We start from the raw sequence: 110359 nt of genomic DNA, 5'->3' as shown, positions 1-110359 counted from the left end.
CCAGCAGATTGCATAGGCATGTTATTATTAAATGATCCCAACCATGCAATGAAGTTTACTCCTCACTTAAGCCTTGTAAGTATTACTTCATGGTCCAAACCATGTACACCTCTTCAAAGGCCAAAGTGCACTTTCATTGAGCAGCCAGCTGTTGAGCTCAGGTGTCTTCCAGGGGCTCATTGAGTTGGGCCTATATTTTCAGAAATTACTAGTGCTTTTGGGTGGCTCTGTTTTTGTGCCCCCTTATGCCTGGCAAAGTGAGGCCAGGATGTCTGAAAAGTGTAATGCCAAGAAGGGAGCAGACTTTGTTAGGCTGTCCAAAAAAATCCCATACAAAAAACAACTGAGCATACGCAGAAGTGACTTTTCAATCACAATTTTTATTCTCCCCCCCACACACACACACGCACAACCTAGTAAAGGGCCAACCTGTCAATAAAGATTATTTACTTGCAAAAATGGCACACAATTTGTTTTTGGATCAGCCATTTTAAAGTTAATCAGAGGGTTGGTGGCACTAGGCATAAATCTAGGTAACTCAGGAGGGTGGTAGACCACAAGTGTCAATGAAGCCCTCCTGTTGTAGGCCTCAATGAACCAATGTTCCTCCATGTTAAACACTTTGTGTAACCTAGTGTAACCTAATGTACTAATAGCTGCAAAAATGTAGTGTTAGCAGTTAGTTTTCGGTTGTAACAGCCAGTTCTCTGCTGTAATACATTAAAGCTAGGCTAAAGCACGCTCAAGGCCGTTTTAAGATACTGTATACATGTCTCAGCAGTGGAGAGGGGGGAGGAAGGGGGAAGACAGAAGATTGAATGAGGGAAGATACTGCAGCTGGATGGGAAAGGAGGGGGGAGTAAGAGATTAGCTAGTCAGCACAAAAAAGTTTTGTAGTAAACAACTGGGATATAAAAGGAAGAAACTGCGTGTTTTAGGGGTGCAGGATTTGAGATTTTCTCCCTTGTACCTTATTTGAGCTCAAATAAATTTGGTTGTTTGCTTCTCCATCCTGGTGTGTTTATTGGTGTTAAGCACTCTAGGCAACGAACTGCTGTTGCTTGCCTCTGGCACTGGTGGGTCGGCAACAAGAGCAAAAAACAACACAAAAAAAATGCTGAAAGTATCTTTCACACTCCAATAACTGAAAAAATTGCTAGTATAATTTTCTTTAAAAGTTAAGAAAAAAATTCATCTCAGGGATAAGACAAAGAATGGAAAGTTTTAGTCCCAGAGGAGAATTTTCAGCAAGTTAGTAGCATGAAAATGGAACCACCCACCAATGAAACTCCCATCAATCCATTTAAATCTATCTAAGCACTCATACCCCCACCCCCTATTACCACTGTAATTGAGTGCCTCACAAACATTAGTGGATTTATCTTCACAAATGCCCCTCTGAGGTAGCAAAATCCTTTTAGCAATTACAAAAGTTATAACAGTATATAGAATACTTAAAATGGTGTTTAGATGTGATGGAGATTTATTCTGGGGCATCTCAGTACTTATATCCCACAATGCAAGGAGCTCCTGAAGTCCAGTTTAAATAAAATGTGGTGCATTGTATGTGATAAATAATACAGCAGTGACAGAGTGTAGTTGGAATGGGGCTACTGGGTTGTATCATTTTCCTGCTACTTTTCTAAAGCAAGATGCCACTCTTCTTCTCTTCTACTGTTTCTCAAGTAGTGAACTTCCTTCCCACAGCTCCACATTCGCTCCTGCTCCCGGCTACTGATAGCTCCTTTCCTTGATGTAAATCATAACCAACAGCTCAGATTTGCTTACCTTATACAGAAGATGCTTCTCATACAAATTAGAAGGATCTCTGACTCAGTGCTCTTAGATTATATACAACCCAAGTCACTGAAATACTATTAACAATGTCAAACTTTCTTTAATATTACAGGCAAAGGAATGCAGGCCAAACTTTCAAAGAGATCTGTATGTGAAAATTCCTATAATAAATATTTTTCTTTCTTGATTACATATATATTTTAGTTATCAACATAACTTCAACAAGATGTAAAAACAACAGTCTATTAGGAAACTATTTAACAGCATACAAATTAAACATATTCAATGCCCTACTTGAATCGTGGGATGATTGTCCAAAAATTGCATCTGAGTTGCGGAAAAGCAATGGAAAAATAATAATGGACCTTATTATTTGCAGTAAGAAGGTCCATTATTAGTTTTCCGCAATTTTCCACTGTGGGCCACCCAGGGCTGAGAGCAGGGGCTCCTGCTGTTAGCTTATCCCCCTTGCTCCCACTGTCAGCCCCACACATGGCAGGGCTCCCGCTGTCAAAACTGCAGTTGAAGTCTAATATTGCAGGATCTACATGTGATGGGTTCCTCCTGAGGTGCCACCTGGAACTGGTGTACCACTGAGCCCTGTGACGCACCAGCCTGGGCTTCCTCTCACATTGTGCTGCTGTGACAAGCAGCAGACCTGCTCCCGGCTTTACACTTCAACCAGCATATACACAGGTAGGGACAAACCCAGCTGCAGTTACATGCAGGCTCTCTGCCTAGCCATTGCATGAACCAAAAGTAGAAAGGCTAAAGCCAAGGTAACTCTCAGCTCCCCAAGCATGCTCCCCCTCTGGAGCATAAATCCAAAATTGTACTGTCTTGTTCTTCACATGGAACTGTATAATGCAAGCTCATAGAGTTCCTCTGCCCTCAGTGTGGAGAGGAATATGTAACTGAGCTAACATTTCCACACACTTCACGCCAAACTCACTGGTTTAGATTAAAACATAAAATAAATTTAATGATTACAAAAGATAGATTTTAAGTGACAGACAGATCAAAGCAGATTACCTAGCAACTAAACAAAAACGCTAACTAAGCTTAATATGATAGGTTGGATATGAATTATCAGATTCTCACCCTAACTGATGGTACAAGCAGACTTGTAGATTCTTAAAGCACAAGGTGCATTAGCTCTACAGCTTGGGTTTCTCAGGTCTTCACACACAGGCTAGAAATCCCTTTAGTCTGGATCCAGCACTTTCCCCAGTTCAGTCTTTGTCCCTCAGGTATTTCCAGGAGTTCTCTTGTGCGGGGAGTGAAGAACAATCAATGATGTCACTCCCTGCCTTACATAGCTTCAGCATATGGTGGGACCCCTTTGTTTTAAAATATGGTTCCCAGACCAGTTTATGGAAAAATATTGACATCCCAAGATGGAATCCAGAGACATGTGATCTGGTCACATGACCTTGCATAACTTGCTGAGTTATAGCAGCCATTATTTACAGGCTGTCTGGAAAATTCACAGGAAGGTTAAGTTCTTCCAGGGTCCATTGTCTTTGCTGATGGGCCATCAGCCCCATCTGGCTTCTTCATTGCTGTACCTGAAAGGTAGGCTGTAGGTGTTTTTCGGAGGAAGCCCATTTGAAATACAGATCCCTAGTCTATATTCATAACTTCAGATACAAAAATGATACACGCATACAAACAGGATAATCATATTCAGCAAGTCATAACTTTTACAATGACACCTCACACAACCTGTCTTGTACAAAACACACCATAATTATGCCTTAATTATATCATCTCATCATCACTGGAAAGAATATGGGGTATACTGTCACATTGCAGTTTCCATAATATCATGAACTAAGTAGGGCCTTAAACATATGACGTTTCATACTACCTTCCCAGAAAGTAATTGGTTGATTGTCTCATTTATTACAGGACAAAATTAAAATAATTAGAGGAAAGATATAGAAGCAAAATGAAATTAAAGTGTAATTAGTTTTCAGAAATCAGTTCTTGATTCGTGCAGAATTCAGGTGTTTGGGATGAATTTTAGGACTTCCGAAAGGAGCTGGCTTGACAGCCCTAAGGTTTCATTCAGAGAACAAATACAGACAGTAAAAGCTTTCCCACACAGCCTTGTCAATGTGCCTCAGCTCTGATTCTGCTGCAGTAGTCCTCTAAGAGTGAGAGAGCACAACGGTCCTCAATCCTTGGCCTCCGCTGAGACTGCCACAAGGGTTTCCAGTCAAGTGGCATGGTTTTTATTACGTGGACCGAGAACACCTGCTCATTTCATATATGCCAGAAAAGAGCCACCAGATAACTCCGTACTACCCTGAACTGGATTTGAATTTGCAACAGGCTCTATATTCCTTATAAATCCCCTGAGACTATCTGTCCTGAAAATCAGTTATTGAGAGAAACTGAATTTTCAAGCACTTTTTTTTGTTATGCAACATACGAATGTTCCACAAGGTGTGCACTTCATTTATAATTATGACAGTGAACTGCAGTTGCATACAAATTCTGGTTTTAATGTAATAGTTTTTATAACAATACTGTGTTCTCTCATTTCACATCCCATCTTTAATTTGCTGTCACTTTTGTATCTTAAGTGAGAGAACATTACATGCTACGAACAAACAAACCAATACTGCTTAAAAGTTAGATATTTTGGAACAATGGACAGTTAAACCAGTTAAAGCCTTAACTTTAGCATACATAAGTGAGGCATTTTCTGAATTTGTAAAAGCATGACAAGTCAACTGTATTTTAACAAACTTTTTTAATGTTCCTGATTGGTGTTTGTTTTTACTGTTTGTGAAAGAAAGCCAATAGGCACAATTATTCCTTATTTGTGCAACCTGGAATGCATCAATTCGCAGATCAAGGAAAAGGCAGAGAAGCAGCAAGTACTGCCTACCCTACTGCTACTGCACGGGGAGTGAAGCAGGAAGTTCACTTCCATGAATTCCTTTCCTTTGGGCAGTGGGCCTATTTATTATTAACTGGGATCCTAATTTTCCATGATTAAAAAACAAAAACAAAATTCTCCTACAAAAAATACCAAAAATCTACATTTTCCTTGATTAAAATGAAACAGTGAACTTTAGTTCCCCTAGCCACAATATATACAGGTATTAGTTAAACACAATACTTTATTGATATATTTACAATTTTTAAACTGACAGCCCGATCCCCACCATTTCTCCTGGATTATCCAAATGTTTGATTATTTGATCTGACCCCGGTCTCAATTAAATCAGATAATTGGGGTTCTACTGTATATGTGTTTATTTTTTCCCCAAATGTAAAAACTAAAGATTCTCTGTAAAAATCCAAAATCCATGTTTTTCCATGCTAAACAGATTTATAGGATCCCTGATTATTAAACACATATGGCCATACTGGGTCAGACCAGTGGTCCATCTAGCCCAGTATCCTGTCTTCCGACAGTGGCCAATGTCAGATGCTTCAGAGGGAATGAACAGAACAAGGAAAGGTATTGGGTGATCCCTCCTCCATCATCCAGGCCCAGCTATTGGAAGTCAGAGGTTTAGGAACACTCAGAGCATGGGGTTGCATCCCTGACCATCTTGGCTAATAACCATGGATGAATCTATCTTTCAAAAACTTATCTAATTATTTTTTGAAGCCAGTTATACCTTGGCCTTCACAGTATTCCATGGTAATGAGCTACACAGATGGACCATGTGTTGTGTGAAGAAGTCATCAAGAACACATATTGTGGGAGCACCCAAAGGTCTCAGGTGGGATCAAAGTTGCATTATGCTGAGTGTTGTACAAATACAGATAAAAAGACAATCCCCCAGCTGCAGGGTTTACAATCTAAAAGACAGACGGGGGTTGGCGACAGGCATAAAATGACAAGCAAATGAATATGGTATCAGAGTAGGCATCTGAAATATATCTAATCTGTGTGACTGTATGAATTGATATAAGATGTTAGACCACAATATTCTCTGCCCTCTCTCTGGATCCTCGCTGCTGGCCATATCCAAATCATTCCACTTTTTCCTTCAAAACATCTCTTAAGATCTGGCTTTGTCTGTATCCAGATTACCAAAATTCTTAGCTGCATCCTCTTCATCTCCCACCTGGACTTTTGTAACCTTACCCCCACTTTAAATCAATTTAAAAGGCTGCTTTCAAATATTATCTTCCTAACTCATCAATTCAGTTGTGCCATTCCCTCTTTTAAACCAATTCCTAATCCTTACCTTGAAGATCCTTTACAAATTAGCTCCTCCTTACTTTTCCAGTCTCTTATCTCACTAGGTCACTCCATTAGCAATGAGCAGCCTCTTCCTTGATGTGTAAAAGTGTACATTGTCTTCCATCCTGACCTGTATGCATGGAATACAGTCCCCAAATTAAATTACACAGCCACTACCACATTCTCCCCCATGACCTCTCTCTTCTATGAGATCAACAGCTCAACATCCAATGGAGGTGATCAGGCAGGTGATATCTTAAACTCTCTTACTCGCTTTATTTAAAAAAAAACATGAACTCTCCAAACTGTACACTTGGCTAGTTATTTATATTACTTGGAATTTCAATAAAGGTCAGAGCCCCATTCTGCTAGGTGTTGTACAGAGAAGTAACGAAAGCAACAGACCATGTCACAGAGATTTTACAGCCTAGGTAACGAGGGCACAATAGGTGGATGGAACAGATTAAAAGGAAGGGGTAACAATAAAAACAGAGTTTAGCATAAAAGCAGAAGTCTGCACTCACTACTTGCCTAACCAATGCAAGATGGTAAAAGATCTAGGAGGAGGGGTAGGGTCATTTTGCCAAGTCCTATATAAATCAGACTGGATTACAGTCCAGGACCCCACCCTCTCAGGTAAAGGAAGGTGCTGGGTACTACTGTTTGGAATGGGTAGGTTTCAGCAGGTATCCCTCCAATTTCATCCTGAGTTCATGATGAACTCATGCGAATCAAAAATGGCTTTTTTCATTTAACTCTATTGCACTCACTATGAGCTTCCATAAGACCCTAAGAGCCCCTCAATGCCCACTGGCAGAGGGCCCATTATACTGGAACTTATATCAGGCCTAACACAACCACTATCTGCAACACACTGTTGTCACAATATGTATCCAAAACATATCTTTTAAGGTATCATATGCATCTGGTGACATGCTGGTCAGGAATATCTTTGAGTGATGTATGTATGGATTATTTGTAAATAATTCTGTATGTATGCTGGAAATATATTTATAGAATGTGTTTTGGAAGTAGTGCATAAATTAACTCTGCCCTAGACAAAGGAATGTGAATTTACCTGTCTGGCCAGCTTGATTGCAGGCAGATGACAATGAAAGTACAATTATATACATAACATAACATAAACAAAGCAATCAAACAAACAAGCGATGGAGGACAGTTTAGTGAAAACACTGGGGGACAGAGTCTGCACCCCCAGAAAGTCTTCCTGGCCTTTGAGGCAGAGACAATGGACTTGGGAAACATAAGGGGAACCAAAAGGCATTCTAATTGTCCATCACTTAGTGAACGGGAACTGTGAAAGTTGGATTTTGAAGGGCTAGAGCTGCTGGCGATTTGATGCAAGAAAACTGCTTAAATAAAAGAACAGGAGTACTTGTGGCACCTTAGAGATTAAATTTATTTCAGCATAAAAATATGGAATGCTTCACAAATTTGCATGAAGCATTCCATATTTTTACGCTGAAATAAATGCGTTAGTCCCTAAGGTGCCACAAGTACTCCTGTTCTTTCTGCAGATACAGACTAACATGGCTGCTACTCTGAAATCTGCTTAAATAAAGATTTTAACATGCTAAAATTAAGTTTTAGTCACTAGAAAGTGCATCTCGTTTTGTTTGTAATCATACCTGTCCGTTTTTCTCTTGCTTAGTATCACTTAAATCTTTTTTATTAATAAATTTGTGATTAGTTTTTACTGTAAACCATCTCAGTACTGTTATATATAAATAAGTTTGAATCCATCGCTAAACTAATAGGATGTATGTATGCTCTGTGTCTTTAGAGGCTGCAAACTTAACAAATTCTCTGAGTGGCCAGTGAGAGGGACTGGACACTAGAGACCGACATCTCTGGGGCCTGGTCTACACTACGCGTTTATACCAAATTTAGCAGCGTTAAACCGAATTAACCCTGCACCTGTCCACACAGCAAAGCCCTTTATTTTGAAATAAAGGGCTCTCAATATCGATCTCTCTACTCCTCCCCGATGAGGGGAGTAGCGCTCAAATCGGTATTGCCATTTCGGATTAGGGTTACTGTGACCGCAATTCGACGATATTGGCCTCCAGGAGTTATCCCACAGTGCACCATTGTGACCGCTCTGGACAGCAATCTGGAGTCAGATGCACTGGCCAGGTAGATAGGAAAAGCCCCGCGAACTTTTGAATTTCATTTCCTGTTTGCCCAGCATAGAGCGCTGATAAGCATGGACTGTATGGGAGATACTGGATCTGATCGCTTTACGGGGAGACAAATCTGTTCTATCAGAGCTCCATTCAAGAAGTCGAAAAGCATTTGAAAAAATCTCCAGAGGCCACAGCACGGACTCAACACAGTGCTGCGTGACAAGTGTAACGGAAAGCCAAAGAATCGAATGGACACTCACGGAGGGAGGGAGGGGGGACTGAGGACTCCAGCTATCCCACAGTCTTCAAAAAGCATTTGCATTCTTGGCTGAGCTCCCAATATCTGAAGGGTCAAAAAGCATTGTCCCGGGTGGTTCAGGGTATATGTCGTCAATTTACTCCCCTTCCCCCCCCCGTGAAAGAAAAGGGAAACAAATCGTTTCTTGCCTTTTTTTAGTGTCACCATATGTCTACTGTATGCTGCTGGTAGACGTGGTGCCGCGGCGCTGAACAGCAGCATCACCTCCCCTTCCTTTCCTGATGGCAGACGGTACAAAAGGCTTGAAAACCGTCCTCATCATCCGGTGAGTGCTCCTGGTTGGCCTCGGTGAGGTCAGCCAGGGCGCCTGGGCAAAAATGGGAATGACTCCTGGTCATTCCCGGCAGACGGTGGAAAAGGATTGAAAACCGTCCTCATCATAGCAACTGGGGGCTGAGCTCCTCACCACCCCTGCTTTCATGTCTAATGAAGATTCTGTACTACCTGGACTATAACAACAGTGGGAGGCTGCCTTCCCCTCATTTTATCTCACTAAAAAGTTAGTGAGTCTTATTCCTGCATTCTTTATTACTTCATCACACAAATGGGGGGACACTGCCACGGTAGCCCAGGAGGGGTGTAGGAGGTAGGAAGCAACGGGTGGGGTTGTTGCAGGGGCACTCCCTAGAATGGCATGCAGCTTATCATTTCTGTGGGATATCTGGGGCTCTGACCCGGAGCGGCTGTGCTCTCTGGTTCTCCAGTACACTTGCCCCATATTCTAGGCAGGACTGACTATTTTTAGACAAAACATAAAGAAGGGAATGACCGGGGGAGTCATTCCCATTTTTGTCCATGTGCCCCCGGCCAACCTCAGTGAGGCCAGCCAGGAGCACCCATGACAGCAGCAGACGGTACAAAAGGATTGATAACCGTCATCGCCAATTTCGAATTACAGACGGTGATATAGGGCTGGTAACCGTCTCTGCTACCTTGCAAAGGCAAATGAATGCTGCTGTGTAGCACTGCAGTACCGCCTCTGTCAACAGCATCCAGTACACATACGGTGACAGTGACAAATGGTTAAACAGGCTCCATGGTTGCCGTGCTATGGCGTCTGCCAGGGCAATCCAGGGAAAAAGGGTGCAAAATGACTGTCTGCCATTGCTTTCACGGAGGAAGGATTGAGTGACGACATTTACCCAGAATCACCCGCGACACTGTTATGGCCCCATCATGCATTTGAATCTCAACCCAGAATTCCAATGGGCGGGGGAGACTGAGGGAACTGTGGGATAGCTACCCACAGTGCAATGCTCCGGAAATTGATGCTAGCCTAGGTACATGTACACACACTGCCGAATTAATGTGCTTAATGTGGCCGCGCACTTTGACTTTATACAATCTGTTTTAAAAAACCGGTTTCTGTAAAATCGGAATAATTCCGTAGTGTACACATACCCGGGGGAACTCAGGAACTGGGGTTCATGTATTGTTACTTGCAAGACAAAGAAAAGACTTTACATGGTAGAGTCTTGAGTTTGCTGGCGAACTGAGCAGACTACACTCTTGCTGAAGCAGAGGGCTAACACATTGGCATACAGTTCTGGATTCTATGAAGAGAGCATCACATTCCTCACACATAACAGCTCCGCCAGAAAGCCCTAGTCAGTGCTGCTGTGCAGCTTCTCAGCTACTAATGCAACTCATAGTAGCAGGGATAGTATTTAACAGGAGTGGTTTGATGCTCTAAATGTTGCCAGAGTTAACAGTGAACTTTGTCATTCTCAGGTTTCTTGGCTACTACTGGGTAAAGCTGGGTCTGTTCAGCCCAGAAACTGACTTTTCTGTGGTTTGCTTCTGTAGTATAATTGGACAAAAACCTCTTGAAGTGCAGCTCCCCTGTCACTGATTTCTCTGTCTTCTATAAGCATTTCTGACCTGCTTTGCTTTTAAGTAGGAAACTCCCGAAGTGGAAAGACTCAGCAACCTGAAGTGTAAACCCAGTATCCGTGAGAAGGGAGGATTATGGGGATTATATAATCAGTCCCAGAATCTGAATAGGGGAAGTGGGGGCGAGAGAAAACATCATGGAATGAACACTTATAATCTTCTCTGATGGCAGCAGCAGCTGAGGCACAATGGGATAGTTGTCCAAGTTTTCCCCAGTCAGGGCTTTGCTGCCCCAAGCAGTGGGGAAAAAAAAAAGAAAAAGAAAAAAAAAAGGTGGAGATTGGCACTTCTACCACCGCTGCTGAGGGACCCACCGACAAATTGTCGCCAAAGAGCCGGACGTGCCGCCCCTTTCCGTTGGCCGCCCCAAGCACCTGCTTGCTGTGCTGGTGCCTGGAGCCGGCCCTGTCCCCAGTGCACTAAAACAAATAGTGCTCAGTAGCATGGGAGATGTGGAAAACTCAGTCCAGTTGACACTTGGTTATATTATGATAAAAGCTGCTGTGTGGACACAATTTTGTTGTAACTAGGTCAAATGAGTGTATCATGACCTGGTTACAAAATTGTGATTGTATTTGTAGAATGCAGAAGGCTTTGGAAAAAAAATTAGAAAAACTCAGTAATAATGGGAAATTTCACCTACTCTCATATTGATAGGGTACAAATCACCTCAGGATCAAACGCAGAGATAGTTTTTAGACATTATAAATCACTGATTCTTGGATCAGCTAGTCCTGGAATTCACAAGGGGAGAGGCAATTCTTGATTTACTCTTAAGTAAAACACAGGAACTGGTCCAAGAGCTGAATATAGCTGAAATGCTTGGTTATAGTGACCACAATGTAATTAAATTTAACATCGGGGTGTGGGGGGGGAGAATATAAAAGAAATACACCAAAGTATCATTTAATTTCTAAAATGGGACCGATACAAAAATGAAGAAGCTAGATAAATTCAACAGTAATAAGTCATCAGGACCAGATGGCATTCACCCAAGAGTTCTGAAGGAACTCAGACATGAAATTGCAGAACTACTATCTGTAGTATGTAGCCTATAGCTTAAATCAGCCTCTGTTCCAGATGACTGGAGGGTAGCTAATACAAGACTGATTTTTTTTTAAAGGCTCCAGAGGCGATCCTGGCAACTACAGGCTGGTAAACCTGACTTCAGTACTACCCAAGTTGGTTGAGATTATAGTAAAGAACAAAGTTATCAGACACTTAGATAAACACAATAAGTTAGAGAAGGTTCAACACAGATTTTGTAAAGAGAAACCATGCCTCACTGATCTATTTGAATTATCTGAGGGGGTCAACAAGCATGTCGACAAGGGTGATCCAGCTGATACAGTGCACTTAGATTTTCAGAAAGCTTTTGACAAGGTCCATCACCAAAGGCTCTTAAGCAAACTAAGCTGTCATGGGATAAGAGGGAAGGTCCTCTCATGGATCAATAACTGGTGACAAGACGGGACACAAAAAGCAGGAATAAATGGTCAGTTTTCACAAAGGAAAGAGCTAAATAGCAGGGTCCCTGAAAGATCTTTACTGGGACCTGTGCTGTTCAACATAATCATTAATGATCTGGAAAAAGGGGTGAACAGTGAAGTGGCAATATTTGCAGATGATACAAAATTACTTAAGACAGTTAAGTCCGAAGTTGATTTACTAAGGGTTCTAATTAAACTGACTTACTGGGGAACAAAACGGCAGATGAAATTCAATGTTGATAAATGCAAAGTAATGAACAATGGAAAAAATAATCCCCACTATACATACAATATGATGAGGTCTAAATTAGCTGTTACCATGCAAGAAAAAGATCTTGGGGCCATCACAGATAGTTCTCTGAAAACATCTACTCAACATGTAGCAGCAGTAAAAAAAAAAAAACACCCCCTAAAAGAATGTTAGGAACCATTAGAAAAGGGATAAATAAAAAAACAGAAAATATCATGCCACTATAGAAATCCATGGTATGCCCACACCTTGAATATCGTGTGCAGTTCTCGTCACCCCATCTCAAAAGAGATATATTAGAATTGGAAAAACGTGTAGAGAAAGGCAACAAAACTGATTAGGGGCATAGAACAGCTTCCATATGAGGAAAGATTAAAGACAGGAAATGTTCTGCTTAGAAAAGAGACAACTAACAGAGGACATGACATATCTATAAAGCCATGGATGGTATGGAGAAAGTGAATAGGGAAATGTTATTTACCTCTTCACATAACACAAAAACTAGGGAGTCTTCCAATGTAATTAATAGGCAGCAGGTTTACAACAAATTTAAGGAAGTACTTCTTCACACAATGCACAGTCCACCAGTGTAGCTCATTGCCATAGTTTTGTTCTCTTTGTGGATTTAGTTATAGCTTGGAAGATTTGTATTTTAAGATGGCATGTATGGCTTTTTATTAACGACCTGTATAAAAAAAAAAAAAAAAAAAGCTATGTTGATTTTGTTCGGCTAAGCATTCTAACTGTTCCAGGTCAGATTCTGGAGTAAGGTACTGAAGGGGAGTAAGGATAGTACGGCCCACTTCAAGCATTGCTTCGAGGGAGTGCTGTGGAAAGTGCTAACTGTATTTAAAAATGTAAGTACAGTGTTAATCTCAGTATTTATGAGGTGATTACTATGGAAGGTCACCTTCCTGAAATGTTAAATCATTTCTGACAGAAGGAACATATGGGGAACTCCGCAGGCAAAGTCTTTAACATAGTTCTGCTTTGCAGTTTAAAAGAACCTTGCAAACAGGTCCCACTACTGAACTTCTGGCTAAGAGTATACTGCAGGTACTAGGTTGACATGCTCACATGCATGTCTGTTCAGAGAGAAGCAGGACCTCACTTATCTATTCAGGGGGATTTCTGAGTTTCTCTCTGTGCTCTCTTTCCCCAAGCCTCTTCCTTTCCTCACCTCACAACTTCAATAATTATTACATGAGGAGCACTTCAAGATACTTTACAACATACACTCTCTATATGCTAAGTGTTATAGATAGGGAGAGTGAGGTACGGAGGGTGCTGAATGACTTGCCAAGACAGGAAGACTGTATAAACTGGGAATGGAACCCAAACTCCTGCCATCCACTCCTGTGCCTTAAACACAAGTCCATCCTTTCCTCAATTTTCCACATTTACACAATCTATGCTACTTCACATTGTTTTCTCCCTGCCTCACAGGATCTTTCCTTAGTCAATTATACATCCTTCAGACCCCTCCTACTTCCAACTGCCACTCTTAACTGCCATGGAACCTTCTCATTCCCTCCTTTTTCCACACTAATGGGGCATCACAAAGCATGTTTTGCCTACTCTCTGATGAGCAGTAGGAAGGAAAGGAATTTAATTGCAACCAGCTCCATTGGATTAGATTCACTTTCTCCTCTACCCCATTCACTCACTTGGCAAAGTATTTTATTTCAAAAACTTCACAAAATTTGTATATATTTTCAGACTATTCAGCCAGCTCTTTAACCTGCCTTCCATCCCAGCAGTAACTGAATTGGAATGAAGGACACTAACACCCTAATCTTTCTCCATGGGTCCTTTAATTTGCTGGATCCCACAAATCCAATTGGGAGTATTCTATTGTCTTCTATACATTAGCCAGTTATTGTCTTGGTACACAGATCATGCTAACAGACAGGGCAATGAATAATAAAGCATATAGCATCTTTCATATACATTATTTTGTTTTCTGTTATGTTGCCAGTAGAATTTAAAAAGAAAAGTCAATCAAAAGAGGATACCCACACTTTCTAACATTCAACCCTCTAATATTAGAACAAAAACACAACACAAATTTACTACTTGATTAAAACAAAACATTTTTGGTCCAGTGCAGCATCAAAAACAAGTCTCAGGGTTACTGATTATAAAAATCTTAACTTGCAGTGGAAGGAAGACGCACGCTGTTTAGGTAGTCTGCAGGTGGTGATGGGAACATATGAAGGATCTAAAAGTGACAGTAGTGGGGATGTATAGGACATATAGAACATAACACTCAAAAGCATAGATTATCTTTACAAGGAAGATTTGGAAAAGGGTAACAGGATGCTCCACAGGGGAGTGAGAAGGAGGACTAGAGTTTGAAGATGAAAGATCAACAGAAATCAAATGCAAAAGCTGCTGCTTCAGCAATTTGTCTTCCCCGTTTGTGCCTTTATCATAGATTTGGGCCCTGGCCACAGAGATATGGATGCATATGTCATACAGTGGTCTGATTGTACAAATAATTATTTTAATAGTACAGGGAAAATATGATCCTCTCCTTTGTATTGGCTGCCTAATGATTGCAACATGCTAAAGATCTGGAGACTCAGACCATTGTACGGTTGCCAATGTAACTGACCAGGTAGCTCTTTTAGCTTGTATTGGGGCTCAAAGCTTACAAGTAGTAGTCATCTGCAACTTGGCTTAGAATGTGCAGCTCAAGGTGTCATGAAGGATCGTGTTCACTCAGCAAGAGTGCTTTTCGGAAGGAAAAATTCTAGCAGCCCATCAGTCCTACAAGGACAAAGGGAAAATTGTACCAGATATTAGAGCAGCGGGGAAAGACTGAGGAAGGTAAAGGCTAGAGGGAGCAGACTGCACTGCAGAACACACTATTGTGGAACATTTATTTCTTTTTCTAGTGGTAACAGTAGTTGTTTTCATAGTAGCTCGTCATGTTCTGGAACAGTGCTTCTTGTTCTGTCGTATCTAAATTAGGATACCTTTTCTTGTCTTCATACCTCAAAACCATGCTTATGGACCACAGGCGATTAACTTCTTGATATCCTAGGGCTTGTAAGTGCCATGTAATTTTCCATGTCTAAGGGCTTTAACATAGTATGGACAGTTACCAGGGCTAACTTAGAATCCTACAGTTTATCAGCTCTTACTTGTCAGTGCCCTAAACATCAAAAGTATCAGCTCCTGAGGACAAAGTCTTTTCTATCTTCACAGACTGAAGACGACAGGACAGTGCAGGCCAGGCAAGAACTCAGTAACACTCTTCCCTCATGAATTCTTCAAGCTCAGCCATAATCAAGCCTGGAAAAGGCTACAACAGGCTGCAAGGCTTAAATGACAGAAAGATACTGAAAAAACAAAAATTTGAAAACCCACTAACAGTTAGGCTAAGAACTGCAAAACCAAAACCTAGCACCAAGGGTATGGACAAAAATTAGGTAAGAATTTTGCTGTCCGTGCTATTGCAGACAGCTGAACGTGGAAGAAACCAAGGCAGTTGGGCACCATGTAACCTCATTGGGTTTCTGTACGCATGGAGCTCATCAACCAAAGTCCCTGGCATAAAATGGGTCTGGGCTTGTGGTCAGAGTTGCATTACTTAAAGGGTGGGGCCTATAAACAGATTTATAGATTATAAGGCTAGAAGGGGCCACTGTGATGATCTCGACAGCAAGATTTCTTACCCGATAATTTCCTTTCTGCTAGCAACATCTCTCATAATTCTGACACGTATTGGCTATTTCCCTATCTCCGGGTTCCGGAGGCACTTCAAGCCTATAGCACGGCCAATGCTAGCCACGCCCCTCTTCTGTGGCCTGCTGCCACGTGATTCATTCCAAAACTGTGTAAAAACTCATACAATGTGATTAGTAACAATAACTTCAATGCCAGCTAATAAATTATTTACAGTAGGCTATAGCCTACAAGTGTAACTACCAAATTAAATACTGTTCTTGGCTATTAAGCCATCCAGAGAGGGTAGAATTACGGAAGATACTGCTAGCAGGAAGGAAATTGTCTGGTAAGAAATTTACCATTCTGCAAGCTCCGCATCTCCCACTATTATGATAGTTATGGGAAGCAGCAAGAACTGAACAGAAGTAGGGATGGATAAGAAAAACAGAATGAGATAGGGAAGAGCCCTGTGATGTTTCTCGGAGCACCCAAAACTGAGTCACCTTGTTGCCATTGTCCTGCAGCCATTGACCCTGCAAAGTGCCCCCCTGGTGTGTACAATCCCTGTTCACTGGACACCCACAGAAGTCCCAGATCCTCCATTTTCAAAGGAACAATTCACACCAGTTAGCCAGTTTTACCTTAGACCATCAGTCCTGCATCAGACACAACACCTGAGTTCAATCACAGTAAAACAAAAAGAAATGTATTTTAAGAATAGAGATTCAAACAGATTCTCATCCCACAGTTCATTACAGCCTTTGCTGGCCCCAAGGAGCCAGGGCAGTCTTTCATGAAGCACCTCATTGTCTCAAGGTGCCTAATCAGCAAATGGCTCCCAGGTGTCTTTTTCCACCCAATGATATACTGACTCAGCCTTCTGTCTTTACTCACATACAGGGCAATCCCCTCACTATCATACTGTTCCTCTTCACTTCCAAGTGGTTCCTATGGGTATAGTATATCTTTGATGTTTTTCCGTTGACTTTTCTGTGTTGTTGCAATAGCAGGCAATTAAACAATACATTATATAATCCCCTCCTGCTTGAATGGACCATCACCAAGACACATGACTCCTTGGTGACTCACTTGTACTCCAACACCATGCAGTCATAATTTTCAAAATAGTTACATTACTCCTTAAATATTGCCCATACACACATCTCACAATGATTATGGGTATCAGTAAGTTACAAGCTTTCAGCAGACCTTACATGCTATCCTACATGGATAAATACCATGAAAGTGGTGTAATGGGTGCACTGAGTTTGTCAAGTCTGAGAAAGGAGCTGCTTGTAAAGAACAGTGAGCCTTTTGCCAATTGGCACCAATAGGCCTCTGTGTCACAAGCCCCTAGAGTTAATTGCCCCAAATGGCAGTGCTATTACTAGATCACTGCCTGCAGCACCTTCTGCCAAAGGAGGTATCTGCAAAGGACAGAAAGATCATTTTATAGTGTGGACCCAGCTTGATGACCTGGACTTTGCTGACGACCTTGCATTCCTTTTGCACAGTAAACAGCAGATGCAAGAGAAGACCAACGTAGTAGCAGCCACGTCATCACAGGTTGGCCTCAACATTCACAAGGACAAGACCAAGATCCTTAGGATTAACTCCATCAGCAATGACTCAGTCACACTGAATGGAAGCCCCCTGGAAGAAGTGCAGTCCTTCACCTACCTAGGTAGCATCATCGACCAGCAGGGTGGCACAGACGCAGACATCAAAGTAAGGATTGGTAAGGCAAGAACAGCCTTCTTACAGCTCAAGAACATCTGGAGCTCCAGAGAGCTGTCTTTGGCAATAAAAATTCAACTGTTCAACTCCAATGTGAAATCAGTCCTACTGTATGGAGCTGAAACCTGGAGGACAACCAAAACAACCATCAGGAAGATCCAGACCTTCATTAATAGCTGCCTCAGAAGGATTCTCCAGATCCGCTGGCCAGATACCATCAGTAACATCCACCTCTTGGAGAGGTGTCAACTCCTGTCCTCCTGTCAACTCCCAGCAGAGGAAGAAATCAGAAGGAGAAGGTGGGGTTGGATAGGACATACACTACGTAAGCAGCCAACTAACATCACCAGACAGGCACTGCGGTGGAACCCCCAAGGCAAGCGGAAAAGAGGCCGTCCAAGAAACACCTAGCGACACGACCTTCAGGCTGATAGCAAAAAAATAGGCTATACCTGGAACCAGCTAGAGCGAATGGCCCAGGATAGAGGACTCTGGAGATCTGTGGTTGGCGGCCCATACCCCAATTGGGGTGACGGGCATGAGTGAGTGAGTGAGTGAATAAAGGTGTTAACCGATCACCATGTTACTGACCCACAGACCTCTGGTGGAACCACAAGCTCTTTCTGCCCACAAGGTCATCATAGATTTTGTGGCGTGTGTCTTGATGCCATCTAGCAGAGAAGCACCTGGTGCTTTATATGCCTCAACAATGTATAGCTTGATCCATCTAGCTAGTTGGAGCTTGGATACCCTGAGCCCTTGGCACTTCAGATGAAAGGAAACAAACAAGGAGCCTGGTCATTTAGTTGATTTGGTGTCCTTGACATAACTCTTCAGTGCTCTTCAAACATCTAAAATGTGCTACAGCTTTTCTATTGGGGCTGTGGCTTTGAACAGAATGAAGGGAGGACAATCTCCTGTGAGGCATGGAAAAATTAATTCACCATAGGCAAGATCTATTCTGGGATTTTTAGTATCACCTAGTCATGGAATACACAGTGGGATTCCTGCATAGATAAAGCTGCCAGTTCAGAGACTCATGTAGCAGACATGATGGTGACCACAAAAATGGGTTTTGTAGGAAAGGTAGACTGGAGATGTGTCAGTGGCTCAAAAGGATAGGTTGTTAGGGTTTTTAATCCAGTGGTAGGTCACACTAGGAAAGTTTGGTCTAATCACAGGTTTAGCCAGCCTGACTGCTCTAAGAAATCCGGATACCTGAGGGTTCTCTGTCAAGGAACCAGAGGTCTCGTAAATAGGACGCTATTTCCAGATGACACCTGACATGCTATGAAGCTGGACTAAAATCTCTTGTCTATGGCTTCCTGAAGAAAATCCAGGATAACTGGGATAAAAGGATCCATGGGATTGTGTGTGTTCTCAACACCAAAAGCTAAACCTAGCCCAAATGGAGAAGTAGGCTGTGTGTTGAAGCTCGCCTGCAGGAGAGTAAAGTTCTAATCACTTTGGAAGATAGTCTGAGCTAACCTTTCCCTTTCAATAGCCAGGCTATTGGTTGTAGCCAGTGTGGGTCTGGATGGAAGAATGGGCTTGGGTAAAAGATATCTGGTCTCAAGGGCAGCTGAAATGATAGTTCCAATGTCAGTTCAGAACTTGCACCATCACCTTTGTTTCTTCTCACTTTATCCTCTGGATCACCTTCCCCAGAAGTGGAAAGGGCAGGTCTTGTGACCATCTGTGTGAAGAGCATCCCTTCCCAGGGATTTGAGGTCTGCTTCCAAGGTGAAGTTCTTTGATCGGCAATCTGGTCAGCTGCTGGAAGACTGCACTCCTATGAAATCAGAGTGAAGACCTTCTGACTCAGACATCATTCTGAGTTGTTGACTGAACCAGACTGAGCAAGTCTGCCTTTTGGTTCAGCTCTCCTTTCAATTGTATTACTCTTATGGAAGGGAGGGTCCTCTCTTCCCATTCCATTATCTCCATCACTTGTGCAGGCAGAGTTACACTCCCTGTTCTCCCTTTGGTTGTTGATATACACCACAGTGATCCTGCTGTTGGATTGGACCAGAACACATTCACCCTTTAGGTAGTTCTGGAACCTCTGTAGGGCTAGTCTGACAGCTCTGAGCTCCAACAGGATGCTGCTATGGGACCTTTCCCTGGGGTTCCAGGCACCTTGCACAGTGCCTGTGCCCCAGGCTGGCACTGATTGTACCTCCTGGTCTGAAAGGCCTATAGGAAGACCTTTGCAGATGTGCTGTGTGATTGTCCACCACTACAGAGAGATCAGCACCTAGTTTGGAACCACTGCCATGCATTACAGTGACCAGTTCCGTGCTTTGAGAAGAAAGGCCTAAATGCACCTGATATGGGAACTTGTTCATGAGGTGATTCCTGAACACAAAACCAAGAGGCCAAGTAGCTGCAGACAATGAGCTATGTCAGCCTTGCACACTTTACCAACATGGATATCAGGTTATGGATCTTGTGGAATCGACCAGTGATGGGTACACCTTTACCACAGAAGTGTCCATTTCCACTTCCATGTGAGCTATTTTTGAGGATTGAGTCAAGCAGCAATTCCTGGTATTTATCACAAATCCATGTGCTTGAAGCAGATCTAGCATCTGGATTGTGGCACTGTCGGTTGGAGCTCTGATCAAGATGTCATCTAGGAAGAGATACAAGTAACTGCCCTGAAACCTGACCGTGCCTAACTTGGCAAAGACCCTGCAGGAAGAAAACGCAAAATAGGAGCATTTGGTATTGGTAGCAGACTGTGCCATACGCAAATCTGTGCCATATGCAAAGGTGGCACGTGAGCTGATTTTCAGTGGCACTGACACTGCCTGGGTCCTGGCCACTGATCCAGGGAGCTCTCCATTTTAATTTAATTTTAAATGAAGTTTCTTAAACATTTGAAAAACCTTATTTACTTTACATATAACAATAGTTTAGTTATATATTATAGACTTATAGAAAGAGACCTTCTAAAAATGTTAAAATGTATTACTGGCATGCAAAACCTTAAATTAGAGTGAATAAATGAAGACTCGGCACACCACTTCTGAAAGATTGCTGACCCCTGTGCTAAGTCCACAGAAATGAGGACGTCCCCTTGGGACAGGTATGCTAGTCTCTCCATCCCATTTTCTTCATCTAGTTGTTGAGCCATTTGAGATCCAGGATGGCTCTGATACCCCTCACCCCCCATATGCTTCTGGACAATGAAGAAAATGAAGCATAGTCCTAAGAATCTTTCTTCTGAGGCAATCCTTTTTATTGCTCCTATGTTCAGGAGATAGGAACATAAGAACAGCCATACTGGGTCAGACCAAAGGTCCACCTAGCCCAGTAGCCTGTCTTCCAACAGTGGCCAATGCCAGGTGCCCCAGAGGGAATGAACAGAGGAGGTATCATGAACTGACCCATCCCTTCACCCATTCCCAGCTTCTAACAGAATCTAGGGACACCATGCCTGCCTATCCTGGCTAATCTAGTTCTTTTTGAAAACTATTATAGTCTTGGCCTTCACAACGTCCTCTGGCAAGGAGTTCCACAGGTTGCTTGTGCGTTGTGTGAAAAAAAATTTCCTTTTGTTTTAAACCTGCTGTCTATTAATCTAATTTGGTGACCCCTAGTTTTTGTGTTATGAGAACAATGTGAGATTTTGTTTTAACACAACTCACATTGGATGGGGTCACTCAAGAAGGGGGATTGGATGAAAGAGAAATAGGGCAGGGCCCTGCGTTCAAAGGAGTATTTACAACTCACTACCTCTCTCAACCACCTGTCTGTGCTTGACTGAGACCATTCTTCTTAAAAGGGCAGGTCTACACTGCCACTTAAGTCAATCTAACTTACGTTGCTCAGAGGTGTGAAAAAGACATCCGAGTGATACAAGTCAAAGCGACCCAAGTGCTGTCCACACTAGCACTATGCTGGCAGGAGACGCTCTCCTGCTGACATATCTTCTGCCTCTTGTGAAGGTGGAGTAATTATGCTGATGGGAGAGTGCTCTACAATGCTGCACTGCTAGGGTAGACTTGACCTGAGAAGTGGGAAATCCTGCCTCCTAGATTCAGGCCTGGGAGGAGGCATGATCATTTGTCATAGTGGGATCTTAACCCTGGTCTACACTGGGATGGAGTGGGGGGGTGAGGGGGCATATCTTAGATCGACTTACCTGGCTGTGAAGACGGCAGCGAGTTGACTGCTGCTGCTTCCTCATCGACTCCACTTCTGCCTCTTGTGAGCTGGAGTTCTGGAGTCAACGGGGAGCAATCCCCAATAAATCGATCCCTACCCGCTGATCTGGTGGGTAGTGAAGACCTGCCCTTAGAGATGATGGATCCACTCTGGATTTTTCTCTTGATCCTCAGTTCCTGGGTTTTCCCCAGTATACCTGCTCTCTTTCTTCTGGTACATTTGTGAGGTAGATGGAAGGAGCATTTTTGTCTGTTACTGGGTTTGTAGTCCCTTCTCAGAGTACTGAGTTGGGAGGGAACGGGTAAGATTGTTTCAGTGCTTTCTGCCACTATTTTGTCTGTTTTTTACCCAAAGAGTAGAAAGCTTGTGAATTTAAATGATCACAGAATTTGTTTGGAGCAAACATCAACCTTCCTGGAGCAAAGCCAGATGTTGCATCTGGCTGATGAGTTGGATCCATGGCTCTGGCTAAAAATCTCATTGCATGCATTGTGGCATCTGCCTCTAAAAGCTGTTGCTAGGGAAATTTTCTTAAGCGTAGACAGAAAATCAGGATAGTCTCTGTCCTTCATGGCTTTAAGGTCATCAAGCCAGGACACTGGCTTTTGCAAATCATGTAGATGCTCTATGAATGGACAACGAAGTTGAGAAGACCATTCTGACAGTGGCTTCCACATTTCTATCAGTTGGATCTTTGGGAAAGAATCCCTTTCAAATGGGATTACCCTATCTTTTGCTAGCAATACCACTGCACCACCTTTGGCGTACCTATAATGGCATTTTTTGGCTCTTGCAACTTGTAATGTCTAACTACATACCTGCTTATGCATTTACTCTTATCAGGGTTTCCCATTCCTCTCCAATTACATCCACGAAGGATGCGTGCAGTAAGATTTCTGTCTCAAGCAAGGATTTACAAGGTAGGCATCTGCCTTTGGGCTTGTCCTCTAGTGCCTGCTCAGGTTGGATCTACACTGTGGATGCACGTGGTTTCAAACAGAGGGGTTAGACTAGATGACCTTTGCAGTCTCTTCTAACCGTAGGATTCTATGATCTCAGGGGAGAAAAAAATATTTTATTGTATCTTTTAAATGTCCTGCTTAGAATCTGAACCCAAGATCTCCCTTTCCTCAGTAGGGGATAAGGTATCAGAGTCAGAAGAAAAATATCTTTTAGTTTTTATTATTATACCTTTTCTTTTCCTTTTTGTTCTGCTCTGAGTCTCCAGATTGGGCTGTTCTGTGCTGAAGTCATGGTTTCTTGAGTGAATGTGGAGACACCACCACCCAATATGGCTACCCAATTCAGTGCAACTGTCAACTGACTGAGAACAGGAAGGGCATAATTAGTTCTCCAAAGAGCCTGTAAAAGCTGCTTCACAAATAGAACACTGCTTGGATTTAGCTCTGTATTTGCACAGCTTAATATCCGAATCAGGAGAGAGGCAAGAAAGAAAGGCTGCATGCTACTGCTGGACAAAATGGAAAGAAAGACCAGGAGCCAAGTGAACAGCCACTTGACTGCTCTTGCAGAAGCAGATCTGGCAGAAGGCCAGAGAAGTGACATGGATAGCATGGGCTGTGCTACAGCTTCTCACTGCCTGCAGAAACTGAAGACACGAGGGACTAGAACAGAGGTATCAAGAGTTGTAGGATGCGGAATGACCTGCTGCATAATGCAGGTCATAGGTCTTCCCTGAATTAATTCCTGTTTGAACTAGAGCATTCTTGAATAACCACCAAGTTAGTTTTTCAACACTGATTTCTCTAACTTTTACTGCAAAAAATATTTTATTAAAAAGTCTGCTAGTTCACACTTAGGAACGATTTGTATATTTACAATGGACAAACTCAACATTGTCCAAAAAGGAAAACCACACGTAGAAGCCGTGAGTAAAATCTCCTCTTCCAGAGGAATAAAGTAATATATTTTTTCTTCTCCTCACTGGGACTAGGATATTGAACAATAAAAGCAAAATACATCCATTCCTGGAATCCGGTAAAAACTTCTGGGCTGATAGGGGTAAAAATCTGATCAGAACAGTTAAAACACTGAGTATTTAGAAGAACCAATTTAGTGTTCGCTACTAAAACCTCTGTGGAACTGACACAATAGCATCAGAACATTAAAGTCTTCAAATACTCCATTTCAATCATGCAACAAGGCTTAACAGGTAAGCTCTAAAAATACCCCCCACTTCCGCTCCCAAAGGTTTATACAGTATTTTACATCTTTAAAGTGTTCAATTCTTCCCAATTTTATTTGTCTTTGAATAAGGCTCCACCTCACATAATGAATAAAACTGATTGGTTTTTAGATGTAATGTCTGTATTCCCAGTTCTCCAAAGACACATACACACACATATCCCCTAAACTTATTTTTCTACATTGTGTATTTGAGATACTTTTGTTTTCATGAATTAAACAAATATATTTTTAAAAATTAATAAAAATTGTTTCATATATAAAAGTCCATCTTTGTCTTTATGCATCCATAATCAGTGACACTTCTTTCAAAATAGGTAACGTATTTTACAGGCATTTCACGGGTCTCAGTTTAAAATCCTTAACACACACATCTGAGTAGATATCATTTAAACAATTTTTAAAAAAATCTTTTATATCACATTTCAATACAAAAATAGTTGTATTTGTTATTAGGTGTATTACTTCCCCGAATCCAAACTTTTACCTTAATGTAGGATCTACATAAGGGAAGTAAAGCCTATTGAACTGATTTTCAGAAAGCTGAACACCCAACAAAATGAAGTGAAAAATCAGGCTGAATATCTTTTGCAGGTTTCTTCTAAACTAACTTCCACAATAATTGCCCGTCATGTAGGAATTTATTGTACTGGATGAAAGTGAGTTTGACATAGCTTCTTCTTTGACAAGCCTCAAAGGATAAAAAATCCAAATGCTGATCATAATCTATGTACCTATCATACTTTGCTCAGGAAACTTGCCAAAGCTTCTCTTTCAATTTTGAACACAGCTGACAGTATACCTTAACTTTCGTAGGCGTTCAGCCACTACTTAGATCCTCTTAAAAAAAGTCTAGGCTTCTTATGAGTTTTCTCAACTTTTTAGGTAACTGTCATTTTCTTTTTTTAACTAATTTCTTGTGGTATAATTCTGTGCCAAGGTATATGAAGGTTTCCACACAATGAGAGTAAACTGTATTTACATATACCAAGATTGCAACATCATTTCTTGCCAGCATGAACATGAAATTTCAAAGTAATGCAATACTTTCATATGTTGAATCCAGCTTTAATATTGCATCTTCCCAAAGAGTATAAAATACGTATAATGTAAGAAATGCAATGTTAACATAAAAACAGAACTCCCTCTCCCCAAAATTCTAGAATTCAAAAAACTTATATATTTGACAATCAATAAAGAAAACCTTAAAGTCCGTTTCAAGAAGTCTTTTTTCCCCCTAATGTCTCTTGATAGGCAATGAATCTTCTCAAATTCATTTTGACATTGTCAAGAACACACAACTGATCTGTACTGTACTGTCCTTTTCCTTCTTTTCGCATCTGCAACAAAAAAATACCAAAAACATACACACACATATATATATAAAATTGAGAAGGCAGATTTTCAGATTAGGACAGCCAATCACTCCTCAGATACCCTCTGGCAGGATATGATGCTCCTGCCTTTCAAGAATTACACAGTTAAATCTGTAACATGTATTTATCCTCTGTAGATATTTTAGGGAAAAGACCTAGCACTGCACTCAGAAATAAAATGAAGTGCAAAGCACTCACATTTAATGAAGGGTCAATTGGTGGCGTATGACAGCCGGTTCTGCTAGAGTGAATTTGTTGTGCCCTAGAATGCATCCAGCAATAAACTATAGAAATAAAAATGTATCTATTTTAAAACTTTATTTGAGGTTTTAGCCTCCTGGGTGTCACTTGGCTAAAGGAACACAATGCTTTGAAAATTTACCCCCCTTTTAAAGAAAAAAAAAATTAATTTGAGTGATCAGAAGTTTCACTTGTATAATTTCACTTAACAGTACAAGATTCTGGTTAGGACCTATCTTAACTAAGCAGCAACAGGATAAATACATGCACATTTGGACACTCATGCAAATTAAAACAAGAAGTCAAACTAGCTTCAGAAGAGGATTTCCTCTCTAAAGGTTAACCATGTTTGGCCCTCTCTACCCATGGAGGAATTTGGAGAATCAATGTACCAGGATTTCAGAAAAAGATGGCCAATAACACCAAAGGCGCCTTGTAGTAAATATGGGATTAATTCTTTATGCACATAGTTAAACTGACTGTCAAGAAAGGAACTTGTCTTTCCATCTAAAGCATACTAAGAGCAAGTGAGATTTTTTTTTTTTGCTCTCTTTTGTGCACTGAATTTTTTAAAATCATGTGGGCATATTTCACATAAATTCCTAGTAGTACAAGCAGCAAAACTAATCTCAAGTGTTAACTTAAACTGTGTTTTGAGGCCTTGGACTGGTTACTAGTTTGTGAGATGCCTACCCTTATTTTGAAGACTGGCTGGAATTCTTTCAGTGCAGGGAGCAATTTAATCTGAACTGCTGCTTTTTCAGCCTCTGTCCCATCTGCAAAAACATCAAAGAGAGCATCCAGAGCTTCTCCAGCTACCACAAGAGAAGAATCCTTCATAGCAACCTCAAGAAGAAATTTTCCAATCATCTGAAAAGAGAGACTTATTTTTAAAAACATGGCATTATAAAACAATGGCACGTAATTGTCACTAAAGCAGTTTCGGGGTTGCTACCCATGTATTTTTTACCTTTAGTGTTTCAGCTGTATCTTCTATTTTTGCCAGCACGCTGCCAGCAATTCCCAGGATGCTAACTACATTTACTCTAACACTGATATTACTGTTATGAATACTGGCTTCACATAAAGTCATCAGCTGCTCAGGAGTCATACACTGTTTAAAAGAAAAGTAAAAGTCAGACAAATTTAAATTTCCAGAGAAACACTATTTCAAAGACAAATTTTTAGGTCATTTGCTTCTATATAAGACAGACAAACCTATAGGAGATAAGCAGCATCTGTATATTATGAGAAAAGTTAAGACTGAAGATGGAATCAGCATGGAGATTATTAAACTATCCTTTTACTCCTTTAGGAATTTCCTCCAGAAAAGGCTCAAGGCTCATTGTCATGACTCTGTAGGTAAAAAGCCCTGAACCAAAAGCCACATATTTACCTGAAATATTTGAATAACTCCTTCTAAACCATTAATAACACTAAAGAAACTCTTTATTCATAAATTGATAGCATTTAAATCCAGAAAGGACCATTAGGTCATCTAGTCTGACAAGTATCACAGGCTATTAAAGTTTCCCCAGTAACTGCTCAAATGAACCAGTAACTTGCATGGTTAAAGTACAGCTTCTAGAAAGGTATCCAGTCTTGAAGCTATCAAGCGAGACAGAATCCACTACTAGCCTTGGAAGTTTAGTACGCAAAATGTTAAAAACTGTGGCTGCTGCACAAACAGATATAGCTTGGGTTTTACATTTCCTTTTGTTTTTGAAAAGTCAGCCCAACTGTTTTTCTTTAAATATGTATACAAAACAACCACCAGGCTCAGAATTAATGTGAAAAGTTTCTTCTAGGACAGGGGTGGGCAAACTACAGCCCGAGGTCCACATCCAGCCCATCAAGACCTCTTAATCTGTCCCTCAAGGTCCCGCCGGGGAGTAGGGTCGGAGGCACGGCCCGCTCCGCATGTGCCATGGCTCAATGTGGCTCCCGGGAAGCAGCTGGCATGTCCCCCCTCCGGCTCCTACGTATAGGGGCAGACAGAGGGCTCTGCACACTGCCTCCACCCCCCCGCAGCTCCCATGGCCTATGAGAGCTGCAGGGGCGGCAGCTGCAGATGGGACAGCATGCAGAGCCACCTGGCTGCACCTCAGCCAGGAGCCAGAGACGAGACATGCCACTGCTTCCGGGAGCTGCATGAGGTAAGCGCCGCCTGGAGCCTACATCCCTGAGCCACCCCCTCTGTGCCCCAACCCCCTGCCCCAGCCCTGATCCCCCACCTGCCTTCTGAACCCCTCAATCCTAGCCCAGAGCCCCCTGCTGTACCCCACACCAGAGCCCGCACCTCCAGCCGGAGCCCTTATCCCCCACCCCTGCACTCCTGCCCCAGCCCAGAGCCCCTTCCCACACGCTGAACTCCTCATTTCTGGCCCCATCCCAGAGCCCTCACTCCCAGCTGGAGCCCTCACCCTCTCTCACACCCCTACCCCAATTTCATGAGCATTCATAGCCCACCATACAATTTCCATTCCCAGATGTGGTCCTCAGGCCAAAAAGTTTGCCCACCCCTGTTGCAGGAGCATACTTTTTTCAGCAACCTTAGTTATCTATGAGAAAAATTAGGATGAATTTTGTTAAACCTGTAATTCTAGCAGTGTTAATAAGCACTGTTACAACGCTTAAAACATTAAACATCAAGTTACAAGAATTTAGCACTCTTTAAAGATTAGTTTGTTTCAAAACCATTCAAGTACAATCTGATGTAAATTTACTGAACCTGTATCTACCAGAATGCCCAACGTTTGGTAGAAAAACCTCTCACCTGAGATATATTCTTTGATGCCATTGTTTGCAAGAGAGCCCTCATAGCACTAGTTACGGCTTCCAGGAATTCAGTGTGTGTAGGAAATTCTGCTCAAAAATAAACACAAAGCTGAAGAGTTAGAACAAATTTTAAATCATTTTAAGGACTTTCTGCACTGAGAGCAGAGAAAAATTTCCTTCCATTCCACATCTATTGGTGCTACCCCATGTTAAAACCTAGATTTTCAGAGACTGGGTCTCTAGCTTTGTGGGTGGAAATTGCCAACGATTTCATGTTCATATTTGTATCTGCAACTTATGCCATAGATGTCTAAAGTCCTAGTTTTCAGACACAATCCAGGTCTAGGACTTCTAAGTGACATCAAATATAGATGTAAAATTATGCATGCAAAAAGTGAGGCCTAATTAAGGACAAACTGAAAATTTAGCACAAGTGTCCCACACCAATATTTCAGACCATAAGCACCACTGGAGCACTAAGAGGAGCACTGCAAAGAAGCTAAGCGGGTATTTTAAAACTCACTTCCTAGATCTCTTAAGAAAATTTGTAAGACGTCCAGAATTTTTCCAGGGACTCTGAGCTCCAACATGCACTCAGAATATTAGCATCTCTACATCACCTGTTAGTTTCCCCCCGGCATGCAGTAAACCCAGGACTCGAACTGTGCCCACAAAATTTTGAATACTCAACTGCTCCCCAATACCAACCACCTTCTTACATGCATATTCTTCTGTATTTTAACACTTTTCATTCTCTGCTAATGTTCTTTTGTTGCTATTTATAGGCTTTTGCAGGAGTAAAAACCTGAAGTGGCACCTTACCAATTCCTATCCCAGTTAGGAGACTAGAGCTTTGAACAGCTACTTATACCAGTAGTCCACATAATTCGTTACAGTGTTTTTAGGCCTGTCTACAAGAACCATGTGTTAGCATGATTATCTGCTACAGCTAGGAGCATTTGTCATCCGACACACCTATCCACAGCAGAGAATCATGAGCTAATGCTGTTCTTGTAGTGTAGATGGGCTCTTAAACTGTTGATTTCCAGCACGCTTGCTCATCAACTGGTCACCTCTCAATCTGAAAGCAGCATTAGTAACTGGGAAATCTTCACAATAGCTCTCAGTGGAATTAACACAGAAGCTTTTTAGAGACATAGGAATAAGTTTGTTACTCAACAACAGTACTGTTTTAAAACAAAATTGTCCAACAGGTTTATCATCTTCATTCAAATCAAATCATCACCACACCAGGAAATCTGATAAGCAGTATTCATGTTTAGTCCTAAATGCAAAACGTTTGGGGCAAATGATTAAATTTATTAGACATCTACGTTTTCAAGAGTGGTACACAAAAAATACACGCATAACTTGTGCCCCAGAGAAAGAGAGGCCTGCTATATTTCGTATTTTGATAAGTATGCAAATACTAGAGTTTGTTTCAGCTTTGGAAATCACTTTGGGAATAGCGTCCTGTGATGCCTAACCTGAATTATAATGCTGGTGACATGCCATTTCAGATAAGTGAATTCTCTCACATTCAGATTTGTTTACGTATACTCGGGAGATGTCCTGCTCTCCCTGACAATAGCTTGTCTTATGTGATGAATTGAAAAAACTGCCACCATCACAGGTATGACCAAATGTAGATGTTGTGGTCTCATGTTAGGATGGGGCTCCCACACTGGTTAAGTCACTTTATATTTCAGTGCTTGCATATACTGATGTAAAACATACTACGCACTCTAAAAACTTTATTCGATCAGAGCTTTCCTGGGTAAGGAGATTATGTGAGGTTTACATAGCCTTGGTGCATGGCAACATATTCCCAACATCAGTTTTTCTTGCATCTGGAAGGCAGCACGGAGGGGATTAGTAATAAAATTGTATTAAATTAAATGCTATATACACCTCTACCCCAATATAACGTGACCCAATATAACACGAATTCGAATATAACGCGGTAAAGCAGCGCTCCAGGGGGGCATGGGGCTGCGCACGCCAGTGGATCAAAGCAAGTTTGATATAACACAGTTTCACCTATATCTTGGTAAGATTTTTTAGCTCCTGAGGACAGCGTTATATCAGGGTAGAGGTGTATATAAAATTTACTTATAATAGAAGCAAACAAACCCTTCTGAGTTAAGTTTCTCTAATATTATGGCCTTAAACCTACCTGGCTGAGAAAAAACTAGCTGGGAGAGGTGCTGTGCAAGTGACTGAAGTATTGAAGCTCCTCCAAGACAATCCACGTCTGATACTAACAAAATGCTATGGAGACAGGTTAGAGCTCTGCACTGTACTGTGTTCATTCTGGAACAAAGTAAACAACAGGAATATGCCTTTTGAGGCTCTATTAATTAAAAAATGATCAATATAAACAAGGAATTTTAATTTAATTATGCAGTGTTGAGGTGAGGTATAATTTACCTGGGGATCACAAAATATCTGCATGTAAATATTTGTATCTTGTTACTAAAACAATGTAGCAGACTTGTAAGGTCCAGCTCTCTAGGGTGACCCAAGAACCCCACACACATTAAAGTATCAATGTTTATAATACAGAAAATCTTGAAATTGAAGATCTGGTGTTACGTTCATAATTATGAATTATGAAAGTAACACAATTTAATTACAAATGCACTGAAAATTTAAAAAAAAAGTCAAAGAAATTCCTACTTTCTAATTAATGGCTTCCAAGATGGACTGTGTGTACAGATGTCTACAGCAACACTGTTCGGAAAAGCGGTTTTTTCAAGAATCTGGAAAAAAAGTTAGGCAACAGTGTTTTGGGGGGTGAAGGACAGTTTAATGTTTCCATATTTAATTAAACACCTCTTTAAACAATTGAAAATTAATATGCTACATAATTTCCACAATGCTGCAGAATCCAGGGACCTTACCAGAGATTTTGGGTTCAGTTTGCCACAGAATACACAGGGCCTTGAATACAGTTAACCTTACGCAAACACCCCCTTTGTTCTCAATTCTATCACACTGCCATACTACTACTACTACAAGATGAGGCATGTTACCTTCGCAACCCACAATTAAGAATGAGCTAGGCACTTTACAAATAAACAATCTTGAACTTTTGCCAATCCCTCATACCAAGTTTTTAAGGTTAAAAAGTTTAGGTAGGATTCCCGCAGCTGAACAGATAGAAAGATTAACTAGAGAACTTCCAAAAAGTTCTTCCCGTTGTTCACACAAAGAACTTGTTAGCAAGTAGGGAGCAAATTAGACTATTAAAGAATGACAGGAAAGGCTTTAAAAAAAAAAAAATCAGATGTTATTCAGATCATCCAGTGCCATTCTGGATCCTCGTTTGAAAGAAATCAAACTACTTCACCTGCACAACTAGATGAAGCAATTTTATGGTAACATCAACCCCTAATGGCAGAGTCCCCAATATGACTATATACTATCACTGAACAAAATGTTTGGAAGTTTGATCTTTTTATTACAAAGGAACAGCTTCAATGTGAAATCAGTCAATTTTCTTTCTAAATGTACTCAGACTTGTCTCAGATTTTACACCTAGCCTGAAGTTCCCCTTTGAATTTTTGTTATTTTACAGTCCTATTTTCTTATCTTAAAAAATGTTTTCCTCTTCCTTGTCACTGCATGAAAAACCTACACACACAGGGGAAACTCACTAGCTTTTTCTGTGTAAAGTCAAGAGTGACCAAGCAAAAAACCTCAAAACACTGTCAAATAAAGCAAACAAACTAAAACAAATATTTTTCTCATGTTGCCAGTTACAGTTATCTGAGTTGTTACTTGTAAAAGTAGCAGGTGAAATATTTTTCCAGAAACATGATTTTTTTAAGTTGGTATCCTTTTAAGTACTAGAGGATTAAAAGTTATTTTCCTGGGCTGCATCAGTTATAAAGATGAATTAGAAATAAGTTTTAACAACCCAAACCTCTTAACCTGTTAACAAAATATTGTGTATTTTTGAGAAGGATCCAAGCATATGTACATATATTCTAAAATAAACAGTAAGAGTCATGGCTCTGCTTCTGTTAAAGTGGCCTAGAGAGCAAAAGCAAAAATTGAGCTAATCACAGAAACCTGTGCTGAGATTGGGGCAGGGAAGGGTAGGAACAGAAATAACTAGATTCATAGCTTCCAAGGCCAGAAAGGATCACTGTGATGATCATCTGACTTCCTGTTAACAGGCCACTGAACTTCCGTAAAATAATTCCCAGAGCATATCTTTTAGAAAAATATCCAATCATGATTTTTAAATTGCTAGGGATAGAGAATCCACCAAGACCCTGAGTAAACTGTTCCACTGCCTGATAACCTACACTTAAAAATGTATTCCTTATTTCCAGTCTGAATTTGTCTAGCTTCAACTTCCAGTCACTGGAGTGTGTTATGCCTTCCTCTGTTAGACTGAAGAGCCCATGATCAAATATCTGATCCCCACGTAGGTACTTATAAACTGTGATCTAGTCATCCCTTAACCTCGTCTTTGTTAAGCTAAATAGATTGAGCTCTTTGAGTCTATCACTACAAGGCATGTTTTCAAAACCTTTAATCATTCTTGTGCCTCTTCTCTTAACCCACTCCAATTTATCAACACCCTTCTGGAACTGAAGACATAGTATGCCAGTAGCAATCACATCAATACCAAATACAGCAGTAAAATAATCTCTTTACTTCTACTTGAGATTCCAGTATATGCATCCAAGGACTGCACTAGTCTTTTGGCCACAAGAGCGCATTGGGAGCTCATGTTCAGCTGATTATCCACCACAATCTCCAGATCTTTTTTCAGAGTCATTGCTTCCCAACAGAGAGTCCCCCGTCCTGTAAGAATGTATGCTTACATTCTTTGTTACTACATGTATATATTTAGCCGTACTAAAATGCTAATTGCTTGCTTGTGCTCCAGATTGCTCTCTATTAGTGATTTGTCATCTTCATTTTTAACCACTCCTCCAATTTTTGTGTCACCTGAAAACAGTGATTTTATGTTTTCTTCCAGGTTATTAACAAAAATGTAAAATAGCTTAGGACCAAGAACCGATCCCTGCACAACCCCACTAGAAACATACCCACTCAGTAATGATTCCCCATTTACCATTACATTTTGAGACCTATCAGTTAGCCAGCTTTCATTGCATTTAATAGGTACTACGTTAATTTTATACTGTTCTAATTTTAAAATAAAATGTTATGTGGTACCAAATCAAATGCCTTACAAAAGTATATTACAGCAACACTGTTACCTTTATCAACCAAACTGGCAATCTCATCCAAAATAGATATCAAGTTAGTATGACAAGATCTATTTGCCACAAACCCATGTTGATTGGCATGAATTATATCGCCCTCCTTTAATTCTTTATTAATTGACTTGTATCAGCCACTCCATTATCTTGCCCAGAATCAATGTCAGACTGAGTGGCCAATAATTACGTAGGATGTCCCATTTACCTTTTTTAAATATTGGCACAATATTTGGCACATCTTCAATACTGCAAGCAGATCTGGTTGTCCCATCTCAACAATGATATATTGGAATTGGAAAAGGTACAGAAAAGGGCAACAAAAATTATTAGGGGTATGAAACAGCTTCCATATGAGGAGAGATTAATAAGACTGGGACTCTTCAGGTTGGAAAAGAGACAACTAAGGGGGGATATGATAAGAGGTCTACAAAAGCATGACTGGTGTGGAGAAAGTAAATAAGGAAGTGTTATTTACCCTCTATCATAACACAAGAACTAGAGGTCACCAAACAAAAATAGGCAGCAGGTTTAAAACGAACAAAAGGAAGTACTGCTACACAGTCAACCTGTGGAACTCCTTGGCAGAGGATATTGTGAAGGCCAAGACTATAACAGAGTTCAAAAAGAACTAGATAAGTTCATGGAGGATAGGTGCATCAATGGCTATTAGCCAGGGTGAGCAGGGATGCAAAATCATGCCCTGAGGTGTCTCTAACCTCTGTTTGTCAGAAGCTGGGAATGCATCACTTGATGATGACCTGTTCTGTTCATTTCCTCTGAAGCACTTGGCATTGGCCACTGTCAGAAGACAGGATACTGGGCTAGATGGACCATTGGTCTGACCCAGTATGGCCGTACTTATGTTCTTAAATCACAACATTAGCTTTCTTCCAGTGTTCTGGAACTTCCTCAGCATTCCAAAACCTAAAATCAATGTTAATGGTCCTGCAAGCTCCTCAGCCACCTTCTTTAAAACTTTTGGATGCTAGTTATCTGGAACTGCTGATTTTAAAATGTCTCTCTTGAACAGTTACTGTTTAACATCCTCTTGAGCTAATAGTACACTAGGAAGAACGTTATATGATGTGAGTAGACTATGCAGTTTTCAGTGTTGTAGCTATGTTGTAGCTATGTAGGATATGACACACACAAGATGGGTGAGGTAATATATTTTATTGGACCAACGTCTGTTGGTGAAATAGACAAGCTTTCAAGTTCCACAGAACTCTTCTTCAAGTGACCTCCAGCTTCAGCTGGAGCTCACAAGCTTGTCTCTCACTTACAGAAGATGGTTCAATAAAACATATTACCTCACCCACCTTGTCTCTATCTAGGTTGTGAAGGGTAGTCAGCACAGATGATTTATTTTGCCCTTCTTACAGCTTCTACAGAAATCTTCTCACTAGTTAAAGGCTAGTTGTTGAGGTTCCAGAACAGTTCATGCTACAGAATCTATCTAAGCACTGATGCAACAGAGAGATCCTCAAAGTGTGTAGACACAGGGACTGGTGTACAGTGTTTAAAAAAAACTTTACTATAGTCACTTTAAAAAATGACCATTTCATATTTTCTGATGCCTGTGAAATCCTACTAAGATGAGTTCTGGAGACCCAACAGCAAACTCAGAATTGGCAAGTGGACTACCGAAATTAACAATTTAAGGGGTGGGGGATGGGGGGGGAAGTTTGTATTTATTTCAGTTTGCTCTCTGGCATTCTCCCCCAGCCTGGCTAGGAGTGAACATTGGCATTTATTCCCATGGCTTGTTCAATTTCCATTTTCTCTATGCAGGCACCCTTAACATATCCAACTTGGAAAATCATGTACAGTTTCAGAAAAGACCAATATCTGACTTCATTCCTGACATACCGGAGGAATTGTCTTGTCCCATTTACACCACAGAATTATTTAAGTTAAGTCAACTTGTATGAATTATGCTGTATATCCAGGATTTTTTAAAAACGCTAAAGGTTGATTAAAAATAAACCTTCCTGTACTGGACTTGGATTAGAATAATTTGTTGGTCTAAACTGAAGTCTAAATCAAAACGAGTGAAAAGACTGAATTTGAGTTGTGATCAGATGATATACAGCAATTCTACCTTCTTTGGAATGAGGTTGTTCATGAGTGCTGCATGAACCTCGGCAGAGAGGCAAAGGGGTGACATGGGCTGCTCACTTCCCTCATCGAAGGAGTTCTCCATAAACAGATCACTCTCATCACTGCTGGAGAGTTCTTCCCATTCGTCATCAGAGGGATCTGAGAATAGAACACAGCTTTAAGAATGAAATCTGAAGTCACACACAAACTAGGTACCCCCAACTCCTGAATTATCAAGTATGCAAATCAGTGTCTGATGCCCAGTTTAACTCCAGAAAAATATCACAAGACAGTCTTTAGGAACTAGTGCTCTAGTACATTTCAAGCCTACCGCCTTGTGCATGACACACACACAGTATCATATGAATTATTTTAATAAAAGGCTCATGTTTAGGTTAAGCTTATTCAATTTATCAAGTACTACAGGATGGAACGTACTGCTGAGTTTGGTATATTTTTATGCATTCTGAGACTGCATCTGTAGAGGGCAAGGGATATATTTACATATATACATATGTAATATAAATATTATACATATACTACAGTATATGTAGCTATTTCCTCATTACAGCTGATCCTCAATCAACCCACATTTGCAGCCCCACCTGACAACTCCTGCTCCCTGCATTATGCCCCCATTGAGAGGAAGCCGGGACCTGGAGTGTGGAGTCTGTCTCATGCCAGTTCAGCTAATTCCCTTGGGTCCCCTGGTGAGCAGAGTATGTCTGTGAATTCAGTACACTGAAGTTCAGAAATCAAAATATCTTTGTCCCTAAGCAACCTGAAAATTAAATGAACACCCGTCTCTGGATTCCTCTTAATTCCTACAGACCTTATTTCTGTCTAATCATGGACTGTAATAACGCAAGGGGTTTGTATTTTATAGTGAGTAAACAAACAGCACGATATTCAGCTACCCACAAGAGATTTTCTAATTAAATGAGGAAATCTTATGAATTACTGTTCATTAGATTAGGTATTCAGTTTTAAAAGACCTTCATTTACTAGGTGCAGAATTTCTCACATGGCAGAAATTACCAAACGGAATACATGGTGTTAATAGGGTTTTCATTAGAACTGGCAAGATTTACTTAAGAAGTTATCACCTAAATGTGGGCAGCCTAGGGATCAAATTTACATTATAGTCAGGAGCAATAGTGTCAGAGAGTACAAATTCCAGCTGCTCATTTTAATATTCATGTTGAGGACTCCTCAGTTATTTGATTATTTTATTAACTGTCAGAAGAATGACCAATAAACTAGGATTGAAAAGAAGAGACAGAACTACTGGAGAGACTAGCCAAAACTGGAAAAAATATATATATATTGTTCCACCTTTAAAAGTAAAGCAGGCTGTTTTCAAAAGAAGCTTCATGTATGTAAAGCCCTGTGAACTACTCGCACAAAGCACATTGTTCACATATAATTCCTATTGTCAGCAAAGTACAAAAGCTGTCTCTCCTCCCACTTTTTAAGTTGCATTTCATAATTTTAGGATGCAAAGACACTAAAGGAAAAATGGTACAAAACAAAAGAGAACAAGAAAGCCAATGCAAGATGAAGATGATAGCTCCATAACAAGAAAGTGATTGCACAGCAGAAGATCGATCTACTGTAACAAACTGAGGTTCCGATCCTGCAAGTGGATCCAGGTGCTCATGGAATCCTACTGACTGTCCAGTATTCTGCTCAAGAGCCACCTTTCTCCATACAGATCCAAATGTAGGATCAAAGCCTTTAATAAACTGAAAGCCCTGGGACATAAAGAACGGGGGAGGGGAAGGTTGGGGGGGGGGGGACAGGGGAGAGAGAAAAGGTTTTTGTAAGTTATTCTTAAAGAACCGTCATCAACCTGAAAACCACATTTCCAGCTCAAAATATTGTACCTACCATTCCTGCAAATAACCATTAAGTTCACTAGAACAAAAAAATTAATGAAAAAAATCTATTTTTCCAATTACGAGGTATATTTGCACAGAAGTTCATGTATTAATCAGTTTCCCTTTTGTTGGCGGTTAGTTCCACCTCTTTCATGCATTGCTCTAGGAGGAATTTATGCACATATTCTTCCCCAAGAGAGTGTTTATCAGTAACAGCAGCAAAGCTAAAACTGAAGAGGTGGATCTATGCACATAAAGGAAGGGGATGGGAAGAGAGGTGGGCCTGGGTAGGTTTAGTGGTGTTGCTCTCTGGCTTGCCCAGGAAACTCTCATAAGCAAAACAAGGGATCAGAAAAACCTTTATTTATTTATTTATTTCCCTCCTACCCCCCTAATAAATAAAAAGGAAAGTCTGGACATGCTATTTAAAAAGGGGGTCTATCAGACAGTTAATTTTTTAAATTACTTTCATGAAGCTCAAGCTGACATTTTTAAACAGCTGCAAGACGACTGGGGAGGTTCTTAATGTCCGCAAAAGAAAACTGTCTCGTGCACAGATTAACAAAAACAGACCTAGAGTTATTGTCATTATTTCAAATCTAAAGAAAGCAACTGGGATGCTCAACTGCAGCTGCTATAGTAAGTCCGATAGCAAAAATGGAGATAAAAACCATATTATATATACAAACCATGATTTAAAAACAAACTCACGATTCTCTGACATCGCTGCACTCATAAGAGATTCTTCACACAGAAGGTCAAAAGGATAAACAATGCACATTTCAATGGCATTGTCCATTTCTTTTAAAACCAACCATTTATGACTTTATCATTTAGTGAGTAAGCAAAAGAATTACTGCTCCAGCTCCATAAAAAAGACATTTGCTACATTACTGTTTAAAACATTTCCCTTCTGTGTTTTTGTTTGTTTGTTTTAATTTAGAAGTATCAACGGTATCAGGTTCAAATTTCCCTCTTTGATGGTAGACCTGGATAGCAACACCTAAGGTGACCAGATATCTGATTTTATAGGGACCATTCTGAATTGGGGGTCTTTTTCTTATATAGGCTCCTATTACCTCTCACCCGTCCTGATTTTTCACATTTGCTGTCTGGTCACCCTACAACACCACAAAAAGCTGAAACCTGAGCTACAGTGCTCCCAGCCCTTACTGAAAATAGCTATTGAGTCTTTGGCCCTGCCTATTTTTGAAAGCCAGGCAAAACCTTCCTACCATAGATGCAGTTATCCCAGCAAAAGCTGATACAGTTTTTGTGTGTTCAGCCAGCAAAATAAGCTATGCCAGAAAAGCACTTCTTTTGCCAATATAAGTGCAGACACTAGGGCTTCTGAAAGCACAACTATAACATGAAAAAAAGAAAAACATTACACCCCTAACCAACACAGATAAGTCTGGTGGAACTTAAGTGGAGATCTGGCTTCAGATTGTGTATGATTTTGCTGAAGGATTCCAACAAAGAGGAGAGTCTGAAACTGATACACCTCAAATCTGCAATGTTAAACACATCGAAAAAAGGATTAGAAATTAATATCTTGAGATTCTTTACATACAGTAAGGGGCATTAAAGGATGCAAATCTATGGTTTGTTCACTTTTAAGAATGAGAGGATTAGCAGGTCAAGTTAGATAAGATCCCGGAACAGTCCAAGTAAATTTGCCATGTTACTAAAAATGGAATCCTTGGTAACAATGAAAAAGCTGCCTACGTACCTTCACTGCAGCACATATTAACAATGATTTCCAGGGCAGTCTGCTGAGCCATCAGTAAGGCTGTCACTTGTTTCAGCTCCCACTTATCAGACTAGAGAAAACAAACAAAACTTAATTTTGGAGGACAGCACTCTAGTTTTAAAGTAGCTAGACTGTCAACCAAAGCAGATAAAATACGATAATTGTGAATAGGTGTCGCATAAAAAACTAACAGAATAGAGAATATCAAATGTTCTACTAATACTGATGAGTGCCAAACTTCAGAAATTGTTTAATATTGTGTTCTGCAGACTAACAGAACCTACTAATAGCACAGATCACTTGTTATCCTGAAAGGTATAATCTCATCAAAACCTGCCAAAAACTCAGAGTTGTTCCGTTTTCCCCCTTTTCACTAGGTCTGAATTCTCATAATTTGTACAGAATTACAGCTGTGACTGGTACCACTGTTTACTAAGGTTGCCAGGCACTTCCCATTGATTCAGTTACTTCATAAACTTTAACCATGTGGGCTGAAATTTGACAGGCTAGGTGTCTGCCTCAGGCTGAATGTAGTTTAAAAAAATTCAGCCAAAATGACTCAGCGGTTTCTGAGAATGAGGCTATTGTTTTGCCCTTGTTAAATTCTGGCACTCTAATTTGAAAAGGTCTAGCACCCTCATGATTTGGAGCAGGGACCTGAAATTTGGCAAGGGTTGGGCTTTGTGTCAGGCATATGCCTTTTGTGGTCCCAATGAAAATCTGCCCAAATTTGGTCTAATTCTAAGACCTTTTGTAAACTGCAGGGTTTAAAAAAAAAAGAAAAAGGAAAAAAAAAAAAAGAATCCCAGCAGAATCATGGGTAAGGGTTGGAATTTCACAGGTCAGGCACAAGTGCCAAGCTCCCCTTCGCCTCCCACTCTGTGAAGAGGCTGTGGCTGCATGATGGGGGTTAGCATGATGGCCCTATACCAGAGGGGGGTGGGTAAAGGAATGGGAGGAAGCCATGCTCCAGCCCCAGCAGCCACTGTGGCTTCCTGTTTGGGCGGCCAGCTGGCAGAGAAAAGGAGGTGGCACTGATACCATGCTGGTAGCTCTGCCTATAATTAAGGGTGAACCTTCCATTATAGGACCCTATTTTCAGTTGCTTATAACTTTGCCAAACTTTAACAGATCAGGATGAAATTCTCTATGCCAGGAGTCTGAGGCTGAATATTTTGGGAAAGTTTCACCCTTCTGCAACTGAGTTATGGAGAAGTGAGATTGACAGTTAACCAAAGACTAATCAGAAGCATAACACTGCACTAAGAGCTATGTCAGCCACAAATCGGCCATACTTACTGGAAGTAGATCTGAAATGTCATTTTCTCTTTTGACTTTTCCTTTAGGTGGTTCTTCCATTTCATCATCTTCGTTCAATACAGAGTTGTCTATTGTATCACCCACACTTTCCTCAGTTTCTCCCTCTGCAGTGAGTTTTAACCTTTGTGTTTCAGCTTCCTTCATGTGAATAACTGTTTCACCAGCATCCACCACTAGTGATTCTGAGAAAATCTTCAGGATAGCATTAATTGTGCTTGCCTGGCTACTGGATGGAATGGTGCCCTTTATATTCCAGACAGAGCCTAAACATGGGAGAGTTAGAATGTCAAAACCTTTAAACTACATGGTGCATGGCCTTCTTATAGCTATTGCAAAACCAGAGCTTGTGTTAACTATAGTACTCAGTATCTATGTCACATCTTTCATCAAGAATCTCAAAATACTTTTCAAAGACAGATATAGATCCCCATCTTACGAAAGGAGAATCTAAGGCACAAAAAAGTTTCCCCGTGATCAGAGGCTTCATGGCATGGCTGAAAACAGAACCCATGTCGCCTGATTTCCAATCCCTCGCATTAACTGAGAAACAACTGCCTCCTTCAGAAAGGTAAGAGTACTTTATGAACTGAAATTTCAGGAGTTTCCTATAGACTTGTGACTTTCAAGTGCCAACCTATATTGAACATTCAGGGCCCAAAACCGTAAGCTGGGGCAAACCTCATCATGTGAAGATGGACAAAAAATATTTCCATAGGGAAATCCTGGTGACACTTTGCCTGATAGACATAGCAGATCTTCAGGACACTGAATGATCTTAATTTTGAGTTATTCATGGTCTTAAAAGGACGAAGGGAGAGATTTTCTTCCACATTACATTGCTTGATTTTATTATTTGTCAGACCTATAAACAGTCAAAAAATAAAGAGAAATTAAATAAAACCCTCCCTTTCTAAGCACAGGTACTGAGTGCTTTAAACTGGAGAATTCTAGTTAATTGTACTTCAGGGTCAGAAAGCATCTTAACTGGAAGGTGTAACACAAGATGGTGAAGCTGAAGGGAAAGGATGCAATGGCCCAGGCACTTAATACTGGGCTTTAAAAACCATGTTTGAAAACAGATTTTCAAAGTCTGTTTCAACACGCTTCCAGCTAAACCAATTTCAGACAAATCTTGATAGGCCAGCCTGTTGTAAAACTGCTTTCAAAATCTCTGTTGCAGTGTAATAGAGTGGCCAGATAAATCACGTTAGAAATGGTTTAAACATTGTTCTTGCTAAACCAAAGTTCAAAAATCTATTTCCAAATGCTTCAAAGCCTAGCACAGGTAAAGTCAAGAGCAACACGGTTTCTTTAATATTTATTATTGCTTTATTTCCTTAGTAAGAACTAACGAATGAGTAACACCAAATCAAATTGGGACTGAAGTCACAATCAAGAGACAGCATTGCCTTTTGACATGATTCAGATATTGGCTCTCTTACGCTATCTGGTTGTGAAAGATGACATATGAAACCCCAGGCTCCATGACAAAGGTATAACAGTGGCAGGAATAGATCTGAGAACAATCTATCCAGCTCTTGCTTCTAAGCTGACACTTTGGCAACAACATAATTTGTTGCTATTACTTTGGCATGATGGAGAACTAAAACCTCTGCCTCTCCCATCCCACTTTACCTTCTATACAGCACGTTCCAAATACAAAAGTTAGGGTCCAGTTGAATCATACCTGCCAACAATGTCCTTAAAAGAATATGCTCCATGGCACTGTCTTGGGACAACATTATGGATTCCAATACTTGATGTGCAGAAGCATTGAAAGAAAAAAGCAGGTCTGGGTTATCTTCCGTCACTGTCTGCAAGCAATGTGCTGTGGCGACAAAAATCAACCAGACAAAAATGTAATGTTTTCAGATCTCTAACTGGATACTACACTATCATCATGAAAGCTGCTCAATTTCACAAGGGTGGGATAAAAGTAGTTTATGGTACTACACTGCCCCGACAATAATTTTTTCTACTAAAGAAGGGTTTTCTTCTCTTTTTTTGTTGCATGAAAGACACGCATAAACAGGTGAAAGCAATGTAAGAGCTTAGTCTTGCAAACCCTTTTGGGCATGAATACCTTTAGCAAGGGAACAGTCCCACTGAATTGAGTTACTCATATGCAGAAGTATGTGGATAAAGCCCTGACAGACTGTACAAGAGAAACAGTGGAAGTGTTGTGAAGTTCTTGTAACAATATTAGTTAGAGCAAGCATTTTCAGAGAGAAGTGAGATTTTTCAATTGATGGTGCCCTCTTGCATTACAAACACATCCCCTCTCCCCAGAAAAGCTAAATTAGTTTATTTTTCTCTGGAAAACCTTCCCTCTCATTCGAGCACTACAATACATCACTCCCCTTTTGGAGTGAGAACAAGCATACAAGATTTCAAACTCCAAGGTGTAATTTTTAGAAGGAGCCTTTCTGAAGTTCTTATTTTCAGTTGTGACTCAATAGGATCATTAACATGACCATATAATACAGTGTATTGCAAGGCTAGATATATATTCGTAGCTCAAACTACATGATGATCACTACCCTATCCACCACTTACCTACTGAGATAGCCAGATCTACGTTTGTGGAAAATTTCTTCAAATACTGTAACACAACATCCAAACACCCTTCTTTATTAAATATGGATACTGCCGTACCATTGCACTCACTAAGAAAAACAAAGAATGATAAAACATTTTTCACTTTTAAGAAAAGTCACTCTAATAGAACTCTAACAATTTATTCAAACATTTTTTTTTTGGAATTTATATTTTTATTAATCCATTTTTTAAAAAACTAACAGCTCCAGAACACATTTTCCACTTTAAAGGGTAGTTCTTTTCCAGTCAGTAATAAGAAGTCATTGTTCCAGCACAGATAGTTGGCATTCAGGAGTCTGTACTATATTTCTAAAACCATCTGAAAGGTGCCATTTACTTTAATTATCTTACTGATTTTATTTGTATTTATTTAAACTGCCCCACCTATTTCACTTAGAACTAAAATATTAAGACGGGACCGTGACTTCTACAGATCAGAAACACCGCAGAACCCAACCAATGGCCAGGAAACTTGAGAGAATTATTATTTGTCTAGTTCCCAAAATATGCTAAGTGCTTTACAAAACATGGTCCCTGTTTCAAAGTCACTTACATTTGAAATAAGACCTGACAACTGATTAATGAATACAAGAAATCCAGTTCTATTAAGGACAAGGGTTACACAACAAAAGGTTACGTGGCAGCACAGAGACTTGTGCATGCAGTTATTTTATAGTTCTATGTGTCTTAGGGTACGTCTTCACTACCCGCTGTATCGGCGGGTAGCAATCGATTGCTCGGGGATCGATATATCGCGTCTCATCTAGATGCGATATATCGATCCCCGAATGCGCTTATATCAATTCTGTAACTCCACCAACCCGAAAGGAGTTGCGGAATCGACAGGGGGAGCCGCGGACATTGATCCCGCGCCGTGAGGACGGTGAGTAATTCGATCTTAGATACTTCGACTTCAGTTACGTTATTCACGTAGCTGAAGTTGCATATCTAAGATCGATTTTCCCCCGTAGTGTAGACCAGCCCTTAGATACAAAGGCCCCAGCCCTGCTACTACTCCATGCTGGTAGATGCCTGGAGCCCAAATGAAGACAGTGGGGCTTCATATAGTCTCAAGTCTTTGTCAGATTGTGTCATCTCGATGTTTGCACTAGAGTTTCTATTAATATTGTTTCCGTTTCTCTTTGCGCAACCTGTAATTTTCTTCATGTCAATTACACAAATCAATGTAAATTAGTAACGGGACCATTCACATGCTTAAATATGCTTAAGAACCCATCCTGTACCCAAGCACTAATGGGCACCGGGAACATTTGCAGAGCAAGGAGGAAGAAAATAAATCCTCATTCTTTCCACCCATATGGCCGCAGAGTGGTGGCACCTAATAGCTAGAAAATCATGGTTCTTATGTATAGTATAACTGGATATGTTCCATTGCTACAAGGTCGCTTGTCTCCACACAGCAGGTGGCAGGATTTGACCCAAGAGAGATGACTGCCTAAAACAAGTGGCATTTCTCTTTACAATGTCAGATAGCAGGAGGGAGGGGGAAGCTATTTCTAGCAAGGGTGGCATGATCCATCATTTTAATCTTCCCCTTGTGATTGCAGTACCTGGGGAAAGCATATGGTGGACAAATCTGTGTTATCAGGTTGCGCATTGCTTCAGTTGCCTTTGATTTTAACATTTTGCTGAACTTAGTTCCCAGTCGGTGTCTCCTTTCTTTATGCTACAGATCTGCATAGGTCACTTTAAGGCTCCTATCTGAGCACTCTCTTCACTATTCTGTTATTCTTCTGCAGCATTCTCTCCATTACAGACACCCCAAAGGTTTACTAACCTCTATGTTCTATAGGTCTTAATTCTTTCCCTATTTCAATATTCCATACACCTATCTAGACATTCTGCATTTTCCTTAAATGTCCTCTCCCTCTAGATTAAGCACCCTTTACACTTTCACGTAGTGATCCCCAGGTGCTGATAAAATGGGCATAGCACATGAAGTTCAGGAAACTTCACTCTGCCCCTTCAGTGGAGAATGCAGAGCCCAGCAGTGTATGGGGCACCCTAGATTTCCATTCTGTGGCTTCGCTATGAATTCTAGGTGACTCTCATTTATATAATCTATGATTTGGAGCATTCCAGAACTCAAGAGGCCTGAACTCAACAAAATAAATTATAAAACTCCTATTGGCTTCACTGAGTGCATGATCAGGCCCACAAAGAGTAGTTTAATTGTAGCAAAACGTTAGGCTCCAGCAGCAGGGACTCAAGTGGGGCCTACATTCCCCATTGAGGCTGGGACAGCACTGGAGTCTCCGGGTTGGAACATAATGTTCCCCTACTTCTGCAGTACAGCATGGTCCTACAGAAAATTTGGGAGGTGTAGTCTTCATTCTCCCATGCACTGCAGAAAGTCTTCACTTTCAGAGTGACTATGATATAGTACAAAAGCCAAAATCACGATTTAGGCTGAGTTGCTCTTGGAAGTCAGATTTCAGCACAGTCCAACCTGTTTGATTAATAATAATTTTAAAATAATAACTCTGTGGAGCTTCAAGATCTTTCACTTACAAAATATGTTTTATCTTATTTGCCATTTATGGAGAAAGGTATATAAATACATTTTTCAAGTTTGAAAAGGAATAACCATGTTGATATATAAACTACTTTCAGGAATGAAGTGATCAGATATTATTGCTTTTATCTTCACTGGGGTATATAGGGTCAAACTATTTTTCAAAAGAAAAGCATCTGTGTTAATATTAAAATGGAGCTTACCATACATTCCACAGCACATTAACAGCCTCATTGGCTATGTCTTCAACACAATTTTTCTTTGTATCTTTGCATTTCATGGGGGAGACCTCGTTGGCCTCTAGTCCAGCACTGCACTGTAACCAAACAGGCAAAAAAAGGAATTGGAAAAGAACTGGACAAGAGAAAAAAAAATTAAAAGCAGAGATCTCAGGACAGCTACTTAATGACAGAAATTACAGTGAATCTGCAACTCTTCATGGCAAATAGGATCATAATACGAATTCAACTATTCCTTTCTACAGAAAAGAAATTACACACCTTAACAAAATCACCTTGTACTATGTCCTGTCACACATACCCTCGTTTTCAAAAGCACTTTCTTATAGACAAATAAACTTGTTAAATTTTTGTCTGACTGTCACAAGAAAATACAAGGCCAGATGCTTCTCAGAAACACTGGAATGTCCATTAATGCTAATAATTAAATACTTTTACAGAATGTCATCTGCGTATCTCTCAGCACTTTACAAACATGGCTAATGTGGAGAACTGGGAAATATGTTGGTTTTTTATAAAATGTCACATGCCCCTCTGTGTAATCACCCTGTCTGAATGCATATTTAGACCAAAAAGGATTGTTAAAGAAACCAGACTGGAAAGAGTCAGAATTTAGGAGAAACACTGTTCTGTTAAATGACTGCCCCTATGCTGAGGGAAGCTGTCAGGCTGACACAGAGACCTACTGGAAGTTCGTAAATACCAGTCACCTGCAGCAACCATGCTATAACTTGGTGGCCAAAGAGAAGAGAGGGACACCAGAGCTAAATCAGATCTACCCGGGCCTCAAGGGGAATGCCAAGTGTAGGTAAGACAATGTACATGTAGATCTCTGTTAATTTAAATCCACTTCTCTAAGAGCTGAGTACCCTTTGGCGAAACAAATATTCTTTATTTCAAGAACACTGTGTCACTGCATACTATGTCCGTCCACAAACCCCACAAGGAAAACTCTTGCAGGTGCCAAGCCCATGGGCTTACTATATAATATGGTTGACAGCTAGCGGATATAAATCAGAGACCCAATGGGAGAGTGGAGGTTCGTGGAATTCCATCCCAAGGGGAAGTGGAGACCTTCCACTTAAAAGGGATGCACTCAGTGGACTCGAAAAGAATCTCAGAAGGGCAGCCTACACAGGGATTGACCATTATCCACATTTTATAAATGGGGAAAGTTAGGCACAGAGGTTAAGTAGCTTGTCCAAAATATAGTAAAGTCAGCAGACAGATGGAACCCAAGTCTTGACTCCCAGTCTTGGGCCTTATCCACTGGACCAAATGGAGACTATATAGTACAATCAGAAGTATTAGAAACACTTTATCTTACTATAACTGGTACAATAACAACGTTGCCAACTGTCAATTCAATCATTAATTTGGACAACAGCACTCACTGTGAACCTCAGTAGACATAGCATGTAATGTAAAATTGTAAAGATCCTGCAATCAGATTTGCTTGCATGATTCACTGTCCCTACCTAACTTCAATGGACCTCTGTGTGCAGAATCATGTCCTTGCTTGGGATCTCTCTCTAGATTTGCATATAATTTTGGTAAACTCTCATAGAAATAAAGTGTTCCATTTGTATAATAATTTATATGAAAAGGGATTAGTAGCAATTCCTTAGGGAGCTGTGACATTTTGGGGATCATCCCAACTACTAAAGGGCTCAGTCACTGCCTGCCCTCTGACCTTGAGGTGTCTTAATGCTCTACTGCTATGGCTCTGATTTCAAACATAAGCTCCCAAGCTTCTTTTTATCCATTGCATACGAAGACTCTGATTTTCTCATTCTCTCCTTTCCTTCATTATTCCTCTTGACCCGAAATAAACAAAAGAAAATAACAACCTGTGAGCTTGTACTTTGTTCCCTCACTTTTGAATCCACTAGAGTTTGTTCAGCAAGTGTTTGGAGTGTGAACCTCAGTTCACTGAAACTGGAGTGCAACTCCTGTACCAACTACACTACTGTGACATGTTGGAGATCATCCAGATGAGTAAGGAGCTCTGTAACCACCCGCCCTGTACCTTGGGGTGCCTTAAACGCTGTATGGCTCAGAACTCTGATATCAGTAGCTAGCCCACAAGCACAAGGTCTCACCCTGGCCTCCACCAGCTTAGTCACTTCTTGAGGGGTGACTCCAACAACCCTTGGAGTCCTGAGTCTCCCCACATCCATCCTCCCCAAGTTCGTAAATAACAGTCACTTGGACCATTCCCGTGAAGGCATAAACCAAGCCCCCTAGTTATCAGTTTACTTTGGCGCACACACTCCATACAGTTTGCACAACAGGCCTGCTTGGGGATAAAAAACAAATACAAAAGAAGTGGATTTAACAGAAAAACCCCAGGTTAAAATATGAAATAGTAAAGGAAAGCAATCATACACAAGCTACCCAGCAAACAAAGATGCAGCATCGCCCTTGGTCTACACCACACATTTTCTTCAGTACAACCACGTCACTCAGGGGTGTGAAAAATCTACACCCCAGACGACGTAGGTATACTGACCTTATCCTCCTGTGTAGACAGTGCTATGTCGGCGAGAAAGCTTCTCCCATCGACATAGTTTTTGCCTCTCATGGAGGTGGAGTTATTAAGCTGACTGGAGAGCTCCCTCCCATCAGTTTAAGCATCTTCACCAGACTCGCTGCAGCTGTACCAATGTAACTTTGTAGCGCAGAACTGCCCTCAGGCTTTACACTTCCATTTTCAATAAAATCCCTTTTCTAATACAAGTTACCTATTGCCTTTGAACAGTTCAGCATACATTCTAGATACTGGGGGGCATTAGCGTCCACAGACTGCTTCCCCTCTAGAGACTGTCCCTCAGTTGCCTTTCACTTCCAAACCCTTCCATTTTAAAAGGGTTTGCAAGGTTTTCTTTTTCTTTAATCACTACAGATATTCAAAGTGGGAAAATACCCACTTGTCTCAATGACTTTCATTAACTTTAATGGCCTATCATTGTCTTTTCCTGGGTTGTGCAATGGTTATTGAGTCTGATTTTGTGTGAACACACCTGGCTTGGGAGGTGCCTCTCCCTGTTTGATTGCTCAATGTCCTGCTGAGAGGTGGAACCGAAGTTTATGAGCACAGTTCTTCATATACACAAATATATAATTTCATAACCATAGTCTGTATACATACCTCATAATGATTTTTAAGTTTAGAACTTTACAACCTTTCACAAAAGACCTTATTTGGCATGTCTGTCTAGTATAACATCATCATATATAATCAGTTGATTCAACTTCTTATTCTTTAGAGTTCAAACCCCCTGCTCTCCCCTTGAGGTGTCTGGTTGCTGATCGTCACATGTGCAATTTATTTTCAGCTAATATCCTAATTCTGCTTGATTGTGTCTACTACAAATAGAAAAAAAAACCATTTAGAATTCTAACACTATACGTTAATCTTGCCAGAATTTCTGCTTAAAATATCTTCAGAACAATTTTACAAACTCTTCACAGTAGTTTTGAAAAGAGAAAGACCTGGAAAGTTTAAAAACTGTATAGAAGTTAAAAAAAAACAAACAAACAAACAAAAAAAACCATACCTCTTTCAAAAGCGCTACAAGGGGTGTCATGATATCTTTAGTCACCATGTCATCACAAACTTCAAATCCTCCACAAGCACTGAGATTTCTGGAAAAAGTTAAATGCCTTGGATCACATGCTATAAAGTTATCTGCCTTGAATATTTCAAATATATTTAAATATTTCTACAGTAACAGATTTAGAGGTTACGACAGGTTTCACTTTTTTTTTTAAAGTAACGTTTAATTACTAAGATGATACTGCATGAATCACCTGCTTTTAGTCTATTACATGTCTTAATCTAAAAATATATTAAACTCAGTTTAAAAAAAAAACAGACCTATGTAAATAGCATAGCAATGAGCCAAAGACACAGCAGCAGGTCTCAGAGCCCAGGTCAACTGACTCAGGCTTGCGCTACAAGGTTAATAATAGCAGAGTAGATGTTCAGGCTCAGGCTGGAGCCTGGGTTCTGTGACCTGGTGAGGAGAGAAGGTCTCAGAGCCCAGGCTCCAACCCCAAGCCCAAATATCTACACTGCTATTTTCAGTCCTGCAGCACAAACCCAAGTCAGATGACCTGGGCTTTCAGACTTTGTCATGAGTCTTCCCGCCGCAGCGTAGATGTACCCTGAGCCTATTTTATTCCTACTAAAATATAGCAACATTTCATTTGGGAAACAGATCCCCAGGCCCTTCCTTCTGATATCCTGGAAGCTAATCTTTAAAGCATCTGTGCGCAAAACATTTACAGGAAACTGTTAGAAAACACATTTCTAAAGGAAACACTAACATTATGTCTTTGTGCAAACAAAGAAAAACCAACAGTAGGTCTGGGTGCAGTACAGTTAGTCCCATACAACTTTGTCACATATAAAAGCTAGCTATTTTGAATTTTCTCACTAACGCGCTGCTCCCAAAGCATTATCAAAACAAAGATTTCCACATGAAACATTTTCAAGCATTTAAAATTTTATCCCTCAGTACTTCTTTCTATTAGAGATGGAAAACAACATACCACAAGAAGCAGGAACCAGAGTAGCAACAACTACTAAGGTAAGCTGTGATCTTGCAATGAGACCCTTGTTGTGCTTTACTGAAGTTAATGAGCATCTCTCCATATGAATCTCATTGTGAAATCAGGATCATAGTCATTCATACATCAAGACTTTTCTGATTACAACAACATATATAATAGGGTTAAAGTAAAAAAACCTCAAAGATGACAATATTCAAGTTTGTTTCCTTTTATCAGAAATTCCTCTTCTCCACTGTACCAATAGCCAATAGTAACTCCTTCTTCTATAATACATTATTAATCACTTACCGGAGAGCTCCCGCAGCTGTTTCACGAACAGCTAAACTTTGATCAAGCAACATGGGACCTAAACACCGGACAACATCTCTCTGCAGAAAGGATGGGATTGCATGCTTCTGCTGCAACATTTTGGAAATGCTGGCACAGGCAAACTCTCTTACATCAGCACTTGGATGCTGCAGCTGAAGAGATAGGACAAGGGAGATTAAAAAGCAAATTCACCAGAAGGTTACATTGTAGGAAAAGACAAACACTTTCATTTTCCCCACCACCACACACTGCATTGTCTTCCCCCTCGTTATCATGTTTTCTTATATCTGTAACGGAAGACAACTTAACAATTTTTAAAAGAAATAAAGACTTAAAAATCAGAAGATCTTCACCTAGGTTTTATACTCTGAAAGGAGAAAATCATATCAAAAGAAAAATGAGCATACAAGAGACAAGGGAAGCAATGATTTGTTGAATCAGCTCAAGTAATCAGGGACTACCACAAGTCTGATTATTGAAAAACAGATTTGATTTCTCACACTCATATAACATGTTTACATGAGTTTTAAGTGCAAATCTCTTCAGTGAGGCTACTGAAAAATGAAGGGTTATGATGGGCGAGTGGCTACATCTATTCATGGGTAGAGGGGAATTCATGTATGTTCTCTTGGTATTGCTGAGTCCTTGACAGTCTCCTCTCCCTGTCTGCAGGCGAAAGCTCTGCTCAGGTAGACTCAGTTTTTCACAGGGTTTACGGCTCACTGGGCCAACAACAGCTATTCAAAGCGCAGGAGCAGCAGACAAGTGGAAAGAGGCGGAACACGCACAGCTGTGCCACCCACCAAAGACTGGCCATCACTGCTGCCCCTGCCCTCTCCAGTGGTGTACTAGCTCCCCAAGGCAGGGCTTCTGGTGGCAAACAGGAAAAACGCAGAGGAGTGGGTTGCTCAGGGGGCCTTACGTGTCAAAGGCTAAACTACACTATTTTTCTTTCAAAGGGAGAGTAAGTTTGGCCATTTACTCTGTGTGACCTTCCCTTTTACGAAAAGCAACAGTCAGGGTGAAAAAAGAGTGAGTCAAACTTCAGATGTCCAGTTGCCTCCTCTTTCCCTCCTCAAGAATGGTACCAAGACTCAAGGGAAGAGCTGAGGTACACATGGCGCAACAGATGACCAGTGAGATGGAGGCACCTGAAAGTTTGCCAGTGGAGGAAGGCAGGGAAGTATGGTTGTGTGTTAGACTCAGACTTTAAAGCCAGAATGGATGGACCAGCATGATCATCCAATCTGACCTCCTGCACATTACAGGTCACAGAACCTCACCTGCTCACTCCTGTAGTAGACCCATAACCTCTGCCTGAGTTACTGAAGTCTACAAATCATGGTTTAAAGATTTCAAGTTACAGAGAATCCACCCTTCACACTTATTTAAATCTGCAAGTGACCTGTGCCTCATGCTGCAGAGGAAAGCGAAAAAAAACCCAGAGTCTCTGCAAATCTGACCTGTAGGGAAACTCCTTTCCAGCCTCAAATATGGCAATCAGTTAGACCCTGAGCATATCGGCAAGGCCAGCCAGCCAGACACCTGGGCAAGAATTCATTGTAGTAACTCACAGCTCTCCCCATCTAGTTTCCCATCACCAGCCATTGGAGACATCTGCTACTAGCAGTCACAAATCAGCTACATGCCATTGATGGCAATCTTACCATACAATTTACCTCCACAAACTTAACAAGCTCAGGCTTTATATGTTTTTTGCCCCCACTACTACTCCTTGGGAGGCCGTTCCAAAACTTCACTGCTCTAATGGTTAGAAACCGTCCTCTAATTCCAAGCCTAAACTTGTTGATGGCCAGTTTGTATCCACTGTTCTTGTCTCAACATCGGCACTAAATAACTCCTCCCCCTCTGTGGTATTTATCCCTCTGGTGTATTTATAGAGCACAATCATCCTTCTTATGATTAAGCTACACAAGCCAAGCTCTTTGAGTCTCCGATCATAAGGTAGGTTTTCCATTCTTCTGATCATCTTAGTGGTCCTTCTCTGCACCTGTTCCAGTTTGAATTAAACTTTCTTAAAAATGGGAGACCCAAATTGCACACAGTATTCCAGATGAGGTCTCCCCAGTGCCTTGTATAATGGTACTAACACTTCTGTCTCTACTGGAAAAACCATGCCTGATGCACCTTAGGACTGCATTAGCCTTTTTCACAGCTGCATCACACTGGCAGCTCCTAGTCATCCTATGATCGACCAATACACCCAGGTCTTTCTCCTCCTCTGTCACTTCCAACTGATAAGGCCCCAGCTTATAGCAAAAATTCTTGTTGTTAGTCCCATGACCTTGCACTTTGCACTGTTAAATTTCATCTCATTTCTATTACTCCAGTTTTCAACGTCAAGATCTTCTTATATGATATCTCAATCCTCCTCCATACTGGCAACCCCTCCCAACGTTGGGTCATCTGCAAATTTTATTAACATACTCCCTCTTTTTGTACCAAGGTTATTAATAAAAATGTTAAATAAGATCGGTTTCAGGACCTATCCCTGAAGAACTCCACTAGTAATCTCTCTCTCTCCAGCCTGACAGTTCACCTTTCAGTATGACCCATTGTAGTCTTCCCTTTAACCAGTTCCTTATCCATCTTTCCGTTCTCAATGTGGAACTGTACCAAATGCCTTACTGAAATCCAGGTAGATTAGATCAACTGATTGCAGTACTGTCATCTTCTCAAAGGAGGAGATCAGGTTAGTCTGGCACCATCTACGTTTTATAAAACTATGTTGCATCTTATTTCAATTACTGTTTACCTCGTGTCCTTAACTACTCTTTCAAAATTTGTTCCAAAACCTTGCATACAATTGAGGACAAACTAACAGGACTGTGGTTTCCCAAATCACTTTCCCCCCCCCCTTTCTGTTGTTGGTTTTGTTTTCTTCCCCCCCCCACCCCAGCCTCCCTTCCCTTAACTTACAGGTACTCTGCAACGAAGAACCTGCCATGGAAGACAACAATGGATTGCCAAAACCACAGCTAGATTTTCCTCTATCTGCACCTATGGGGCCCTTGCCAGACAACCTGACCCTGGAGGCTTCTGCCCAAGCCCTGGTCTTGACTTGCTGAGAACGCAGCTTGCACATTCCCACCTGCTGTGAGAGGTGTCTGTTGATTGAGTCTTTCAGGAAACAGGTAAGAGAGCAGCAGGATGAGGCAGCTTGTCTGCACAGCATCCAAAAGCATGAGGACTTCATTGACAGGATGCAAATGGAAACATCGGAGATGGAGGATGCTAGCGAACTACAGACGACGACTGCACCAGAGAAGGAGAACTGGCTGCCTGCCTCCTCAGGCCATAGACTGTGTTCCACCCTCAAACCAGGTCCCCCATTCACCAAGGTAAAATACCAGTATGCATTATTAGCAACAGGAGGAGAGGAGCAGACCTCAATGGCTGAGGAGGAGCCACCTGCCCCCAAGCTGGGAGGCTCACAACCACTGCACACAAGAGGAGGCAACACAGGGTGCTGGTAATCAGAGACTCTCTTCTGAAGTAGACAGAGGCATCCAACTGCAGACCTGACATGATGTCCTGAGAGGTGTGCTGCCTACCTACAACTTGCATCTGAGACATTACAGAAAGGCTGCCAAGGCTCATCTGTCCCTCTGACCACGACTCCAGGTGGCTCATCCGCTTGGCCACCAATGATACTGACAGGTATGACCCTGAAAAGTTCAACAATGACTACAGGGCTCTGGGAGGGAGGGTGAAGGAATCAGAAGTGCAGGCTGTACTTTCATGTATCCTCCTGGTTGAGGGTAAGGGAGGAACATGCACATCCTGGAGGTGAATCCATGGCTTCACAGATGGTGTTGACAGGAGGGCTTTGGTTTGCTCAACCACAGGATGCTGTTCTGGGAAGGTGGTCTGCTGGGAAGAGATGGGGTCCACCTGACCAAGAAGGGAAAGAGCATCTTCATGCACTAACTTCCCAACCTAGCAAGGAGGGTTTTAAACTACATTCAAAGGGGACAGGGGATAAAAGCTCACAGATAAGCATAAAAAAAAGATGACTTTAACAGAGTACTAGTTTTTGGGGGGTGAGGGAGAGAGACAGAAAATTACAATTGCCATAGGAGCAACAAGAGGGAAATTAGTGGAGAAATTTGCTCTACATCTTAGATATCTGTACACAAATTCAAGAGGTATGGAAAACAAACAGGAAGAAGGGGAAATAGGAGTACACAAGCTATACTATGCCTTAGCTGGCATCACTGAGACTTAGAGGGATAAATCTCATGACTGGAATACTGGTATAGAAGGGTATAGCTTGTTCAGGAAGGACAAACAAGGTAAAGAAGGAGGAGGTGTTGCGTTACACATCAAGAATATATAGACTTGTTTTGAGTTCCAGGGGCTGAGAGACAGACCAGTGGAAAGTATCTGGGGAAAGAGAAAATGGATAAAAAAATAGGGGTGATGTCATGGGAGGGGCTACTCCAGACCAAATCAAGAAGAGGAGTTGAATGAAGCATTTCTACAACAAACAACAGAAATATCCAATACACAAAACCTGATAATAATGGATTATTTTAGTTAGCTAGACATCTGTTGGAAAAGTAATTCGGCAAAACACAAAATTTCCAGTAAGTTCTTAGAATATATTGGGGACAACTTTTTGTTTCAGAAAGTGGAGGAAGTAACCAGGGGGACTGCCATTTTTGATGGATTCTGACCAACAGGAGGAACTGGTAATGAAACTAAAGGTGGAAAACAATTTGGGTGAAAGTGACCATGAAATAATAGATTTCATGATTCTAAGAAAGGAAGGAGTGAAAGCAGCAGAATAAGGACAATGGATTTCAAAAAGACTCAGAGAACTAGTAGGTAAGGTCCCCTGAGAAGAAAATCTAAGAGGAAAAGGAGTTCAGGAGAGCTGACAATATTCAGGAGACAATATTAAAGGCACAGCTGCAAACTATCCCATTGCAAAGGAAAGATAGGAAGACTAGTGAAAGATCAATATGATCGTATCACAAGCTCTTTGATGACCTGAAAATTAAAAAGAAATCATACAGAGTGGAAACATGAACAAATTGCTAAGGAGGAGAAAAAAAAGAATACCACAAGCACGTAGGGACAAAATCAGAAAGGCTAAAGCACAAAATGAGTTACACCTAGCACGGGATTTAAAACATTATAAGAGGTTCTTTAAATACATTAGAAGTAAGAGAAAGATGAAGGAAAATGTAGGTCCTCTACTTAATGGGGAAGGAGAGCTAATAATAACGGATGACATCCAGGCAGTTAAGGTTTTGCTTCAACCATCACTAAAAATGTTAATAGTGACCAAATATGCAACACAATTAATATTAACAGGCCAGATCCACCCCCAGTCCCACTTCACTCCCTGTTCCACCTCTGCCCTCATTCCTTCTCTGTCTCCCAGATCAGTTCCACCTCTAGCCCCAACTGCTTCCTCTCCCCAGTTCCACCTTTGGCCCAAGCTCCATAGCTGAGGAAGCCTTGGCTGTGCAGTAATGGAGGGAGGGGTGAGAACAGATTCCATTAATGCTAAGGAGGGGCGGTGACTGAAAAAGTTTGTGCACCACTGGGCCAGATCATAATACTGCTGAAAAGGATGTGGAGGTTAATATGAGTTGACAATATGATGCAGTTTCAAAAAATGCTAATATTCTGGGGTGTACTCACAGCAGCATCATATGTCAGATACAGAAAGTACTTGCTCTACTTGGCAGAGATCAGGCCTCAGTTGGAGTAGTATGTCCAGTTCTGAGCACACACTTTAGAAAAGATGCAGACAGACTGGACAGAGTCCAGAGAACAGCACCAAAAATGATAAAAGATTTATTAGAAAACCTGACCTATGAGGAAAGGTTAAAAAAAACAACTAACTATGTTTAGTCTTGAGAAAAGACAACAGAGTGGACCAATAACAGTCTTCCAATATGTTAAGAGCTTTTGTAAAGACAACAGTGATCAATTGTTCTCTGTGTTCACTAAAAGCAGGACAAGAAATAATGGGCTTAAAATCTGCAGCAAGGGACATTTAGGTTAGATATTATGAAAAACTTTTGAACTATAAAGGTAGTTAAACTCTGGAATAGGCTTCCAAGGGAGGTTGTGGAATCACCATCATCGAAGATTTTTAAGAAAAGGCTGAAAAAAAACCTGGTCAGGGGTGGTCTAGATTTACTTGGTTCTGCCTCAGACTGGACTTGACTTCTCAGGGGCCCTTCCAGCCCTACACTTGTATGATTCTCTACTAAGCAGATGACAACCCACTACTTGATGTTTGACAGCAATCTATGCATTTCTCTCTCACAGAAGCTACTGCCCACATCATAGCTCCTTCCCCTCTGAAGAGATGCAGGGGGCGGGGGGAGTCCATCTCCCTGTATGGCAATGGCTCTCAAACTTTTTCTTACTGGTGACCCCTTTCACATAGCAAGCCTCTGAGTGCAACCTCCCTTATAAATTAAAAAATACTTTTTTATATATCGAACACCATTATAAATGCTGGAGGCAAAGCAGGATTTGGAGGTGGAGGTTGACAGCTCACGACCCCCAGTTTGAGAACTCCTGCTGTATGGTGCTAGCATACACATCCCAGGTGAGAAAACTAGCCAGCCAAAGCTACCTACTGCCCACCACAGATCAAGCCTGAGCCAGATGCAGCATGCAGCCTCTTCCGGTACAGACACCACAGCTCCCCTCCCAGATTCAGGGAAAGATAAAACCAGGCTCAAAAAACACCTACCCATCAATCTGCCCGAGCCTGCACGGCTCAAAGCACGCTACTGAAGCCACATACAGGCCTCTCCTCCTCCCTGACACACGTGAGCAAACTCCCCCGTCCCTGTGCAGGCTGGGGGCTCCCGGCCCACGAAAGGAGAGACCCCCCCCCCACTGGGAGAGCTGCTTGCAGAGCACTGGCCGTGTGCAGGAGGGGGGGAACAACAGGGCTCCAGCCCCCCATACACCGACATGCAGGGAGGAAGGGGAGGAGCTGCTTTCGCTTACTTTCTCCAGGAGCTCAGCGGCCGAGGAGCCTCCATCGCCGTCGTCCTCGACCGGCCCCTCCCCGCTAGCTGGCCGCTGCGGGCCTGCTGGGGAGAACGGGGAGCTCCGAAACCTCTTGGCCTTGCTCTTGCCCATGGTGTCTGCCCGCGGATAGGGGGCAGCGACCCTGCCCCGCCCGGCCGGAGGACAGCGCAGAGCCCCCACGTGTGCGGCCGCAACCCGGCCAGCCCTGTGCCTGGCGCAGGCGCCGCGGTGGCTGGTTCCCGATCCGCTAGGGGGAGCTGCGCCGGCCCGGCAGCCTACGCCGCAGCGCACAATAGCGCCCTGGGCTGTGCGCAATTGCAAACTCTCTCGGCGCCCCAGCCCGGCTGGCAGCCGGCACGGGCCGGTGGCAGGACATCCAGGGGCACAGGTAGCGCAGCGCAGCGCACATTGCTTTGCGACAGACCAGGCCAGACCCCGCTGCTCTGTACTGGGATGGAAAGAAGCTAAGCCCTCCGCTCCTTCCTTCCTCGGCTGCCCCTGCTACATTTTTCACAGGTGAGAAGAGAAGAGCAGCGATATCAATTCTGTTTGATCCCAAAGTGCACAGTACATGTTTTTCTTAAAGCTCCTACTCCTGGAGTCACAGCATATAAGGCTTTTCTCTGGTGGACATAGCGCTGTCCACCCCTGGGCTTCTGGTAGTGTAATTTATGTCAGGTAAGGGGGTGTTTATTTCACATCCGAGTGACATAAGTTATACTGACAAAAGTGCTAGTGTAGACATAGCCTATGTCTGCCTCAAATAGCCTTAGGCTGGGTGTACACTACCACAGGATGCATGCTCCAGCGATCAATACACCAGGGGTCAATTTAGCATATCTTCAGAGCACTCCCCGATTGACCCTGATTCTCCATTGGGAACAAGAGAAGTAAGGTAAGTAGACAGGAGAGCATCTCCCATCGACCCAGTGCTATGTAGCCGGAGATGTGTAACCTAGGTCAACTTACCGCAGTAGTGTAGACATTGCCATAGGAATAGTCTTTGTTCTAGGTGCCTACAAATCCAACAAAGCTCTACTCAATGGACTAGTGGAGAGCTTAGGAGCCCCTAAATAGAAATAAATAATAAAACATCTTAGTCTACTACTACCCTAGCACCTAGAGTAAACTGCATCTCATTTGTTCACAGCTGGCTAGCACAAGTGATTAATGTAGATGGACACTTCTGCACAAATGTGATGTTTTATTCGATGGACAGTTTGCTACATAATACAGCTACATAATATGTACAGAAACCACTTCATCAGATACAAATTATTTGGATGCTTTTTTTAATCTGTCCCTAACACTTAGCTGCATATTTACTACGGGCTGTTCTAGAGTAATGGAGACCAGGCCAAAAGGAGGGTGTAGGTTTTCTTTAAAATGTTGTACAACAGCAGCAAAGGCAGATTACTTTAATAATCTAATGAATACTTTTGAATTACTGTTCTTGTGTTGTATCCAACACTGGAACCACAGAGTGGAGCAGCACCCCAATAGGAAATAAAAACATCCAGATTCTTCCTAAATTATCCAGAACTGTTATCCTTGCCTTTTACATGTGGCACACTGGTTTTAGTTTTTGCAGCCTTTTGGAAGTTATCTGTCATAGTTATATGCAGCGTTGGTGTAGCCAGGTTGGTCCCAGGATATTAGAGACAAAAGGTGGGGGAGTTAACATCTTTTATTGGACCAACTTCTACTGGTGAGAGACACAAGCTGTCAAACTTACACAAAGCTCTTCCTCAGGTCTGGTTTACACTACCAACCTATATTGGTACAACTGTCACTCAGTCGTGTGAAAAATCCACACCCCTGAGCGACATAGCTTGGTATAACTCACACCCCCATATAGACAATGCTTTGTCAATAAGAGAGTTTCTCCTAGCGACATAGCTACTGCTGTGCCAGGAGATGGATTAACTATGCCAACAGGAGAGTTCTCTCCCATCAGCCTAGAGTATCTCCATTAAAGCGCTACAGTGGTGCAGCTGTGCCAACAGAGTTTTAAATGTAGACGTGCCCTCTGTGTCACACCTAAATACAAGATGGACCAGATTGTTTAACGTAAGTAGTTAATACATTTCAAGGGCCATTCCTGGCAAAGTGGCCCATAGTGGTGTATCTGATCAAAACCAATCATTAAACTCTTGAATGAATTCACACAGAGATAGAGACAATACCTGCTCTAGGCATGAGAAGGTGCCTGGAACAAGGTTGAGGTAGACTGGTGGATTATTGTAAAGGGACTATGGGCTGCTGCTTTCCATGCTGTCTCTATTTTGGTGACATCAATATCCAGAACAAACATACATGACATTTCACAAAAAAACAAGCGCCATACTTCCGTCACTGGAGTCTTCAGCTGTTCATAAATAAAGTACATAACTGTTCAGCTTTTGTCACTTCCCATCCTGTATCTACACATTTGTCAATTTACAATACAAAAAACCCCAAACATACTACTATATAAAGTATTTATTTAATGCACATATTTACCTACAACAATTTACATCAGTTAAAAACAATGGAAGGACAGAAGTACAAAACCTCTGGAAGAGACTTTAGGAGCAAAGGATTTTATTGCCTCAATTGAGTGAAAATTTAACATACATGAAAGTCAAACTATGCTCACTTTAAGAGGCAGCCTTGCTAGTCTTATCTGTAGAGAGAGGTTACTGTGCCAGCAATAGCTTTGTGTTTTTATGCTGATTATGCTCAATTAAATTTTAAAAAAATCTGAAACAGGTAAAAAGGCACCTTGAACACTTAAAATTAAACTGTTTTGATTATTGTTAATATTTCAAGAACTATTGTACTGTGTATACATAACTGCCACATTTAGTTTCTCTTAATACTTTAGAGAGTTTTATTAATTTATTTGTGGCACTGATCATATATTTTCTTTATCAAATGATTTGAATCCAGAGTTAAATATTTGCAATACTAGTTTCATGGCCAGATTATCACAGCATAAAATCCACTCTTAAAACAGTGTGATTATGGAATTCAGATACAGTACAGAACTTTTATAATCTGAAAGATGTAAGTATATTCAAGAGTTTTTTAAAAAGATAAAATAATTAAAAACAGGTTGTACTGTGAAGTAGATGAAAGCATTGAACTAAGGATAAATCACAGTGAAAGTGGCTGAAGTACTGCATATAGACAAAGTGATACTTTAACATACTTGCAATATTCTTAAACATAATAAGACCTTTCTCCCCATACCATAGATTTCTCTTTTAAGTCTCTTTTGTTTGCTGATTCCAAAAATATTGTAACCAGGAATGAAAAAGACAACTGTAATTAATAAAAAGCTCTGGGAATGGCAAATAAGCATCCCTTTAAATACTGGTTCACAAGAACAAGAATTCACACAGCATGTATTACTCTTTGCTTAACATTGGCATTGATTTGCTATTTACAGTAGTTTGCAAAAAAACACATTATAAAAAACAAACGAGGTTTGGTTTCCAAGTTTAACTTAGTAACCAATTAACATATTTCACCTGCATGTTTTGCTCTACTTGAAGAACAAAAGTGACACTAATACTGAAAAAGAGGTAATCAAAGGTAGCAAAAGCACTGATAACATGAGGGTAGTCAAAAGAGAATTTAGACAAATATGCCAGACGGTAATATTGCACACTTTCACTGTCAACTGTAAATAAGACTCACTCCCAGGCAACTGAAAACCAGTCCTGTTTGGCTTTTTTGTGCCATACTACCTTCAGAAAAGGTCATTTTTGATTTCCATGGCAGTGGACAGAGTTGAAGGAAGATCACGATTATTGAACATGGGGCCTAGGTTTCAAAATTAGTTTTCCAGTCTGCAAAAGAAAAATTAAAGTTCAGACAAACCCTGAAATAGCCTTACTACAAAAGTGAGTGTTATCTGTGTCAATTTCTCTTTAGTCTGCAACTGGGGTGAGAACTAAGGGTTTGCATCCATGGAACCATTAAGTAACTTGTAGTTTCACATTTTAACCATACATTATTTGTAAAAATGTAAATATGCACTCTAGGCTGTCTACTCTTTAACAGCATGTAGAGTACAGGTGCTGCAGTGAAAGGCTCTGGCAACAGGGAACGGCCAGAGCTTTTCACTACTGCTCCTCCCCGCCAGGGCCTTTCCCTGCAGCAGAGAAAGCTCCAATATTGGGATACTATGCTGCTATGTGAGAGGCACTGCTCAGGCGATTCATGCAAGTAAGCCAGTCTACACACTTAAGCCTTGTCTCACCATCTACATTGCTATTTATACCTGTGCTATCTGGGAATGCAGTGTCTATTCAGAAAGAGAGCAATTTCATCTTTTTTGCATTTATTCCTGCCTTAAACATGTACATGCAGTCAGTGAGACTAGAGTCACTTACATCATCGCAGGACATATTATACTCTGCCAAGACTGTTCGACATCGGGCTGCTATGCTGTGTGGATTTCGTCAAAGAAAAGTACTGAACAAAGATTTTATGTGGGCTGCAGTTACAGTAAGAATTACCTCAACTTTCATCTGACAAACTATCAAAGGATACATTGATGGTGCCACCACTCTTTTGTGTATGCCAGCAAAGAACAAGCCTATTAGAGTAATACAGCTAATTGTGAAGAATGGATGATTCCAGAGTGATGTGAAAAAGGACACCTAGGAGAGAAATAAAATTGTCTTGAAGAAAAATTATTGAAAGATTCCATGACTGAAGGGATGACATCAAGCTGGAGACTGAGTATTGCAAACCTGATGTTTAGGCCACTAATCTAAGATGGAATAGATCTCTTAAAAATTCCCTTGTTACTCAGAACTTACTCCTTCTTTGTAACCCTGCTACTCTTCACAAAAAGTGCTTCTGCCAAACATCTTCCCAATGAATATCCCTTCTGCTTTCAGATATTTTGGAAAGTAACAGAAATCTGCCCATCTCTTCTGACCTTAAACTCTATGAAAACAGTCTCTGATTTCCCTGGGAGAAGTTATAATTCTTGATGTCTGAGTTGTGCCCATTTATTCTTTTACGTAGAGCCTGTCCGGTTTGGCTCGTTCACCTGCACATCTACCAATGTGATATATGCCACCATGTGCCAGAAATGCCCTTCTGCCATGTACATTGGCCAAACCGGACAGGCTCTACGTAAAAGAATAAATGGACACAACTCAGACATCAAGAATTATAACATTCAAAAACCACTTGGAGAACACTAATTGAGTGGCCAGGGAGATTGAACAGACCTAAAAGTCGCAATATTACAACAAAAAAACTTCAGACAGACTCCAACGAGAGACTGAAGAATTGGAATTAATTTGCAAATTGGACACCATCAAATTAGGCTTGAATAAAGACTGAGAGTGGATAGGCCATTACACAAAGTAAAACTATTTCCCCATGCTTATTCCACTCCCTACCCCAGTTCCTTACATCTCTTTGTCAATTGCTGGAAATGGGCCATTTTCAGTACCATTACAATTTCTCTCCTGCTGATAATAGGTCACCTTAACTGATCACTCCCCTTATAGTGTGTATGGTAACACCCATTGTTTCATGTTCTGTGTGTGTGTATATATCTCTTTTTACTGTATTTTCCACTACATGCATCCGATGAAGTGGACTGTAGCCCACGAAAGCTTATGCTCAAATAAATTTGTTAGTCTCTAAGGTGCCACAAGTACTCCTGTTCTTGATTTGATAACAACATTTCTCATTGCAGTAGTGCTGTTTGAGTCTCTGTAATTAAGCTAAGTTTTTGTTTTAAAGTTCCATGGAAACAGTCTAAAATTAAAAAGTACTTTCTTGTTAATGACACAAAAAATCATCAATTGTTCATCACTCATCTCATATTTTTTCTTCCACTTCTGAACAGAATATAATAGCTCTACCTCAGTTTATTGCTAAGGTGTAAAAATGGAAATAAGTTAAGAATTCTTTATCAGTTTTCTTCAGTTTAGTGGTAAAGTTCTCTTGCACCATATAAAGTTCATTGAACAACTATAGTTTCAGATTCAGTTTCACAGATACAATGTAGCCTAGAAGTCTGGCATCATTTCAATACAAGTCTGGTCTGAATAGGGTGACCAGATAGCAAGTGTAAAAAATCAGGATGGGAGTAGGGGGTAATAGGTGCCTATATAAGAAAAAGCCCCCAAAATTGGGATTGTCCCTATAAAATCAGGACATCTGGTCACCCTAAGTCTGACATTTAGAATACCAAGCCTCAAGCTACTCCACCCACACAATTTAGGAAAAAATCAGTTTGATCATCTTAGATATTCAAGTTAAACAACAACAAAGGCATAGCTGGTATATGCATACTTAGGGTGACAAATTTTAAACTGTTCCACTGCTACAAAAAGTTATTTCAAGGAGAAAGGGGGAGATATTTCCAAAGTGCAGAGGTACATAAGAAAAAACTTTTAGGGCTAGTTAACTTGCTAGTGTTCTCACAAGTTCAATTCTCTTGATCATGGATCAGTCTAGTTGAAGGTGGCCTTAGCAGACTATGCTCTATAGGTAGAGAGAACAAAGTTATTCTTTGGGGGAAATCACCCCTATTCAGCACAGCTGCAGAATGCCTCTAATATTCTTAGTTCCCCCTTCAAATCAAAGTGCGATTCCTGTGATGTAAATAATCCACTGAATTTGCTCTTAGTCCCTAATGTCTTGAGTTAGGCAGTCAGGGAAATAACCCTGCTATTAGCTTTTCACTTTTCAAAGCAGTCCAACTCCTCACTACATAAACCTGGTTTTTATTATCTAGATTACAAACATTGAGACATTTAATATTTCAACATTAGAGTATAACTTACCTTCTGTGTCTCAGGATCTATTAACCAGTTCCAAGCACCAGTTGCCGTGCACACTGATACCACTATAAGAATCACTGATGAAGAATAAAGGTCATAAGCAACACATCTGGTTCATATTAATTACAAAGTATTTAATAGCTCATGAAAAGCTTTGAAAGAGATTACATTTTATTTTATTTCCCCTCTTCATTCTTCTATTAAGAATGTCCAAAGAAGAGCAAGATTTATTTGAAGAGGTCTACCTGCATATCATGTTTGTTTCTCATCTGGACTCCCACCTTTCTATTTATGCAGTCAAAGTGGAAGGAGGTAAAAAAAATGTTTTCCCATTTAAAACAATGCAACCCTTTGAAGATTCTGTCGGCCTCCTAGAGAGGACAAAAAGGTAGTACAGATAGTGTTTTGATAAGTAAAGACATGCTGTGGTTTGGAAGGTCGAGGGTATGAGAAATTTTTACTAGAGACACAGATTTAGAAACATTAGTCAGAAAATTGAGGGAAAGTAGTACAGAATAACTTTCTTGAGCAATAGGCTAAAAACCTACACAGTATTTTGCGTGTAACATCCAAGAGCCAATAACACTAAGGTGCCAGTCCTGCAAGCTGCTCTGCACGGAGGCAAGCAGCCTTGCCAACTCTTTCAATTTCATTGCAAGTGTAGCAATATCAGGTATTTTTCTTAAAGCTCCAGCTCTGTGAGGCAAGTGATTATGTGAGAATCTCAGCTTTTATTAAAAAAAAGTTTTATTTCTAACCCTCCACTCATAGTTGCGGATAAAAGCCAGAAAGATGTGAACAGTGCACATTCTAAAGGTTCAGATCTCAATGCTTGTAAAGCATATTCATGATGTCTTAATTTTGGGTGCTGATAATACTGATAAAATAAAAGTGGACCAGTTAGGGGCTGGAATTGGCACATTCGAAGGGGAATGAAAGAAGTTTATATGCCATATAAAATGAAAATTATTACTCCAATTTCACACAGAAAGATAGTAAAGATCTACCTATATCAACTACTTTATTTCTGGGAAACTGGTATTTTTAAACAGATAACAGAATTATGAAGTCACTAGATGCCACATCCAATTTTTATTTAAAACTTCTTCATGAGTGTGCTTTAAGTCAGTAAAACTTTAGCCTGCATTTAGATATATTTGAACAAGTTTGGAAGAGATTGCCAACAACTGGAAAGTGAACACACATTAAAAAAATAAACTATAGAACCAGTGAACTTAATATATTGATTTTGGGGGAAACCTTGGACAATATACTAAGGAATAGGAGAAAGCCATCGATAAACAGATTGTTTTAAGTTATCACGGTGAAAAATAGCCCAACTTGGAAACCAAACCCCTATATACAGCCACTAAATAGATACACGACTGAAAAAAGGTAGTGCAGACTTAGACTATGCCTATACTAGAGAGCTTACAGTGGCACAGCTGTACCTATGCAGCTGCGCTCCTATAAGATCTCTCATGTAGCCACTCTATGCTGACAGAAGAGAGTCCTCCTATTAACATAATTAAACCATCCCCAATGAGCAGTGGTAACTACGTTGGCAGAAGCTCTCCTCCTGACATAGCACATGCATACTACCAATATGCCAGTGAAACTTATGTCACTCATGAGGGAAAATGGGGGGTGTTACACTCCTGAGTGACATACATTTTGCTGCCGTAAGTGGTAGTATAGACATGACTTTAATCACAAAGCCTCAATATGCCTCAAACTTGTCCTGAGGAATTCCTTTTAAAGAGACTAATTCCTCTTAAAGTAGACTAATATCTACTTTTGAATAGCAATTGTGCAAATGCTATAAGCATTTTGTGCACATGGTACAGATGCAACAAAATCAATACATTATTTTACTTTTGCTATTTTTTGTTAAATTTGTGTATGTGTGGTACCTTCAAATATTTAAAAGATTTTTAGGCTCACATACAAAGTACATACAATAAGATTTTTAAAGCCTAGATTTGTTTTTGTAAACATAATCCACAGGAATATACATGGGTAAATGCCAACTGCAGTATTAAAGAGTCAATCCAACTTCTTTAAAATATTAAGCTTACTTCTCCAACGTCCTGTAGCTGGTTGCAAACATGCAATATATTCAGTAAGTCTTCTTTCAAAAGCTTTGAGATCTGAGGAAAAGACAGGCAGAGATCTAATAAGTCTTGGTCTATTAGTTGAAGATTAATAGTTAATGCCTCAGATTCTATTGTTACTTATGTTCTGTGCAGCTCAGACCCATGACTTGCAGAGGAAAGCTGTAATGGATTGATGATGTAATTATCAAAAATCACTTGCATCTCAGATTAAGCAATAGATAATGGAAAGATGTTTAGCACTACATCTCAGCACATTAGCTGTAGAATTTACCACACTTTTTGGTTAAGCACCCCACTAAAAATTAATATATTAAGTGACAGGCATTTCCATATACAGAAATATATACTGAAGAGATTAGAATACCTTGACATGGTATCCCTTTGTAAGTCTAAATGCAAGCCATTTATATTGATAGATTAAAATGCTCTAAAACAAGGTATATTTTGAAATGTAAAGTGTGTTAGGAAAATCTTGTTATACTCTATGGCCTGTGCTAATGATAAGTAGAGTTTGGTATTTTGTTTGTGATTAGAATGATTCTATCACCATAACTCACTACAAAAATTCTTATCTCAGTTGGCATCATTTGAGATTTTTTTACAGTCCTTTCAGTTTCAATAATCTATTTTTACATGCCACTCATCTTGGACAATGAAAATACAATCATAAATTATTTAAGTTTTAGCCAGCTTTAGAATCTGACTCATGAAATAGAGTGTTTGGCTTTGCAACATTACAGGGGATCTATTTAACATGAAGAGAAGTCTACTTTATAAATATTTTCAGATTTTAAAAAAAGTCAACTATTCATTTTAACGTCTGTGAAGATTTCCTTTTCAACCAGAGAAGTTTTGGGCTTAAAACTGTCCCACTAATTTATTGTTTGAAATTTGATATTTATTTATTTATAAAGGTATATACACTTTAAAGACAAACTGGCTTCAGGTAACAACTACTGTTCTTTGAAAGAATTTCATGTTATATTAGAATGTCAAGTTCCAATAAAGGTAACAATGCAAAAACTACAAGAAAAATACCTTCATTAAAATGTATGCCTGTTACTGAACTGTGTACTTACTCTAAAATATATGCAGAGATTATTTCAATGTTTATCAACTGGAAAAAATATAACTACTTTGTTAACCAACAGAAAACATTTGTAAATTAGATACGATTTTGTGTTTTAAATAAAACGTACATAAAAAAATAAAGGCTTGAACTACATTTTAAAAGTCTTGGAAGCCCAAATTGTTAAGAACCTCTTTCAAAAAAAAAAAAAAAAAAAAAAAAAAAGGATGGGTTTGGTGTTTTAAAAATTTGTCTACCAGTGCTAACCAAAGAGATAATTCTGATATTTACAGTGTTACAATAAGTGTTGACAGTCATTTCAGTATTCCCATAATTTCTAGTATTTCTGCTAATGTATACACACATCTTGTTTGTTCTATATATGACATTTACTAATCTAATCTTGAAGTACTGTCTCCTGTATTGATTTTTTGCAGAAAGAAAGCAGCTTTAAAGTTCCTTTTTAATATCCTTTACTAGAAATCTGCACCAAAACTTAAAACAAGGATCCGTTTTAGCAAATCAGAATGTGAAGCTCAGTGAGCTGTATTTTTCCTGAAGAAAAGAATTCTTTGGTTAGATTATTATATCTCAATGTATTTGAGATATAGCTGTAATTCTTTAATTGCGTTCTATGTGGACTATATAGTTTACATTAAAAAAGAACAGGAATTAGTGAATAGTCTATAACAAGTTTCTAACTTGTACAGCCAATCTCTTACCAAGGCAGAAACAACAGACCACACTGTAAAAGCCAGGCTCCGTCATGAAACAACCCAACCAAAGAAAGGTGACAAAAAGGAAGTTGTGCAAACTACTGGAGATCTTTTAGTCTGTCCCCGGTGGAGAAAGCCGATGCACACACTCTCGTTCAAATAACTTGGCTCAGTTAAAAGGCAGAACTTTGCCCTTTTACAACCGAATCCGCTTTCTACACTATATCATTATTCCAAGCGCCGCTTGCAGAGCAGCAACATGCCCCTCCTCCACCAACAAGCGAGCAAACAAAACACTAAACCACCCCCCGGACTGCTCGACTCACCGGCCCCTCGCCTTTGAGCCATTCCCCCAGTGCGTGAGGCTGTGAGCACTAAGAACCTTGTCCTATGGCAGGTTTGCACGGCGCCCTTCTGTCCCTCCAGAAAACCGTGACCCCCAGGTGAGGGGCGCCGCTCATACCCCTCGCTGGATCCCGCTGTCACTGGGCCACACCGCGGAGAACGCCCCTCCCCACTCTCGGACTGCGGTGGGGTGGCCCCCAGGCAGCGCCCTTTGACACCTCCAGCTGAAGGGGCCGGGCTCAGAGCTCCCGGGTCGTGCGGCAGAGATAAGGGACCGCTCTGAGGCGCGGGAGCCGCACAGAGAAACTCCTCCCGCGGCGTGTCCCGGGAAAGGGTCACTGGGCCCGGCGGGGCGGGGACCGCAATTACCTTCTGCCTGCTCCAGCGAATTCATGGCGGGTGGGGGAGGGCGGTCAGAGCGCACAGCCGCCCCCTCCTCAGCGCCTCGAACCCGCTCACATCGCAGCCCAGAGAGCCGGCTCCTAGTCCCACTCTCCGCCCCTTCCGCAATCCCCCGCCCCCCACAACAACGCCGCTCTCCATTGGGCATCCCTTCCACACCGCATGCCTCCCAAGCAAACCCCATGCCCATTGGCGGGGAAGGGAAGGGGCGTGGCTGCAGGAAGAAAGATTCCGGCAAAGAGGCGGTGGCGTATCGGCTTGTGGTGGTGCTGTAACGTTCGACGAGAGCGGCGCGCTGTGGAGCTGCGGGCGGGAACCTGTCCGAGCAAACTGTGCGGTGCTGCTTTTCTATTGTACGTGTCACAGCCCCGAGGGCATCGGTCTGCACGTGCAAAACCAGAGCGAGGAGGAGGGGCCCGATCCAAAGACCACTTGGGATCCGTGAAAAGACGCCTTGGTCTCTTACACTTACAGCCCTAGGGACAGTTCTGCCATTCTTTCAGACTATTCCCCTAAAAATGTGGGCAGGGTAATTTTCCATTTCAGTAAATGTATCTCCTTAATGTTAAGTAGTGCAAATTCCTGCATTGGGTTGTGGAGGGTGGGGCAAAGAAATATTGAACCAATTTATATTTATTATATGTTAATCAAAAATAGAATCTGTATAAACAATACTCGGATGTGGACTATGAAAGGCCAGCAAAAATAACTGCTTGGTTTGGAGGTTGCAGTTGAAAATAAATGTGAGAAATTCTCCCACAGTTCTTTGTTAGAGTATTTAATACCTTTCTTTTCTGTCAGGGGGTGGGGGGGGATACACAGGCCGCAGTCCTGCAATCTGGTCCACACAACAAGTCACAGTCACTAAAACTGGGGGTTAGACTAGACGATCCTTGTGGTCCCTTCTAACCCTATGATTCTATGAATACCTGTTTATATTGGCACACTGACTGTATGTTTAATAGGTTCTACTTTAAAAATGTAGTCCAAAAAGGGGTATAACTTATTTTAGTAACTTTATTATACCATCAAACCTCATTCTTGTTTTAGTGTTGCAAGTAGGTTTAATTAGTTTTGAGGATTAATGAGTTGATGTCAGCCTTCAATATATGTAGTAAAAATAACAAAGTTGAAATGCCCCCTTTGAGTAATGCCATAACTCCACAGCGAGAGCCTAGTTTTCAGGATCATTAGAAATTATGTTTAGTTTACAAAGAAGACACTTTCAAACGCACAGCAAGGATCAGAGCAACTTACATGGGTCTGAACAACCATATAAAGTAGTGGCCCCGGCAGTGACTAGGGAATACAAAACAAAAACCAAACTCCCTTTTTTTTTTTATGCATGGATTTAATTTTTTCAAAGCCAACAAGGTATAAATTCACACAGATGTAGTCCTTTTCTGTCTCTATCTGCTTGTGAAAGATATTAATCATTGTCAGGACAAACAAAGTGTCGACCACATCTACCGTTCCAAAGAAACATGCTACTATGGACCCAAAAAGCCAACCTCATGGTTTTGATCTGCCAGGCAGACTTACCAAATAAACCATGGAAGATGAAGCTACTTGACCCACAAGTGGAAAATCAAAGATTCCCTTTCATGCAATTGTGATGAGAACATCTAACCCATCCAATCATAATGCAGTGCCCCAAATGTGGATTCAAAGGTGTATTGGATGATACCCATGATATCACAGAGGAGGCCTTGAAAAGGTTTATGGACGTACAACTGCATCTATAGAACGATGCTCTGCACAGGCTTCCATATACTTGAGAGAGAGAGGACAAACATTTGAAGAGTGGAGAAATTATAAAAATGCTTGGCTACTACTTCTAGATTATCATGAAAGATGCCAGAGTTTAATCTGGATTATTTGTGTTGCTCTTTAAATGTTACACTCGGAAAATGGCTTGTTGATTTCTGCTTAGAAAAGACAGTGGCCAACAGCAGTGTTTAAAGTTTATATTTTCCTAGGATCTGGTCTCTCTTGAACTGTTAGAGTTCAGCTCTCATGGCCTCCTCTAACTTTATTAAAATTGTTGCTGCTCCTACAAAGATGTTGGTGCTTGGCTTAATCCCTTTCTCCCATTCAAACAGCAAGGTTTTCTAGTTAGTGGCACGTTTTCCTTGGACCAGTTCAGAAGGTGACATCTCTAAACCATGCCATATACATCTAAAATAGCATTACGTGCTTTGTCTTTAGTTCCTTAATAATGGGGTTGGAGTGTCCTGTATCAGTCAAAAGGAGAAAGTTGGGTACTTAGAAGGTAAAGGGGAGCCCCTACAGATGCAGATTCTACATAGGGAGAAATGAGTGCTTAGCCCATCCTGACTGTGCCCTAAAAGTAGAGTATGGGGCTGGAAGGTAGAAGAGAAGACTGCTTTGCACTGCCCTTAATTTTCTGATATTGAGAAAGGTGGAGAGATGGATGCTGTTGTTGGAGAGTCCTGTGAGACTTACAAATGTCAAATATGTCATGAATATGTTGTTGATAACTATAGGTTGGTTTTTCTGGTCTTTGAATCAGAAAAGAAATACTATTTCCAGATCAAAGACAACTAAGACTAAAGAATGTTTGTTTACTCCACCTCTGTTTGCCCAGACTAGAAGACCAACAATACACTCCTTAAACTTGTGAGACAAAGGTCTACACAGGGAAATTGACTGCAAATTTCTGACATTTCTCTCTCTATATATAATTATCTTGTTCCTTCACTACAATGTCTCTTGTTCTGTTGTAAGCCCTGAGGATGTGAAATTAAAGTCATGATATATAATCAAGGAATGTATGGACTATGTCCACTAAATTTAGAGGAACTGTAAAGGATTTTTTTTTCTAAATGATTGTTGGCTTCTAGAAATGATATGAAATGATAGAGAATGAAAAAGAATATTGAAAGTTATAAGCACCTACTCCGTGTATGCATTTAAAATATTGAAATAAATTACCTAAAGGGGACATTCCAATTTATAGTTTGGGTTAATACAGAAATACAGTAATTGAAATGAATAAAACAAAAAAAGCCTCCGAAAAGAAAAGGATAAAAGACATTTGTTATACACCATTGCCATCTACTGGATATCAAGGTAAGTAGCATAGAAACAGAGCAGAAAAGTGGGAGCCTGACAAATGACCAGTACAAAATAAGTGACTTGCTCTCTTCCAATTAAAACTGAAACAGTGGAACCTCAATGTGGAACTTCAGAGTTTGCTGAACCCATCAAAGAAGCTGCAGAACCCTGTAATTGCTATTGGATGATTATACCAGCCAATAGCCTTTCCATTCTCTTAAGGTTACCTTGCTGCGTCTGCAGTCTTTCTGTTGACACCCCAAGTAAATATATTTTGGGATTTTAACAATGTAATGCTGTATATATATATGTTTCTCCTTGTAAATCCAAGTAAATTGGCTTAAGAGAACCTCAAATAAAACTTCTAAACTATTTCTTTTGATGCTTTAAACTAGTCCCCTTCAAACCAAACACTAGAAACAACAGGGACACCATTCATAAGAGTGCCTTAAGACCAACTATATTTTTACTCATTGGCAAGGGGGCAGGGAGAGATTGGTGCTGGGAGGCGTCCCCATGGTAAGTGGGGACCCACAGAGGGAGGGGAAGGATAGATGCTGGGAGGGGTTCCCATGGTGACCAGGGCCCCACAAGGGGAGGGGAGAGAGGGATGCTGGGAGGGGTCCCCATGGTAAGTGGGCCCCACAGAGGGAGGGGAGGGATGGGTGCTGGGGTGGTTTCCATGATGACCAGGGCCCCGCCGGGGGCAGGGAGAGATGGGTGCCCCAATGGTTCCTTCTCAGGGGCACAGTTCCCCGGCACCACCAACAGGGGTCACTGTGGCGGGAGGTTGCAGCCGCTGCTGGCCCCGAGGCTCCGTCTTCTCCTGGCAGCGAGAGGGAAGGGGAGGTGCCCACGCCAGGCAGCCTCTGGCAACCGGCCGCCGTTGCTTTGTGCGCGAGGAACGGAGGCGGCGGTGGCTGCTGCGCGGAGCCCCCAAGCCGTGAGTGCGGGACTCCCAGGCCCTGCCGGGCCGCGGCCTAGAGAGGAGCAGGTCTGCTGGGCCGGGGCTGTCCGCCCTCCCCGGTGTCCCCGCCCGAGCCTGGGAGCCCAGCCCCGGCGCAGAGGAGAGGGGTGGGTGGCGTCCACTGTGCGCCCTACGGCCGAGGGTTAAATGTCTCTGGGTCCAGCCCGAGCTCGGGAGGCTGCGGGGAGCCCAGAAGAGCTGGCGGGGGTGAAGCTTCGGCCTCTGATCACGTTGTTAGTGCAGAGCATCCTTTTCCCGAGGCCCTTTCTGCCCCCGACTCGCAGCCATATCGGGGATGGAGGCAGCCGGCTGCACTGACGGGCTGGGGCTCCTGCGGTCCATTAGCGAGCAGTGAAGGGAGGCTTCCGTTCAGTTAGTTACCGCTCTTTAACTGTATCTTTCCAACCAGTTGTTAAGCCAGGTAGAGATGCAGCCATTTGTTTCTCTCCGTTTATGTTGCACCATTCTGAGATCCAGTGAACTTGGCACCTCTATGGGTGTTAAGCTTCCTCAACTGAAAAATACACCTTTTTGCCTGTCGAGATGGGGCCTTGGTGTCTAGAATGCTGCTCTAATCAGGTCACCCTGTTTTCATAAACTATATTTTGAGAATACATCCAAGTGTACGTGTATCCAGACCATTCTGCGCACTCTGTTACTTCTGAAATTATGCTGCAAAGAAACCAGTACTTAGGGTGACCATATGGTCCTGATTTGCCTGGGGCAGTCCCTTTTTAAAGCCCTGATCAGTTGGCAGGAGCAAACAGGACAAATGACCACTTTTGTCAAAAAGTGGGGTCAGGCGCAACATGCAGTGCCACCCTGGGCGACGCAGCGATGCCAGCCCTGCGTAGGGGTTCAGGCCAGCCCCACACAGTGTCCGCTTTCCCTTGGGGAAATATGCTCACCCTACCAATACTGGACTTCAAATTCATATTGATAAAATGTACGAGTGCTTATATGTGAATGCTGGAAGTCTAAATACTAAGATGGGTGAACTAGAGTGTCATTTAAATGAGTATGTTGGTATAATGGGCATCATGAAAATTTGGGGAAATGAGAATAGTCAATGAGACATGGTAATACAAAGGCTCAAATATATAGGAATAACACAGTAGGTCATGCTGTTTGGGAATGGCACTAAAAGAAAGCATAGAGTCAACATAAAAATCTTAAATTAATCAAATTGTACTATAGGATTTCTGTGAATAGAAATTCTATGCTTGAACAATAAGAGTTCAGTAGAAGGAATATATTACTGACTACTTGACTAGAATGGTGACAATGATTGTGAAACGCTTAGGGAGATTAGAGAGGCTCAAAGGTAGAAAATGCAATAATAATGGGGGATTTCAACTATCCTCATATTGACTAAGTATGTCACTAGAAGCAGGGACAACATGAATAAATGCAGCTTGTCTTGGAACCCATGTAAGGAGAGGCAATTTTTTATTTAGCACAGGATCTGGTCCAACTGGTAAATATAGCTGAACTGCTCAGTAATAACGGCCATAATGTAATTAGATTTAACATCCTTGTAGAGAGGAAATTGCCAGAGAAACCCACCACAGTAGCATTTAACTTAAAAAAGGGGACTAATACAAAAATGAGGAAGCTAGTCAAATGGAAATTAAAAGGAACAGTCACAAAGGTGAAATCCCTGCAAACAACTTGCAGACTATTTAAATACACTGTGATAGAGACTCAAGCTAAATATTTTTGTCGCCTCCCCCCCCCCCAACCAAAACAAAACAGTGAGAGGACCAAAACAAATGCCACCATGGCTAACAGCAGAGTAAATGAGGTCGTTAGAGGCAAAAAGGCATCTTTTAAAAGTTGGAAGTAAAATCTTACTGAGAAAAATAGGAACATAAACTCTGGCAAGTCAAATGTAAAAGTATGTTTAGGCAGTCCAAGAAAGTTTGTGTTTTTGGCTAGTTGCTCTAAAAAAAAAATTGCAGTTAGAATTTGAAAAGTACTTCAGAAGCAGGAAGCCTGCCAAAAAGTTGGAGGGGCCACTGGATGATAAAGGTGCTACAGCAGGGGTGGGGAACCTTTTTTCTATCGGGGCTGCTAACCCACAGAAAAAATTGGTTGTGGGCCACATGCAGCCCCGTAAGGGGTGGTAAGGCTCGGGGCTTCCCCGTGAAGTGGGTCAAGCAGGCTCTCGTGGCTTCAGCCCCAGGGGTGGGAGTCTGGAGGCTCAGGGCTTCCCCTAGACTCTGGGCTGGGGCAAAAATGAATTCAGGGTGTGGGAGTGGGCTCCAGGCTGGGGCAGGGGATTGGGGTGTCAGAGGAGTGAGGTCTCCAGCTGGGGGTGCAGGCTCTGGGGTGGGGTTGGAGATGAGGGGTTTGGGGTGCAGGAGGGGGCTCTGGGCTGGGGCCAAGGGATTTGGAGTGTGGGAGTTGGCTCAGGGCTGGGGCAGGGGTTTGGGGTGTGGGAGGAGTTTTGGGGTGCAGGCTCTGGGAGGGAGTTTTGGTGTGGGAGGAGGCTCAGGGCAGGGGGTTGGGGTGGGGCTGTGGGTTCTAGGAGGGATTTACAACCTGTTCCAGGGGGTTGGGGTGCAGGTGGGAGTGCAGGGAGGGAGTTAGGGTGTGCAGGGGGTTCCGACCTGGGGTAGGGGGTTGGGGTGGAGGTGTGGGGTCTGGGAAGGATTTAGCGTTTGGGAGGGCGTTCGAATCTGGGGCAGAGGATTTGAGGTGTGGGCTTCGGCCAGGTGGCTTTTACCTCTGGTGGCTCCCAATCGCTGGCGCAGCGTGGCTAAAGCAGGCTCCTTGCCTACCGGGGCTCTGCGCCGCTCCCAGAAGCGGCCACCATGTTCGGCCCTTAGGTGGAGGAGCCAGGCGGCTCTGTGTGATGCAAGCCGCCCGTGCCCACAAGCACCACCCCTGCAGCTTCTGCTGGCCATGGTTTCTGGCCAATGGGAGCTGCAGAGCCGGCGGTGGTAGTGCGCGGAGCTTCCCTGATTGCCCCAGCTCCTAGAGGCCACAGAGACATGCCTGTCGTTTCCGGGAGCTGCGCAGAGCCGACCGGACTTTTGGCAACTCAGAGAGCGGAGGCTTGCTGCAGGCCAGATGAAATGAAGCAAAGTGCTGGATCTAGCCGTAGGTTCCCCACCCCTTTCTACAGGAGCACTCAGGGAACGCAAGACATTTTCAGAAAACCTAAATGAATTCTTTGCATCAGTTTTCGCTGCAGAGGATGTGAGGGAGATTCCCACACCTAAGCCATTGTTTTTAGGTGACCTATTTTAGGAATTGTCCAAGTTTGAAGTGTCAGTAGAGAAGGTTTTTGAATAAATTGATAAATTAAACAGTAAAGAGTCACCGGGACCAGATGGTATTCACCCAAGAGTTTTGAAGGATCTCAGACATGAAATTGCAGAACTTTTAACTGTGGTATGTAACCTATCGCTTAAATCAGTCTCTGTATCAGATGACTAGAGCATCGCTAATGTAATACTGGATTTTTAAAAGAAGCTCCAGAGGTGATCCAGGCAATTACGGGTCATGAGCCTAACTTCAGTACTAGGCAAATTGATTGAGGTTATAGTAAAAAATAAAATTCAAACAGCTGGATGAACACAATATGTTTGTAAAGGGAAACCAGGCTCCTTAATCTATTGGAATTTTTTGAGGGCGTCAACAAGTATTTGGTTAAGGGTGATCTAGTGGATATAGTGTTCTTGGACTTTCAGAAAACCTTTGACAGGATCCCTAACCAAAAGCCCTTAAGCAAAGTAAGCAGTCATAGGATAAGAGGAAGGGCTTCTCATGGATCAGTAACTGGTTAAAACACAGGAAACAAAGAGTAGGAATAAATGGCCAGCTTTTGCAGCAGAGATGTAAATAGCAGAGTCCCTCAAGGATTTGTATTGGGATGAGTACTGTTCAGCATATTCATAAATGATCTGGAAAAGGGAGTGAACGGGGAACTGGCAACATTTACAGATGATGATAAAAATTACTTAAGATAGTTAAGGTTACTGCAAAAACATACAAAGGGATCTCACTCAACTAGAGATCATCCACAAGCTTGATTATGAAATACAATATTTTTAACAAGTTGCAAGCTGTCAGTTTTGCAATGTACTATTGCTATTTTAAGACGGTTTTCTCACTTCATTTGTGAAGAGAATAAATGCAACGTATTTTGTTTTCCTAGGAATTAAAATGTCATCTTGGGTTAAAGTTACCAGGGGTCAAGTTCAGAAACCTATTGTGGATAAAAGGTAAAGTAAAATAAATATAAATATTTCAACAATTGTTTCTACAGATACTTATGAAAATATGTGTTAGGGTTTTCATATACAAGTCTGAGAATTGTGCTCATTTCACTGTCATTGTTTTAAAATTCAGTCACTTTAAAGAGTTGAATGTCTTTAACAAAACAAACATGCATATATAAAGAATATATAAGAAAGGAAATAGAAACAGCCATGCACAATTCTACTTACTATAATTCTATGAAATACATAATTGTATTCTTTAAGGCTCCAGTCCTGGGAAGACTTCAGCATATTAACTTGATGCAGTGAGTTGTTCCATTGACTACAGTGGGACTACTTAGTGTGTGAAGTTAATCACACGCTTAACATTTGAGCCTATGTTTAGCATGAAACAGTGATATTCTACTTCTATAATCTAGAAAACAAATAAGCTTAGCATTTAAAATATCAACATATGAGCATTTGGTATCCCCTGGAAATTGTTACTTTTATCGTGTGCATTTTATGCTATGAAACAGTAGATTGAAATGAACTTTGTAGTCAGTATCAGAACTACAATTTTGTAAAATTTTCTGAAATGAATGTTGTATATACTGTTAGTGTCATTTGTGTAATTTATAGAAGAATAAGGAATTACTCTATCCAGTTGTTGGTAGTACTGTACTGTTTGAACACACCCTAAGTATCCCTTTCAGATGTCTGTGTGAATCGGTGTTCAAAAGCATTCCTAAAATATTGTGCTTGGACAACACGTTTTCAGTCAGTCAGTTGCATTTTCAATTCTAACTTCTATGGGGTGAAATTCACTCCTGTGCAGAAGACTAGCACAAAGTCTGTGCACCACTTCAATCCCAGGTGATGTCCAAAAGCAGTCTTTACATGCTATGAGAATTCAAGTGGTGCACAGACCTTGTGCTGGTCCTCTGTACAGGAGTGAATTTCACCCTTAAGCCCTGATCTTGCAATTTACAACGTATGGATGGACTGTTGTGCCCATACAGAGCCATGTTGATTTCAGTAGGGCTCCATGAGGGTGCAGTAGTTTGCCTACATGCTGTAAATTACAGGATCAAGATTTTGAACATTTTTTCATATATATCACTGAGGACCAGTACATGACAAATCGGTTGTTTTTCAAATTTCATATCTTTGTTTTTGAAGGGGGGGGAGGAATCACTGTGTAAAAGTGTTTTCTTTTTGTGCTTGCATAACAAAACAAAAAAAAGCAATCTTGCACTGAAATTAAGTATGACAAATCTCATCCACAATGATAAATTTGACATTCTAGTGCTCTGGTGGAAGGTCAGTTTGCGACTCAAAGAATTTCATACACTTCTTTCTGTAATTGTTGCTAAACATTTCAAAGGAAGGGGCATAATAATTCAGAGCTAAATGGATGAACTGTGAAAGTAGAGAGCAGGATTCTGTTGAGGGGCCTAGTCTCCAAGAATTGGGAAGCAATAATTCACAGTTTTCTTACGGAGGAACTACTGTTGCTAATTATCAGCCAGTGTCCTGAAAGGTTTTGTCCTTCCACCCATTTTCAATGTGGATATTTGCTCAAGAAAATGTTAAGGGGTGGGTAAGGCCTATAGTTCTGTAGTTTGATAAATAATAAAGGACCAAAATGAAATTAGATTACGACTTGTCTAAATTAAAAGTATATTAAAATAGATAAGACAGACTATCTTTACAAAATATCTTTTGAACAAACTTATTCAAGGTAACACAGACATCAAAGCATTATTGTATCAAGGGCAGAGATTGAAAAAACCATGTGCCTGCTCACCAGTGGGAAGTGTTCTCTGCATGGAGAGGCCTAGCCATCACTTCTTTGCAGAATTCAAACTTTCATATAAAAAAACCAGACTGTTTCTAGCCACTTCTGTTGTGAAGATGACCTACTGAACATAAGCCAATGTGCGGCTGGCGGTGGTTTCCTGAGTCTGCAGTGCCTCATAGCTGTGCCCACTAGCAGTGTAAAATTAGTAAGATTAATCACTCCTATTTGTGTGGGCAAACCTGTGGGCAACAATGAAATAGTGGAGAGTATCAGTTTTGGTCTGCTGGCATCTGGCAAAATCTCATCAGCATAAATCAATGCTAAAATTTTTCACAACTCCCCCCAATAAATAAATAACAATAAAAATCTGTGGTGTGGGAGAAGACTAGAGTACCAGAAGCTTTTTCTGTGTTTTTCTTACCCTTGCAGTATCCAGAGAGCGTCTTTTCCTTTCCAGTAGCTAGAAGTTGGTGAAGCTTCACATTTATCAGATATCAAGTAGCCAGATGCTGATATGAAAGCTGGAGCCCAATGCATGAATTCTAGCACTTCCATTACCTATGGCAGGAGGTTGTACTTTATAACACATGATTCTTCCTGGAGCTCACTGATGTGAAGGCTCTCTACTTATCTTTTGTATCTATCATTGACTAGTAGGTTTACTCCTCTAGCTAGTAGATATTTAGTAACTTTGTCGATTTTCTGACCTTTGGGACACTAAAAGTCTTGGCCTACACCAAGAAGCAATTTTCAGAGCAATGAGAATTGACCCAGGAGGCACTAAGTCCAAACCTATTTCTGTATCTTCAGACCTTATGTAAAACTTCCAGGATATTTTTTTTTTTTAACTCAAGCAGTTAAATAGAACCTGACACCAACATTTGAATTTAAGTAGCTTTTACATTCTCCTGTCCAATGACATTCATTTGAGAATAGTCAAAGTAAATGAAGTAAGACCAAACAGCTGTCCTTATTATATACTACCATTGTAGCTTGAAGAATCTGTTTCTTCTAAGTAATACATCTGTCAGTGTAATCCTAGATGTACCTTTCTGCTGTTGTGCATGAAGCCTTATAACTAGAAGGGCTTAAATAGAAGGGCTTAGAGTGTGTTTTGATTTCTCAGTATTTAAATGCACAGAATATCTGAAACTCAGAGTGTGAAGACCCTTGCATTTTTAGCATAGAATTAGATATGAAGTGTCTTCTCTTTGTGGTAAAGAGAGAAAAAAAAATCTCTCTCTATTGGTACAGGATCTTTTGGTATCCATTTCTAGATGTCATAGTGATACTTTGAGCATAAGCAAGAGCATCTGGTAGCAGTGTCTATAGGAGATAATTAGGACAGCTCACTTGTTTCTTTCTTTCCTCCTGTGCTGGTCGTCTTGTTATTTCTCTGTACAATCCACTCTCCTATTGCGCCATGTCACTTTAAAGTTCTAGTGTTAAAATTTCAAGCTCTTGTAGAAAGTGATTGAGACTAGATCTTCAGTCAGTCCCACTTTTGTATAAGACCATTTATTTATTATTGTAGCTACTTCATCCAGAAGTTCTGGAGGATTAAGATTATTATCCTAATTTTTGTTCAGTTACCCAAGGGTAATTTCTTACTCAATTTCTAATTCTTTTCTGAACGGCATTCTAAATTTCATGTTTAGCAAGCAATTACCTTTATTTCTTTCCAAACTCATTTCTCTAAACAAAATTAATGTACATATCCAAGAATGTCTTTTGGTAAGGAGATCAGAATTTAGGATTTCTTATTTTGGCCAACAATTATTCTTGCCAGGTGAACTAAATCATGTATTTCAAAACCCTTTGAAGTTTGTCATGGAAAGGTGAGATTTACCAACAATCTGCATCTGGAGAAAGGGAAATCTTTTGTTAGACAGTAGCAGAGCAGCCAACTGGATCATTTTTTGGGTATGTTGTATAAATACATATAAAATATTCCTCTGTACACATCTCTTGATAGAATATTAGAAATGGAAATTTTAGGAGTAATCTAATGCCCTGCTATATGGCTCATAACTGCTGCATAGTTCATCGCATGAGGGATAAAATATAGATTGCTAGTGTTAGTAGTTGAATTTCATTTAATCAGTATCGCTAACTCTCCTTTCTTTGCTCTCTTTCTCTTTTCTACAATTGAGGTGAGTAAGGTTTGCATATGCCTCTGGGTACTTGGGGCCTACAAGAGAGAGCTTCAGGGAACACACTTACTTCAAAAATCAGATTCCTTTACAACACAACACAATTTCCACTTTTTCTTTAGCTTGTCATTCGCTTTTTAAAACATTTTGTGATAATCTGAAAGTGTGGTGCATAAGGTCGTGCTGCTGAAGAAACTCAGCACATTTTACTAATCTTTATTTAACTGCTGTTTTTTTACGGTTTGTCGTCAATATAACTTAATCCAAGCTCTTTTCATTTTGGGTCCAGGCATAGACCCGGATGGATTCCACGCCTTCTGGAGTAAGTAATATGTAACAGATTTATTGAGTTTTTAAGTAGATTATAAAAAGGTGGACTTTTTCTTCATCCAGTTTTGTGTGTAAAAACGCTATTGTGCATTCTATTTGTAAGCATACACTTGTTTTCCCTTCTAGATGTCTTCATAAGTTAGACTTGTATCAAAGTAAACAAAATTCCTTTAGTAAATGTTAGAGGGGACAATCTTACAGCTTTTGTTCACTTTTTCTTAATATTCCTTTAGTACTAGCATGAATGAGTTCTTGATCAGTCTTCAGGTCTTCACAATGTGCTTATTATTTTCCGCAGTTTCTTCTATTATTACCATTTTCTTTTCCCAAGTAGTGCCTCCTTAGCCTCTTATCTCCCTCTTCATTTCCTTCCCACATTTTCATATTCTGTTCTGTATTACCAACACAGTGATTTAAGACTTTTGTCTGTTTCTCCCGATTATAAGATAAACATTGATACTTCCCAGAATGACTATTTTTGAAGAAATCCTGAAATGTGAAGTAACTCTACAGTTGCATTCTTTTATTGGCTTTCTCAAAAGTTTTCTGATAATGAATGAAAACTTTTAGAAGTTACTAGATTTGTGTTGTGGAAACACTATTTTATTTAGAATGATCCACCTTAGGTTCTTGGCTATATCAGATTATTCCATCAAAATAATTAAGACTCCTGGAGAATCCAAATTCTTACTAACTAGGTTGAGAAACTAAGTTTTTAAAACTAAACTTCTAATCTTTTGGATATGGAAGTGTTCTCTTCTCATTCTTTGCAAAATAATTTTTGGACTAGTATTGGGACCACCACTTTGGTCCATCCAGTCATCCTTTCATCTTTGTCTCTTTCTTGCTATCTCAGCAGCAACCATGGAATAGCACAGCCCAAAAGTGCTGATACTGGTAGAGCTGGATGCAAGTGCAACAGGATAATGTTGCAGGATCCCTGTCCATTTCAAATGTCTGATATCTCCCAAGATGTCAGCACTTCTGTACTTGAGCAATGTGATAATCTGTATTACCTGCTGCTGGTACCATTTCTCTTATGGTAGATTGGACCTATCTTGTCAAGGTGCCTGACATGCAACTAAGCATTAGGCACATCCAGTTTATATATAGTTAGTTCCTGAATAGTTTTTGGATGTGCTAGGATTTCCAAAGCAGTTTTCTAATTATCATTAATAGCTATCAGTTCCATTTTTCAGGTGATAAAATATTTGTAACTTTGACAACATAGTTAAAAATAGGAATAACTTAAGTCAACTACAGTGTTTATTTCAAGTGCAGCTGGCTCTCTACTGGTGTCGCAAGATTCCTGATCTCTTGACAAGAGATTTTTGTCTTAACGTTGTCTTTTCTCCAATTGGTTGGTTGGCATCTAAATATCATGCTACTTTTCTTTGTGGCTATTGATTTTGGTTTTGGACATCATCCCAGTCAGCCTGTGTTCCCATTCAGAGCAACTTACTTTTGACTTGTTCATGTTGAGCCATCTGCTTATTCCTTTTATCCTGTAGACTTCATATTTGGCACTACCTTCATGAAACAAAACTTCTACCAAGCCTGTGTGATCTTCATCAAATCCCCAGGCACAAGGTCTATTCGTGACTTAAGTTTCTCATACTAGCCTCCCCTATTCACCTCAGAGTAAGAAGGTTTTCCCAACTAACTCTTGTGAGCCTTTCTGTGTGTCCAGTCCTTTCTATGTCAAATCCTATCTTGCTCTTCTTTCTGATGAAGTAGAACTGAAATATTATAGACATTAGAGATCAAGTTCTATTAGGGCTTTTGGTCAGTCCTCTTGCCAGTGCAGAAAAACTGCATTCTCCTAACTGTAATACATAAACTAAACTCATTTTCTATCTTTAATTTGTATGCAAATTTAGAGTGTGTCTACATCAAGATAATTAAAACAGTATGTATGTGTATATTTATACATTATTTGTCTCTCTGTTCCCCCACCCTTTTTGTGTTGCTTGTCTTAGAGTGTAAGCTCTTTGGGGCAGGAACCTTGTCTAACAGTTTGTACAATACATAGCACTTTGAACCCTAATCCTCACTGGGGTCTCTGGCTACTACTATAATGTAAATATTAAGAATAAGAAAGTGAAGCACTCACCTTTGACCTTTTGTGTGAAAATATATTTGGCTTTGTTAGCATAGGCATCTCTTGCAGAACAAAATGAACCAGTATATAGGATTGGATTTTTATAGCAAATTAAATGCTTAAAATTATAGGTAAACTGAAGTTTACTACCATTCAAAAGCCTTGCTTAAATTACATTCATATACTTACTTTTTACCACATCTTGTTATGGACAACAAATCAGTTAGGTCTTAACTGCAAGATCCAAAATCAGTTGTGTTAACTTGTGCTTAACAGCATGTGCTTCAGACTCTACACTCACTAGCAACTATGGGTTCAGGGGAAAATGTTAGATCATCCAAAGCTACAGATAGAGGTGGTGTAAGCAGAATGTAAATAACACTTGCCCTAAAATGTCTCATCTGTGATTGAAAAACTTCATAACAGCTGGTATGACATCAATGTTTCATTAAAAGGAAGAATAAAACATCAGCAGAAGCTGGCTATAAACAAAATGTAGCTGCCTTGTTTTATGTTATAAGGCATTTTTTCTAAGACCGTCTGCTCTTCAGGCTGGGGATGTGATTTCCCCTGCTCCTACACACATGCTAGCTCTTGTTGAGATAGCGCAAGTATAAATAATAGTGCAGCTGTGTTAGCATTGATAGCGGCAATGGAAGCATGGCTGAGCTGGTTTCAGGCGAGTACATACTTGGTACTGCTCAGCCATGCCTCTATGGCCACTACCAGTGTTACTGTGGCGGCACTGCTGTTTATGCTTGAACTATCTTGATGAGAGGTAGTGTAAGTATGTGTGAGGAGCAGAGGAATTGCATCCCTAGCTTGCAGTGTAGACCTAGCTCAATGCAGGCAAAACCTTACAAGGAAATATGAAAGTGTCACTGGCTTGCAGATGCCCAAGATTTGTGAAGGGAAGTTTTTGGGAATGTTTTGTCTTCCTTTAACTGAAAGGTAGATATGTTTTGCTTCACCATAATACTGCAGCCCTGGAATTAAGCAGATTCTTTTATAATGGCATTTGTTTTAAAACCAAAACTAACAGGAATTTGGAAAGTCCATTAAGAACTTTAGAGTACTAGGATGTAAAACTTAAGCTTTTTAATTGTAGCCATGCAAAAGTTCTTTTGATCAAACATACCTAATCTCCTATTTCTTGCCTCTTTTAGCATAAATCCTTATAGACCATACCAGAAAAGTCCTTATTCTCCCCAAGATGGTTATTCAAAGGACTTTGAAGATCTGAATAGGTAAGACACACTTTTCAATAAGATAACTATATAAATTATTTAAAGACTTCGTGAACAACCCATCTGTCTGTAGGAAAATACTTCTGTCTATAAACAGCCTCACTTTTACAATGACTATGGTTTTGTTGCTGATAGTTACATAACAAGAATTTGTGTATCTGTTTAAAACTTACTAATTAGTTATTGAGGTTTTTTTAAACACCTAGTTTGTTCATGGTATCTAATGCTATAGCACCTGGGCACCCCACAGTTGTTTTAAAATAGAGTTAAAATAAGATTATTTCTATATGATGGTCAGACCCCAGTAGTAAAACTTATCAAGGTTGCACCCTGAAAACACCAAACTTTGAATCTTCACAGGGGTGAATTTTGGAGGAGAGAGTTGTCTGTTGAAGATGCCCTGCCACTGATCATAGAATTGAGTCTCGGAGGCGTTTCCGCTCTCTGCTTCAACCAGTCTTGACTGAACTCTAGCAATTGGATCCAAGAACTTTCAGGGCTTTATAGATCATTGTACAATGATCTTTTTTTGTAATGCACTTTAGCTTTAGTGAAGCTACTTGGGAAGTCAAATGCTTTTTAATGGAAAATTAGCTTAGTCTTTTAAGTGTGGAAAGACTGACACTTCTTACCTCTCCATGGCTTAAAGTCATCTATTCTGAAACTCAGTATTGACAACTTTTGCACTACAACTGTTTAAAGCCTTTGTCTTCCTAGTTTGTGTATATATCTGTATGAATTGGCCTGCTATCATGTTTTGAATATATTTTTTTTCCCCAAAATATTATTTCCTCCTTAGTTTTGAAGAACTATTTGGACAACAATATGACTATTCAACCGGAAATGAAGATTACTATGAGAGATATCAGTATTCCCCTAAAGGTAAGAATTTATAACTAATTGATATTCCTTTTTGTTAGAATATACCCCCTGCAGCCTTTGTGTGGGTCTGCAGGAGAAAGAAGAACTCCGTGGTTTGGTCACAGAGTGCCTGGCCCTTAAGGGAACTTGGGGCCCAACCTCACCTTTGACTGATCAGTTAGGGATCAGGTTACTGTAAAAGACAGCAGGTGACTCAGTAGCAGGCCTGGAGCCGGGAGGCTCTGGTAAGAAATTCCTGGCTCATGTGGGAGAGCTACAGGAAGCAAGTTGGCGCCTTTGGCCGGCCCTGGAGCAGGATGATTCTGGCAAATGGCCGGGAAAAAATTTAATCATGTGGGGAATCAGTAGGCCTCTTCAAAAGACCTTGCACTGAGAGGAAGAGACAGTTGACATATTGTGTTAGTTTATGTGGGAAGAGTAAAGCTGAAGCCTGAGAAAAGGGCCCGAATCACACTCTAGTTATAGTGTCAATCTTTCCTGGCTGGGGAGACAGGCCAGCAGTCTACAGGCTTCTTTAAGGGTCTCCCACGCCCTGTGGGAACTCAACTTCCTCTTAGGTTTGGAAGGGATAATTGGGTTTATCCTGGACAATTGTCTGGTCTGAGCAGCACATTAGAAGCCCAGGGACTCCTATGCATCCAAGCCCTTTCCCCCTGGCTGGGGGGGAAAGGCAGGGAAGTAGTCCAGCAGAGTGGGAGCATGGGGTGCCTCCTGGTGTGAGGGAGTCCCAAGATGCATCAAGTTGACGGCGGTGGTCCCAGCAGGTCCCAGTCTGCATGAGACCCCAGGGATACCCGGAAGACAAGAGGCAGCAGTGGCAGCCCAGCAGCCAGGTTCTTCCAGGCGACAGGATCCGGAGCATGAATCCTCAGCAGTGGAAGTTGGCCCAACCGCCCCTTGCTCCCGAGAGAAGTGGAGAACAGCAAGGGCTGCAAGTGTGGTCCCCCCAGCAGGGGTATCTCCTTTGCCGGTAGTGGGTGAGTTTGGGCTCTGGGGAGTGCAGAGGGCATGTACTTCGGAAGATGCACCCGGACAGGTGGGAGGCGGAACAGGACGGTACACTGTGGAGGGCCATGCCCCTTTCCCCATGGACGGAATCAGAGAACTAGACAGGCAGCAGATTTTTCCACAGGGATAATGGAGGGAGCCTCTGAGCTGGAGGATACCCCTGGAGCTCCTCTTGGGGTGACTGGGTGGGCTTCCACAGAGGGTTCCGTCCCATTTGCCCTGGGTTCCCCAGGCAGTCTGGGGTACAAGCTGCAGGAGAAATTACTCTTCCAGCCAGGTGGCCAGACTTAAACACCATTGTGGATTCTCTGGTCCTCAAATTACAGAAGTTTGTTCTCCTTATCCCCTAACTTCTGTTGGGGAATCTAGCATGGGAACCACTGCATGCCCAACGTGGACTCCAGTTTGGAATAATGGCAGCAGCCAAATCAATTCTGGTCTCATTAGCAGGGTAAGAGCTACCAATCAAGGAGGGATACAAATGCAGGTGCTGAATCTCACTTAAGCTTGCAATGTAGGGATAGGTGCCAAGGCCATAGAGATGGGTACATCACAGGGTGGTGGGGAGCAGATGATATGGCGGATTCCACTGCAGCTGTCAGCTTTTTGTCTTCCAGGTGAAAATAAGACAGGCTTGTACAGGAATGCCATCTCCAGTCGGGGGTGCACCTCCTCAAAGCCACTTAAAAACCCGCACAGAAATATTCTCATTGTACAGGGAAACAATGATGGAAGGTAGAGTGCAGAGAAATAAGAGGCACACTGAGAATGCGAGGTATCAAAGGGTGGCTTGAACCTGGGAAAACTGACAAACTGCCTTTTTGATATATGCTGCGGTGATGTCTGGCAAATATCCAGAGAGGCTTAGCCTTGTACAAACATATTCTATTGGGTCTGGAATACATTTGGGAGTATAGCATGGGCCCAATAAGGTGAGGAATTTAAGTTGCCGACTGAATGCTACATATCCACAAATGAGGTGTAACAGGGCTGATAATGGCCTCTGGTTAGAGCAGATGGTCCTGACTTGGTCAGTGCCATTCATACATACCAACAGCAGTTTATTGTTTCCACAGCAGGCTAACCAGAGATCTGATTCTTGCAGTAAAGTATGCTGGGACTTTAGTGAAAGTGGATGTTTTTGGAACTTCTGCAGATAAAAAAATCACACGCGAGAAGTGTTTCGGTGTTCACCGGGCACTCATTTGCCACAGCATTTGTGGAAAGTTCCAGACCAGTAGAAGGAGGGATCAGTCAGGTGCTCCCTCTATCCCCCCACACAGGACCAAGTAGCAGGAATGGAGGAAGGAGCTTTATCTCCAGCTCAAGGTGCTTTGGGTGTTTCCTTGGGTTTACCCTAATAAGATAAATGGGGCATATTTTTGGGAGGAGTTTATAGTAGGATTTGGGATACCATATGAAAGAGTTGGAATTCACACATCTCAAAATTTGATGTCTGTAGAGGGTTGAGAGACATAACAAGGGGCAAGATTTAACAAATTGTTTCTAACAGGATTACAGGACTATTCGTGCACTTACTTATGACTGACCTGCAAGTTTCTCCTTTGGGTTTGGTCCCCAGAAAGGCATCAAGGACTATTGGAAGCTCCATGTGTGATGCAGTAGACCGGAAATCATGTTCAGTGTGTTACTCTTCTTTTGGTACCACTGTGAACATGGTGAGAACTTGCACTCCCAGGGCAATTTTAGTGAAATATAACATTAGATTGGCTTTTTGACTGCTACCAGTAAACCCCCTCAGATTTCAGACCTGTGGGGTTTTATCTGGTAGGTCGACTCTTATTGTGACAAGGCCATAGCAGTGGGATGCTCAGTATTGGGCTCAGCCCAAAACTGGAGGTCAGTGGTGTGGGAATTGGGTTTACAGCAAACTACCTGGATGCCTTCTTGTTTATGGGCAGGGCAGATTCTAAAGTGTGCCAGCTTGTTGATCTCCTCTTAGCCAGTGCCTGTGATAACTGCTATCAGAAGGAAAAAGGGATCGAGTTAGATATAGAGACTGGCATCCCTAGACTTTCTGTGCATAAACTTGCAGAATTATTGGGATGAAAAAGGACAGAGCAGCCAAGTAGATTATGCTGCATGAACTGCAGGCTGTTGTTTGCCTTCTTAGTTTTGCATGCAGACTGATAGTGCCCAGATAAACATTTTGTGCCCTGCCATCAGCTGCCATGTCAGGGATAGGTAGGTCCAGCCATTTAAAAGTATGAATAAAGAAATGAAGATGAATTTATGGGCATGGGAACAGCTCAGTTCCTAAATCACTTTAATGGAATTACCTTTTGGAGAGAAGAGTATCTCCTGCTAGAAGCCTAGCTGGGGTAGAGACAGACATGAAAGTTCACTCCAGAATACCCAAGTTCACTCATTGGGGACACCAGGTTTGGGGCCTTTACCAGGGCAGGTAGTGCACTTGGAGATGTCTAGTGATCATATACACTGGGAGATATTGTGCTGGGTTTTTTTCCCCCATTTTAGTTGCAGTGATGATCTGGGGGAGAGGAGCTCCCAGACAAGTGAAATTCTGTAGTGACAACATGGCATTGGTACATATTAACACCCACTCCTGCAGATCACTCAGAGTTACAAGGTTGGTGAGAGCACTTGTCCTGCAGTGCTTAACTTGTAAAATCTGTTTTACCGCTAACATATGCCTGGGATTAATAATGGCATAGCCCATGCTGTCTTGATTGCAGGTGGATGGATTTCGAGATTTGGCACCAGGAGCTGACAAGGAGCCTGAGCAGATGTCGCTGGCCCTTTGGAACCTTGGCTCGTGCAGAGATCAGCAGCCCAATGAACGTTTAGGGTTTTAGAGAATTGACTCAGTTTTGGGGTAGGCTTGCCCAAGATTTGGCCAGTTCCTGAAGTGTGTGGTGTCTGATACCCCATGGGCTGGCATCAATGACTGTCTCAGTTGTTTATCAGCATTACCTTTTGTAACAGGATGTTGGATGTTCTGGATTTTTAGTTAGGAGGCTGTTAGATGGGTGGTCTCGCCCCACAGGCCTTACAGAAGATCCCTGCTGAGCCATCATTATTCAGATTCTTTGGGATCTAGTGGGAGTTCATCAGGTATGTTAATAGAGCCAGTATGGAGATTTGAACAAGGCAGCTGTTTTAATGGTTTTTAGTATTTAGTCAATGAGCTCTTGCCTACATCAGCAAGGGGGTATTTTAGGTACAGTTTTGGAATTTAGGGACTTACATTGGGGGAGTGATCAGTCATTTTGACTCTGATAATGTCAATGGATTAGGGAGAGGAAGGAGAGTCTATAATATTGCAAGAGTTTGGGAAGGCAAGGACTTGCCCAATCAGAGCATTAAGGACCCACATATTGCTGAGGCTGGCTAATGCTGGGCCACTCTTTCTTCCTGTTGAAAAGAGTTTCTCAAGAAAATTCCAGTTTGTGTCAGTCTTATAAAAGGGGCTTCCATTATCAGGTTCCCTGCTGGTGAATTTGGGTGCCATTCTTTCAGGATCAGGGCAGCAACTTCTGCAGTGCAACTGGCAATAGGGGCTTAAGGAATATAATTGGTTGATGGCATCCAAATGCATACTTGGTGCGTATGAGGCCTCCAGTTGAGAATTAGAGACCAGTGATGTGAATGTGCTATGTTTTGCCGCATACCTGATTTTCTGGATCAAGGGAGCAGATGACAAGAGATAGTGATTAGATCTGTGAGCGCGATATTGTTCATTGGGCCCAGAAGTGGGCAGACAGTTGCCCAGCAGGTTCACAGTGTTAGGCCTTGGTGAGGGGATGATTGCATAGAAGGAGAAGCATGCACTTGGATTAGCTGATATCTTCTTACACTCTTTGGTAGCCATCTGAAACGATTATTGTGCACCAAGGTGAAAACAATTTGGGATCTTGTAAGGGGGTTGACTTAACAACTAGGGCAAAGAGAGAGAGCAGAATCAGGACCTTTTCCTATGGGTATCTGTAATCTAGTTTGAAATCTTGCAGCAGAGACTATGGTAGAGAGCTACCAGGCCTCCACATGTTCATGAGGCCAGAAAATGTGTAAATCAGGAAGTGATTAAATTTGTAAAAATCTATTGCACTACCGCAGATATTCAGGGAAGACTCTGACAGGGACTGAGTATATTTTTGGCCAATGTTAGGGAAGGAGTTGTTAACATATGGGAACCTGGTTAGGGATGTGGGGAGTTAGCCATGCTAATTGCTGCCACCTCCTGATTGCATGTTTCCGGTGCAAGTACTTTTTAAATAGAGGTCTGGTTCCTTGATGAACCAGAGTGGGAAGTGGATTTAGGGGAAGGCATCTTCGAAAGAAGATGGGGGAACACGGTTGGACCGCCAAATGTCTCGTACAGTGAGGAACCAACTCTTCCCCCCAGCATTTTAGACCTAATATGAGGAGTGGGCAGTGGGCTAACAATGGGCTGGGCTCAGGTTTGGAGTGGGGGTCTGAAGACAGTCTTCTACCAGGTAGAAGAGATAGAAGGAGGAAGGGTGACATGCATAGGATTAGTTATTACTAGATAATTCCCAGATGAGTTAATAAAATTGCTGCCTAGTTAAATAACATTCCTTGTGTCATGTCTAAGACAAATACATTTTTACTAGTTTCACAGTTCACTTTTCAGTGGACTTCTCTGTTTTCACAATACTTAACTGAGTGGGAAAAACACCTGAAGCTCCGATGCTGGTTTCCAGTCACTGTTACCTTTTAATCAATTTGTTCTTTGATTTTAGATGATGACTATACCAGGGATGATCATAGGGAGAAGCTGTACCTACAGTTTTATCAGCAGATACAGAAAGAGTATGATAAAGAAAGACCTTCTGACTGTATCATTGTGGCCATCAGCAAGGAACAAACGTAGGTTTCTAATTTAAAAATGAGGTGTTTAAGGTTTCCAGTTAAGATGTTCACTTAATAATACTGTTCTCTCAGAGCTGAGGATGTAGGTAATATTTGAGTATTAAGCCTACTTTTTCCTCTCTGAAGTTCCTTAACATAATTCTATTTAGTCTTTTCTAAAGTATTTTAAATTGTTATGCATCTCTTCGGCCATTGAGCATATTAAGTGTGCATGGGGGCACACGGAGGAACTTTTTAAAAGTTACTTCTAAAGCAAATTAACTCTGACTCAACTCTTAATTTTTTTGTTTACATTTTAGCATTTAATAGGAGAATCTTCTTAGAAACCATGAAATCTAATCAATATAAAATAATGTTAAAAGTAGGTTCAGATCCTACACCTGTCCTTGAGTCACCTTGACAATTTTAATATTTTACATATTTTCCTAATTTAAAAAATGTTTTTCTCTGCAGCTGCAAAATGAAAGATCCACATAAACAAAAGGGAAACTGGCTATATACAAACCACTATCAAATGTGCAAACTCAGATAGGTTTTATTCTCTGATCTTTTAGTCATGTTAAATGGTGCTTACAGCAAAAGAAATTTAAAAAAAAATATCTGGAAGTTTTAAGTGTAACATCCCTTTAAACTGAAAGCAAACTTTCTAGTTTTTTTTTCCTCTTAGTTAACTTGGTTTTCTTTCAGATCAATCCTTATGAGTAGTGAAGTCTTCATAGCAAGACCTTACATTTTCTATTTAAAGCATTCAGTGTCATTTTCTAACAAATACAAAGTAAACACTTGAAATATCGTGAAATTACATATATGGCAAAATGAGAGTTAAATGAGGTAGAGTATAAATAACTTTCTTCTTGGTTATCATAGAACTATTAACTTTCATATCATAATTGTCCATCTTCTGGAGATGACCAGGATCAACTTCTGTGTGGAGGTCTTGACAATCCATTGATACATTCGTCATAGGATTTATTTGAGGACCAGGAGGATTGGTGCAAGAAAGCTTAACTTTAACATCCAATGTTTAGTTAATGTTCAATATCACCACTTAAATTGTATTTATTTCCTTTCTCTCTTGCCTTCTACATTTCCATAACAAAGTGAGTGTTTTATATTTAGTGTCCAATACAAAATTAATTACCAATATGCTATTTTTAAATGGGTTAACTACATGGAAACTTATAGATAATAAACCATACTTTTTAGAATCTTTCTTCTAGTAAGGGAATCAACAAACTCATCAGTCTAAAGCGGTGCTGATATTGCTGTTCTCCTTCAAGTGTTGGATTCTGGTGCTGTAAATACAATACCTGAGAATCCCCTTTCTTTCCTCTCTCCATCTGACATATTAGTCTTTTGATATTCAGATGTTACTTGGATTACACTAGATATTTTGCTCATCTCTTAATTCGTGGCATCTCTTAATTCGTCTGAAAGATGTTATGGTGAGTGATCACTTCAAATGCAGTTGGCAAATCCTCTGTCAGTACCCAGCATACCATGATGTCAGGGGTCAGTGCTCTGTGAAATGTCTCTTCTGTATTCAGTAGTAGAGATACCTGCAATCACGGTGAAAACACTGCCATTACTATAGCTTTGTCTGAAGGAACAACTTAGCCTGGCTGGTTGAGTCACCTGAAGTGCAGTCATCATATTCAGTTCTCAAAGCAGTTAGTAAAAATAGACTTCGAAAGTTGATACAGTTAGAAATAATTGTGTGTAAAATTGATATCTTGATCACCATTTTCCTTCACTGGCTTTCACATCAAATATACTTAATTTACATGTTAAAGCAGAATCTTCCTAACCGCCAAAACAGAAAGTACCATGTGGTACACAAAGTTATCTGCATTTTTGTCTTGTGTATGTAATAATATAGTTATTGGCTGTTAGCTAACAGTTATGATGAGGAAGCCGAAATGACCAGGACTTGCTTTTCCCTATCTATGTTGCTTCCCTAGTGTTGACACTAATAAACTTTCAACTGTAAAATAAGCAGATAAGACTCAGAAGTTACATAGGGAGCAGTGTACATATAGTATGATGTGTGCTATACATTTGCTGAGCATAAATACCTATTAAACCTAATATCCTTTCTTTATCTTCATACACTTATTTTTAAAAAGCCAACTGGTTAATGTACTAAAAGGCTTACACTAAAGCCAGTCATAACAGTTTATACTATTGTGAAAAGTGAAAAGAAGTCAAGTTTTAATTGACTATATCAACGATGATATATAGGTGATGAATTAGAATAAATAAAATGCTAAATATAAATAGTTTGTCATTAATGTATTAATATATATACATAGTTTCCAAAAATAGCACTTAATACATGACCCACAGGGATCCTCAATTAAAAAATCCCATATATGAAGGGATCAGATTTCCAAACAGTTGAACCTTAATATAAGTATTTTCTAAAATAGTCAGTACAGTATGTTTTTTTTTGTTGTTTTTTTGTTTTTTAAATATCTCCATTCTGTCATCTAAAAGAGCTTGTCTGATTTAAGGAACATGCCATTTGTGGAAAGAAAATTGTCTCTTACACTTCACATAACTAGAATTGTTACCTGTAACTTAGAGCATACAGAACATGAACTACAGCATGGCAACAACTAACAGTGACACAGACTTTTATTTGTAAAATAACCAGCCTCTTTTTTTTCTTTAAGGGAATATGCAACAGTCATAGGCCATCGGTTGCAGGATCATGGCCTTGTGGTGGAAATGATATACCTTACATCTGAGTTGGGTCTCACACGCGCCCTCCAAGAAGTTAAAAATGATGGTTCCCCATTTTGTATTCTTGTTGAACAGTCAAATGTAGCACTTTCCTCTTGCACCGTAATCATGCTTCATGAGTCTATCAAAAGTAAGTTTAGCTTCATGTAGAAATGTCACTTAAAATAGTCCCCATTCAGAACTGCAATTTAATTTTCTCTGAACATGTTAAAATATTAAATACTGACACATTACACCTCTTGGTAACAAAGCCTGACCTAGTTAAGATGTGACAGTTTGTAAATACTTCATTGAATTAATTTCCTATAATTCACAAAACACAAATCCATCTGCCCTGAATTTCTTTTTCCTAAATGGCATGAAATAGACAACAAAAGCTGTCAAACATAGTAGGGCATTATATATAAATAACATGATTACAGTTCACATTCTTATCTTACTGCTACATAGATGGATCAAATTAAAATCCATCTATTTTAAGCCTTCAGTTTTCTAAAACTTTAATTTCAGATTTCACATCTTTCCCCTTAACAAGAACACAGCTGTTCTAGTCATTATTAAAAAGGCACTTCCTTTTAAAATGAAAAATACCTAACTGTCCTGTTCCCCCATTCAGGTAAAATATGTTCTGAATTTAAGAAAAAAGTCTATGCTAATCCTACTTTTCCTGTTATTTCAATCAGATGTGTGCGCAACTGTTCAGGGGTGAAACCAGGAATCTTTTTAGCCCAAGCTTAAATTAAGATGACAAGTGACTTGTATCTTTTAATTGGGGAAACTTTTTTTAAATGTAACTTGTAGTTAAATAACATTGCACATAGCTGTGCTGAATAAAACTAACTTTTGTAATTACAGGGTAACCATGTCAATACTGAAACAGAAACCTTTTAAATTTCATTCATTTGAATTACACACAGACTTAACGGCTCTGTTTTTTGTCTTTTTGTAAATGTGTCAAGTAGATGGGAACACAAGACTGATAAAGCAAGCTATCTCTCTTCTCTGTAGTACACCGTAATATGCCCATGGAGGATGCATTGGCTCTGGTAGTCAAAGCATTTGGGAAAATTTTTGCTGAGCGTGAGCAGCAGGAACGTGCCGAAATTTCACACAAAGCAGCTGATCTGGCGGATGACTACCTAGAACGGGAGCTCTGTGGGAGTTACAGTGTGCCTCTAGGCGTTAGACATCTCCTCTTTCTGTTAAGTGAGGGAAAATATTTATATCGTGAGGAGTTGAACTCAATAAGTGACTACCTGAAGACCAGGAAAGATGAGCTTGAAGGTATTCATGCTTTTTTCCCCAAAATACAACTTCAAACATGTTTTGTAACACAAGTTGATTTTAAAAAACAGCTCTCAGGTACATTACACATAAATAGTCTACAAATATAAATGATAAATGTGAAAAAGGTCAAAAGTCCACCTGTAAATGTCAATGTATATTAAAGCACATGTATATCTATCCTAAAATCAGATACATATTCCCTGTAGAAATGGTCGCACATCAAACACTTCATCTTCATATCCAAGCCACCCAATGAGCAATCACTCTCCCATAAGATTCACTGATACAAGTAAATTTTTGTAGCTCTTCTGTTAACACTGACACACATTTAAGTTTTTGATAATACCATACACATATAAAAGCATTCTAAATTAAAGTCACTTAGAAGGAATCATTATGCAGAATTTCACATGTGGTTTAATAAAAACCATTAATTCAACCATTATATATGTTTTGCAAAGTATTCAAGAGAAATTCAGCAGAACAACTTTAACAGATAAAACAAACCAACAAACTTGCCTAAGTTGCAGAAAATGTGTATTTTGGAAAGATATTCTGGTGTTCTCTTGATCCCTAGGAGCAGCCCTATAGAAACTTCTTGAACCTCTAGGTTAAGGGGTTAATAATTAGAAATAATCTTATCATTATAGGTCACGCCGTCTTTGTAATGATGTACTCTTAAGAGTTACTCTGCTGCTGTTTGTTTTTGTTCTCTTAAACTAGCCCTTGTTGAACAAACTGATCCTTCAACTGAAGTTGAAGACAAGTTGTATCAAGCAAACGTGATACCAAGTACAAGCACTGCCACCCATACCTTAAGTAAACCTCCACCCCTTCTGCCGACACCCAACAGGAACGTTCTTTTAGGCCAGTCGCCCCTTCCTCCAGCTAAACCTGCATTGTTGGGTGACAGGCCATCAGGAGCTCTTCTTCCAACACCAGGTTAGTAACAATTTAACTTCCTCGTATGTCAAATTTTATATTTAAAACTATTTTACTACTTTGATTTTTTTTTCATGACTGATTCGATCATTCGTGCAATAGATTTGCTCACAAAAATGTAATAGAAATATTATAATCAATGTTATGGGAAGTATAATAAAATGAAGGGATGTGGACCCCCAAAATATCAGTCGTTTGCAAATATTTAGAGTGGTGATTCAATTTTAGCGTAGCCAATTAGTTTATTTTATCATCCATGTATCATTGTGTTTTGTTTTTATGGTCAATTCATATGCTATTTCATATATAATCAATATATGCTAAATATATTTAAATTGTCAGTCTTACACTTCTATAATCCTACAAGTATTTAGGAGTGATGAGTATGTATTGGGTATATAAGTAAAGCATGGCTGGAATGAAAGGCCTGCAGTCTGAGGCCTGTAAGATTTTAGCTGCACCATATTAAGCCATAGGCTTAAGAATGCTTGACATGAGTGGTTGATCTAGGAATAACCCTATGCCAGTAAGGTCACAAGATTACTGCAAAAGATGTGCCACTAGGTGATGTTACAGAAAACTGGAATAGACTGCAGTGTATTGTCCAAGAGCACGAGACACTTGATTGTAACATCATGTCCTGACCACAGGTTACATGTTGTGTGTAGATGCTAATGAGAATAAAATGAACTAAGAAGTAACCTATGAAAAATGAGGCACCCCAGTATTCGTGGGGTGTGGAAGTACAGATAAGGGAAAAGAGGGTTGAAACGCCCATGCATATGCATAGGGTGTTAGATGTGGTCAGAACAACAATATAAAAGATGTTTCCTGGTTGGGTAAAAGTGGAAAGATCTAGCAGGAACCATCCTCTGTCGATGATCATCTGTTGAGAGGTCCATCGGACCCTAGAAGATCTGAGGATGTCAATATGACTACAGTCTTGGGTTTTGTAGGATTTATATATGCATGGGTAATTATAACTTTGCTTATTGGTTTAATAAAACTTGTAGTACAGATAAAACTTTGTACTTGATTGTCTCTATGGTCACTATGGTCTTGTGTTCCTGGAGTCTCCAAATTTGAGAAAAGCACCAGAGGTGATTTTCACTTTTTGAGCTTGAAACTGTAGCACCAGGAGCTGAACCCATGGGAGTTTATATTGAATTTAGTAATTTTGTATTAAATAAAAAAGGCTACAATAATTTAAAGAAAAGAAAAGTTGGATGATTTTAGCCATACTACCTTTCATAGCAAACTTCCCAGGGTAGGAGTAGAGAAGAACAACTATTCTGTTCCTATCTAAAAATGAATCTCCTGTAATATTATGAAAGTATAAGGACTTTCTTTTCCAGTTGCCAAAGTTAAGCTCTAGTAAAAGAATTTTTTGAAGTTACGAAAGCTTATAGAAAACCAAAGGGGCGTCAGGTACATTTGAGAGCAGTTCAGGATTTTAAGATGAATTCTCCTAGATCTTAAGACTTTTGTGCAGTACTAAGCCTGTGCTGGGTTAATTTAAAATTAAATGCTTGTTGCTTTTATGATTGGGATGCATATTAACAATTATTGGGAAATCAGCATAACTTAATGATAAGAATATAAGACACTCACGATTTTGTTTGTACATGATCTGAGTCTTCAGCCTCGGGGCTAATACTAGGCACAAATTTGCATCACAGCTGGTGTCCTGCTGTGTTGTCTTAACTTTGTCGTTATTGGGTCTGCTTAGGGTCTTTTGTCAAATATATTTGACAAGAATTGTAACATAGTAATATAGTCCTGTTTAACTTGCTGTCTTTATCAGTCTTCCTTTACTAACGAGGACACTTTATTAATTTAATTTGTCTGTCTGTCTTGTAGTGTAAACATGTTGACAGGTCACCACTAATGCAGTGGAAAACTGTACTTTGTGGTAGAGATGTAAAACTTTCCAATATGCATGCCTGCATGTAGGTGTAGTGTTAAATAACTTGAAAGGATTTTACTTGTACTTCCGTAGTGTTAGATCTTTTATAAAGTAATGCTCTTACTGGCATCGGTTGAAGACTTAACAAAATCTGAATGATGCTAGTAGATTTGCTAGTGTCTGCAACTGTACTTCTTATAGAAACTTCAAATAGTGAAGCAGCATTTACAACCTGAATGTTTCCAGATATTGTTATAATTAAAATCAATGTTTATTTAAATATTAATGTGAGTATCCTGCTCAAACAAATTAAATGTTCTTTTTATTAAAAATAAAATAAAAAAATCACCCTGATTTCCAAACAGGGATGTCTGGTGCAAAGGGTAAACCTCCACCTCTTCTAGCAGCATCTGCTAAAAGACCTGGTCTTCTAGGATATTCACCCCATCAGCCTGCAAAACGACCACTACTTGGAGAGAAACCTGGACTTTTGCCAACACCAGGTGAGGATGGGAAAGCTTTGTAGATTCTTAGAATCTGTAATATTTTGAAACCAGCTACTTTGCTGTCTTTCTGAATATCGATTTAATATTATTTGCTGTAGTAGATGCAGTTCTTATAGCTAAAAACTTTCTGATGCTAGCCAGCCAGATTTCTCTCCTAACTAAAAAGTTTTGAGATTTCCAATGAAAACAAATGCAATAATCTTCCTTAAAAAAGGCTAATCTGCTAATGAGGGATATGTTTGCTTTATGTATAATGATTGCAATTAGAGTGAAAGCCACATATAGAATCAGAAAACCCTTGTACTAATTACACTATCTCCAAGGAACCAAGATGTTTTAATACAAAAGCTTTTCTATTCGTTTATGTACTGTACTCTATGCAAAATGCTAAGTGGATCATAGAATCAGGTCCAAGGTTGAGTATAGCTAACCGCTTGATAACAGTGACCATAACATAAAAAATGTTAACATCTGAGGGATTGTAGCGGGGTGGTTACCTGCTCCAGCCCTGACAGGGTTAAGGCCAGCGCTGGGAGAGGGCTGGGGCTGTAAGGAAAAGCCCAGGCTGCTTAGGAAGGCAGCCTCAGCTGTGGCCACGCCCCAAACAGACTCAGCTGGCCCTATAAAAGACAGGGAAGTCAGGGGCAGACACAGTCTCCTCTAGCTGTAGAGGGAGACAGGCCTGGCTGCTGGGGAGCTAGAGAAGGTACCTGGAGTGAAGCAGGGCTGGGGGAAGGCTACGGGAGCTGGGGAGCTCTGGCATGGAAACCTCCAGGCTGCGGCGTAGTATAAGGCCAAATGGGTACTGGGGTTGCAGGGGATAGCCCAAGGCTAGGCAGAGGCACCAGGTCCAAACCCAACCTTGCCTGTGATGAGTGGCTTATACTGCATCTGCCCCAGGGAGCCGGGACTCGGTGACTGGCAGTCGCCTACGACTGAGACGAGGTGGGCATAGGGGTTGGGGGTTCCCCGGGGAAGGGAAACCCCGAGAGAGAGGGGTTACTGCAAGGGGGCAGCACCCCAGATAACAGGGCACCGGAGTACAGGAAGGGATGCGGGGGCCTAGCAGCAGTGAGACATCGGCCTGCAGAGGGCGCTCCAAGGCTAGAAACGAGCTAATTCCCGAGACATCAGCAGGAGGCACCGCAGGGGTGAGTCCCACGTGGCTACAGGGATGAGGGGGGAACGCCGCAGCAGCCCACCATGGTAGGATATAATTTCAGAAAGGGGAACTACACAAAAATGAAGAAGTTAGATAAACAGAAATTAAAAGGTACCGTGCCAAAAGTGAAAACTCTGCAAGCTGCATGGAAACTTTTTAAAGACACCATAATAGAGGCTCAATTTAAATGTATACCCCAAATTAAGATAACATAGTAAGAAAACCAAAAAAATGCCACCTTGGCTAAACAACAAAGCAACAAAAGCAGTTAGAGGCAAAAAGGCATCCTTTGAAAAGCGGAAGTTAAATCCTACTGAGGAAAATAGAAAGGAGCATAAACTCTGGCAAGTGAAGTGTAAAAAATATAATTAGAAGGGCCAAAAAAGAATCTGAAGAACAGCTAGCGGGGCCGTTGGACAATCGAGATGCTAAAGGAGCACTCAAGGAAGCTAAGACCATTGCCGTGAAACTAAATGAATTGTTTGTATCGGTCTTTGTTGCTGAGGATGTGAGGGAGATTCCCACACCTGAGCTATTCTTTTTAAGTGGGAATTGTCCCAGATTGAGGTGTCATCAGACGAAGTTTGGGAACAAATTGATAAACTACCATCTGGTCATAGCGACTTATTATTGTTTGTTCACCCAAGAGTTCTGAAAGAACTCAGTAGTTCTGCAATTTCACATTTAACTATGGTATGTAACCTATCATTTAAATCAGCTTCTGTACCGGATGACTGGAGGATAGCTAATGTGACGCCAATTTTTAAAAAAAGTCTCCAGACGCAATCCTGGCAATTACAGGTCGGTAAGCCTAACTTCAGTACTGAACAAACTGGTTGAAACTATAGTAAAGAACAGAATTATTAGATACATAGATGAACACCATTAGTTGGGAGAGTTAACATCGTTTTTGTAAAGGGAAATCATGCTTCAGCAATATACTAGAATTCTTTGAGGGGCATCAACAAGTGTGTGGACAAGGTCCGTCTCAAAGGCTCTTAAACAAAGTAAGCTGTCATGGGATAAGAGGGAAGGTCCTCTCATGGATTCATAACTGGCTAAAAGATAGGAAACAAAGGGTAGGATTAAATGGTCAGCTCTCAGAATGGAGAGAGGTAAATAGCTGTTTCCCTCGGGGTCTCTACTGGGACTAGTATTATTCAACATATTCATAAATGATCTGGAAAAGAGAGTGAACAGTGAGGTGGCAAAATTTGCAGATGACAGAAAACTATTCAAAATAGTTAAGTCCAAAGCATACTGCACAGAGTTAAAAAGGGATCTCACAAAATGGAATGACTGGGCAACAAAATGGTAGATGAAATTCAGTGCTGATAAATGCAAAGTAATCCACATTGGAAAACATAATCCTAACTATACATTAGGGCTGTTGATTAATCGCAGTTAACTCACATGATTAACTCAAAACAAATAATTGTAATTAAAAAAAAAATTGTGATTAATTGCACTGTTAAATAATAGAATACCAATTGAAATGTATTAAATATTTTTGCATGTTTTTCTACATTTTCAAATATATTGATTTCTATTACAACACAGAATACAAAGTGTACAGTGCTCACTTTATATTATTGATTTCAAATATTTGCATTGTAAAAATGATAAACAAAAGAAATTTTTCAATTCACCTCATACACAAGTACTGTAGTGCAATCTGTTTATCGCGAAAGTGTAACTTACAAATGTAGAGTTGTTGTTATTACATAACTGCACTCCAATAACAAAACCATGTAGAACTTTAGAGCCTACAAGTCTACTCAGTCCTACTTCTTGTTCAGCCAATCACTAGGACAAACGAGTTTGGTTACATTTACTGGAGATAGTGCTGCCTGCTTCTTATTTACAGTGTCACCTGAAAGTGAGAACAGGCATTTGTATGGCACTTTTGTAGCCGGTGTTGAAAGGTATTTACGTGCCAGATATGCTTAACATTTGTATGCTCCTTCATGCTTCAGCCACCATTCCAGAGGACATGTTGAAGATGCTCGTCTTTTTTTTTTTTTTTTTTTTAAAGTTAATTCAATTTGTGACTGAACTCTTTCAGGGAGGATTGTTTTACGCAGATTCTACCATATATTTCATGTTATAGCAGCCTCAGATGACACAGCACGTGTTCGTTTTAAGAACACTTCTACATCAGATTTGACAAAACACAAAGAAGGTACCAATGTGAGATTTTTGAAAATAGCAACAGCACTCAACCCAAGGTTTAAGAATCTGAAGTGCCTTCCAAAATCTGAGAGGGACGAGGTTTGGAGCATGCTTTCAGATGTCTTAAAAGAGAAACACTCAGATGCGGAAACTACAGAACCCAAATCACCAAAAAAGAGATTTTGACTCAGATGATGAAAATGAACATGCTTCGGTCCGCTCTGCTTTGGATCGTTATCGAGCAGACTCAGTCATCAGCATGGATGCACGTTCTCTCGAATGTTGGTTGAAGCATGAACGGACATATGAATCTTTAGCACATTTGGCATGTAAATATCTTGTGATGCTGGCAACAACAGTGCCTCATGAATGCCTGTTCTCACTTTCTGGTGACATTGTAAACAAGAAGTGGGTAGCATTATCTCCTGCAAATTGTAACCAAACTTGTTTGTCTGAGCAATTTAGCTGAAGTAAGAATGAGTGGACTTATAGGCTCTAAAGTTTTACATTATTTGTTTTAGTTTTGAATGCAGTTTTTTTTCTACATAATTCCACATTTCTAAGTTCAACTTTCATGATAAAGAGATTGCACTACAATACTTGTATTAGGTGAATTGAAAAATACTGTTTCTTTTGTTTGTTTACAATGCAAATATTTGTAATAAAAATAAATATAAAGTGAGCACTGTACACTTTGTATTCTGTGTTGTAACTGAAATTGATATATTTGAAACTGTAGAAAACATCCAAAAAAATTTAAATAAATGCTACTGTGTTGGGCTGCTTTGGTGTTTTCTCGACTACAGGGATATTAAATTTTTTTTATGTTATGGTCACTGTTACCAAGTGGTTCAGCTATATTCAACTCTTGGATTAGGTCCTGTGCTCCACTTAAGACTAAATCAAGAATTTGCCTCTTCTCTTGTGGGTTCCAGGACTAGCTGCTTCAAGAAGCAGTCATTTAAGGTGTCAAGAAACTTTCTCTGCCTCTCATCCTGAGGTGAAATGTACTCAGTCAGTACAAGAATAGTTGAAATCCCCCATTATTATTGAGTTTTTTATTTTTATAGCCTCTCTAATCTCCCTGAGCATTTCACAGTCCCTATCATCATCCTGGTCAGGTGGTCGGTAGTATATCCCTACTGCTATATTCTTATTATTCAAGCATGGAAACATATTATTCAAGCATATGTTGGAGCCTTTTCATTGAGGGATGGTTTTGTTCCTAGATAGGAACTGCAATAATGAAGATGTTGGTCAAATGTATTGATCACTGTGGTCATACCTATGGTCAAAAAGTTGGGGGTGCAATCTCTTCTGTGGAAGTCTTTGGCTGCTATTTGGGCTTTCAGTGGCATGGAATCTGAGATGACTCCAGGGCTGTGGACAATTGCTCTTAAATCTGAAGGCAGTAACAGGAAAGTTACAGAAGAATCAAGTTCTTTACAGTAGCTGCGGAGACGGGCATTACAGAACTCTCTAAAGTGGAGGTAGCTGTAAGCATTTTGCCAGTGCAAGAGGGTGAGGAGTCCTCAGTGATTGTGGCACATCTAGCTAGTTAGGGGGAGGGAAGGGGCAGGGCATTTATATGTAAAACAGCCTCACTATTTATTTTTCTTTGTCATAGCTGTTCATGTTAAACCTGTGCAACACCAACGGGCAGCTAAACCAAAGCCTTTGCTTAACTGAGACGACATCACAGACACCATGACTAATAATGGAATACATTAAACCTGATGGTGGCATCCCTCTTCCAAGACAGCAGAGAGCATGATAAACTTGTATTGCTAGTGTCCGTACACCCAGACAAACTTAAATGTATCTCATTTTCTGTAATATACATTCCTGTGGGAACTTTTTAAAATTTCAGGGCGCTCTTCTGTTCAAACAAATTGGTATTTGTGGAAGGTCAGTGTTGTAGATTCATGGTCTTATAAATTAGGAATTGTTTAAATAGATGTGGTCACAAAATAAACTATTTGTTTTACACAATTCATCACTGATTCTTTTGTGGTTAAGTTTTACCTGACTCTTCCATATGATTATTTTAGAAAGATAAGCGACCCAGTCAGACTTCATTTCAGTGCTTGTGCTGGGTAGAGATGGATACAATTTCTTTTTCTTTCTTGTTCTTTCTTTCTAAATGTGAAAAGTCTCTATGGGTTGTTGGGATTTTGTGTTTTTTATATAATACAGAAGTGTTCTCTCTACTGTCCATGCATCTTCCTTGAGTAAAGATAAATACACGTTGACCATATCTCAACCCTTATTCAGTATGTCACTTGCTTAGGACTTCTAATATTTTTGAAATATTTTTAAATGAGATCTCATGTTTATTACTATATTATGCCATGATAGCTTATGTCTTCAATGTGTTGGAACGTTAGTCTTTCCATTTCTACTGTAATTTGAAGTTTAATGACAGGATATGAAAGGATTAAGGAAAATTCTATACTAATTGTACTCTCCCAGATGCAATTAAGAAAATTAATGTTGAGAACTACCTTAATTTCCATGTAGTTTCACACAGACCAGTAATGTACCAGATTTAACTTGTTAATTTAAAGCTATACAGTTACATTGTGCAAAATGTTTAAAAAAGAATTGTGTACAGTCATTCCACTGAAACATGAAGTATAGTTCCAACTGACATGTAATTTTTTAGTTATCACAAAAAATAACTAACTTGCCAAAAATAGTTTAGCACTCAGTTACCCACTTACAGTGTCAAAGTTCAAAATTACAATATTAGCCCCTTAAATTTTATTTTTTTATTGTGGGTTTCCTTTTCCTCTCACCTTTTATGAAAGACCCACACAAACAAAAGGGGAAAATGGCAATACAGCTAAAAGAATCAGTTAGCTTAGTAACTAAACTTCAGACAAACACAAGTTAAAAGAACTGAAAAAACTTCTTAATCATAGGTATCACTTGTGATAACAATAGGTAAAATGCTTTTTCAGACAAAAACATGACTTTTGTAAGTTGATGTATCTTCCTAAGAATAGGAATTAACTTGGAGAGTTCTTACTTTCATATAATTTTGTCAGTTGTATGTGTTATAATTGTTCTTAATCATTTTATGTATACAGGATTTTCGAGTCTTAACACATCCAGCTAAAGCAGCACTGACTAACGTGGAATCTATTTTTGTTGGTGTTTCACTGTCATATTTATAGCCACTCTTGAGTACTTTCACTGTAGATTCTTTAGTAGAGCATTTGATCAATTAGAAGCTTACAAAACTAACTTCCAGTGCAATTTTCTTCTCATAGTAGAAAGAACTTAGTTGGCCAGCTGTGTCAGAATTCACTTGTTTCAACAAATGCATTTGTTTAACTTTTAGCTGAGGACTCATCTATAAGTCTCAGTTCAGCAGAGCTGCTACAAAATACAGCCCCCAACACGAACACTAGGAAACTAGTCCTGGTTTTTACTGCAGGTTAAACACAGTGCAGCAAAGCATGCTAATCTATTTTAATTGGCATTATGCAATCTTATTGCTACTTGTTTTGGTTCTAGTAATAGCTAAACTATCCTGAATTAGGAACCAGCTGCCAGATAACTCAAACTTTTATTCAAACTAAATTTTATGTGTGTGTATGTAATTTATTCTTTAATCAACTCTTACCCTAACTTCTGTGGGGTTTTTGTTTCTAAGTAGGTATGAGTTTCAAAGCTCTTATGTTAGTAACTAAACTGCTACTGTAGGTCCTCTGAAGTGATTGTAGCCCATTTAGTTCCTACCATGTAATTATCTGAGGGCCTCGAGCATTAATACATGCATCTTCCCTCATGTGAAGTACAGAGGTATTATCTCCATTTTACAGATGAGGAACTGAAGCACAGACTTAGACTTTCCCATAAGCACCCAGGAAGTCTGTCACAATACTTGGAATTGAACCCAGATCTCCTGAACCCCAGTGTAATGCCTTAATCACAAGATCATTCCCCCTTAAAAGAAGGGTTTAAAGATGAATATAGCCTGTATTCATTAAGGGTCTGATCCTACACCCATGAAAGCCAGTGGAAGTGAGGCTATGTCTTCACTACAAAAAAGAGTGAGTTTTGGGTTTTGGTTTTTACGTCAGGGTAGCTATCTCAATATAAAATCTTAGTGACGACAAGGCCTTGAGTTTATTTTGCCTAGCTGCATCAAGGTATAATCTAGAACAGGTGGGCAAACTATGCCTGCGGGCCACATCTGACCCATGGGACCCTTCTGCCCGGCCCCTGAGCTCCTGGAGGCTAGCCCCTGGTCTCTCCCCTGCTGTTCCCCCTCCCCCGCAGCCTCAGCTTGCGTCACCACCGGCACAATGCTTTGGGTGGCGGGGCTGCGAGCTCTTGCCGGGCAGCGCAGCTGCAGAGCCGCAGCCTGACCCGGTGCTCTGTGCTGCGCAGTGGTGTGGCTGGCTCCAGCTGGGCAGCGCGGCTGCCTCTCCTGGCACTCTGAGTGGTGCGGCTGTAGTGCCGCCAGCCACCAGTGCTCCAGGTAGCCTGGTAAGGGGACAAGGAGCAGGGGAGTGGGTGTTGAATAGAGGGCCAGGGAGTTCAAGGTGGTGCTCAGGGGGTAGGGGTGTGGATAGGGGTCAAGATGGTCAGAGGGCAGGGAACAGGAGGGTTGAGTGGGGGCAGCGGTCCCAGAGGGGCAGTCATGAAGGAGGGGGGGTTGGATAGGGCGTGATCAGGGGGTTATCAGGGGACAGGGAGAAGGGGTGGTTGGATGGGGCGGGGTCCTGAGGGGGCCGTCAGGAAGGAGGAGGAGGTGGATGGGATCTGGCAGCTATCAGGACAGAACGGGGGGTTGGATGGGGCAGGAGCCTCAGGGGGGTCGGATGGGGGTGGGAGCCAGGCCATGCCATGGGGGTGGGGGCACAGTCTCCCCTAACCGGCCCTCTATACAATTTTGGAAACCCAATGTGGCCCTCAGGCCAAAAAATTTGCCCACTCCTGATCTAGTGACTATAATATTCAATCATGTTTAAAATAATTTAAAAAAAAAAAAGTCAGGTGAGATTAAAAAAAAAGTCAGGTGAGAAACTTGGTCTAGGACTAGAGTAAAAAAGTGAAGACACACTCACTGTGAACTTGAAGCCAATATGCACCAGGATGCTTGAATTGTTAAACATCCCTCACACCACTAAGACTTCAGTTGACTTCTGTGTTTAGCGGTTGAGTATCAGAGTTTCACAAAGCTGTATTTCACTTCTCACCCTTCCCCATCTATTTCTGGGTAGCTTTTCTGGCAGTATGTCTCGATTTTTCACTAGTTTTCCAATGGATACCTGTCTGTTTCTGAACTCAGTGTTGTATGTGTAGGAACTGGAGTAAAACAGAAGTCTTGTTGATGAAGCCAAGTCTCCTGTTCAGCAATGATCCTGTTCTGGTAACTAACACTAAAACTGCGGGGGGGGGGGGGGGGCGGGAATGTAATTGCTTTATTCACTTGACCTCCCCTTTTGAAAAGGGAAGATACTGGTGACTTAATGACCAACGTTTCTTAGTTTAAAAAAATAGGTTACTCTGGGGTAGGGTGACCAGATAGGAAAAATTAGGACAGGGTGATGGGTAATAGTTGTCTATATAAGATAAAGCCCCAGTATTGGGACATCATTTCACTCTACTCTGGGACATTGGATTCATTTTCCCTTTTGCAAATAGCTTAGTACAGCAGTGTATGATGCCAGGCCACATCAGTCTAATGCTTTCAATAGCAACATCAGCCTGAAGACATTGCGGAGAGAGAAGCAAGAACTATGGCCTCTCTCCCCAAAATAATTGGGAAAGAGAAGATGCCTCTGAGCTCTTTGAAAGATTGTAGGGGCTGTTGTGGGCACTTCAGTTTAAAGGGCTGACACAAAGAGAGCAGGACCCGCCCTTCTCTCTTCCAGCTCTTCACTCTGAATCTGGATTTACACACACAGGCTAGAATGGTAAAAGGCTGTCTGGTTTTCCCTTGCACTAGCAGATCAAAGGGCTACAGGAGTCTAGAGAAAACCCTGTAGTTGCTACAATCTCAGCAGCGTGTGACAAAGCAGATCATTTCCTTCCCTCAGCTGTCCATTTATTTTAATGAGGATAAAAAAGACCCATAGTGTCTGCCCCCCAGCTGAAGAGAGCTGGGAGCTGTTGCTATTTACACACACATCTAAGCTGCCTTCTGTTGTTGGGAGCAGCAGCTGGCTGTCTGCAGGCAGGTGCTGCTGTGGTACCTAATATACCTACTCTGGAAAAGGGGAAATTGGGTATAAGCCCTAAATTCATTGTTAAAGAAATGAAACTGACCATGACTAGTCATTTAGCAATTTACTAAACCCCATTCTTGACAAAGCATTTTACTCTTGTATAGCTACTCATTCACCAGAGCTAGGGGTGAGAATGCTGGATTATGGTCCATTTATGCATCACATGCAGAATTTTTAACTAAATTCCTTCTGCCCCCATATCCTCTCAAAGAGAAGGAAGAATGTAGGACTGAAATTTTTTTCTTACGGGCTGTGATACATAAGCAAAACTAAATAGTTGGTCTTTCAGATTCCTGGCTAAATTTGCAGGGCTAGCAGCTAAAACATCTTTTCTTGTAAACTCACTCAGAAAACACTGCTGGGATTAGCTGAGACAAAGCATAGAAGCCCACAATGCCAGTTTTTACAAAATTACTTTTCAGCATAACAGTTTAAGGAATGTTTGTTAGAAGTGGGTAACCTGCATTATCCAAAGGCTGGAATGGAGAGAATGCAATACCCTGGACCAGTTCTGAAGGATTCTATTTGAATTTCCAAACCAAAAAAAATTTAAGAGGGAGCTAAAGTTGAGAGTTAATATTAAAAGGAAGGGTATAAACATAACAGAGATGTTGGAATGATTGCCAAAGCCAAGTGATACAAATGTGGGAAGTTCAGAATTAAGGTTAAACCTAAATTCCAATAAAAGCAGCAAAGAATCCTGTGGCACCTTATAGTCTATAAGGTGCCACAGGATTCTTTGCTACTTTTACAGATCCAGCCTAACACGGCTACCCCTCTGATACTAAATTCCAATGTGTTATGCTGAGAAAATATACCATTTAGGCACTCAAACAGCCCTCGCTCTGCCCATAGTGAGGCTGTGCAATAACAACACATTTAGGATTAATGCACGTTAGTGTTTGCAGCCCCAGAATAGATTAAAAGTGATATTTAGAGCATTGTTTTTCATGGTTGTCTATATGTAGTGTCACAACAAGTCAGTGTTCAAAGTCTAAGAAAGGCTGGAGGCAGACTGATCAGAAGGGACATTTGGTGGATGAGGGCAAGGGTGTGAGTTAGGGCTGAAGAAGAGGAGGGAAGAGTGTTCTGTAAGTGGGTCAGAGCGGCTGAGAAGGGATCTAGGGGAGTTCAGTGGCATTAATGAGAGTGGTTGGCCAGAGATATAGCTAGGCTTGGGGCAGGGAAAAAGCTGTGTGCGGAGATGGCCTGTGGGGGAGAGGGGAGATGCTGGGCTGTGCACCAGTCTGTGATGGGGAGCTCAGCTCTACTGTGCAGTGAGGCAAAGGGGACCCTTAAGGTGCAGAGATATTAGAATTTAGGTACTAGTCTCATTCATTCCCCTCTGCAGAACAGCAGTCTCTGTGAGATAGCTTTAATAGAGGGGAAGAAACACAAACTAGCT

The 110359-nt window shown here is 40.8% G+C and overlaps 3 protein-coding genes across 16 annotated transcripts; 1 reads left to right on the top strand and 2 right to left on the bottom strand.

Annotated features, from left to right (window-relative positions):
* Window positions 1-24159: 24159 nt before the first annotated feature.
* On the bottom strand, window positions 24160-58940 carry HEATR3 (HEAT repeat containing 3). 4 transcript variants are annotated; one of them, XM_050922540.1, is made up of 15 exons: window positions 58854-58940; window positions 50832-51004; window positions 49526-49613; window positions 45930-46042; window positions 43149-43258; window positions 42280-42420; window positions 40572-40855; window positions 39252-39342; window positions 35641-35798; window positions 30973-31055; window positions 30470-30606; window positions 28292-28380; window positions 26486-26629; window positions 26209-26385; window positions 24160-25239 (listed from the first exon to the last, which is right to left on the bottom strand). In XM_050922540.1, exons 2-15 carry the CDS (start codon window positions 50948-50950, stop codon window positions 25117-25119), a joined length of 1857 nt encoding a protein of 618 aa, XP_050778497.1. In that variant the 5' UTR covers window positions 50951-51004; window positions 58854-58940; the 3' UTR covers window positions 24160-25116. The 4 variants fall into 4 exon arrangements, with proteins under 4 accessions (XP_050778497.1, XP_050778496.1, XP_050778498.1 ...); XM_050922539.1 differs by lacking the exon at window positions 58854-58940 and adding an exon at window positions 57861-58091; XM_050922541.1 differs by lacking the exon at window positions 58854-58940 and adding an exon at window positions 57598-57772.
* CNEP1R1 (CTD nuclear envelope phosphatase 1 regulatory subunit 1) lies at window positions 58872-69428 on the bottom strand. Of its 6 annotated transcripts, none has more exons than XR_007769287.1 (7): window positions 68596-68688; window positions 66766-66837; window positions 64691-64764; window positions 62427-62536; window positions 62267-62321; window positions 61619-61720; window positions 58872-58953 (listed from the first exon to the last, which is right to left on the bottom strand). XR_007769287.1 is itself a non-coding variant. In XM_050922579.1 (6 exons), exons 1-6 carry the CDS (start codon window positions 69326-69328, stop codon window positions 61679-61681), a joined length of 378 nt encoding a protein of 125 aa, XP_050778536.1. In that variant the 5' UTR covers window positions 69329-69428; the 3' UTR covers window positions 60351-61678. The 6 variants fall into 6 exon arrangements, 4 of the variants coding, with proteins under 4 accessions (XP_050778536.1, XP_050778537.1, XP_050778534.1 ...); XR_007769288.1 differs by lacking the exon at window positions 58872-58953 and adding an exon at window positions 60148-60252; XM_050922579.1 differs by lacking the exons at window positions 58872-58953; window positions 68596-68688 and adding an exon at window positions 69304-69428 and having other exon boundaries at window positions 60351-61720.
* Window positions 69429-73249: 3821 nt separating this feature from the next.
* On the top strand, window positions 73250-104705 carry LOC127034081 (nuclear receptor coactivator 5-like). 6 transcript variants are annotated; one of them, XM_050922559.1, is made up of 12 exons: window positions 73250-73357; window positions 77547-77613; window positions 81836-81868; window positions 85144-85224; window positions 86024-86106; window positions 86868-87083; window positions 91860-91986; window positions 94665-94864; window positions 95743-96018; window positions 96745-96963; window positions 99235-99372; window positions 104337-104705. In XM_050922559.1, exons 2-12 carry the CDS (start codon window positions 77555-77557, stop codon window positions 104396-104398), a joined length of 1494 nt encoding a protein of 497 aa, XP_050778516.1. In that variant the 5' UTR covers window positions 73250-73357; window positions 77547-77554; the 3' UTR covers window positions 104399-104705. The 6 variants fall into 6 exon arrangements, with proteins under 6 accessions (XP_050778516.1, XP_050778520.1, XP_050778519.1 ...); XM_050922562.1 differs by having other exon boundaries at window positions 73251-73357; window positions 86871-87083; XM_050922560.1 differs by having other exon boundaries at window positions 73267-73408.
* The last annotated feature ends 5654 nt before the right edge of the window (window positions 104706-110359 follow it).

This window comes from Gopherus flavomarginatus, chromosome 14, assembly GCF_025201925.1.
Source record: "Gopherus flavomarginatus isolate rGopFla2 chromosome 14, rGopFla2.mat.asm, whole genome shotgun sequence".
Classification (NCBI taxonomy): Eukaryota; Metazoa; Chordata; order Testudines; family Testudinidae; genus Gopherus; species Gopherus flavomarginatus.
The sequence above is the reverse complement of the archived record's forward strand: the minus strand, read 5'-3'. Positions and strand labels throughout refer to the sequence as shown.

Bases quoted from the DNA above. Each gene is read 5' to 3' on its own strand.
- HEATR3 (XM_050922539.1), bottom strand. From the start codon at position 57,995: ATGGGCAAGAGCAAGGCCAAGAGGTTTCGGAGCTCCCCGTTCTCCCCA. The intron at 35,799-39,251 runs GTACGTAGGCAG...TTCTATTCTCAG, and splicing joins TAATATGTGCTGCAGTGAAG to ATCCCTCTGATGACGAATGG. The intron at 28,381-30,469 runs GTAGGTTTAAGG...ATTTTTGAGCAG, and splicing joins GCTAGTTTTTTCTCAGCCAG to AATTTCCTACACACACTGAA.
- CNEP1R1 (XM_050922577.1), bottom strand. From the start codon at position 68,641: ATGACGGAGCCTGGCTTTTACAGTGTGGTCTGTTGTTTCTGCCTTG. The intron at 62,537-64,690 runs GTAAGTTATACT...TTTCTCTCCTAG, and splicing joins TAGATCCTGAGACACAGAAG to GTGTCCTTTTTCACATCACT. The intron at 61,721-62,266 runs GTAAGTGACTCT...TTTCTTTTGCAG, and splicing joins ATAATATGTCCTGCGATGAT to ACTGGAAAACTAATTTTGAA.
- LOC127034081 (XM_050922559.1), top strand. From the start codon at position 77,555: ATGTCATCTTGGGTTAAAGTTACCAGGGGTCAAGTTCAGAAACCTATT. The intron at 81,869-85,143 runs GTAAGTAATATG...TGCCTCTTTTAG, and splicing joins TGGATTCCACGCCTTCTGGA to CATAAATCCTTATAGACCAT. The intron at 85,225-86,023 runs GTAAGACACACT...TTTCCTCCTTAG, and splicing joins GACTTTGAAGATCTGAATAG to TTTTGAAGAACTATTTGGAC.